The sequence below is a fragment of the Scomber japonicus genome, chromosome 2 (assembly GCF_027409825.1).
Source record: "Scomber japonicus isolate fScoJap1 chromosome 2, fScoJap1.pri, whole genome shotgun sequence".
Lineage (NCBI taxonomy): Eukaryota > Metazoa > Chordata > Actinopteri > Scombriformes > Scombridae > Scomber > Scomber japonicus.
In genome coordinates this window covers 34,408,676-34,552,854 of record NC_070579.1, presented here as the reverse complement: position 1 = coordinate 34,552,854, position 144,179 = coordinate 34,408,676, and the positions used below count along the sequence as shown (strand labels likewise).

Here is a 144,179-nt window from a genome sequence, read left to right as displayed (position 1 = left end):
TACTGTCAACTCACTAGTAAGTTATGTGTGTGTAGCCAAAGTCTCATATAGCTTTTTCTTTTGTGCCACTGAACTATATTGTCCAAAATCCATTAAAAACACATCACTGAGCTACACTGTTGCACTGGGTGACACGTTTCTCCATTACCTTGAACATGAGCACTGCAGTTTTGTTTTTTTGACTCAATCACACATTCTTTATCTTTCTACCGTTAGCATTCACTAACTTAAAATGTGTATTCATCCACACCAGAAAATAGTCCCTAAGAAATGAAGTAATTATTATTGTTTGCGTAATGTTTGATGAAAAATTACAGTGCCCAGCTGTTCAAGGAAATGACTTAAGCTTTTTTTTAAAGAATAAAAAAACACATTTGTCACTTCACAGTAAAGATTTACATACAGTACATCTTCAGTAGGAACAAAGAGCCCTCAAACAGACAGAGGAAGTCAGAAAGAATTAACGGTTTTGGTATTTTCGTGGAATAGAAGTCAAATAAAACCTATTTTCTTCTGGTTTCATGAATGACAGCTGTCAGTGGCTTCTTACTTTGATATTCCAGCTCGCTATTGGTTGCAATATTCATGTTGGAGTACAGACGTGTATGGTGACGGTCCTGTCAGTCCCTCAGAGGAGAAGCACCTGAAAGACCTTTGAGTCATGACAGTCACATTGTAGTAAAGCAGCGGTTGGTTTTTTAATCAAACACAGTATCATGACAGTGCAGCGGGGTCCTGCAGATCACAGGAGCCCTCTCAGTCACCGTGACTCTCGGGTCGCTCTTGATCTGCACATTAATATATTATGGTGAATGGAAGCTCTTTAAAAATGTAAAAGATCTCAAGTGTAATCGTACTTTTACTTCGCAATTGAGCAAAACACAACTGTCAGCTTTATCCGCAGCAATGAGTTAATTTGAAGGCTCAGATTTCTTGTATGCCACATGGAATAGAACAGAAGTGAATGATACCCAGCAGTATCACTAAAGGGATTTACTTTAACTGTGGTGTATGCATGGAGCTTAGATTCAAATGAAAAAATGAACATCCACTCATGTTACAGTCGTCCTTTGGAGAAAATGGAAGCGTTTTTATCCCACACAGCAGAATATGACCTCGTGAACAAGAGACAGCTCCACATGGGGGAATGGCCAGCTAATTCCCTGTTGGTTTCTCACAGACCCCCCTCGCCAATTACTGCACTGATGTCCCCTAGAAAGACAACTTGAGCCCTATTCACACTGCAAAAATCCCTGGTGTCCCTCTAACCACACATAGGGAGCTCATAGATTCATTAAAAACCCTTCTTCTGGTCTTTTCTCTTGTGCACATCTCCCCTAAGGGACAATACTCTTCTGCTTGCCTCTCGACTGGGCCTAAAACTGACCTTCACACAGATGAACAAGCAAGAAGGTATTGACCACCACTGAAGACAAACTTTTTTGCCATGTACTGCTTTGGCAGCGAAAATGTTACTTTTGCAGCTGAACACACTCTTTTGAGAAATGAGAAGTCTTCTTACACATATAATTACCAAGTACGATAAACACTATTAAAAAGTAATACATGTAATAATAAACCAAGAGGAAAAACAAGAGATTAGTGATTTTGTAGATTTTACTCTGGAAAAAGTATTTTGCATTTAAGATAGTTTGTAAGAAAAACCATGCCCTGCTCTTTAAGACTGACCAAGAAATGATCATTCTGTACATTTTTAATGGCCTCCTATAATATTTAGACCTGTTATAGGAGGAAAAGTATAGGTGAGTCCAATTCCTAATCGGTGAAGAGTAACACATGCTTTTTCTATCCTGGATTCAAAATGTTTGAATCAGGGATTACTGTGAGATTGTCCGTGTATGTATATATGTATCTGACAAGGACCTCTAGTAGCCATGTAAACTATGATCACTGTTAATCAAGAGCTCTTCTGGAGGAGTTTAGGATGCATCTTTTTTTCACAATGACTGTTACGGTTTCCTAATGTTAACAAAACTTTCTCAAAAAGCTGCTACTAACAATATTTTTTTTTACATTAACAGTGGTTCAAACAACTGTGAATGAAGTCATTTGTAGGGACAAATTAACAGAGAATCATCATCCTAATGGGCAGTTTCCCTCAGTTCTACAAAGTTTTTTTTTTCATTCGCTCATTGTTTTAGTTTTACAGTGTGCAACTTTACTCTTTTGATTCACTCTCACTGTTTTCATATTGTCATTTATATATGTAGCAGGCAGCTGTTCTCATCAAAAAAGCTCTTAAAACCCATTGTATGTTACATGTCCAGCAGCAGACAGTTAGCAACTAGCTAATGAACATAGTGGTGCAGTTAGCTACTGATACGCTAGATAGGAGTTGGAAAACAAACAAAAAAAGAACTAAAAGCAGAGTGAATATTGTACTTAGTCAGTAGTCTCCAATTTAATTAAGGAAGTATAGTTTGGTAAAAGTTCACCTTGTCACTTTAAAAAGAACAGTATGTTGTTGTTCTGCTTACAGCTTGTTTCTGCTTGCCCCCAAGTAAAAGAAAAAATCTATTTTCAGGTGTAACCAGAGACAATCATATAATGTTCTGTAAGAGACTGACAAACACAACCCAGAAAATAAAAGTTGATATATAACAATTCTGCAAATTGTCACTTTCTACCACATCTGTGCATGGAAATGATTGTATAGCTAAAGTTAGGGGAGGATTGGGCAGGGTTAGGCAACTAAAACACCTGGTTAATGTAAGTGAAGATGTTTATAGTTAATAAAACGAGGGAATTGTAATTGTAGGTCCATGACAGGACATCAACTCTGATCCTGAGTGTGAAAGCCGTCCTATCCACTTTGTTACATTTGTCATTGACACTGGACTTCAACCATGAGACACAGAATTGCTGGTATTTCAACATACTTGCATACTGCTTGTCAATTTAGCTTGATCTTCTGAGAAAATCTTACAGGATCTCACTGTGAAACACAGAGGACACACATGTCGTTTCAAAACTCAAAAATATCAGTATGGTAACTCCACTGAGGTGACGAGGGAGACCACCAGGAGATGAGCAGGGAGAGGACAGAGTCAGGCAGATGTAGATGAAACTCATCAACAAAACACAATTTCCTACAAGGACTCTTGTAGTTACCTCGGGGGGATTGCCACACACAAACAAACTCTCATGATCACCTCTACATGAGCACACAGTGTCCCTAATGCATCAAAGAATTAACTTCAGTCAGAAAGGCATAAAAGTGGGAGGCGTGTTCTTCGGTTCATGTTCTGTGTATTTCCATATGACGCGATTTCTGTCCTAGTCCCTTTAATCTCCATCCAGCTGAAAACCACCACGACGCCCAGGTATACTGTAGCTTTTCCAGGAGGGAGACACAGACAGACACACAGACTGACAGTTAATATTTCATGTCTGCAGAGACTTTTAGCTCACGAAGAGCTAGGGAGCACATGAAACACCGTGTGATGGTTAAACCAAGTAGTGAGAAATCAGCTGTATAAAACCCTCGGGATAAAAGGGACTGAAAGCACTTTATCTCTTCTTTCTCTTGGAAGTCATTCATCTGAGAGAATTGGAGATCGTTTTGGACCACAGAAAAAGGAGTGTAAATCTGCCTCCAGTCCCTGTGATTCTGTGCAGCCATGCATCAGTGACAGCATGTCTGCTCATACACTCACCAACAAATCAAGGATGCCCTGTGTTGTTTGTGCTTTATGTAAAACTTCTTAAACCAACCAACCAACAGGAGGATTCAACCTGCTGCACAGCATAAAAGGTCTGAATGTTTAAAATTGTACGGAACTGAGCCAGACCCTTGAGACTCAAACTTGAATCAGATTTCTGTCACAGAAATGAAGGTTTGAGACTTGATTGGGACTCGGCCTACACTAGCCTTGAATCCCTGTGACGTTACCTGACGGCAAGAACATCAAGTGTCATGTTTTGTTCTGGCAAAACTCTGTAGCAAGGCCAGCCTGACCTGCATAGCCACACAAAAGCTTCAACAGTTTGAATAAAACTGAATACACTAAAAGATCTCACCTATTTAAAGGCACCATTAACACAGCTTTGAAAGGAAAATGTTACACCATATAATATCATTCAGAGATTTGAAAAACTTGTATGTTGACTTTGAATTTTTTATAAAGACTTGTGACTTGGTTTTAGATACCACTGGCAGACTTAAAACTTGACTCAAACTTGATAACTGACTTTAACACACTGTATGACGAGTGACTTAGGACTTGACTTGAATTTGTGGCGTTTGACTTGAGTTCGACTTGACTTTAATGACTTAGAGGCGACTTAAAGATCTGTTTTCATTGATACAACAATGTCATGTCAAGTCATGACTTGTTGTGACTGATTTGAGAGAACTGATGTAAACTTGTGTCCACAGACTTGAGACTTGACTTGAATGTACTGTATGACTAGCGACTTGTGACTTGACTTGAATCAGTGTTGACTGACTCAAGACTTGACTTGGACTTGGCTTGTCTGTTTCAGACTTAACGTGAGCTTGTGTCATTTGACCCAAGACCTGACTTCAACTTATCTCAAATGACTTGATACCTGACTTGAACGTGTGTCACTTGACTTCAGTTCGACTGGTCTTCAACAATTTAAGAGGTGACTTAAAGATGTGTCTTAATTAACGTTAAACACAGCTTGAACTTGTTTCAACTGATTTGAGAACTGACGTAAACTTTAGTTGACTGACTTGTGACTTGACTTGAACTTGTCTCGTCTATTTGAGACATTACTTGATTTTTTAGAGTTGGACTTGTCTTGAATGACTTAAGAGGTGACTTAAAGATTTGTCTTAATTGGCATGAAACATGACTTAAACTTGTGTTGACTGACTTGAGAATTGACTTGAACTCACCCCAAAAAACTTTTGGTGCTAAATCATGCTAATCCATCCTATTAGATTTTTTATGAAGGCTTAGCATCTTCATAAACACTCTTTTATCTCTCTTTGTCTGTAAATAAATGGAACAAACGAGCTCAGAAATGCGTGAGGAACTAAATAGAGAAACATAAGGCAGAGTTTCAGTGGTTCTGATAGTTCTGGAGTAAACAAAGCCTGCGATTAACAAAGAGAAATAAAAGCTTTGATGAGCTAGAAAGCCAGTGGAGGTAAATGACAGCAAAGCAAGACATCTGCTTTGACAATGAAAACATGCATTTGGCTCAATAATTACAGGCAGTATCTACTATATAATACTTCACATATTGCATATAACATTGGACAGATTTGTTATTTTGCTGTTGTGCAGCTGTGATCAGACACATACCAATATGTTCATGAGCTTATTAAACCCTGTTAGCTGACTATTTGAGTTTTCGCTGTTTTCTACAGATGGTTATCCCAGTTAATGTAAGAACTGACAGATTCGCAGAAATAGATGAGAAAGGCTAATGCAAAAAGAAAGTGAATTGCAACACTGATTAAAAAATACCTTATGGAATTGTGGAGGATTTTTTCCTTTAAGCTCTGATCTGCTTCTCTACATTGTTGTTTCTTTTCAAAGAGTTGAAGATATTCCTCAGCATGCTGCAGACGCCTCTCGCCGTCTCTCTCTGGAGCTTGTCCAATGTAATCAAAAGAGAACTGAACACTTTTTTCTTCTCTTTACAGACTGTTGTGGCCCTTACTTCTGTCTTGCTCGCTGTCCTTTGTTTGGCTTTGCTGCAGTTCTGTTGGGAGGAACGTCTCAAGGGCAGCCACACTTTTGGGCACTGTTTAATTTGTCCTGGTCAGATTTTCAAGTTTGACAGATTGCTTTCTTAGTCTTTTCTTTCTTCACTTTTGTTGTTTAATTGTGTCTTATATCTAACATGCAACATTATGTAGTAGACACCTGTTGATGCAGCCATAATTTACTGAAAAAGTATTAGAATATCACAGTTTCAATATTCATAATTAAAAAAAAAAAAAAAACACTTTTGGTCTCAGTTAAACTAAAAGTAATTTGAGTTGTAATACAAGACCCTCAATCCATTTCACAGCAAGTTACAGCATAGTTCAGGGCAGCAGCCTTGTAAAACACAATAACAAATCATCAGCTGCAAAAGTCTGAAAAGAACATTTCTCTCAAAGAGAGAAGACAATTATAACACTGAGAAACACCTTTAAGAGATGTGAAAAAGTAGAGAAAAGGAGGTCATAGATGATGGTGAGTCAAAACAAGTCAACTTTTCTTCAAAAAGAACAAGGGAGAGAGCGGAGGAGACAGAAAAGCTGCAGAGAGAACGGTGGCGGAGCTGTCAGAGGAGGACAGCAGGATCGCTGCCCTCTGTCAGAGTCTTCAGGGTCTAAATAAACGAAAAAAGCAAAGATGTCCAACCCGAGTTTCAACTGCTCTGGGCCTCTGAAACTCAGGCTGCGAGTGGAAGAGAGGAGGTGGAGATGAAGAAGAAGGAGGGATTGCAGATGGGAAAACCTTAGAACAAACAAAGAAGGGCAGAAGAGTCTGACCATCAGTTTCTCATAGACCAGTGAGGTAGATAAGAGCAGAGAGTCTACTGGAGAAGTAATATATCATGTTAATATCCTGTAGCATTAATAATACAATCATTTATTTTATGACTTCTGAATAACAATGAAATGTACATATAGTGTCTTTTGATAGTGAGAGCTGCTGTGTCATCCACTATCACTGAGTACAAGGCGGGGTGGAAACCAGGGAGCAGTGGGAAAATTGTAGCTGGCAACCAGAGATCTCTGATTCCATCCAGCTCCAGACAAAGAGGGAAAAGGGGAAACAAAGAGAAACACTGGGATCCTGACACACTGAATGTGTTATCAGATTAATAACATTTACCTCAGATTTACACATTCTGGACTGTATCTTTTTAAGGCATATTTCTTTTATGGCTTGAGTGTAGTCATTTAATATTTGAGAATTCTGCACTATAGAAAATTTCTCAATGTCAGACATCGGAAAAAATGTGATTTGGAATCCAACAGCTTTTTTTCCAACAGCAGTTTTGAAATATGTCAAACAGCCTTAACATGCATATGCTCAAATATATATAAGGGGTGGATGGGTTGAAGATGAAATTAGGTTGCAGCTTGCAGTGTATGATGCTGACATATGAATTTTAGGTATGTTCACATGTATAATGGAAGAGTTTGAGTTAGAAATTCTATCTTAAGTTTTGTGTGTCTTGACCGGTCATGATTCATAGTACTGCAATATTATTTACAGACTTACATCTAGCTGTGTTTCAGTGTGTATGTGTTTCAAGTTGAGTCTAATACAATTTGAGTTTTTAAGCAGAGGGTTTTTTAACATTGTGAATAAAATAAATGGTTTCTACAACGATCCACTGCAATCTGCAAGCCACCGCAATCTGTCCATACTGTAAATGTGCCAGTGTCCTGAGCTGTATACGTCCATGTGACGTGGGATCGGTGTGCGGTCTCTACCAGCTGATCCCCTGACCCCTCCTGCTGATCAATACTGCCCCATCTGACCACTTCTATTCCTGGCCACCATCCCTGCAGCGTCAGCTCCCTTCTTTCCCCCCCGCTCTTCTTTTCCGCTCACCTCGCTGGGACCGGCCTGGCACAGCGCTGCCCACTGCCAAGTCTGACTTATTTAAAGAGGGATGCTAGGTGACGACACATGAACCCGTATGGCCTGTGACAGTTTGTGTGTTTTAGTGTTTGCTTCTCTCACACGCTGCCATATGGGAACAGCTTTACTGTATGAGGCAACATAAAGCGCAACCCCCTCCTAAACATACACACACATACACACACACACACACACACACATACATACAGATACTAACAGATGACCAGCACTGAATCGCATCAGGGACATTTATTATTTATTTAAAAGATTCACGGTGTAAAAAGCTGAGCGACCCAAAAATGTAATAAGGACAGTATATAAAAAGATCCAGTCTGACCCATATCCTGTTTAAATATGGGCTGAGTGCATAAAAAGATGATTTGATGGTGTCTTCTTCGCCCAGACTGATACACCTGCACTTTTAAAAGCACAAGAAACCTACAGCATTTTCTTTCTGATCAGAAAACACACTTAGGTGTCTTGTGTTGTTGGTCTTCAAAGTCCCTGAGATCCTTCATTGCACCATTTCCTGTAACAAGAGAGGGAGGAGAGGATGGGAGAGATTAGCTGGGACAAAGGACAAACCTTTTAAATGCAATAATGAAAGCAAAAAGCTATAATACAGTTTGTACAGTGTTCAAAGACAAAAAGCTTTGGTGTCCACCTGTAAATGACAGCCAGTCAGCACTCACAGTTGCTCTCAGCTTAGCTCAAATTGCTTAAAATACCAGGGACACACACAAACCCCAGTCAGAGCTGTTACTGGGAAAGCATCCAGATTTGATAGTATAGAGGTGAGTTAACACCAAGGGGCTTCATCAGATAGTGTAGAACACATTATACTATCATAGCACAGCTAGTTCTGTGCTGTAACAGCAAAATCTGGAGCCTAACCGCGAGGCCCATTAGCAGCCCCCCCCGTCATTAATATTCGGAAACACTGCGGAGTCCTCAGTCTGACTCCCTGGTCCAGTACGTTTGGGCCGTACAGCAGCACATCTCACAGCTATTTGCTCTGAATGGCCACCCAGGACATTTTCAGTGCATTACTGAGGCAATCAGCATCAGCAAGTAAACTAGAGGAGAGCGACACTGAGCGACGGAGAGGTAATAGAATAGAAACAGTGAGAGAGAAACAGATAAAGAAATAGAAAAGGGAGAGAGAAAGAGAGAAAGAGCCAGATGGAGAATGAGAAGGAGAACTGTTAGAAGCGGCCACAGTGCTGGTCAAGATGCTGAATGGGCAATAAAAAGGACAGCATAATAGAGCTGTGATGGCAAGAGAGTGGACATTAAATAAGGCTGACCCAGGGTCAGCTAAGAGAGAAGATGAAGCCCCCGCTGTGTCCACTGCAGCCGCAGGGGGCTCTTAGTGGTGGAGATGTTAATATGAGTTATTAGATATGGACATGTTATGTCATGGTTGGAGATTCTGCAGTGGTATTATAAATTCTCTTGGTGGGATTTTATGTGCATGTATGTTTAATGACTGAGGTAGTCACATTTTTTCTGCACAATCATCTCTGCAGGTGCATATCCATAAAACACACAGGACCCCTGAGTATATCTTGGCAGCGCATATAAAGTAGGAGGGTTTGTCTCTGTTCTTTTGTTCAGAGCTGAATGTTTAGTAGCTTTGCAGAGAAAAATATGTTATTATAATTAGTATTGTATTGACTTGTTTTTATAACACAATGGAGCACAGTGGGTAGCTCATGGTGTGGTACTCATTGAAGCTTTTCAGCCATTGTTTCTATCAGTAATGTTAACATTTTACTGATTGAGTTAAATGCATGCCCTCATTTTCAGTTTTCCTCATCTCAGCAATATTTTTGGAAAACCAAATCCAAAACTATGGAAGCAGTTTCCCCAGCTTCCATAGTTTTCACGTCTGAGAATCAACCAAGTAAATAAAACAGATTCGATTTTTAAGTTTTGATGTAGAAAAAATACCATCCTCTTACTAAGAGTTACAAAGTCCTTCAGGAACACACTTTTTCTTTTGCAGTAGTTCAAACAGTTGTTGGTATTTCACATGAGAGAGTTCTGTCTGTGCTTCTCTTCTCACTAGTTTGAAGTGGGTGTGGCTGGGTTGGATATAGGTGATGTGCAACGTTGATGAAGACATGAAGTGGTTTGCTCATGTTGCCAGGCCACTGCTGATCAAATGTGTTCTAATCACATTCACACCTCCCCAATGAAGCAGATTACCTAGAATTCTTAAAGGGGACATACTCTTTTTCTAGTTTTCTGTAATGCATATACTGCTATGGTGTCAGATATCTATATTAAACAGGCATTATGGTATAGTAACAAAACATTCATATATGTAGAAATGTATCCTGCAAGTCAAAAGCCGAGATGTTTTGTTAGCAGTGTATTTTTCAACTTTTTTCTGCTGAGGGGCAGAACTGGCCAATCAGAACAAAGTGGGCTTCTTCTTAAAGAGACAGGAGCTAAAACAGTTTGTTTCAGAGAGAGGCTGAACTGAGGACCAGCCCAAAGAGCCAGTATAAGTCAAATAATCATTTCTTATTTTAAACGGTAAATCATGCTATAAAGATCTTACAGATATTCCAGTAGAGCCCTAGATTTTAAATATAGACCTACAAATGTGCATAATACATCCCCTTTAATAAATTATACTTTCAGATGTTTTTATTTTCATAATTTCAGTTTGACATATAGCTTCTCTCAAAGCTGATAAATAAGAGATGAGATTAATTGCTTTTTTGTAGTTTTTCTGAACACTTGTTGTCACAAAATAAAAACAAGTGGGAGACCAAGGAGGGAAAGAAAAGAGAAGGCATAATCATTTCCTGCTCTCTTCCTATGAAATATCAACCTTTATTCAACCTTATTGAATTCACACAATAAAAATGTTTTTTAGACTTCTGTATATTTCATAGATGAACAACATTTCTTCTCCTGCTTTTACACAGTATGTTGAAACAGATATATTTGTTCTGTTAGTTGCTCAGGCACACTGTGTTTAACTGCGACATAAGATGTGAGCCACCCTGTGAAGATCCCAAATGTCACATTGACACTGAAAAGTGAAAAAAAATGACTCATTTCAGTCTCTGTTTTCCCAGGGTCCCCATCAGGTCTACAATAAAAATACCCTCATTTTCAAGTGTGGCCTCATTCTTCTTCTTTCTGTGAAACATTTTGACACTGCATGTGTGGCTAATAAAAGGTTAGTGTTATAAAAGACAAATGATCAGTATTGTTTTTTCATACAACCAATATATTCTTTAAAGTGTACAGTAGGGCTTTGATGGCACAGACTCAGGCAATTAGAGTTGAGGAGTGCTACTCTAATAGGCTATTATGCACCCTTTCTAATTAGATATAAGACATGATGATACATGGGGGGATATTACAGGGAAGCAGCACTAATTATAAACAGGAACATTTTAATATATACAGTCTAAAATATATTCAAGCATTCAATATTTTCACACAGAGAACTTTTAGTTCTAATAAAGGACTGAAGACAACAGAAAATGTAGAAATTCAGTCAGCAGCCTTGGGTTTTTGGCTCCAGTTCTCTGCTGTCAGACACACCATGAGCTGCAGTGTCAAGCAATATTGTACCATTCTTCAAAAAGGAAAAGCCTCTAGTTCTTTGAAGGATGAAGGAAGGGGAAATCTAATGAGTTCTACTGTAAATTATTGATGTTGTAGCTACAGGTAAGCTCTGAAATAAAATAAAGAAAAGTCAAGAGTAAACAAGTGATAGAAAAACACCAAGCTGCTAGGCCACATTGTCCTGGTTGCACCTCCCCCCAAATGCCAAAAAATCGCTTTAAATCTGATCATTTTCAACCTGCAGCTCTGCTATGGTTTATTCATTTTTACAACCAGAAAAAAACAGAACTTAGTATAAAAGCAACAAAGCAATAAAACAAAGTGACAAAACATGCTGTGTCTCATACATTTTAAAAAGCACAATCACCAGTATTGAATTTTAACTTTCAATTTCAAACAAGAATATATATTTTTAATTATTAACAACTGAAGTGAAGCTGTCCAGGAACTCTGGACCTTTACTGCTGAGTCCTGACAGGAACCTCATCATCCCACTTAGTGACTGATAAATATGGTGTACTAAATATAGGGGTTCCACAGGGATCAATTATTGGACCACTTCTGTTTCACTAATACCAGTCCTGGCAAAAACTTAAATGAATCTTTTCTATTGAGCTTCTCACTCAAGACTGTGTGATAAAGTTGCTTTAAGCAGTGCAGATGGTGACTGATTAATACATGTTTTCCCCTTTTGGTCTTAGTGGTATGAGCCTGTTGCTGGGATTGCTCAGTACAGCAAACCTGTATACTCAACTGGAATTGACTAGATTTTACTGCTGCACATATCAGCTTCTTCTTAGACACTTCTCATAAATGCTGAACTGCTGTCCATATGCTGTAGAATACCAAGGAGACCGCTTGAGGCTTTCCAGGGCTGTTTATATACAGGTAAGGTAGTAGACTCCGTTCTACTCAGCCTGTTATCCAGTGGATACTGGCTGGAGTTCAGTGGGAATCAGTGCTGCAGTTTGATACACTCAAAAATCAGAGAAACTAGAAAGTTTAATATATCTAGATGTCCAGAGGCTGGGTATACAGTAGCAATGTAACACTCAAACTTCCCAGCAATAACTTGCCTGCTAATCTTTGGCTACACCAGTGACAGTATTTATGCTGATGATTTTTAATTTCATGCTCCCATAGTAATAAGAATCCTAGACTTCCTGGTCAACTGCTAATGCTTTTCTGGTTGGGTTTGCAAACACTGAGGGGGCGTTTTGCAGCATCACTGCTAAGAAATATGTTAAAGATCAGAAACTTTCCTCCAGTCTGAGTCTGAAAACTGCCTTTCTTATGAATAGGTTAGATTTCTTCTACATTTCACTTACAATGGGCTTTTTGTACTAAAACCACTCATTCACTGAAGCTCATTCAAACTTTAAGTAAGGTCAAAAGTCAAACTGCATCAACCTACTCCTTAATAACTTGTGTTGGCTACCTGTTACTTTCAGAATCCAATTCCATTCAATTTAAGATCCTCCTCCTCAAGTCCAAAACCAATAATGGCTTGACTCTAAAATATATAAGACATGGCTTCACTTTATAAACCCAGCAGGTCTCACAGGCCTCAAGGCACCATTGTCCTTTATCTTCCAAGAGCTTTCTCTAAATCTGACGAGACCATTTAGTATTTTACACCTAAAAGCATGGAGTAGTCTGCCTGCTTATCTGAAACTTCAGTTAATACTGTGAAACTGCTTGATATGGATTACATGTTCCTCGAGAGAGCATTTTTCAAAGGCTCAAATTATTTTGGAGCATCGTTTTTGATTCTCTGCATGAAGAGTTTGAACTTCTTCAGAGATTTCTTTTATCAAAAGCTAGTTTGTGTGTACAGTATGTATTTTATTTTGTCTAATGCTGAAGTTGAAAAGCAACCTTTTTATTCACTTTATTCTCATCAAATATTGTTCTTGTATATTTGATTTTCTTGTCTCTGGTTGTGTTCTATTTCCCATTTGTACGTGCTTCTTTGAACGTTTTATTACCCTCTGATGCACTTTGAACCGCCTTTGTATGAAACGGTGCTTTATAAATACATTTCAGCTTGAACTTATTTATTTAATAATAACAGGTGGCGTCAAACCCATCCAAGACTTTCAGATACTTAGAGGATTAATCCAAACTTTCATTAAGCAGTTCTGGAGACTGGTGGAAGCAGAGAAAGAGATGAAAGGGTTGAAAGTCCTTATATCTCACTATGATAAAAAACCCATCCATTTCACAGTGAGGGTGACCCAAGCACACAGGTTTTGTTGCCTTAGCAGCATCCTATTTCATCTTTAAGAATTTATGCATATCCTATTGTGACCCTCAAAAAGAGGACACATGAGAAAAAAAGTGTCTCCAGCAACAGCCGTCTTCGCACCACCTGCAACAGCTCGGAGTACTTGCGCTAAATTTTGAAGATAATTTAGGGAAATTGGAGAAGTGAGTGCAGACTCAATATAGATGCCTCGACCCTACAGCTCATTAAGAAATAATGAGAGTGACCTACACTATAATTTACATGATTAATGCAAATAGGTTTTCATTTTGACTGGGAATATTAGTCAGCCTCCCTCTCACTGAGCACAGTCACTGATCAGAGTAACACTATGATTTGGTCTGCTTGGTCATTTTTTAATGGCTTAACTCTAGTAAGATGTGACAGCCAACAAACTGATAAAAAAGAAAGGTAGAGACACTGAACAACAGTGTGGAACATACTGTATGGGCTTCAACAACAGCTGGCTTCTGCATTTATTAATGTTCAAAAATAAATTTACACATGGCGCACCCACACACATACACGCACACACATCTACACACACACACACGTACCTCTGCAAACGCATGCATACAGAAACATTCGCACACAAAATCCCCTTAAGTCAGCACATTTCGAGACAGTAAACAAGCCTGAGAGCTGCTTAGCCATGCTGGTCAGGCTTCAGGCATTACTAGTGCACATAACATGACCCCCCACACCCCCCGCACACCTCCCTCCTACACAGACACTCACACTAACGGGGGCTGTAAACATTAGCAATATTTTCCCATTTCCTCTGCAGGGCAGAAGGGAGAGCAGTAGATCTTGAGGGGGGCTGAGCCCTTCACTGGTAATAATCTGCCTTACACTTCACACTGCCAGGAAGATGAATCACGGTGGAAGGGGTCACCGTGTATAGGAGAGAAGGGGGGCCCTGATGTGCCATGGGAAGGCTGAACTTTCTGGTCATTGTGAGTGTGTATTTGTGTTCCTTTGTGTTTGTGTATGTGGGTGTGTGGATTCAGAGGTGCAGAGAGAGGCCAAGGATCTTGTTCAGATATTGTGAGCAGGGCAGAGGTGCAGAGATGTTTCCACTGATAAAGATAAGGTCAGTTGGATTGTCAGAGCTTCGTGAAGTACAGGGAAATCACATAAACAAGCTCTAGTTTACATCTTTTGGTTTTCAGGCTGATACACATGTTGTACTTCTCTTATAAAAGGACATAAGGAAGGCCATGGACACAGATGTTGTATTTACATTGCTGAAGGTTAAAGAGACCAGAGTGGATGTATGGCTGTCAAAAATGTAGTATTTTGAAGAATCTTAAGTACAACTACAACAACCTTCCTTATTACATTTCCAATATAAATAGTGCATTCAATTTATACCTTTGTGTATGTTTTGGTATGGTGCACTTACTTCTCTGCCACCCACACACCCTTCAATTTTCCTGTTCTGAAAATATATCCAATACAAACCTTATTAACAATCTCTCGGGAACTGAACTAGTTTGAACGACTTAAAGGAACAGTTTGACATTTTAAAGAATTTGAAGACTCTGCAGTGGGCATATCAAATATATTGATCCAATTTAAATTCAGTAGATACTTCATTTAATTTTTAAGTATATTACTGTCTTTAATGATTTTTCATTACCCTTACATTATCATAAGTTTTGTTGCTGTCATGTATTTGCATAGTGTCTACCACCCACACACAGAGAAGTGAATAAACAGAAGCAGTCATGAGTTTGGATACACCTTCAAATTCACTTCAGTGAGAAAGTGTGTTCAAACCTATAATCTGTTGCTCTGTGAGAGTGTATATTATACATACATGCATACATATTTATATGTATGGTTGTATATATGTGTATGTGCATCCATAATACTAACTGTGCACTAGTATTATGCATGCCAAAGCAAACACTGGTTGTGCTGCTGGTTGGAATATTAAGAGATACTTCAGTTGGATTCATACTGAAGATGAAAGCGTAACTTATCTTACCAGGCTTATGTTTCCCTGGGGTTTAGATAAGATGTTAAAAGTGTTTGTGTGAAGCTGTCCTCCATAGAAAACCGACAGGATCAGTCATTATTGCAAATGCACCAAAACAACATATTTCTGTTCAAGTGATAAAAGCCCTCTAGCAGTTGTAATAATTATAGCAGGAGCTAGGAAGGAAATCAGATGATGGTAATATATATTAACAAAGATATGACCTGCAAGAAGATCAGGTGACCGAAGGTGGTAGTTGAGCTATAGCACTACAGCTAGCGAGATTATCTACTAGCACGTTTACTAGACGTGCGTGAGCCGTTACTTACAATATCATATTATAGACCACAATGACTGTTTGCTAATGTTGATGTATGGGTTATTATTTGTTACAGTGGACATATTTTTCAGTAGTAAATTTATTATTGAAAATTCTCCATTGGCATTGAGCTATGTCATTATTTGATATTCTCTAACATACATTACAGAATTTGGTCGTTAAATGTGGTTTCCAAAATTTAATTAACATCCTATTTGTAAGAAAAGTCATTATGAATATGTCAAATTCTGGAGGAAGGTTGGCTGCTACCAGCATTTAGATAGCTTTTCTTATGGTGAAAGTCTTTACATTTAAAAATGTTGTCCAAATTACATAGAGGAAAAATTAATTAGTCAGCTACAGCCAGATAAACTAATAAGCAAACCACTGATGCTTTCAACTAACTTGATCAGTTTCATCAGGCAGGTTGGGGTGGATACAGGGGTCAACAAAACATTAGACTTTAACTCAAGAGTTTGCTGTTTGTTTCCCATTTTCATCCATGAGTCAGCACTGTTATATTTTAACCATGACGATGACCATCCATTAACCACATGATTATTAATAACCATGATAACATAGATCTCCTACCCTTAACAAACCCTTAACAGACCTTTCCTTGAAATACTTGGAAATTCCTAGAGCGTTATTGGGGGATATTACATGACTTTGTTGCTTTTGTGACTTTTTTAAAAGAAATGTTTAAAGACCGTGTAAAGTGAATTCAGACATTTTCTTCTAAACACATTAAATAGGTCATAAATGTATTTCTAAAAAAGGTGTAAAAAGCATTTCAACCATTTAGATTTGAATTGTGAAGCAAGGCTTCAAGATTTCTGTGTTCAGGATTTAGTGGTGATTAGCATAAACCCACCCCTGCTGCTGTAGAGGTATAAATACATTCAGCACACACTACTACTACTACAGTCTACAGTTAGCCAGTTAGCGGGGTTAGCCGCCAAGCTAGCCGCTGAGTTAGCAGCAGAAAGCTCTCAGAAGTAGCCTCCATGTTTCTGGTAGAGGTGGTGACTTTGATTGACAGGTGACACTTGGTAGGGGGCGGGGTTTCAGCGAACTCGGTGGGCACTCCCACAGCGTTTGGGAGCAGAGAAAGAGGCTGATTTTTACACATTTTTGAAGCATCATTTAATATATTTGGCGATTTTTTTAATCATTCAAATTTGGCAGGATGGTTAACAACACACTTTTCTGTGGTATGTCAAACTCAGAACACATATTTATTCTTACTTTACACTGAGTTTCATTTTTATGTTGCAAATCAAGGTCATTGAATTACCATATATGGTTCCTCACCAGTCTAGCGTAAAACATTTACCAAAAAGTCTATATATAAAAACTCTACATGGTTCTACAACCTCACAAAGAGGCATGAGGAGACTATTTTGGAATGTTTACGGAAGTTACCACATTTGGTCACTCGCCAGATAAAGGGCTAAACCTAACCAAGTGTGTTTGTTGTCTAAACATAACCAGACCAAAACCACAGTCACACTGTAAAACATCATCTTTTTCAACAGTGATTTGTAATGCTTTTGGAAGGCACGGATAAATTATGTTGTCCTGCTGATTAGGGAGCTTGATTGTGTCGTCTCTCTGCTGGGACCAAATCTATATTTTGTCATTTCATTTAGAGGACTTGTTAGTGTGTGAGTGTGTGTGCGTGTGTGTGTATGTGTGTGTGCAGTGTGTATTTGCGTGTCTGAATTTGTTAATTGAAATAAATCTTATAAAACAAGATGTGGCACACAGAGTTATTTTCATTTCAAAACCTGTCTAACGTCATCAAAGTTTTTAGTGAGCCTTCTAACTAGCCGAATGAGCTGGACTAACATAACTCATATTGAGCTCCTCTTGTGTTCAGTATTCTTTCCTGGCTTCATATGAAAGAAAACTGATGAAACACAACCTCATGAAAATGTAGATGGTTGGTTTCAACTCATACCCACATCTTTTCATCTTTCTTTTTCACCATTTTTAACTACATAAACTTGGTAAACTTTTGTAAAAACTTTGAAAAAACTGTTGATACAGATTAAAAGGAGTGGGCCGCAGAGATGCTGAACACGATAAAGTAGAATTCATGAGTGTGCGAGATGATACAGTATCAGGTCTCAAAACGACACTTTGTGACGTCAGCAGTGACCTGACTGATGAGGACATGGCAGAGTGACAGAGACACCTGCCACCCAGCCAGCCCCCCCGAGAGATGCTCGCCACCTCCGCAAACTGCTGACCGACTTCTGAAGAAAAGATAGAAGTGCTGAAATTTATGGGCGACATCTGCAGGGTGGTGACAGGCTGCAAGTCAACATCAGAGTGTTAGGTTTTAAGAACCTGAGCCTTCATGATTCAAAATGACACCAACAGTGTATTTTACAGGAGTTGACACTTTAGCCAAATATTTATGACAGACTGTAACAGCAGTGATAGTATCTCCAGTAGGTAAATACATGCTTACATACATACATACCACATCTATTTGACAGCTTTAGGCGCTTTGCAGATTAAGATTTTACATGAAAACATCTCACCTGCTTATGAATATGAAGCATTTTTAAAGATTAAACAGCACAACAGTAAATCATGTATTTTAAATCAGCTCCACCTCAGCCAGGCACAACATTAAACTGTTTCACTGTGTTGCCAGTCTAACGCAACAGACCTGCAATAAATCCTACTGTACCTTCATGAAAGCTATAACACTCACTTTTTGTTTCGATTGTTTTAGAGGTGTTGATTAAACTCCATGGTCATTTTGGAGACTGGAGGCTGGAGTTTGTTGTGCAGTTCAATTGTACCGAGAGGTGTTTGTATTAGAAATGAATCTAATTATATCATATTTACAAAGATGTAACCTTCTGAAATTGGATGGTGTTTAGTTAGGTAACACTGAAGTACACATTGCTGGTAAAACTATGACTTAGGGTACAATTTAGAGTGCATTGTCTGACTTTGACTTTTAATAAAGGATTAAAGAAAGGAATCTCTGCACACCTGAGTGAAGGCAGGTGCGTAGGAGGAAGGTGCAATCCAAAAAAATGAAAAAAGCAGCACACTGTCTCGCTCACTGTTGTTTATCAAGTCACTGCTACGTTTCAAATCTCTCAGAACTTTATCAAGGGCTGCCTCAATCATCCAATGAGAGGACTTGAAAGATCACTGACTAATTGATGAGCACCTGGTTTAGTACAAATAGTGTGCGTCACCTAGCAGACTGTAGAATATGAGAAGTAGAAAGAATAGAACATGATCAAAATGGTCAAATATGGCAGGTTTAATAGTACAGTGACTTGAATGGTAATAATAGTGGTGGAAGTTTTTTTAGCAGTAGTAGTAATGGTAGTTTTAAAGGTAATAGTAGTCTAGTAATAGGAGTAATAGTAAACTTAGTAGTGGTTAAAGAAGTAGGGTCAATGATAGTTTTTTGTGCTCATGTGGTTTAGTCAAATGTAAAGGGGTTAAGATTAGAAAATAAACGTATGAATAACTTGCACACATTGTTTTTTTGTGGGCCCAGCATCAAATTTCTGCTTTTAATCCATTTAGAGAGAATATATTAGAGGGTTATGGCAAACATGTCTGAGTGGTGTAACCATAAAAACTTAGTACCAAATAATTCAACTTGCTTAAAAACACTAAATTCTCAATAAAACACCATATCAACTAGTTTGGCATGATCTTACATTTTAACTTTTTATATTAAATAAAGCTAATGGAATACAATTGTTCTAAATATTACATTTAATCTGGAGGATTATGGAGATCAGGAAACATTTACATTATTAGTATAAGTCCACTTAAATACACTGTAGGTGATACAATATTTAATATTTATCATTCTTTTGTGGTTATACCATTTGACATTTTCAGGAGCATTCAGTCTTATTTTTAGTAAAAATGTCATTTCAAATGATATACAACCAACAAAAATACAAAATGTACATTTAAAAAAACTTGATGCTGCTTTTAAAAGATATTTTTGAATTGCTTATCTTGTCGACCCTTATTTTCTCACTGACCCAATAGTAGTTAGTATGAGCTGTGATACTAGTGATAGTACTGGTAGTCCTAATGCTACTTCTACTAGTAGTCTTTATATACCTCACTGTATTCACACTGTAGTCAGGAAAATGAGAGGATGCCTCACATGTGGTGTATGGTATGTATATATATATATATATATATACATATACATGATGTTGTACTGTCGATGCAAATGTTCCCATTCTCACATCCATCCTGAATGATGTGAAGTAGTATTACTGATTGATAGAAAAAAAATAGCATCGGTACAGTGCAAGTAGTAATGCTGTAATACCACAATATGAAATCTTTGTATTGTACTATAACTCCTCAAAGTCAAAGTCAGCAGCAGTGACAGACACAAACTGTTTTTGGCAGTGGAAAATATCAACAGCTTGCCTGCTGAGGCTCAGCTGCATACTGGCGACTTCCCCGAGAGAAATTATCTGCAAAAAATCTAATATTGCCTGCTTTTCAACCAGTGGAAGTGAAAAGGAACAGTCTGCTATTGTGATGGTGACAGGCAATGGGGGTTTGTACGACAACAAGCTTTAATATAATATTGTGGATGCTGCTGGAGGTTTGAATCCTGATCTGATTCTTGGCTGCACATCCTGCTGCTCTCTCATCTCCCTCCACTGTCCAATAAACTGACTTTCATCACTTCTTTAATGACACTCGCTGTATCATCAGACCGAGCCAGCTGCATTGACATTTGACTGAACCGTCCCATTTAAAAAACACCTACAGCATCCAAACTATTTAGGCATTCCAAGCAGAGAAAAATCAGTGAACAGTGAGAAGTTGAGTCCCTGTTGCCTCTCGCCTGTCTGTCTTTCCCAGAGTTTCTGCTCCACAGCAGCTGCTTACCAACTCTCAACAATCGCTTGGAAGAGATGCCCCCTCACACTGAATTCTGATTGGGTCAGTGCGATACGATTCACTGCCATGTCTGACAGCCGTGTACCAGAATGAGAAGGTGATGGAGGGGGAGACAGAGTCAGGAGAGCGAGAGAGAGAGAAGGCTGGGGTGAGAGAAATAAGAAATGAGACACGGAGAAGTGAAATAAAAGACGAGGATGATGATGCTGGAGAGAAGAATAGAGAAAAATGGAGGAAGAGAGGAAAACGAAGGGATATCCAGGAAGCCAGAAGAAAGATAGAAACAAGGGAGATGTATAAAACTGTGTTTGAAGCTGCCTGTCTGACATCAAAGAACAGGCTTTTAAGGCAGCTGAGCCTTGAGACTGAAGGGAAGGGTGAGGAGGAGGAGAGATGAAGGCTCCCTCTGTTACACCCAGAGGATTGACATAACGAATAATACAATCAGTGCACCTAACAATCTGCACCACCAGCCCAGATTTACCACCATATACAGTATGTAAGGCATGATCTGTAACTATAGCATCATGTCAGAGTGTCCTTCATAAATCAAAATGAATGGGAGATACTTGTGAGTTCAGAGAAACAGAAAATACATTTATGTGACATTTAAGTTTGAAGTCAAATATCAACATCATTGATTCAATACCGATCTGGCCGACAAATCACGCTCTCGCCTCGCCTGTAGTCAAACGCCACATTACTCTCATGCAAATGAGCTGTAGAGGGTGTGATGCATGGAACTGGATGTAGTATCTTTGAGCAACTCGGAGGCGATACAAGCCGCCACCGCTCATGTTGATCTACTCCGCACCAACACGTGCACATTACAGCTTATGAATGGCTGGGGGAGTGGAGGGGGGGTGAGGTGTTACGGTGGGCTGCGGCGAAAGAGCCCAGAGCCTGCGGGGTTTTTTATAGTGAGTAATGATGTGTGTGAGTGAGGGGAGGTGAATGTGTTGGTGTGTGTCAGTGTGTGTGTGTGTGTGTGAGTAGGAGATGCTGGTTTTCCCACAGTAACGAGCCAGCGTGACGGCAAATTGAAAAAAAAAAAAAAAGAAGAAAAACATCACTTTTGAGTGCAAACAAACACACACACGTATACATGCAGGGGGTGTCTCAGGGGGGCAGTGTGATACGTGAACGAGTAAGCGCTCATGTGTGAGAGGGATAACGACACTGGAGCTACTGATGGGACGTCAGGGCTGAGATGAGAGGCAGATCAGCATGTGATTATATGTCAAGGTTTGAACCTGTGAGCTGCATCTATTATTTAACTCAGGGGAGACAAGTGAATAAAAAGTGAAGAGAATTATATATTATAGCATGATTATACAGTAAATCAGTCTCATTAAGGAGGTATTTGGTGACCAACAGCAAAATAAATCCCCATGTGGAGTCCAGACACTGATAGTGCTGGTGACTGATGACTCTGCTGAAACTGATGAGGCTGATGAAGTGATAAACTGATGAATCTGCAGCAGCATGAACACTAGTAGAGCCAGAGAGAGTGAAATAAATTTAAAAAGACGGTAGCAAGGCGATAGGCTGACTATGGAGGTGTGTCGCTGTGCTATTGGGTAGATGTGAACAGCTGATACGAACAGCTGATATCTTGGGAAATGATAGCAAAGGAAATCATGAGTGAGGATGTGAGAGATGTGAAAGGCAGGATGACGGGAGAAATATACTACAGGTTTATGAATGCAAATGATAGCCTTAGGGGCTATGATGAGTGTACGGTAGAGTGTGTGGGTGTGTCTGTGGATAGATACAACATACCAATATATCAGTACCTCCTACTCAAATTCTGAACAGACATCCAGAGGAAAATTTCGGAACTGTTCTAAATCATCCACACTCTCCACCTCCCCACCTCTCACTCGACCTGTGTTCAGCGTCTCTGTCCACAGAAGCAGCCGTCTGTCATCTACAGCTCCTGGAAAAGCTGAGAGGAGGACAGCGGCAAGACAAACTGTCTCCACCAGGCTGACTGACAGCAGAAATGTACTGAACTAAAACAGTTTGGATGTCATCTCCACAGGAAGATATCGACAGTGTTTGTATTGATTCATTGATGTGGTTAACAAGTTGAAAACACCTACCTGTATACAGAAGGATATTTGTGTGATTTAAACAGCTGCCTGCTCAGATTAGGCTTCACTAAATGTGATGGGAACAGACTCAGAGGGTAACAACAGTGTGGATTGATAGATTTAATAAAATGGAAGCGTTTGTGTTCTGTGAGAAAACACTTTCTAAATGAATTGGCTACAGTGTCTCTCTCTCAAGTTCTCAAGTCCTCCCCCAGTATTCAACTATTGCTGGAGATGGGAGACTGTCATGTCCTCACACAGACAGCTGCTCTGATGACTTCCCCCTGTCCTGTGAACGTCCACGATCAAACCCTGCTGATTGGCCGGAATAGTGTTGTATCCAAACCACAGTGTTTCCCATTTACAGTCAGGGCTGTATATGAACACCAGATTTTTTTTTAGCTCACACACAGAAGGGACAGCTAATGGACTATGAGGGGAAGTATATTGGATCAAAATAGCTGATTTATTCTTAATTGTTGGCTTGTGGATGTGGCTACAAAGTGTTTTTTAAACTCAAATAAAACATTGATTGTTGCCAGAGCTGCTTGTTGAGAACCACACATGCAATGTTTCAAAGTGTCTTCTCCACAAAAAGTGCAGTAATATTTCCATGTCTATTAACATTCTGGTGCTCTACTGGTATATCTTTGTATGATCCAGTACAAACATGCTTATTTAAATTATACTATTATGCAGCCCATCAGTTCAGCCTCTGTCTGAAACAAGCTGTCTAGTGTTACATGTTATACCCATCTCTCTCTCTCCCCTTGTTTCCTGTCGGCTTCTATGCCACTATCTAATAATAAGGGCAAAAAATACTCAAAAAAATCAAAATAAAAAAAGTTACAGAATTAAGTGTTATTTGTTCGTAGCATTTCCTGTGTTCACTGCATGTCCACAATAAAGACCTTCCACTGTCTTTATTATGTAACATGTGTTATCACGTTAACAGTAGCTTTGTGTTTTTAGCTGACTGCAACAGTCAAGCGTGCAGACCAAAGACAGCATTTAGGCTCCTGCTGTGAGAATGCATTGGTAAAGGCTAATAATAAGATAATTATTTGAAGGGGATTGTAATAGATGTAACAGAAACAATGTAAATATACACAGGTCATTATTTAACATTAAGTATGGTAAATAAAAATAAGTAAATATGAAGAATAAAAGAATACATGCGGATCATGATCACTGAGTGATCAATGATTGGCTCAGTTCACTGTGATGTGGTACACTTTAGTGCTCTGGGCAGATGTCTAATGCTCTCTGTAACATTTTTAATATTCATCAGCATCAGTTGCACCAACACACAAATGCAGTCACACAAACAAAAAACTATCTCTCCAGGTATTATTGTCAGACATCTGTGGACAGCATTGACGTGAATGAGCCTACACTCTGCCTACGACTTTAAAAGGAAAAGCTGATTATTTTTCATGAAGCAAAAGCAGGGCTTTGAAGAGGCCTGAGCCATCGTAATGGAACATGTCTGAATATTTTGAAAGATATAAACTGGAATAGGAAAGCAGTTAGAGAGAGAGAGGGCAAAAGATTTTCACCAGCAACTAAATGCCAGAGCAGATCAACAAAAACTCTAGACTTGCTAACCTTCTCTACACACAAAAATACAAAACCAGTTTTTATGAAACTGACATCATGTTGACAATTTTGTCTTTTCAGTTAACAGCTTCCACTGTCCCCTCATTTCTGATCCGATTCTCATATTTACCAAAATGTTAACTAAATATGTGTCTGACACAGTGCAAGCAATAACCCTACTAAATTACTAAATATATAATATATCATACTAAATCTCAGATGAAGATATTAAGGTGAAATAATAGATGTGGATGAAAGTTTAATTGAACAAAAGTCCTGAAATTGATGTGCACCAATCAGCTAGAACATTTAATGCCTGGATATATTAAGGAAAACTGCTATTATCGACTGCTACACCCTTATTTTCAGTCTCATATGCAAGCAAAATGCTCACGCTATAGAGCCAGGCTGTTGAGCAGCTTTAGACCACACAGGTTGTTTGGTGTTTATGAAACACAGTGGGGGTACAGTAAAGAAAGGATCAGCATTTGATTGGCTTTATACGCTTTCGATACACTTTCATTAAAATATGCCTAGATTGGCCCTGATATTGATTCTTAGGATCGGCCAGGGACATCTGTCATAGCAACGCTCAACACAATGCACGAAGCAGCCAAGTATACCTGGGAATAACATTCATACTGCATGTTTCCACAATGCACCAGTTACAGCAATTGTCACATTTAGTGCAATTGCAGAAGTGTAGTAAGGTTGAAAGTAAGGTTGTCCATGGAGTGAATGGGCATATAGCATATGTCACTTTCATAGATAATTTGTATCCTGTCATCAACCTGCAATTAGTGTTTTCTTTAAACCGTACTTACAATCTTTACATAACCTGGACCATGCTCTACTGTATTGTTGATGGAAGAGATCATAAAAACATTGACACATTAGAAAACTGGCTGTCATCCACTGTTTCACAGAATTATCCAATATTGTTCCTGTCTGGTGACAGGGCTTCACAATGAGGGGGAAATACTTAATTTAGCCTCAAGGCCCCCTAGCAGGTTAATCTGGTGTTGGGGATATGCATGATTAAAACAAAGTGGAGCATTTGGATCCAACACACTGATGGACTGATAAGCTGTTTTTCTTATAAAGTACATACACCCATAAAAGGAATTCATACAACAGGCAATGAAGTAAATATTCTCATCACTGATTTTGTTTTCATTTTAATGGACAGAACCTCAAGGATTGCTTTCTTGTTGACAAGTGAGAGTAAAGTGGAGGCTAACAGGTAGATCTGTGCAGGGTGTTGTACCAGACCGTTGTTGTGGTGAAGAAATCTGGTGAGCTGGAGCTGGTGAAAGCTGAGCCAGAATGCAAAACTCCTAATTTACCAGTCAGTTTACATCCCAACCCACAACTACAGTCACAACCTTTGGATAGTGTCTGAAAGAATTAAATGGTGGATACAAATGGCCAAGATGAGTCGCCTCCAGGCTCAGCCTTAGAAATGGGGTGAGAATCTTAATCATCCAGGAGTTTGCCTGGAGGCTCTATACTCTGAGCCTCTGGGCAAACCCCTCTGCATTGAAAGGAGCCAGTTGAGGTGGTTGGCACCTGGTTAGAAGGCTTTCTGGACGCCTCACTCTTGAGGTGTTCCAGGCATGTCCAACTGGTAGGAGATCCTGCGGAGAACCAGAACACGATGGAAGGACTACATATCTCTTCTGAGGGGGAACACCTTGGGACCCCCTAGTAGGAGTTGGAGGGCATTGCCGGGGGTGAAAGATGTCAGGGTTTATTTGGTCTGACACCACTGCGACTCAGTCATGCATAAGCAGTGGAAAGTGGATATATGGATGGAGGATACAACAAACATCTGGCAAAGATCTCCTGAATAGTTTAACACAGAGTTCAATGTTACATAATAAAGCTAAGGTGGGAATCTCATTGTTTAAAGCCTCCAGTCAGTGGGAAAGGCTTCTAAGGCATGTTAATCCCACTCCTGACAGGGCTGAGCATCCCTGCTGACTGAAGCACCTTACAGGCAGGAACACAGCGGCCTGCTGGCAGCAGTGCTGGAGTTACTAAGCAGGGGTGGACTTCACATAACAGCCACTCAATGAAAACAAAAGCCTTGGCCCTGTCTACTGAGCCTCTCTTCACCTCGCCAGAAAATCTAATAACCGATGTTCGCAGCATCTCCTCTCCCTTGTCCAAGGCTGACGCGTCCTTATTACAATAGATCGGCCTCAATTGATTTGTCTTTAGAAGCCTCAGGGAAAAAAGGCGTATTGATTTTCTGGTTTATAGTGAGGGCATGTGAGAAGCTCAAGCTCGTGGTAAAGAAGACAGCAAGTATACGCATAACCCTGCATCTTGGGTAAGGATGTTGGATGCTGGAGAATGTGGGATGTTGGTTTGAGTTGGTGTGCTTTGTGTCAAAGCTTCTATTGGAAATAAACAAGGCCATTTGTCTGGTACTGCAGCAGCTCACCTGCTTTTATAACTCAAATGCCAGGCGTTGTCGGCCCATTCATTCATCAATCACACACGTGTTGATGTCACAACAGAACAAGGAGCTGCTGACAATGGTGGATACGGTATAACGCCACAGGGACACGTATTGTCAGTTTAGAGAGAACAAAAATAAAACACAGCAAACACACCTGCGCTTCTGTTTGATTAACCTTGCAGGAAGAGCCTCAAATGTAATAAGTAAATGCCAAGCTTCATTCAAGTACAATTTCTAGATACCTTTGTTATTTTAAAAACACATATACAGTTCATATTTTCACATTGTGGGAACTGAGTCAATGCTTTTAACCAGAGTAATTTGACATTGAATACAACAACAGTATGTCATCTAGAGTGAAGGACTACACAATAATAGCTACATAGATAATCACGACTCATCCATCTCATCTAGAAGGTCAAACTTTACTGCACTTATTGCGCTTTATTGCACGAAAGGAGGAATAAAACGGATGAAATAAAGTGAAGTAAAACAAAGGGTTTCGTTCAAGGTAAGAATTCAACCTCATCATGTTGTATGCCATGATGTTCACTACACAAGGTTGGGAATAAGAAAAAAAAGTTGCATTGTTGTTTATCCAACATTTCAGCTTTTGTGTGGCCTTTGACAAACCGCCATGGCTCGATAGAGATACATAGACCACGGGGGAGACAAGGGGCCGTGGTTAGTGCAGACAACAGGACACAGAGGATTGAACAGTGTAAACATTTTTAGACAGCTGTAATATCAGTAAAAAGTTGAAAAGATGACTTCAGAAGAGAGTGTTGGCTGAATTTTGTGGATATGGATGAAACTAAGTTACAATGACACCTGCACTTCTGCTTTTTGTACACTTTGTTTAACTTTGCCAAATTCTTGAAGGATTCAACTTCTAAAAGCAAGTGCTGCGCTGGATGCCACTTTGTCAGAGAATATGGAGAGCAAACCTCAGGCTCAAGCTTTATTTTTCAGAAAGAGAGGCTATAAAGATGCTGAATGAGAGATTGTACTGAGTTACAGAAACTAGTGGAAAAGAGGCTAGCCTGGATGTGATGCCATGAATTTAGCTCTCTATTGCTTAATATAAATATAATTGAATAATATATGGTATAACAATACCAGCAACACCACTGCATACAAAACAGACATTCACATGCTCATAAGTTTAGCCTTCCTATTGTTTTCCCATCAACTGTGCAACTTTTGTCCTCCTGGGTCAAAACTGACCCTGTCTAATTTGACTGTTTATAAAGCATAAGGGTTAAATTATCATATAATTCCTTCCTTTTTAGCCAACTTCATTTCAAAGTATTACCAAAAGTTTTACACATATTTTTTGTGGGAATTATGGTCAATAGGACTCATTTAAATCAAATTATAACATCAATTTTGACCCGTGAGGAGAAGGGTTAAATCGGGTATATTTTTCAGTCTTTGCAACACTTTCGCTGCCTTTGCTCAGGTTTTCATTTATGTACGAAGTGAAAATGTGCATAAAACAGATGGATAGAAACACACCTGAGGTGAAAACGCTCTCGGCTTCAGAAGCAGCGCTTAATTTATTGCATTGGCTCAAGCAGCTTGACAAGAATGCATCGATATCACAACTGATCAATAAGAAGCCAAACCTGCGATCATGATTATAAGTTCTGACACCGTAGAACAGCAAGTATAGCTGTGGAATAAAAAAACACCCTGTAAAAGATTGGGGGTTGTCTATGCAGCTGTTGTATCGGGGAGACAGGAGGAAAAACTGAATCAATCTGAGGCAGGAATGAGAGTAAGAGGTGGATATACACTATATTACACTGTCAAACAAACACAATCTACCCACCCAGTGACTTGTATGACTTGAACAGACATACATCAGTGTAAAAACCTTCACCATCCCTCACTGGCATCATCCACCACCGGAGAAAAAAGACATAGGAAAAGGTCAAAACATGAAGGGAGCACGGAACTAACAGACAGGTGAACATTTTATTGATTAACTCGTGTGTGTGTGTCTTTCTTTCTGCGGCACTGAGTCACCTGCAGACCTTTCCCCTGCAGTAGTATCTTCTGAACACAGCAGCTTGCCCACAGATCTATAGCGTGACTCAACCCTTCCATCACGATCGTCTTGGGATGTGATTTACAGACACACGGATGCTGGAAATGACTGCATTGTTGAAACAGGGGGGTTACAGGAAACAGGTAAAGTTGTTTGTGGTGCCGTGACATTGTTTAAAGGCCACAGCTGTTGAGATTTTAACTTAAAAAAACAAAACACTTTCGACCTTTTCGTAGCATCTTATTGGGGCCTGAGTATTAACAGTGCAAAGCCTTATTGTATCTTATTTTTCCGAAACACACGCATTTTCGAGGGCCTAAACGTTGCACACACATCAGACCTGGTGAAAAATGGTATAGTTTTTGGTTTGTGCTAAAAGGTGGACAAAAATTGCTCAACAGTGCCCCCTAGGCAAATTTTTAAAAATCAGCCCCTCGCTCCAGATTGATGTAGATGAACGAAATTTGGTATGTGTAAATGTCATATAAAGACGCACAAAAAATAGTCTTGGAGTCATGCTCTAACTCGAACAGGAAGTCGGCTATTTTGATTCAAAGTTGAAATTTTGGCGCCATTTTCACTATTTCCACTCCTTGTACTTTAACTAACTCCTTCTACAGATTTAACCTCATTGACTTCAAATTTTCTCAGTGTCATCTTAAGACCTTGGAGATGAAAAGTTATGAAAATCTTTCACCTCTGTTATACCTGATGGTAGTGGTATGGCAGTAAATGTCAATGTTTTGGGAGGGAGGACCCGTTCATCGCTGCTTGCATCTTCAATTGCTCACAAGTTTACTGCTCCTTCTCAAGCTATTAAGGTAAGACGGTAAACTGGATGCATTTGTTTGACTTTACGCAACTGAAATAAAACTGGATTCTTCTGCAAGACCTTAAAAAGGGCGTTCAGTGGTCTGTGAGGCTGTTTGTGTCACTGGCAAGCTGTGCTGTCCGGTCCTAAACCTGTCAGTCATGTTTGATTCTGCTTGTTTTCTTCTTCTGATCCACTTCACGCCCCACGCCCCCTCCCTCCCCAAAACCCCACCCACCCTTTTGCCCTTTCCCTCTGTCTTCCCATCTCTCATTCCAGCGATTGTTCTTGTTATCACCAAGGAGTCCACGGGGGGTTTTTTGTGTCAGTGCGTATGTGTTCGACGACGAGGCTGCGCTGGTGAAAAATGAGGCAGGTGGTGGCAATTTATCAACACTTGAGCGGCGCATGGCGGCGTTCTGGCGGAGCGAGGCGAGGTGAGGCGGGCGCAAAAAAAAAAAAAAAGGGACGCTGAGGGTTTTTCTGTGTGAGGCCAGGCATGATGAAATGGATGCGGCTGCTCCTCCGCCACATCACACAGACAGGAGGTTGGATGGATAATGAGAGAAAAGAAAAAGAAAGGGGAAGGGAGTGAAGGGTCTTTCCTCTCTCTGCAGGTTTCCACCTCCACATCAAGCGTTGGGCTTTTCTCCCTCTGCAACTGCCTTCACATCATCCCCATCACCCTTCCTCCTCCTCCTCTTCCTCCTCCTCCTCTCATCCAAGGGAGTCAGCCTCTTAAGGGTTTGCTCTACAAATGTGCAGCACACACTTTTTCTCTTCCCCCCTCTTTTTTTCTTTCCTATGCAATTTGTATCTCTGTTGGCGTGGAAACAGATGACAGAATGCCGATAGAAGCGGGGAATGAACAGAGAGAAACTCTTTCACAGTCCAATGATGCCATGTCAACTCTCCCTCTCGCTCCCACCCACCCTTTAACTTTCAAACCATCTCTTGATTTATTTCTCTCGCTATCATCTCTGCTCTCAGCCCCCTAAATTATCATAAATACACACACACACACACACACACACATACACACACACACACAAAACAAACCCCCTAGCCACCCTTACACTTCCTGACCTTTTCGCAATTTATCTCCTTTCCTATCATCCTATCATCTTTTCTTCCAATCCCCTTCTTCAATGCATAAATACACACATATACATACACTACACACACACACACACACACACACACGCGCTGTTACTGTACTCTGTCGGCCCTGCTGCCTGCTGCTGCTTGAGGCACACTGTGCAACTCTCTCCACAGGGAGGAACGCATGGAGGGGAAGACACATCAAGGCGTTGGAGGGTTAAGTGATAAAAAGTGGCACAAAAAAGAAAAAAGGATAGAAAACATGGATACCAAAAATGCCAGAGTAATTTAATTAAAAAAAATAAAAATAATATAAACAACTCTTGGCTGAAACTTGTCCTTGACGAGCTCAAAATTACTCCATCTGTTAATATCTCAACAAAAAGCTGAATGTGCCAGTGATTTCATCTTCCTGCCAGATAGAGGATGAGTCTCACAGAACAGATTAGAGAGAGAGCTTGAATTTATACAAAGCTCAATCAAATTATGATGAAGCCGAGCCAGTAACGCTGGAACAAACCAGGGAACAATAAGCGGTGGTTGCTGAAACAAGGACGAACAAGAGAAGGAAAACAACGGCACAATAGAGGAAATGCCTGCAGGGATCCTTAGGAGGAGAAAACTCCGGCTTCGATTTCAAGTTGAACGGGGAACGTTTTTCTGTTCTGTGTTCATACTTCATGCATGAACACACACACACACACACACACACACACACACACACACACACACACACACACACACACACACACACACACACACACACACACAGAAAGAGAGAAAATGCTTTTGCTTTTGATGCAAGGAGTCCTTGAAGAAAAGGAAAGGGCTACTTTAACTGGAAGTAGGCCTGTTTGATTGGAGGTGTGCAAGCATGTAAAATCTTATAATTTGACATCACCTAAATTAATCCAAAAACATTAGCTGGTGGTCTTTAAAAAGTTTTCTATTTTAAAAATCATCAAGAAAAGGGGGGGTTTTCATATCCAAAAAGACATAGCAGCTAACTGTATTTCACCACATGGTACTGTTCAACTAAAGTCATGGTGAATGAGAACTAAAGAGGCACACTGACTTACACACACTGGTTAAAGCAAAGGGGAGGTGTGCAATTAAATGTAATCTTTTGTTCACTAGATTACATTAAGGCTGACATTCACAGTTGATATGATACTCCGTGTTTTGTTTTCTTATTTTTAATACAAAGGAGCAAAAAACAGCTGCTCCTCTTTTATAAGCAGACATGAACTTCCATACAGCGAGCTTCAATTGCAGAAATGCTCTTTAGCTGCTAAAAGCTCCATTATGCACCAAGCTACTCACTAACTTTACCCGCCTGCTGTTTGATGCTGAGCAGGTAGCACTCAGTGAGTTTATCACAGCTTTTCTTTGGCTAGAAAAACAACAGCCGTCTGCTGCTGGAAATGAGGTCGATGAGAGCGGTGAGACTGAACCAAGCGGTAAAAGTCGAGGGCTGCAAAGTTCCAAAAGGCTAAATCGTCTGTAGAGTTGAGGGGAACTGAGGAGACAGGTGATAATTAGGAAAAAAAGAAGCTAGAGCTGGATTAGACTTCAAAATATATTTGGAGGTAAAACTGAAAGTGAGCTCATCCTGACCAACATTCCACAAGGAAACTTTTTTTATGTGTTGCCAATAAGTTTGGCCCACCTGAGGGTTTGTTTGATATCTGTCTGATTGTTTTTGCCCCATAAGACTTTACAGATCTCCAAATTGACTGGTTTTATTGGTATAATTCTGTAGATATGATTGACTAAACTATGAAAGTAAGACCCAAACTATAAAGTATTCTTTAATGGTAATAAACACAAGATTATTATGGGTCAGCAGATAAAGAATGCCTTGTTAGTACCTCAAATTTCTCCATTCACACTCAGAGGGGATTCATATAAATGAATCCTACTTCTCTACAGTATGTTCACTTGATTTTCTGACTTCACTGAGTATGTTTGTGAGAGAACGAACAGAGACACAGAGAGCTAGACACAGTCAGACAGAAAAAATATCATTAAAGCTTTGTGCCCCTGAGTCACCTTAACATGTTTTATTTACCATCCCTTAGAAGCAGAGTTGGCGTCAGAACTGTTTGCTCCACAGTCTGGTTCAGTCTGGGCCGAAGCCTGACAAACAACGCCAGAGGCTACAGTCCTCTAGGACACACCTGAGCCACACACACACACACACACACACACACACACACACACACACACACACACACACACACACACACACACACACACACACACACACACACACACATACACACACATGTTTATCTAGCAAACTTTCAGATATAGAATTGATTAAATTGAACTCTATCATAACCAATCATTTTACATACCAAATAGTTTACTGTACATAATGCTGAAGGAAGCTCCAGATATCTACAGAGACTGGAGACATTAAAGCTGCAGTGTGTCGAATTTAGTGGCTTCGTAAGTACATTCATGACTAAGTTTTTATTAGTGTATAATCAGCTGAGAATACGAGAATGTGTTTTTGTTACCTTTTCTACACACATGGAAGGGGGGGGGGGGGGGGTGGGATATTCTGTTGGTTGCAACCTCACTGCTAGATGCTACTAAATCCTACACACTGGTACTTTAAGTAGAGAAATAATAATAGGAGTCTACAGCGATGCTAGCTGTTCTATGAGGTCGTATGGGAGTACTTGAATGAATTTAAGATGAGTCAGTGGTCCTCAGTTGACACTTGAAGCATCCCATTGCATATGAGAGTATTATGCAATAGGGGGATAGTCATAATCAATAATACACCATAACATGTAACTTTAAAAAGTGTAGAGTAGATTATAACAAGGTTTAGTTTGGGTAACCCAAACCCAAGAGTGACATAAAAAATAACACTTAGACTGAGTGAACACCTGTCATTAAACCAGTGTTGAATTGGTGCTTTGGTATTAACCAGTGCACCAATACATATGAACTGTTAACTAGTGTATTGGTATTAACCAGTGCACCAATACATATCAATTATTAACTGTTGTATTGCTATTAACTAGTGCACCAATACATATCAATTATTAACTGTTGTATTGCTATTAACTAGTGCACCAATACATATCAATTATTAACTGGTGTATTGGTATTAACTAAAACTGGGTAGAATTGGAATCCAGTTGTTTTTAGTGGGTAAACTAGACCAAAGTGGTGACTGAAAATTAGAAATTAAATGTATTGCTAATGGATGTCAAACAAACAACAAAACAGTGTTTAATGGGAAAAATGTAAAATATATGAATGCATCTCTGTCATAAAAAGTCATTAAAGCAAAACTTAAAAAATCTACCCAGTAAACCCAAAAATCCAAAACCGTGACCTATGACACAAACACATGTACACACACATTCATCCACGTTGACACAGTTTGTCAGTAACTCAAATTTAACAGCTTAATCTCTTGAAGTGAAATGAGGTAATGGTATTTTTAAAAAATCACACAATGATTTATGGTTGAACTGGTGTTTCTGGGAGAGAAGAATGAGTCTAAGGAGGACGATGAAACATTCTCTGCCTCTGTAGCTCAGTCCTCCAGTTAATTCTGACGCCGAATAGTACCTCCAGCAACAAGCTGTGTCCTTGTACCACTATAACTTTTTAATGAGAGCGGCTGCTCCCGACAGAGCTCATCGGTCCAACCTTGGGCCAACTGCCTCCACAACATTTTCCATGACATTTTCAGAATGTTTTTGAAAAGGGCAGTAAAGTTTGTATAACAGCATGAAGTTGATTGCAACAATTTCCATAGCTGGAACTCAACACGTTCCTGATGGCCTGCTGATAGCTCGGGACAATGGTGTGTGCAGTGTGAGTAATAAAATCTTTAACATGACTCACACATAATAACACTTAAAGTTGTTCTACTTCTGTTGCTTATTTCCACCCCCTCCTCTCCCTGTGTTTCCTCGCTCATTACACACACCATTTTAGTATCAAATTATGAAAAGAAATATAATTAATAAGTCTTTCCAAAGAGAGATTACTTTTGATATTTAATTAGTCAAAAGCCACAAATAGACAGCAACAATTACACATCCTGATGGGAATATTTCGCATGATGCACAGCTTGCATTGCTCTACCAGCAGAACATCACCAGTTTTAAAAAAAGCGAATAAAACAAACATAATAGTGCATTTGCATTGTTGTATGAAGTGGTAGCAGTAAATAACACCCCAGATGTTTACTACTTTAACCTTACTGTAACTTGATTTACTTAGTCTCACAGTATATCGACTTGGACCTCTGTTCTTTAAGCGAAACCTTGTTGGAATAACCTCTGCACTGTTCTGCCACTGTGCTGTGTATGTTATTGATTTAGCCTGGACTATAATGTTATCACCAGGAGAGCAACTGGAAACTGACAGTGAAGCATTATAAGCCACATAGTGCACCTTTAAACAATTCATTTTATCCAATTTTTGGTTAGATGGGGGTGAGGATGAAATGTATATTTAAGATTTTCTTTTTAAACTGATGTATCCTGACACTAAAATCCCTCCTCTACTGTTGGTTCTTCAAAACAGCAGAAGGAGCATATTTTGGTTGCCCGAAGTTGACATACTGAATCGGCTCTTTAAGATGGAGATTTTTGGTTTGGCAAGATTTATAGGAGAGGTTTGGCTGCTAAGACAGAGAACTCTGTATCCTACTCAACAGGACATTTCTGCCATTTAAATTAAATGTTTTGCTGTGTTCTCCCTGTGAACTTGTGGAACTGTGTACTATGATTTGTCCTGTAGCCATCCTACTTGTTATTGGTTAGTGTCCTGAAAGGTGCAGGACACTCAAATCAACAAGTGAAAGTAAAAGTTGACCAGTTTTCCTATAGTTCAGGTATCAGTAAAATCACATTAAAAAGTGTAAAGTAAGAATAAATATGTGTTCTGAGTGTGTTGTTAACCGTCCTGCCAAATTTGAATGATTAATAAAATCGCCAAATATATGAAATTAGGCTTCAAAGTTGTGTAAAAATCAGCCTCTTTCTCTGCTTCCAAACGCTGTAGGAGTGCCCGCCGAGTTCGCTGAAACCCCGCCCCCTACCAAGTGTGACCTGTCAATCAAAGTCACCACCTCTACCAGAAACATAGAGGCTACGTCTGAGAGCTTTCTGCTGCTAACTCAGCTGCTAGCTCAGCGGCTAACTTGGCGGCTAACTCGGCAGCTAACTCAGCTAACTGGCTAACTGTAGTCTACAGTAGTAGTAGTAGTAGTAGTAGTAGTAGTAGTGTGCACTGAATGTATTTATACCTCTACAGCAGCAGGGGAGGGTTTATGCTAATCACCGCCACGTTACAAAATGCGGCAGTGATTGGCATACACCTGCCCACTAATTCCTGAACACAGAAATCTTGAAACACAGTTTGTGAAGCCTAGCGCCACAATTCAAATCTAAATGGTTGAAATGCTTTTTACACCTTTCTTAGAAATACATTTATGACCTATTTAATGTGTTTAGAAGAAAATGTCTGAATTCACATTACACAGTCTTTAAAGTTAAACAACTCAATCACTGCTATGTTTTTGCCCTCTTGCTTCCACTCCTTTCTTCTTCTCTCTTAACGCAGACATCGATTTTTCCTCGCTCCCTCCCTCTGCACCCCCCCGTTGTTTTCCTCCTCTGTTCAGACCTCTTCATCTCCTCTCCTGCCGCTCCGTCTTTCATGTCTCTCTCCTCTCACTTTGACAGATACAGAAACTCTATTTCTCTTCCTCTGGCTGCGGTCCGCTGTCGAGCCGCTCGCCCCCCCCCCCCCCCGCCGATCCGCAGGTGAGTGCTGGAATGAGTTCAGCTTGATAATGTAGCACTCTGAGTTAGAAGAGGATATTCTGCCTGTGTTGGTGATGGCCCATTTAATACCTAACAAACATTGCGTGGTTGCACAAAGGTAGCAAATGAATAAGATTAAGGTAAAATACATATTGATGGATACTTAAAGCCATTATTTTTAAGGTATGATCCCTGCCATTGTCAGTCATTTTCCTAAAAATATCCTCTATTTTCAAACCTTAGAAGCATCTTTTTTCTAGGTATTTAAAAATAGTGTTGGGGAACATAACACAAAGTTACATTCTCCCCTCAAAAACCTTTCGCTGTTGTTTCATTAAGCTGTTTTCTGGTCGGATCCTAAAGGCCTGAACATCTTCAAAACACAAAAACCTTCGTCAAGGCTACACAATCCTCCACATTTTAATAATAGAAAACATTTATGCATTTTAAATCTGCAGCTAGATATGAATCTGCATCACACAGCATGAGGCAAACCTGCTGATTGGCTGATGGCAGCTGCAAAACAACAGCTCCTGTCCAGTAGCATTAGGGATGTTGCCATGATCACGTCACATGATAAAGTCCATAATCACGAGCAGCGGAGAGCTAAAATCTGCTCACGTCAACCTGATAGTTGCAATTCTGTGGAGTTTCTGATAGCTACAATACTCCCACTGGTTAAAAAGATCTACAGAAGTAGCAACAAAGTGGCTACATGGCTGCAAACCACTATTTCTGGCAGTTACACCTAAATAAAATACAGTATTTATTTTAAAAAAGATGTTTGTTTGTATGTTTTTTTAACTGCAATAAACATGCAACATGATGCAAATATGTAATATGGGTGTGGTTACAAGGCCAGCAAATTATATTAGAATAATGCTTAAATGTTAGCATTAGGGCCCGACTGACACTGGATTTTTGGGGCTGATGCCGATATTAGGGAATGAAAAAATTCTGATACCCATATATCAGCCAATAATCTTATATACAGAATATGTACATAACAATGGTGGTTACCAAACATTTGTAGATAGATATGTAATGGAGACATGACATTTTACGGTTTAAGAATAAACTCCAATCAATGCACTGAAACAGTAAACTTTACTGGGAGTTTAATATGTATTTAATAAACTTGAACTGGGAAAAAAGTTTGATTTAGAAAAAAAAAACGGCCTTATATAGCCTTTTTAAAAATTCAGCAAATATTGGACGGCATAAACATCAATACTGATATAGCTCTGATAAGCTGATATCAGCTGATAATATCAGTTGAAATATATATGGGACTCTGGTTAGTGTGCTGGGAAAATGGGGTTTGGCAGTCTGCTATAGATCAGCATGGCTTTTTCTTCAGTCTCATTCAAATATTCCACGTACCAAATTTGGCCAAGACTGGATTCAATTTCCGAGAGAAGTGGTGATAAAATGTCCAGAACAGAGAAGTGTTTAGGCTGAAACAGGATCGATTTTTGTGGAAAGTCTAATCTTGAAGTAATCCAGAAAACATTGGAATATTTTTTAAGACGGGAGATTGTTTCCTGTTTGGAAAGCACATGATAAATAATGTGTCTGATCAGAAAACACCTCTATGTGTTCTGCAGTGCAGGGACCAATGACATATTTTGTTGTTTCATTTGGAGGCCTTATTGAAGAAATTAGATTACATCATCTCCAGTCTAAGGCCCAACTTCTCCACTTTCTCTTACTAAAAATCTTGGAAAAGTCAAACCTATAATCAGTTACTGTTTGACTACTAGGAGACGGTGCGACAAGCTGAGGGTTATGTAGCTCTTACGCTGCCTGATGCTATGTTTTCCCATCTGGTAACTAACTTCGTCTATGGTTTGGTGCTGTGCATGTAGTGCACAGTGGGTCTATCACAGCTTTCCTGCTGAAAACAGCTGCCTGCAGCTACCTGTAAAGATGCTGATGAGAGCAGTGACACTGAACCAAAACTGTTGCTGTTATGCAATAAAAAAAACCAGAACAATATGCTCAAAGACACATGGATAATTCTCTGTGGGTTTGTCACTACAAGCAACACCTATCCACATTAAACTCAAAGCCCATGAACGACGTCATTATCCAGATACAAACTGCATGAAAATGTTCTCTTGCAGATAAACAGACAAATTCATAAGTCACGCATCCATCAAATATTCAGCACTGGCGATAATGATGCATGGATACGAATTCCCCTCCTGCTGTAACAAACCTATGAGATCACCAGCCTGCAGAGTATAGCTCACCAGCTCTGGCCACTAATGTACAGTCTGATCAAACGTGCCTGCAGCCTGTTGAGTCAGTGAGAGGGTAAAGCTGGGTTAAGGCCTGGAGGAACCCGCTGCAGCCCTGCATACTCAGCACAAAGCTTCTCTCCCTGTCTCAGTCTCTTTGTAGAAAGGCTGATCAAAGAGCGGAGCGCGCTCAGAGGATTCAGCCACGTCAGGGTGCTTCTGAGCGGATGAATACGGACATCCCATTATGTTTCCCAGTGGGGCACGCTGAGGGATGTGAGAACGCACACACACGCACACGCCCTCGTACGCCAGCGTGTGAGTAAACCTGTACGGGTGAGCTCACACACAAACAGCTCAACTTCACCACTCCCAAATTTAGGATTCTGAGCACGTTTGAAACTACTTCACTTTATGAGATTGACAGCGAAATGATGATTGAGTCTTCGAAGTATGTGAGCGTGCTAACGGTCCTGCGGCTTTGAGCGGTAATGAGGGAAGTAGGGTCGAAGAGAGCGGAGCCGCCTGTTATTTCAGATGAGAATCTCAGGATCAAAAGGTTTTTCTCTCTCTCCTCATCATTCCCTCTCTTCTTCTTTCTTCCCTGTGCATCTCTGCTTAACCCCAGGCATCCTTAGCTCACCTCTGCCCCGTCCACGCCCCTCAGAAAATGCAGAGAGAAACTGTCAGAGGCTCTTAAATTCTTAACCCCCCCCCCCCCCCCCCAACCGCTGCTGCAGGAGGATAAAGTTGTGTACAGTCACTGAAACAGGAAGCCTGAGTTGAAGCTTTCATCTTTAAGCAAAACAAAGTCTTCTAACCTCACTGAGTGCTCCTATGTGACCTCAAGAGTCTGAGAGAAAGCACCAAAAAAAACAAAAAAAACAGGGATCAGGACCTGTTTAATGTAGACTACACAGTGTTTGTGATATATGAGTTTAATTTTAACTGTTTGATTTAAACTCATCTCTTGCTTTCTCCCTACTGTGCTCAGGCTAATAAGCTACACAGAATGAAAGACATTTAGCAAATTCAGAAACTTTTTACATTTTTTTTGAAGATGACAGACTGTTTATCCACCTCTACGATAAATTTGCTTAATTTAAACAGAACATTTTGATGAGAATAATTGGGCTCGCTACCAACAAACTTGGCTTTACTTTGGGATTTAAGGAAATTCCTCAGTGAGTCACTCGCTGTGGCTTTTAAGCCTATTTTGAGACTGTGCAAATCATTTCTCTCTAAATGAGTGCCAAGGTATCACACATACAATTTGTGTGAGTGTATAAATCAAGAGGGTGAGAATGCATGTGTGTGGTGTATACTTTGTCACCTACCTCATTCTTTTCACGTATCCGCAGAGGGGAAGCGTATGCGAAGGTATTCTCTGGAGCGACAGTCGGCCTGTGAGAGGACGGGGAAGACGGGAATGGGGGGTGGAGGGGTGGAAGGAGGGAGAGAGATAGGAGATAGATGGTTGTCACACACTGTTTTCAGTTGCTGTGTGCTGTGATCAGAGGTGAGCAGCAAAGTCCTGACACATGCTTCTGAAGTTTGCAATTAAAATGAAGTGCCTTGATGCAAACTAAACTCGCTTTTCTGCCAGAACAAACCAAACTCTATTTGCTGCCAAACAACATAAATCACAGTGACACAGACGGATGTTAGCACAAATGTTTCTCAGCAAGTATTTCCATCTAAATATCATTATGGGACTTACTTGGGTCCCATTAAAAAAAAAAACCTTTTATGATCTCTGTGGTTCCACAATTACTATGATGCAGCATTTATAATGAAAGTTTGTAGTTATTCTTGCTGCATACTGGTTCAAACCAAAACTCATGCTGTGGAGGTGTAAGGATCAATAATGACAATTTGACTAATTGAATGTGATGACCAGAACTTGGCAGGTGCTGGTTTGCTGCTTGTTATCTGATTGCTTGATATTTCATGAAGTCACCGCTCCTTTTGTTTGTATCATCCAGTCAGCTATAATCTTGAAGGAAAACTTTTTAAATTGTTTCCACTTTATACCTTCGTTCAGACTGACACAGCGACTCGTGCCTACAATACCAGTCAAAAGTCTGGATGCACTTTCTCATTTAAGTGAATGGGGAAGATGTGTCCAAACATTTGACTGGTAGCATTCATCAAGTCAAGTCAATTTTCACTTATATGGTCACAAATTAACCTGAAGGAGCTTAACAATCTGTACAATATACAACATCCCCTATACTTAGACCCTCAATGAGAAAAGACATAATACAGTAGGTTACATTATCAGTTACCAAATATGGCATAGTTACATTTGAGTGATAGATTGACATATTGTAGATCTAGTGATTATGAATTGTACAGTTCAGATGACGTATGTGCAAGTTGGCAGATCATTATTTATTCATTCCCAGCTGTAACTTAATCCCACACCATATGTATCTATAGCCTTAACAAAGAGATCATTTTAACCCAAACCATCATCCTTCCCCAAACCTAACCAGACCTTAATCACAGCAACAAAAGCACCATTATATTTTAACAGTGATTTGTAATGTTTTTTTTTGGAAAGTGTAGAAAAATAATGATGCCCTGCTGATAACTGTTGATAGATGAACCAGGTTATTAATACGGAGGCTTCTTTGAGCTCAATTCTAGGTCAAATCTGCATCAGGGGGTCTGCCTGTAAGGGTCAACCCACATGAGCCATCCCTCCTCTCAAGCCGGTTTCTACATGGGTTGGATGCTGACGAGCTTTGTAGAACTGGTGTTGCCATCAGGAATGTAAATCAAATCAAATGCCAATATGTTAATGTCATTTAACCGACTTGTAAAAGAGAGAAAGAAATACAAAGTGTGTGTTTGTGGGTGAGCCGTAGTCCAACACAAAGGCAATAATTATTTTATGTAAATTCTCTGATTTTGAGTGAAATGTAAGAAACTGCACCACAGACTCTACTAACAGTAAGAATCAAGGTGGCAGCTGTCTCTAAATGGGTCCAATGGGGGTTTAAATAGACCCACGTTACGTGTGTGTTCTCTATCTGAAGGTTTTATGACTCTGGATGCTGAGTGTATACTGGAGAGCATCCCTCTGCAAACTGGAGGAGAGAGTCAGCTTGGTAAGTAGCAAAGTATTGATCGCTATTAGTTGTTATAATGGGAAAAAACAAAAAACATCAGCCTTGGTTTGATTATTTTTGGCCAATTTGTGCTATTTGCTTCTCAACAGCATCAAATAAAAGCTACCTCACCGCCTTTTGATCAATGCTTTGATTCAGTGAGCTGTCTGAGTTCATACACCTGCTCTGCTCTGATCAAACTGTTTTACACAATCATTTGATGCTAGTTGTAACATTTGGATGTGAATAACTGGCAAGGACCTGCGTGTTTGTATTTGTGTGAGTAGTATAGATAAATATATATATGTATGTGTATGACTGTTGTACACACCTTTTCATGATGGAGTGTTTTTATATTTTTGGAGAGAAACAATAAGAGACCCGTTTGTACCAATAAAAGAAAAGCTATGTCAAAATCACACACACACACACACACACACACACACACACACACACACACACACACACACACACACACACACACACACACACACACACACACACACACACACACACACACACACACACACACACACACACATACAGACACACACACACCTCCCTTGTTTAATACACCAATACTTTAGACTGTAAAATCACTGTTTATCTAAAATCTTGCACACAAAAGCTAATTGAATCCATTCTCCATTTCTTGCAAGTGTTCCATTACACTTATTATGTTGCCCGTTTCTTCCAGACTTCTAAATGTAAAATGCCTGTTAAGCCTGCAGTGGCTAACAAGCGATCTGTGTCCTTCACAGATCACAGCTCGCTGAGTAAAAATACTCTTAGTTGAGATCTGGGCGGAAGCTACACTTTGCAAAAAAAGAACAGAACAGAAGGTTCGAGACTGCTTATGTACAATGTGCCATAAAGGAAAAAAAGTCAGCTTAGGGACACACACACACACACACACTCTCTCTCACACTCTCACACACACACACACACACGGACACACACACACACACACACGGACACAGACAACATACTGCAATGCTAATGCTAGTCCATCCACCTCATCTATCACATCCTGCTTGAGGGGAACAAACAGAGAGACAATCTTTAATCTGTTTGCAAAACTTTAATAACATAAATGTAGAAACTTTGCTGCTATAGAATTCATGAATATTTGATCATATCCCAGCTATCACTTCAACTAATCACAACCATTCTGTTTTCTAAAGCACCACCCTACAATTTTATCCACTTGTGGTAGTGTGTCAGCTGAGACTCGTTAGGGACCTCTACAATCTGTGAGGTGAGGGTCACATGACGGATGGAGAAAGCTGAAGGTAATAGACTACTACTAGTGGCTGTAGGTAGGCTAGATACTGGACGGTAATCAGTGAAGAAGAGCATGTTACAATAACAGCAAAGGGAAAACCTGCTGTTTTTCTTCACCTCTTTTTAAAAATGTTCTTTCACCTGTTACTCTTCTGATTGGCCAGCTTTTGGTTGTTTCCACTTTGTAGGAGACTTCGGCCGACTCCAGAGGCTACATGGACAAACAATAGTTGTCATATTCAACTTCTTTTTCTTCTTCTGTACTTGAAATGGAAACTACTACACATCTATCCACATTTGAGCCTGAATCTAATCTGAAATATGAGAGTGGACAACACCAACAACCTCAGCCGCAAATAACTAACTAAATGGATGGCTGTGAAAAGCTGATATCTTGTCAGGAAAGTAAAAAAAAATGTTGAAAGCTTTCAGAGCCGGCAGAAGTTTGGGGCTTTTGACTTTCAGGGAGCATTTTTAAATACTTTCACCTCAAGTTATGAAACTTTGAGCAGCTGGTTAGCTTGTGGAATTAATTAGCAAGCATTAAGGGAGGCTGGTAGGCAGATTTTTATTATCTTCGGACAGAGCGAGGTTAGCCGTTTCCCCTGTTTACAACCTTTATGCTTAAGCTTGGCTAACAGGCTGCTGACTCCAGCTTCGTATTTTATAAGCAGACATGAAAGCAACGTTGATCTTATGTTCTAACTCTAGGCACAAAAGTGAAGAAGCATATTTTCCAAAATGTCAAACTATTCCTTTAAAAAGCAAGCAGAGATGTCATTGAAGAGGCTGCAAGAAAGGAACTCAAACTTTTGGACTCATCTTTTCACCAAGCTGACACAAATGTCCAATAAAGCAGCCACCCGTAGTTCCTGCAACACTTACATGCTTGGTTACTTTATAATTCTAGCTTGGCAGTGTGTACCTCAACAAACCTTATAAAAAAAGGCTACAAATAAAATGTCCCGCTCTGGCTTGGCACAGCATACATCATTGACCTGAGTCTACCTGACAAAAGGTAAAATGAGGGGAAAATAACTGTGCCAAGATGAAGAGAAGGTGACAGCTGTGCTCCCACAGAGCAAAGAAAAGACTCAACTGAAGTCTGACCAGTTCAAAACTGCTTTCCTCTGGCCACAGTTCCTGGCAAGGTGAGAATCCACAGGTGAACAGATGTGCTCCACTGGCTCTCTGTGGCAGCTTTTGGCACATTCAGACCACACACACACACACACACACACACACACACACACACACACACACACACACACACACACACACACACACACACACACACACACACACACACACACACACACACACACACACACACACACACACACACACACACACACACACACACACACACACAGAGGTGTCTGAGACCTGGCTTTGGTCCAGTGGCCTGGGGCAGGTCTTTATCCTCCAGCCCCACAAAGCCCCTTAAGCCCTGCAGCTATGCCAGCCTGCTATTTCCTCTCCTTTTCTATAACTCTTCTTCCTTTTCCAAATCATTTTAATAATCTCCTTCTCCCTGGAATCCACCTTTCCTCACTTTTTTTTTTCAAGCCAAATCCATTTTATCACTTGAATCATTAAAAATTTTCCTCCACATCTCACTACTTTCCTTCTCCCACCTCAAATCTCCGTGTCACCTCTCATCTACACCCCGCTCTCTCATATCGCCCCTGGGCTGCTCCTTTCGTCTCTCTCCAGCCCTCTTCCCATCTCTCTGTGGACGCGCAGAGTCCAGTGGCTGAAGCACTAGAATGTCAGACAGCCATATATTAACATTTAGACAGCCTCTGGGCCTGAAGAGGAGCTCCGGTTTAAAATCAGTCACATCCTTTCCACGCGTTTAGAAAAGTTCCACAAACGGGCCGGTACAGATGGCACCAGCGGACCCACCGGTGTCAATCTTCATGGATGCTTTACCCCGTCAGTTGTCAGACGTGAGTGCTTTACCCCCGTGTAGGCTTCTCTCTTTCTCTCACTTACTTTTAGTCTTAGACAGTCTGTTCCCTTCAAATTCCACTCGACACTTTGTGGAGATCGTGTTGTGTCACCGTCAGTGTCAAGTCTCCGCAGGCTTGTTTTCAAAGAGAAACCAGAGAGGAAAGTGATTATACCACTACTATCAGTGTGGCTGGAGGTAGCAGTAATTTATCTTATTGTTTAATCTATAGATATTAGTTGATGAGTGGAAGAGAAGGAAAAAAACACATCTCCACATTTTTGGCTGTACAGGTGGCAATGTTGGTCCATAGATCAGACTGAAATATCTTGACAAATACTGGGTGAACTGCAAGGAAATATTTTACACTCATTGTCCTAACAGATGATGTCTTAGGCAGTTCCCTGGCTTCACCTCTTGTAGGTTTATGATGTTGATCATTTTGGTTTTAAGGGAGATATCTCAATAGCTAATGGGTGGATTTCCATTAAGTTTGGTACACACATTCATTTCCCCTTCAGGATGAATTATAATGACATTGGTGACTTTTTATTCAGCACCAAAATCTGATCAACGTTTCAGTTTGACCAAAACTTTGGCCTCAGCTAAGCTTCAGCTATACTTCCAGGTATGCGCTAATTATCAAATGTTACCATGCTAACATGCTAAACTAAAATAGCAACCATGACACACACTATTCCTTCTAAACATCAGTGTTAGTAATGTCCATGGATGTATTATGAGAGCTGGATACTGGGCCAAAAATGGTTCCCACTCAGTCCTATAAGAACTACTTGGCTGGTAAATACGCCAAAGAAAGTTTCTAGCTTCCGGGTTAGGTGGCCAACTGATTATGTGCAGTAGTGTTTCCCCTGCTAGCCACGCCCACAAGCTCCAACTCGGCCCACAGACTTTACATTGTAATGACATCGCCGATTTTTAAATTGCTTTTCTCAGCTCAAGGAAAGTTTCACAAATATAAAATCTCCAGAAAGTCATAACTGACCTTGTCTACTGTTTGAGGTGTCCTGTTAACAGTTTTACAGACGTCTCTTTTACAATGGCTATGGGGAAAATATTTGGTTTTTTTTCTGGTTTTTGTGTGTGTGCAATACCACGAGTGACCACTGGGAAATGCTGAGCGGTGGCACTCTATCCAGCTATTATTATAAATCCATGGTAGTATCTGAAGTTTGTAAGTCACATTTAACTAAAAGTCCAGCTGTACCTGAGTTTGGACTTTGAGCATTTGTTTGTCCTTCATCAATCAACAAGATTATGGATCAACAATGCAAAAATGACACAAACCAGAATGCAACAGTGAACTTCACATTTAACACAGAGTTAACATAGACCTCAAAGGAGAGAGAATACTGGACTTAAATTTCATTATGATGGCTGGAGAAACAACTCCATTTCAGATGAGTGTGTGGATGAGCAATTGTTTGGTAAGGCAGGTGATGCCAGTGTTTCTGCTGCCCAACCAACTCAATAAATCAATATATGCAGCATTAAAAGAATCATTTATAGACGTCAGATGAGAGTCTGGGGGTTTTATATAGTAAAATGTTGGGTTTTTTTATTTGCCTCTTCTACACATTCAAATCTGGCCTTTAACGAGTATGTAAATGTGCTGCTGTCCTCAGCAGGTTTGAACATTTTGCTTAATGATAAATTCTTGATCTCAGCGGGAATAATGAAGATAAATAATGATTACATTAATAAAACCAAACTGTAATGACTCATAATGACTCCAAAATGTATTCAAGTGTGCTGTAAAAAAAACACCTAAACACAACACTGAGCAAATACAAGAACACAACCAGAAAAACAGCACAAACACTAACAAGTAATGGAAGTTTCTAGTTTCCAATTTGCGTCTCTCCTCACACTTTACGCTATGTCCCAACTTCATACAACTTTGTAAAGACACAGAAAAGTGAGACATGTCATTAATCATTGCTGGAGTAGCAGAGACAAGGTGGAGCACAGTGATGGTGCGAAATCCCTCTAAGGATAGTTCCCTGTAATTAGCGAGTCTCTGGGTCTCATCGACTCCGCTACCTTTTGTTTCTTTTGGCAAACTCATTTGTGTAAATCAGTTTGTGTGTGTGTGTGTGTGTGTGTGTGTTTGTGGATGCCAGCACAGCTATAGTAGTTTGTGTGTCTGTGCATGCGCAGTCATAAGGGCTATGTTTGTGTTACTGCAGAGGTGACAACAACCAAAAATACACTGGCTCTGCAGGCCTGAATTATTCAGAGAGTGGAGATGGAGCAGCAGGGCGGAGGGGTGGATGGATGAGAGACGGCGGCGAGAGGAGACAAAAACAGTACAGTACAGCGAGGATGAACAAAGTTGGGCAGAACAAGGAGGTGAGGGGAAGTTGAAAAAGTGGGGACTCATCAAAAGCAAGCCACACACACACACATACACACACACACACACACACACAAGCCAGGGCTCTGGTGACAAGTGAGGACACGGTCACACACACACTCACACACAAACACACACACTGTTGTGGCCTGCTGGGGTACAGAATGAATTCTTGCATTTGCAGACTACAGTGCAAACAAAATAAACAAAAATATAATATAAAAACAGATATTCACACTTCTTACACACAAATATATCCCAGGTTTCAATATCTGCACACAAAACACACACTGACAATATCTCTCTCTTAAACAAACACACACTGTGCATCTCCTCCTCTCATGCACACACACACACACACACACACACACACACACACACACACACACACACACACACACACACACACACACACACACACACACACCTCTTTTATTCTATGCATGCATCACTCATATTGAAATTCCATCTGTTTTTCCAATCTGACCATGTATCTGTGGAGCTTTTACATTTCCTGTCGTCCTGCCGCGCCACAGGGTATGGAAACCCAAGATGGAGCCACATTTATTGCCTCTTAGCAGGGAAGTTGTACACATTCAGTATCTAAAGAGCCTTACAGTACTGTGAAGGAAGATGTTGATACAGTAGCATGGGTGGCTCTGCAGGAAGATTTTGTGATGAACATCAGCTGGACAGGAACACAAGTTCAATGCTCTGATCCTTCTAGGAGCCAGTTTGACAGAAACTTTAGACTGTGCAGAGTGACTTTTGAGATCATTTCACAACTCTAAAAGGCATACTATAAGCACTAAGAGCCAGCAGTGTACAGGTGACTGCTGTAGAAAGAGAGGGAACATAATTAGTGACTTCCGCTCAGTGAAAAGCACTCAGAGAGGAGAGGTCTGGAAATAGGCTGTTGCTGTACGTCTCGGCTAGCTCCTTAGAGTCCCATTACCAGAGGATGTCTTCCCATCAATGTGTGTGTGTGTGTGTGTGTGTGTGTGTGTGTGTGTGTGTGTGTGTGTGTGTGTGTGTGTGTGTGTGTGTGTGTGTGTGTGGAAGGATGATGGAGGTGGGGGAATTGTAATGGGTTTCAGACTGGAGATAATGACCGATTGACCAAAAGTGGCCCAAGGCATGACATAAAACGTGCACAAACCAGCAATAATAATATTTGACAAGCTTCTTGGTCCTACAGACGTATATACGTAGATGATGAGTCAAAGGTTTACTGTCCTGAAGAGGTTTCTCATCCAAGACCCTTCATCAGTGAACTGATGAACAAATTAGATATGTCCAAAACAAAATTGCACTCGGAAATAAAATACTGCCCTTAAAAGAAGGATTTGCAATTTTCCAAGTCTGTCTTAAAATAACAGCCAGGTTCCCAAATTAACATGTTCTTGCTGTAATCATTCCTCTTGATCGTACTGACCATTAGAAGATCCTTTCATCATGCAATTACAATGTAAGTGATGGAGGACAAAATCTACAGTCCTCCCCCTGTGCAAAAATGTATTTTAAAGTTGATCTGACGCTAATATGAATCTCCAAATGAGTCAAAGCAAGTAGATATGATAAGCTTGAACTTTTAAATGACTGTGTGGACACACTGTGGATTATGGCCCCCATCACTTCCATTAAAAGCACATTTGAAGGAGATGTTTGTATGAACAGGATTAAGATTCTCTCAAATCATTTGCTTTAACCATATTACTAAGTGATAAACAAGAGATGAGAGCTAATGTAATGAGACAGGTACACTTAAAATTTTAGATAAACCACTGAAACATTTGTGATGTGCTACAATGTAGTCTAACAGTCACATAACTTGAGTAGAGTCACAGTCAGTAGTCAGTTATACAGCAGAATTCATCTACTTGGTCTGGTATGACTAGTAGCTCATGTTTGCTGATGTTAGCCACCATAATTTACTGGTTATAGCAGACAGAACACATAAGGCTGTAGCAGCAGCAGCCCCTGAGTGTACTGAAATGAGAAACCCTGTGTTTATTGTTTATGAATATAACTTTCCATTTATAACAGGAATATTATATTATTTCTTTTTCCAAATATTACATAGTTTGGCTTTAAAGAATAATGATGTCACTCCTTGGGGCTTTAAACTGTAAACCTTTATGACCGTTCTTTATTTGGTTTATTTCTAATACTTCTTTTTACCAATTTCCTAAAAAGCCAGCAGGCAAGACTTAAAGGATAGCAGACTGTTTGTCAAGGAACAATATGCTTGACAAAAAAAATCAGGTTTTAGCTCTGTGGTTGTCCATTAGAGCTTTTAACTGACTGCTGAAGGACAGGAAGTAAAGAGCTTCTTGTGAGTGTGTGTATGTGTCCAGGCTTTTATCTGAGTCTGTATATATGTGTTTGTATATTTATGTGCTTTAGTGCATAGTATGTTTGCCTGTGCTCTGACATAGTCTTAGATTTTCTGTCTAGATTTTATATATGTGTGTGTCTCCATGTTGTCCATATTTGAATGATTGTGACTAGGTTTTGATTTTGAGTTCAGCATCAGATTTCACCTGTTGGTAGCACTAAAACACTAGATAAGTACACTACATGATGAAGCCGCATCATACTTTAATTTCATGCTTCACAGTAGATGTGTTCACAGTCTGTCACTTCTTTTGAGACATAAAGAGATTTTCAGGTCTATACTGAACAGGAGACTACCTCTGTGCAGTCACCACTCTTTGGTTCATTATGACAGGAAGAGATATTTCTTGAGGGTGAGTAGGAGGTTTGCGGTGGATGTGGTTTAGCTGAATGTGTGTCACTGGAAAGGAGAAGATAGACTTGTCAACCACTAACTTTATGTCGACTTCATTCTGAATATCCACCATCATTAGAAAATTGTAGGAGAGAAACAAACCTGACCAATCACGTTGTTTACAGTTCACATGAAGTATCTATGTAACCTCCAATGTGTAGATAGCTTAGTACATCAGCTACGTGGCTATCTGCATAAGATCTGTTGTTACACCGAAATCCTTTCACGCACAACTGTAGATCTGTTATTCCTAATAATTCCTTGAATACTTTGTAGTTTGGTCCTAAAGGCAAAATTCAGAGATACATTGCAGATAGTTGGGTTAGGTTTAAAGCAGCTGTCATTTTCCCAAGAACAATTCTTTAAAGAGCTGCTCCACTTAAAGGTGCAGTGTGTAGGGTTTACTGGCATCTAGTGGTGAGGTTGAACTTCTAAACACCCCTCCTCTAAGAATATGAGAGAATGAACGCTACGAAACTTGCAAAAAAAGCAAACAAGAAAGGCCAGTGTTTGGTTTGACCATTCCAGGCTACTGCACTGTAAAAAATGTCCATAGAATTAATACTGAAATGCCGTAAAATGAGCATCAAAAACCTAATTTGGGCTGTAATATGGGTCCCAGGTGGGTTTTTTCTGGAGTTTCCATGGTGGCCCGACCTATGTTTGCCCATGTGTGCTTCAAGTGGGTTCTGACTGGGTTTCAGGTGGGGCCCAACTGGGTGAGTTACACATGTGGGGCCTATGTTTCTGAAACAATATGAGGCCCATACGATTTGCCCCATTTATGCCCATGCTCCACTTACATCCCTTATTGGGCTTATACAGTCAGCCCACATGGGCTTCATATATGGGGCCCATGTTACTGAAACCATGTGGGACCCACAAAATTTGCTCAGCTCAAGCCCATGCCCACTCAGTACCCATGTAGCCCACATTTAACCCATGTGGGGCCAATATGGACATGCTGGCTGGATAGATGCCGCTACATTCTACACACTGCACCTTTAAAATTCTACATACTGTACCTTTAAATGTTATAGATCTATTATTGGAAATATCAATCAAATGGCACATTTTTATATGTTCAACTAACCTGACGACCAACTGAATTCACAGGTTTGTTGTGTTTTTTAAATGTTTTATTATCAAAAAGAAGACACGAGGTCTTTGAGAAAATATCAGAAATGCTCCTTTTAGTTTCATATGGCTGGAGGGGCGTGTGGGTGTCTTTGACTGGAGAAAAAGTACTTGTTGCTCCATGTCCTGGGCAGCTGGGGTGTTGGTGGCAGTGTGTTGAAGAGTAACAACTACACCAACATCTGACATGTTCACAGTGAGCCTCTAGCCTGCTACCTGATTCTAGCGGCGCGCTTTTCCCCAGTGAATGTTTGTTTGTTGGCTCGTTGAACAAGCTAAGCTGCAGGACAAGACGCGTGCTCATGTTTGTAAGTTAGATAAGAAGGAGACTTTGCCAGGAAAGCTAATGTGGGTTGTTGATCAGAGTCTGTGTCTCATGTGTTGTGTAGCAGGATGCTGTCTGGCTGTTAATCAGTGTGACCATCTGCCTATTATAAATGCTGACATTACTGCTGTATTCAAATGTGCTTTAAAATGAAGCTACTTGACTGAGTGTATGGAAACTACATTAATTATGATTTGTTGGCATTAATTAGTTCTCTGTCGATGTAAATGATGACTTCATTAGTGCCAACTAATCATTGCAAAGATAGGGGGCGCCATCATGAAAACAAATAATATAAAGAAAATTATTTAATTTCATTTTAATCATTGATTTTAGTTGTGACAAACACTGGACAAATCCTTACTGTTTTACTTCTGTGGATTTTATTATTATCTTTTTTTTTAATGATTTTATTATTTTATACATCATGTACTATTACTTCTGTGCCTCTGTCTTTATCGCTGTGCTCTTCACTGCCTTATTTTTATCTGCCTGGTTTGGTTTTATTTCTTCTGTAACGCACTTTGCAACATTGTTAAGAAAAGTGCTACATAAATTAAGTTTATTATTATTATATACACAGTCATTGGCCACATCATTAGGTAAACCTGAGCAATCTAATTGAATTCAATACAACAGCTCTGCTATAAATTGTATCCATTTTCAGTTTTTGTTAACGTTGTCATTCTACTTTATGTTTATTACTGAGGTTGTACTAAGTGGTGGTGGTGTACTGAGGTGCATTATATTGACTGCTGTTCTTAATATTTTGCTCCCCTCATGTATGTTAATGAAGTGGACAAAATATCAAGAACACCATTCAATATAATGCATCCTAATACATCATCATCACTCACTATGATCTCAGTAATAAACATTAAGTAGAATTATCACCTTTTTGACAATGTTAAAAAGTGAGAATATATAAACTTCATAAATGTAGAATTTAAAGCAGAGCTGTTGCATTGGATTGAATGAGATTGTACAGGTATATCTAATGAAGTGGCTGATGACTGCATGTTCCAACAATTTCACTAATTTTCATGCAGCTTGTGTGATTTTAAAGCTTGTAGTTGAACCTGCCAACATGAGGTTACGTATAATAACACTGCTTCAAGTTTAAAGTCAACTCTGCTAATCAGAATTAACACAAGAGTCAATCCCTCCTCTGCTGCAAGAAACTGATGGATTATGTTGAACCACCAGGTTCTATGAGACAACAAACCAAAACCTACTACATGTTTAAAGTAGAGGAGTGGACTAATTGTATTGTATTATGTAATGGTATTGTAACCGAGCATCCTCCTGGGCTCACCTAACTATATAAACTTAATAAGGAAACAATAAACAGGAGGATGTGTCCAAACTTCTCAAGTTAAACATTATTATTTATTTTAAACATTTTGTGGTAATGCACCACACAAAGTAACCCCACTCCTTACCTACTGCTCCCCTAAACAAGTTCTAGCTCATTTAATTGGTTCCCTTAGAGTCAAGTTGGTGGCGAAGCTAACAAAAAGATCTCATATCATATTAAACATCAGGTTCAGTGTATCTTAATCTATTTATGGCTAATGGTAGGAGTGGAAATGAGGCTTGTGCACATGTGCCCATTCAATGAAGCACAATCATGAGTACACACAGCTGTATACATTTCTGGGTTTGTATGTAACCACAGAGTTTTATTCCTGAATCTACACAGAGTTTAATGCATCTGGCCCATGGTTGCCTTCTACTTCCCATCACATGTTACTCTTACGCTTTATCAAGTGAAGCGTGGGATACCAAAGGAGTGTGAGAATTTAATGGTGTGAGAGAGCAGGACTGAGATAAGGCGCGAATTAAGTCTGTGCTGCATGTGTGTATGTGTGTGTGTGTGTGTGTTTTAGCTGTGGGCCGTGGTACATAAGATTCTGCTGCAGTGCATTCACACATCAGCCTTCACTGCAGAATCCAACCATGATGTCATTTTTCCCTTTCATCTTTCCTCTCTGTGAATCTCTCAAGATGTGGAAGGAGGGGTTTCTTTCAGTCATGATGTAAGGTGAGAGGATCTCATTAGACAGAGAGGACGAAGGAGGGAAAAAAACAGACACGAGGCAGAGAGGCTGAGTAAAGGGTTAATTTGTAGGCAGGAGATCACTTTAGCTCTGACAGTCATGATTACTGAGCAGCTACTAATCCAAGACAGAATTCCTAACTTTTGTTAAAATCTTTCAACTGAAATGTAAGAAATGTTCTCCATGGTAGAATATTAAAATGTCCTTCTCTGGAAGAAGTACTGTCAAAGCATTTAGAAAATTAACTGATGAAATATAGAGGAACAGCACTATTACCATATAAACATGGTACATTAACATCTATACTGTAGTATATGAATTACCTGATAAATGTCTGAGGACAACACATATTTGTTGATGTTTTTTTTTATTATTATTATGGTGTGCAAGAACTTTGTAGTGATTGTTATTACTGCTACTGAAACAGGAAGTGCAGCTTTCTTTAATTATGCTCCAAAATAATGGAATGCCCTACCTAAAGCTAAAGACATATTTATTTAATGTGGCTTTTTATTTTTACTAAATATCTAATTTTTTACAAATGGACTGATTTTATTATTTTATTTTTATTTGGATGTGAATTCCTAGATATGAAATGTTTATCTGTCATTTTCTGTAGAGGTCAGTAATATTTGTTCATTAAAGTGTAATGAAGTAGCAAATCACATGACTTGTTTAAGCTACGATTAAGTAAAAAAAAAAGATATAAATGCAGTTGTAGGAACAAAACTCTCCACTCATATGTTGGGATGTTTGATTTGAGAGAGAACTCATTTAACCCTCCTGTTGTCCTCGAATCAAGGAAGGAAGGGAGGAAGAAAGAAGGAAGAGAGGAAGGAAGGGAGGAAAGGAGGGAAGGAAGGAAGGAAGGAAGGAAGGAAGGAAGGGAGGAAGGAAGGAAAGGAGGGAAGGAAGGAAGGCAGAAAGGGGGTGAGGAAGAAAAGAAGGAAGGGAGGAAAGAGAGAGGAAGGAAAGAAAGAGAGAAGGAGGGAGGGAGGAAGGAAAGAAGGAAGGAAAGAAGGAAGGAAAGAAGGAAGGACGGAAAGAAGGAACAGTCAAAACAGACAGGGTCAATTTGACCCGGGAGGACTACATGAAGGTTACATAGTAGTTACTGTATAACTATTCTAATGATCTGCTAACGATGCTAGCCATGCTAACTAGCTGCTAGTAAAAATGGATTCGTTATGTCTCTGTGTGTCTTAAGGTTGATGCTCATGTCAGTGTCTTAACCTCTGTGAGACTTTTGGGTGTTTTTACTCTCAGTACTGCTGATAGTGAGCTGCTTTCAGGGCTTCACTTTAAAAGTCCCTTGAGGACATCATTGAAACTGTTTGCACCAATTCATTTTGAAAGAGCAGTGATCAACGGAGACACTGCAACACTGGGCCGGCTGGAGAATGGTGTAACTTCGTCACTCAGTCACTGACTCTGTGAATAAGTGACGGACAGACATTAAGGGTTATGAGGCTTGTTGGTGAAAAAAATCAGCGGTGTGCACCTTTAATCAAACAATACATTATACTACGAATAAAACAATTAGAGAAACTGAAAAATAAAATGAACTAAGACTAAACTAGAGAAACTCGACCAAACTCACCTCTCACTGCTGACAAATCAAAGACACACAAAGACAATAAATGGGTGGACAAATGTGACAAATGGAGTTGCTTCTATACAGATCACAAGGAGTCACTGATGGTTTGGGGAGTAAAATGACGTGAATGACATGAATCACATCCTGTGGCCGTCACAGTCACCACAGCTTAATCCAATTGAACACTTAAGGGAGATTTTGAAGCGATACATTAGATGGGGAGAATCATCTGGAAGAATGACGATCATCCTTTCAGTAGAGACTTGGAGAATTAATGCCGAAGTAGAACCTAATCTATTCTAGAGGCTCATATTCACTCATACATAAAACACTTGTGGTTTCAATGTTGTTGTTTTTTACTTTTTTATTCTCACGCACTTTGCATTAGTACATCTCCTGACACCTAGAACTGTGGAAACTTTATATTGCTTTACTTCCCTTCATAGATTTGTGCCTATGCCTGCATACATGAATGACATATCTGCTCCTCTGGTGCACAGTTGATCACGCTCACACAGTGTTTCTCTCCTGCATACATAAGCATCCACTCCTCCCTTATCTGACAAACTGCACCACTGGCTCTGTTGTGTGTCCCAGCAGTGAACCACAACCAGTCATCACACAAACCACATCACACCGTCCGCCACTGAGAACCTGCCAAGCTTAAGCGGCTCAGTCCGACTCAGCGTGGGCAAGTTAGTGTGTGTATAACTGCAGGCACACGTGTATATTTGTTTGGCAGTGGAAGTTATATAAGCGGGTATGTGTGTTTGACTTTTGCACACTATATTTGTAGGTCTACACATGTGCACCCAAGCCCATGTCCCCGTTGATGACCATGACGAGCATCTGAAGAGCTTCGCGGCTCATCTTTTATTTTAAAACTTCAAAAAAGACGACCTGTCATATTTTGACACATTCCTGTCAGGCAAGCTTTTTGATTTTTTTTTTTTTTTCCAGAACTTGCGACTGAAGTTTCGTAAGCCTGAGGGACGTGAATCTTTTCCTCCTGCCCACGAAAGAGAGACGCGAATGTAGAGTTCAGCCGTGAACACGACCCACCGGAGCTTGATTTGTGAGGGTTTTTTTTTTCCCTGTGATGTTGGAGATATGATGTCAGAAAGATAAAGTCAGGAAAAAAAGAAGTATTAGTGATTTGTAGAGAGGAAGGTGAGAGTGTCCATGGTTTTTTGTCTGATGTCCACATTTAAGTCCCTGCTGCTGCTTCTGCTGCTGGAGCTACTTCCTCCCCCTCCTCACCCCCCCACCCCCTCCACCCCAGCTAAACACATCACACTTTGATGAAATAAACACACACACACACACACAGGAGGGGATGAGTTCGCCACTACTGCACCTCCCCTGGTGAAAAACTGATTTTGAGATGTGTGCGGGCCTGTGTGTGTGTGTGTGTGTGTGTGTGTGTGTGTGTGTGTATGTGTGTGAAAGTGTGTTTTCTGTGCGGTGGAAGTAAAAAAAAAAAAAAAAAGGACAGTGAACAACAGCAGCACAGTACAGCCTAGTGGCAGAAAGAAGAACAGAGCCTGAGGCAGGAAGGAGGGATCAGCTCAGGTAATGTCAGGTTTTTTTGTTTTTTTTTTACTTCTTCCCCAAACTGACAGTTAGTGGGTGTTTTTATGTGACGCAGATAACCTTTTTTATTTTTTGAAAAACAAATGCACGACTATGTCAAAACTATGAGTCATTTGATTCTATTCATAAAAGCAGTGAAGATGCCATGAATTGTTCTTTTTAAGAGTCACAGGGGACTGGACTGCAGAGGCACAGTACACATTATAGATGCACAATGGGAGAAAAGGGACAATAGCAATCTTTATCACCACCTCTGTGCAACAATTCATTGATGGTATACTACTATAAAAGTCAGCCTGCAGTCACAGACAAGCAGGAAAAAAAGGAAAAATACACAAAATAATCAACGGACGTCATGGAAGAAGTTTTTTTGGATTCTTATCTCAAACCTCTCCTCTGTTTTTCTGTCAGGTTTGCTCACTCATGTGTCCCAAACTGCACAGATCTGCTGTAAACAGCTGCCTGTAACGTAATAACAGATGATAACATAATCATTTTGCCTGTTTTTAACGTAATAAATCCGATAACGTAATACAATTTCAGAACCAATAACATAAAGTGTGTGAAGCAGTCCTTCCTCCCTGCAGGTGTCAGACGGTACAATCAGCACTGCTTCCAACCTCACACACCCCTGACCTGGATCATTTATTTTTTCTCTTAAAATATGAGCAATAACAGTATCAACCCAGGTATATTATCATTTGACACCAATGTTACTTTGTACATAATGTTTCTATATTGTTACTATATATATATACACATTTACTACTATTGTTGTTTTCTTATTGATTATGTACTTATTATTGATTGTTATTGATTTGTTCTATTGATGCTCTTCTATTATTTTTTTCTACCACTTGCTGCTGCTATAATGTACATTTCCCCACTGTTGGACTAATAAAGGAATTTCTTATCTTATCTTGTAATAGCTTTTTGCCAATAGTGTAAAAGTTATTATATTATTGGCTAGGTAAAAAAGAACATTTTACAATAACATAATAATATACTAATATCACTTTATTTAAGCTTGTGAAGCGTCACACTTCCATGTCACTTAGTCTTTCAAATAGCTGCACAGCCCTTGTATTATGTTCAGGTCAAAAAAACATATATGTTTTTGACTTTTACTAAGAGAAAAATAATACAAGCATGACTTTTTTTCAACCTAAAAAAAAAACAATTTCAGTTGGCGTTATGTGATTGGAAGCTACAACACCTGCTGATGAGTACTGTTTCATTACTGCAGTGTGACGCCCCAAAACTGCTGTATAACACACTCAGCTTGTGTCTTTGCTTCAATCACAAAAAATATAACAGAGGCTTAAAAGCAGCATCACTCCCTGTTCATTTGAAGTATTTTGAACAGAAATGAAAACATTACAATTACTAAGGTAGCTGAAGAAGTGTGAATATTGGCTTAGAAACTACTGAACTGTAGAAGTTGTCTTGTCAAGAATACTCCAATGAGATTAATTTTAGTCAAGTATATTTTGTTGTATTTGTTGATTTGAGTATTATGTTTAGGTTAGCAGACTCTTAAGTGCTATGTTGGCTGTTTGTTTACTGTCACTGAAGTATAAATCAACCCTCCAGTACAAGTAAATAAATAGAAATCTGAATATGTGAGTATTTTATTATAACTTCCCATGTGGCTTTAGTTATCTATTCTATTCACTGCTGCTGCTTTTATCACATCTTCATCTGCTCCAGGAAAGAGACTGTTTGCTTTTCTTTGGAGCACATAAAACTGTCACACTGTAGCTTTCTAAATCAAATACAACTCTAGAATCATATTTCCTGATGCTGCTTCAGTGTTTATGTTGTTCTCTGCATTGCTGGAATAAAAAAAACAACCAAACAATTAAAGATGCAGAAAATTAGAACATTCCTAATTTAGCTGCATACATTGTTCATTGTTCCCTCCGTTTTTAAAAGTCTCCCAGGCCCTGCTGCGGAAAAAGCATCGCACAGCATGATGCTCACACTTCCTCGCTTCACAGCAGGATGCTGTTACACCCGTGATGAGCGCCGCTCACTTTCCAACACTGAGCTTTGCCTCGCTAGTGAAGAGTTCAACTTTTGATTCATTTGATCATAACAATCTTTTGCTTCTTGCTCTACTTTTTCTCTAGGAGTGGATCCATGCTGCCTCTCTGCTATGTAGTCAACATGAAGTGTGTGTGTGTGTGTGTGTGTGTGTGTGTGTGTGTGTGTGTGTGTGTGTGTGTGTGTGTCATATGCTACTTTCAGTGACAAATTTCAGACTTAAGTTGATATTGGATGCTGATTTTTGGGTCAGTGGCTATGAGTAAGACTCCAGGAAATGAATGTAAGTCTATATAATGTTCCCCTCTGTGACCTAGGTCAGCGTGTGTGTGTGTGTGTGTGTGTGTGTGTGTGTACCTGTCTGATGGGCTCTGGTACACGGTAGCGACAGCAGGAGTGTGTGAGGCGTACGGCTGTGTCCAGACTGATCTTGTGGCCGACGGACACATACACCGGCTTTGAGCTCTTGTCAGAGCTGCGCAGCGCCTGGACAGAGAGACAGAGAACACCGGTTGATGTTTATCTAACAACTCTTTAGCATTTTTATGTCTCTCTCTCTCTCTCTCTCTCTCTCTCTCTCTCTCTCTCTCTCTGATTTTGACTGTTGTATGCATTGTGTTGGCTTTGACTTTTCACAGATTGGTTGTTGTTTGAGGTGGGCAGTGATGAAATAACACTTTTGTTGGAAGCATTTGTTTCTGTCTTTTGTGAGTCTGTCCTTTTTGCCGCACCTTTCCGAGCACTTTGCCTGAGGTGGCTGTGAGTGGGAAGCTGTCTCCTCCTTTCTGCAGAGCAGCTATCTGCAGAGGCAAACAAACAAAAATCAGACAGAAGAGACAAAAGAGATGTCAATAGAAATAGAACAGACCTGATACAAACTATTAACCTACTGTGGAGGCTTCTCACACTGTCTACCCTCTGTCTGACTCCATTCTTATGCCCATATATTTAAAGTTATGCTTCACAACTCCAAACTGAGAACAAATGGTTTTTTAAAGAATGGAAAATACTTTACTGAAAAAATATTAGAAGTCATAAAGAAAGTTGACAGCTGTATAAAAACACATAAAGCCAGACACTGTGGCTGCTCACTGAAAGAGAAACCTGTCAGTGTCATCTACCTGCTGCACAGTTAGACTGGAGAGAAAAAAAGACATCATACATATACACACATATATCATCATACATATACACACATATATACAAAAAAAAGATAAAATAAAAACACTAAAAATATCATATCTGATTTAAAATTTTTAGTTAAAAATATTAAATAAAAGAAGTAAAAAGACAGCGAAACAATTTGGGAAATTCTACATAAAAAACATGCTTAAAGTATCATGGTACTAAAATAAATAAACTGCTAAAATAAATAAAAAAGCATTGCGAAAAAATAAGCCAATAAATAATATAAAAAATATAAAAAGAAAAAAAAAAGTCAAGTTTCTTTCCCTCAAATACTTTCTAAAGAAATTATAAAATATTGTAAAAACTCTTGAACAAAATATTGTTTTCTTTGTAAATAAAAAATTTTGGTTGAAAAAAAAGAAAGAAAGAAAGAAAGAAAGAAAGAAAGAAGAAGTAAAAAGACAGTTAAACAATTTGCAAAAAGCTTCATAAAAATGCTTTTTATTAACCAAAAACTTTCAGTTCATGTTTGATGTATCAAGGTGCTAGAAGACATCTAAGATTTGTTTTCTCAGCAGTGAGCAGCCAAATATCTCCAGTGCCACACACATATTCAAGTAAACAACAAGCTTAATACAATAACGCTATAAATAAACCAGCTGTACCTCTAAGCAGTACAAAGTAACTCAAATACAGAAGGGAGGATGTTCTTAATGAGGCTTTTCTGTCAAGAGACACAGCTGAAAATATAATGTTTTAATAATCCAGCACTAACTGCCTGTGAATGAGATTATGTAATGAAGAGAGGCAATAAATGGTAAAGTTTCCGAGGTGCAGAACAACTTCATCTTTTTCTATAAAAGCCTTCCCAGCAGAATAAAAAGACAGTCAGAGCTTCAAGTTTTCACTACAGCAGCAGAGAAACAACTGCTTACACAACAGCAGAGACGTGGACACTCAATCATTTATATTTTAACCACAGCACACTATCATAACATTTTTAAATAATTATATATAATAAACTCATCCTCAGATCAATTTTGACCCAGGAGGACAACAGGTGTTAACACAAAAATGAGGTATAATTTTATTTAAATGAGGCCTATTGGTCATTATTTCCAAAAATATGTGTAAAACTGAAGTGAAGGTCTAATTTATACCTCATGATCAGAGTTGGGAGGGTTACTTTAAAATTCTATTCCGATACAGGTAACCATATTCCATTACCTGCTAAAATATGTAGTCAGTAACGTTATCCAAGTACCACAATATTGAAGTAATGTAACTTGATTACTTTCCGTTACTTTAGGATTATTGCAATACCAAACTTACAATAGGGGCACATTAAGCGCAAAATTGGCCACTTTATATCAAATTAAAACATTATTGACAAAGACCAGCGCAAATTCCCACACGCAGTTCGGGTGGAGATGTTAATGTGTTCAGAGAGTTGGTGTTAACTAATCTTCAGTCACACTGAATTTGAATTTCAGCTACTTAAAAATAAAAATGTCCCGACAGTTCTGATGGAGGTCAGGGTTCATCTATAAATTCTGCTTTATTACAAACAATCCCACATATAACCTGTGTCTGTGTATAACAGCTGATCTGTGTCAATGTGCAACAGAACATTAATAGCCATTAGATCCTGATGATCCGATCCGGTGTTAATGAAGTTACCACTGCTGTGCCACGTGCGTAAATGCGCACAGCCCTTTTTCTCAGTTTGGAGACGCACTTATTGTTTCAGCTGGTGTACGATGCCGCAGTCAGCTGTGACATGCAGCCAGCTGTGACATACATCTGCGTGTTGCTCTCAGATGCAGATTAGCGCAGGTTAGGTAGAAATCAAACGGAGCACATAATTGGTGCTGCGCAATTCACGGTGTTGTAACATTCTTATGACACAGCGCCTGGCCCACTGGCTGTGTGAAGTCTGAGTCCAAGTTTTTTTTTTAACTCATTCAGTATTGAAAGTGTTCGGTGACCAGTGACCCACTGTCAGGTCAACATGTAACGCACACACAGTCATATCAATGGAGAGCAGTAATGCACGCTAAAAGCTGTCACCAAACTGTTATCAACTCAAGCTCTCTTTTAACTACGAGTCTTTGGGAGTGACACAGGGCGTAACAAACATACTTGCGTCCGCTGCACGTGTAATGCAGCGTAAATGCATAATTTTCTACTCAGACCATTGTGGATCACAGAGATACTTTCCCCTCTCGCTTTTGCTCTGCTCACATCTGGGTCTTTTACAGGGTATTGTATTATAAATGTCTTTATTGTAAAATGCGTTTTAAAATTGTAATCCTACTAAATAATCCCAATTTTTACAAAATATACCTGTAATCAGATTACCTCTTTTTTTCCTGTAACTGTAGCAAAATACAGTTACCTTTTTATTGTATCCTAATTACATAACACTGTTACATGATATGTTTAGAAAGCATCAATAGCTTATCTGACTGGTCAATAAATGTGTGATTAAACCTTGATTAATGTTTCAGAGAGCAGAGAGAGTGTATGTTAGGTTTTACACCACTCATCTTTGGAGAAAAAAACAGCTATCACACAATATCATGTCCTATTTTACATTTGGGGTGTTTTTACAGCTGTCAAATGTCAGACCTGCTCTATGTAAAAAGTGCTTTGAGATCACTTTTATTGTGATTTCGTGCACAATAAAACCTGAACCTAATCGGGTCAATTTTGACCCCAGAGGACAGAAGTTGCAGGTAGATGGGAAGTCTTTCATAAAGGGAAGTCAGCTGTTACCTGAGATTTAGGAGACAGGAAAAGAATTGCAAGACCTTCTGTTGGCATTTAACCACCTCTACTGAGATACCGTCCTGTCTATCAAATCAATTAAATGCCTAATCAATTAAGAAAATAAACATTTTAAACACAGATAGGAGATTACAACATTGCTTGAGCCTATTAGTCTAATATTAGATCAATCATACAGTCGAAAATATTATCAAACTGCATTATCAGTCAAATCAGACTGATTTGATATTTAATAAAGACAGTAACTCCACTAAATCTGGAGATGTTTTTTTTTTAGATTAGATGACGATGAACTGAATATCACTGCGTTTTAAAAATGAGAGTTCATTTTTTCCCCAATAGGGACTAAAAGTTTTCCTCTCACAGTCAAAGAGACGGTGCAAAGTCAGATGGTAGTGATGTGGGCCGCTGTTGACGGCTGTGCTCTGGGTTACGGGCCAGAGCGATGAAGGGAGCTTAGCCTCTGTGATGGATGGGGTGTCTGCTCTACTATGACTGATTACAGCAAGCAGCCAGCGGGGAGACAGGAGGGGCCGCGCAGGACCTCAGATCCCGGTTGGGATGAGGCCAGTAGTGTGTGTGTGTGTGTGTGTGTGTGTGTGTGTGTGTGTGTGTGGGCAAGTGTAGGACTGAAGCCAGAACAGCAGAAGTCAGAAAGACAGAGCAAGTCATCAATAACATACTAGTTTGAGTTACAGCCAGGCAGTGATCAATGAGAGAGAGATAGACAAAGAGGGGGGTGGGGGGGGGTAAAAAGAGATGAAAGGGGAGAAAAAGAAGGACGAGAGAGAGAGAGAGAGAGAGAGAGAGATAGAGGGGGAGATACACTGCAGGTGAATGAATGAGGCGATGACAGGCGGCAGTTAAGAGCCAAGAAAGAGAAGAGGAGGAAAACAAATAGAGGACGCGAGATCTGAGGAGACTCTGGAGCAGCATCAAGGATATCATTTTCCAAAAGTGTATAGAGGGCAAAGAAAAGAAAAGAAAAAGAAAAAAAACAGGTGAATTTCCTGTACACAGCACAAAAAGTCCTGACATCGATCTAATTTGACTGAGAAACGATCCGGGCATATCTCATTTTCACAATGTATGGATGGATGTACTGCTGGGTTCCGAGCATCGAACAATCTGTGCCGTCCCAGACAGTGCAGGCTCCATTGTAAATGATAGTCTTTTTATCTCTGTGGGCTTGTAGGCATTTGTTTTAGGCAGCGGGCTATCTGTTTCAGAAGATGCATGGTGTCTACTGGTTAATGATCTATCTAAATGTCCCTTCGCTGGCATCCTTTGGTAGTTCCTCATTGTCTCTGCTAAAAATGAAGAAAAAGGAGGTTTTGTCCATGGTTACATGGAGACATTGTTCATATCAGACTGACCACAGGAAATACACTCTGATGCCAAACAAAACTCAACAACTTGGGACAAATATTTACTTCTGTCTATCAGTTCAACTGAGATCTATCTTGATTTAGATGATATTGTAGTATTGTAGTAGGAAAGAAGGTATAAACATCTTCTAGCAAGAGGACAATTTCATTTAACAGTCACTGTCAAGTAGGAGAGAAATGTATTGATCCATTGCTAGTGACCGTACCATAAATTCAGCCAATACAAAAGAACATCAAAATAATTATAATACCATGGTGAAAAGGTGATACAGCCAGACCGATATATGGATCAGCTGATATTATTGGCCGATATTGGCTTATTGCAGATATATCGGTATTGGGATATATGTTGTCCGATATGCACTGACTTTTATTTTAAGTTATATTGGCAGGGTTTTATATACATATTATGTATATACAAGATTATCGGTCGATACATTGATATCAGAATTTTTTTACTACCTAACATCTGTATTGACATCGGCCCAAAAAATCCATTATCGGATGGACCCTAGTAATAAATAAATGATTAGAGGAGTATGCTTGCAGCCAGAGGTACATGGTTCAATATTTGAGTGAGGAAGCCCTAACTGTTCCTAAACTGTAGTTGGTTAAGTAGTGATGTGTTTTGTTCAAAGGGGGTTACGGTTAATAAATGCATTTCCTTTTATGGACATTGTCTGTTGAGAGATTCTGGTGGCCAAGAATCTCTATCTTAACAAGTCAGCTGGTCTTTCTTTTGTAATGATGTGAGCCTACTCTGGTTAAGCTCATGTTTAAAGTTTAGATTATTAGCTCTCTTGAAAAGAGACAATATTTTAATGTCTTTGCAGTTGTGTGTGATAGACCTGATGACATAACAAGGAGGAAACATTATTCATATACACTCTAAAACAAAGCGAAAAGGGACAAAAACCTACAACAGCGGTTTATTTTCACAAATAAAACTTTGGAATGAATCACTGTATTTTTTGGGTGCGTGTGTGCGGGCAGGGGTTGGGCAGGGGTTGGGCCTGGTTTGTCTTGGACACAAGCAAGGGGGACTTTGAGGAAAAAAGGTTGGAACCAATGCTATATATGATCACATTTCAAACTCTGGCCCCAGTTAAACCCCAAGCTTATGCTTTAAATGTTGTATTTCCAAATTGTTATCAGATGTTGTCAGGGTTATTTTTTTTAATTTCCAGCTTGACAAAGTTCCACTATAGTTCCACAGGTTCAGTACTTCAGAAGACCACAGAACTGTCATTAGTGAAAAATTGTGGAATTTCTCAATTGTATCAAATCTTTGAAGTCAAAAAGTCATGATGGAAAGTGTGTGTACCAGTGAAAATAGTCTACTACATTTCCAATGAGGATATTCACATGAAATTTTCACCAGACTTTGGTATTAACTGATGAAATCCGCACATATAAAGAAATCAAAACATTAAAGTCTCTTCTTCCTTCTAGTTCCTTCCACGAATGTTGCCACCTGTAACCTCTTTGCTTTTACCCATCATGAGATGTCTCTTGTGTGACACCTTGGTAACAAAAACCTTTTTAACCCAGCTGATTAACTTGCACAGATAAGAGGTAGAATTACTGTCTAACTACTCATGGATTCCAGCTGGTTCCTTGCCTTGGTGTACCACTTTTTCTTAGTGTGTTCAATACTTTTTTCCTGTGTTCCCTGAGTTGATACCAAAGTCTGGTGAACATTTCATGTGAATATCCTCATTGGAAATATATTCACTGAAAAAAATGTTAACTTATTTTCCCCACTGTATCTCAGTGGAAACAGTTTTCATTAGTCAAGCCAAACGATTATCTTCAGATCAGGAAACGGACTTCAGCTACGCAAAGTGTGTTGTGTTGCTCTTGTGCTTCTGTCTACCTGCTCAGGCCATGCTCACCAAGGTCATCGGTCAGAGGCCTGACTACTGCACCCCAAGTAATACGACATTATTGTGACTACCATTTCACACACACACACACACACACACACACACACACACACACACACACACACACACACACACACACACACGAACATTAACACTCACTTCCTGTCAAGTTAAGCTAAGCTTAACCAGGCAAATTAAGCCATCTCTGCCTGAATACATCTGCCTACCACCCACCGCCCATCAACCAGCATATTCACAAAAGTGTGTTAACTTCCAGGACAGCCAGCAGTGTTCCTCACACAGGATGGGCCCCCTAACCCTAATACTGCTCACCTCCACGCTCCTGTCCAGCTGTAAGACTCCTGCTCTTTTATCTGCTGTTTGGATTTCTTTTTGAGGAGATGGTTGATAAGATTTGTTCTAATCTGCTGCTTTTTCTTCTTGTTCAAAGACTTCCATCCAGGGAGAGTGGTGGATGCACAGTCAAGTAAGTACAACGTGTTCGGTTTTAGGGTGAAATCAACCTGCACATAGAAAGTTGTGTCTGTTTAACAAGATAATTAAAAAGTGAAAATGATTTCTCTGTGGAACACTTTGGATTGACAGACTTCTCAATCAGCTGTCAGATAGTAAAACACTTGTTCAGAGTCAGTGTGAGTCAGTGGAAACAGTCCTGTTTGTTATCAGAGCTTTCTGATGGCTGCTGTGTGGTGCAGTGGAAAAGTCATGGTGTTGGGAACTTGTTGGTGAGCAGTGTCACACGCCTCCCTGTCCTCTTTGAGTCAATTGATGGAATGAGTCTGTACGGATCAACTATAGATGAGATGGAGGATGTGTAATGGAGCATTAACAAATCTTGATTGAAAGTAAAAATCCCTATTTTTCAAGTGAATTTGTGAATTGCGTTTTTGTGGTTTGTGGTCACACAGAATGTTCTAGGTGACTCCAATAAAGAGGTCAAAAGGAAATGTCAAAACAGGAATTGCAAGTGCTTATTAAGCTATTTTCTAATGTGAGAAAAATATATTTTTAGTTTCACATCCACCCTTAAATCCCTGCTGTATCTCTCACATCTTTGGTCTTGAGCAGGTCTCACGCTATGTAGCTATGTATTGAAGGCCCACAGCAGATCTCTGCTCTGGACGCCTGATTTTTCTCATCATCAGCCCTGCCAGGTCCTGCTGAATGATGCTGGGTGTGGGCCAGATTCAGCGGGCTCTGAGATGGTGATAGGTTTCCCGAGTGGCCTGTTTGTCTAACAAAGTGCTTTTCCTGCCTTTTTTCTTCTGGTTTGTTTACTGCTCCACAACACCCCACTCTGAAGTCACAACAGCAGCCTGTTGTCTAATACTCAACCATATGGGTGGTTTGGTGAGGCTTGATGTACATGTACAGATGTTTTCTGTTTCTGGTTACACTGTGGAAAAGTAAGCTGTTGTCACTCAAAGTTACTGAAAAGTGTGCCACACTCTGAATCTCAGACAACACTGAGGATCAGAAATAGAAATTGTATCTTAAAAGGACTGAATGTTGCTCTGTTAGTCTCAGACAAGCATCTTCTGTGAATCATTCATTAGTTTTTATCTGTTTGTGCATGTGTGAGCCACAGGATTCATGTCTTTTGGGACAAAAGGCCGCTCACAAGCGGCCGTGTGAATGACGCAGTTCTACTGTTGTTAATAAATTAGAGACAATGAGGCTGAGAAATGAAAAGCATCCTGAAAGGAAAAAAACGTGATCGATAACCATGAAAAGATTGAAAAACCTTCCTCACAAATATGAAATGAGTGACTCATGAGTCACTACAGGACAAAGATCACAGTGGCTTATTGTTACAAGTTGTGCCAGAGGTGCGATATAGAAAGACAAAGCTAAGAATCCAATCGGAGATTTACAAGACAGATAAATATGGGATCACTATTTTGCAAGCAGCTGGTTAGCCTTTTTGCCAATGAGTTTTAACAGCGTGTTCATGATTTGGAAAGGGTTCATAACCTAATTAACAAGCCAATTATAAACCATTCACAAAGCCTTTATAAGGGTAGACTTATTGTAAAGTGGTACCTAGAAACTATACAGGACATTGAGGATAGATTAATGTAGTCAGTGGGTTAGGATGCCAAAATCTACAATTACATACCAGGGCTCACCTGGTCTCTTTCCTCTGGTCTCCAAACAAGCTGCTCAAAAATAAACAGATCCAGCTGTGTGTACCTTTGATGGAAAGCACTCTTCCTTACCCACTGTGGCATTGTTGTTGCTTTGTAACATCAGAAAGCTACCAGAGACATTAGCGGTGATGCATATAAGCATTGTTTCTTGTATTAGTCTCATAGGATGAGGTCAATGATTGCATGATAACACACCTGCTTCCAGCTAAGTAGAACTCAATTTGAAGGCAACAGAAATACAAAATGTCAGCAGGAGTCATTCTACATACACCAGTGTTGATTTGAAGTGGGAGTGATTAAAAGGAAATTCTTGTCATTCCACTTCAATGCAAATTGTGGCTCAGAAATCTCCACGTAACAAGGTAATGAATCATTTGTGGATGTTAGATCTCAAAGGAAGGAAAAGGCACACAGTCATCACTGTGTTAGTGCAGCTTGTCTTCATCCAGACAAATGCCAATAATTAATAAACTGTATATGTACCAGGTATATGACTAATGTTTCAAAGGGACTTCAAGATGTACATATAGACTCAAAGAGAGGTCAAGAAAGGACTTAAACATCAACATATCCACATTCTAAGAGACATTTTTTTAGAGTTAGATAATACCATTGTTATGTTTCTGCAGTAAATTTGAAACTAGCTTAGCTTAGCATAAGGACTGGAAAGAGCTAGCCTGTGTTTACCCAAAGCTCTTTAGCTGAAATATTGAGCTTCTTATCTAACTCTTGGTTAAAAGAAAAAAAGTCAAACTGTTCCTTGAATAGCAATAAAACTTGAATATGTCTTCAGCTTCACCAGAAACACATAACAAAGCCTTTCCTCATCAGGGAAACCATTCAACTCACCTGTCACCTGTATGTGAACATTACTGCACACACACTTCTAACAAGATACCATTTTTAATGCATATGGTTTTAAACTTTAGAGACAATATGTGACCCCAAGGATGGCTTTGTAGGTTTCAATGCACAAAATCATTATTAAAATGTACTGCTACTACAAAAAATCTAAACATTTACTTAGGTAACTATAGCTAAAGCTTTCAGCCTGATCAAATGAATGAGCTCAAACTTTAGGTTCAAAGTAAGCAGCCCACTCTTTTTCAGGGCCATTGTATATCCTGTAAATCACCTGATTGTTAATACATGTTTTAAACTCACTCCACAGTATTTACAATAAGAGAAGTCATCCTGTCCATGGAGCCCAGTAATGATGTCCCTCGGGACACCAATGTGACAGTGAGATGCTGTGCTGTTGTCAGCAGCAAAGGCCAGGAGGTACTAAATTGTCAGTACACCATATTCAAGGACAGGGTCCAGGTCTATACCAAGACCACCACCAGCTCGGAGGATCTTCTGTACCCACTGCCCATGGCCAGAGCCTTCAACAGCGGCAAATATACGTGCCAGATCGACATTGAGGGCAAAAGGGAGGTCAGCCCCTATCAGAAACTCACAGTGACAGGTTTGTTTGACTCAAGTTTACCTGAATTTGAATGTGCTTAGATGAAGTTAATACACTACAATTATGAGCAATTTTATTTTAAAGTGATACTACAAGGGGGTTTTAAAGTACGTTTAAACATCTGTCTGCAAGATACTCCAATCTCTGGGATTTTTAAAATTTTTCACAACATTATTGCCAATGTAGAGTGAAGACCGGATGCCAACTATTTGCATTATCAAGAAATCATTTTAAATGTTATGAGACTAGAATGATATGTTTGGGAGCAACAGCAAGTGGGAGAATGTATTCATTAGCAGAGGATGGTGCAATAAAACTTTCAGAAGCTTTGTTGTGCTAATACTTAGAATCTGAGCATATTCCTTTCCATTTGTGTCTCCAGGCTTGTCAAAACCAGAGCTCCATCTTAACAAGGCTGTGGTCAATGAGGGGGAGGAGGTAACAGCCAGATGCACAGCACCCGGTGAGACAGGCTCCATCATTTTCTATTTCTACGATAACTCCAAAGAGATCAAGGAGGAGCAGGTCAGCTCCAACTACGCTGAGACCAAGTTTCGCTTCACCAGCATTGGCTACCACAAATTTCACTGTGCCTACACTGTGGTGGTAGTGGTAGACGGCTTCAGGTCTGAGCAAAGCAACATCATCACGGTTTCAGTCAAAGGTATGTAGAGTTTTGATGTTTCTTTATTTTTCAAAGCATCAGCCCGGCCTCAGGGCTTTTTCTCCATTGATTTTGTCTCCTTCGAGTTACCCTACACACCAGTTTTGGAGATTTTCCCTAACTACAAGATCTATGAAGGAGACACACTAGACATCACATGCTCCCTCAGAGGACCTCGATACAGTTCTCAAACAACTCAGCTGATCCTGAGCCAGGGGACCCAACTTCTCAGCAGCGGCACTAAAGACAAACTCAACCACAGCCTGGTCGCACTGGCAAAGCACTCAGGGGAGTTTGAGTGCAGGTTAGAGATAGGAAAGGTAGTGAAAGTTGCCACAATGAACATTTCAGTGACTGGTGAGTAGACCTGTGTTCCACCTCAGATATGATGCTTTTTATCCTAAGAATATTGATGTCTCTAGGTGTTTCATGTGTCATGACTTTTTTTTCTACCCACAGAGTTGTTTTCAGTGCCCACTCTCACCATGTCTCCAGCTGAAGTCTTTCGAAGGGAACCACTGACACTAACCTGCAAAAGTGAAAGCCTTGCCTCCGAAAGACTCCACAAGGAAGAGTTGATGTACACTCTGGAGCCATCTGATGCTTACCTAATCTCAAGGGGTGCTGGAGTATTTCAAGGCAAGGCCCTGAGTGCTGATTTCAACTATACCTGCACAGCTACAGCCAAGGGCATCATGAAACAAAGTAGAATCCTGACCGTCCGTCCTAAACGTGAGTTTACTTGCCTCTTTCAGATTTAAAATGTACTGAACACATTAACAGTGAACTTAAGCCTATGTGTCAGCAATTTTACATGTTGTCCTCATATCTCTTAATCAGAAAAATCAGTTTAATAAACCATGAAACACTGCTATGAGTAAATTGTTGAGGAGAGAGTTTTTATTCATGTCACCTGCATTAATGTGTGACTGAGTATCCAGAAAATGTAAGCAAATAAGCGAATGATAATTATTATAATCAGTATTTATACATTAAAATGGATCAAATGACTATGTGTAATATGAAAGAGGTCACTCATAGTGAAACCACTACAGTTCACCTTAACTCTGCTGGGATTTTTCATCTTTCAGCTTATTGTTCTGGCCTGTAACTTAACTGTTATTTTTTAAATATTGTTATATGTGTTCGGATACAGCACTAAAGCTCTAAAACTCTACCATATTCTACCTGTCCAGCATCAAACAGGAAGACACAGTTAGCAGCTAGATGATGAATATGGAGCAGCATTATCAGCTCAAGAAACAGATATTTCCCTCAGGATATGGTGGAGACCAAAGACAGAGCTGAAAGGTTTTGGATTTACATGTAAATTAGTACAGTCATCAAGTGGCCAGAAACATGGCTTCAAATGAATGTTAATGTTCCTCTGTACCTGCTGAATGTGTTAAAAAGTTGTTTTCCATATCAACTTGTGTTCACAGCTTCCTCTGCCCCAAATAGCCCAAAAAATCTGTTAACGCTGGTCCCAACTTACTGTCCTATCATGCTATGAAGATGCGGACATTAAAAAGTAAAATTGGCTGCCTAATGTTAAATGATAAAATGAATTTGATCCCGCTAACGCACAAGGTGCTAAATAACATGGAAGTGTTGTGGCTTTTTCTGTAATGATAGCAGGATGAAGTTGTGAGGAGGGTTTTCACGATGTCTGAGTGACAGAAATCATTCAGGTTAGGTTACATATTCCATGCATGAAAAGGGTTGAAGTTATTGATTCATAGGATAAGCCCCCACTTTGTTTTTCCCTTTCTCCTCTTCAGTTCTTGTCTCCACTCCAAAGATCACGGTGCTTGGCAGGGTGATCCTCGGACGGCCCTTTGAGATCCTCTGTAACTCAAGCATTGGCACCCTGCCGATAAACTACACCCTGATATATGGCTACGATCCACTGGGCATGATCACCATCAAGCAGCCCTCTGAAGAAGCACGCTTCACAGCCACCATCAATCGCACTGATGACATAAGCAAGTACATATGCCAGGCATATAATGGTCACAAGCAACAACAACCTCCGCTCAGTAGAAGACTTGAAGCTACTGTCATAGGTAAATATTCAAATCTGTTTAGTATGTTTTTGATTTGCTTCATCAACACTGGACAATATATTCAAATCAGTCAACAGGTTGCTGCATGTAGTTTTTAACACTAACAACAACCCTGAACAACACTACTTAACACCCTTCAATCATTTAATTCATGCAAATGAAGTTGTTTCTAAATATGTTTGCTGTTTTTTTTTCTCCCAGTGCCTCTTTCACACCCGACTCTGACCGTCGTCCCCACCTTGGGAGAAATCTATGAAGGAGATCATCTTTACTTGATATGTGGTGTCCAAGGCACACCACCTGTCACCTTCAAGTGGTACCGTGTTGGGAAGGAAAATCCACTGCACACCAACACAACCAACTCCAATAACACAAACTTCCAGGTCAAAGATTTGACCAAACATCACAGCGGCATGTACTTCTGTGAAGCCATCAACCCTGCCAACATTGTTGTCAGCAGTAAGCCGGTCACCATAGAGGGTGAGACTGTACATTTTGTAGTAATCCCAACAGTTCTGTGATCTCTGATCTGATCTATCTATATCTACCATCCTTATCAAAAGAGACGAAAAATACCTTTAAACAAAAAGTAGAGGAACATAGTTTAGGTCCAGGGGCGCAATTGGTGAGAATCAAGAGATGACTAACCCTGTGGAGCAGATCACAGCAGGGTGTGGTCACAATTACACCAGATTATACATGACCTAGAGTGTCATCACAGAATCAACAAACTTTTCAACCCACAATGAGTCAGCATAACAATGCTTTTCCTCCTAGCATTGACTGTGTGTGTGTGTGTGTGTCTCAGCTCAGACTCACACTGATCTCAGAACATAGCAGGAAGTCCAGTTCTTCCTGGTATTTTCCACCAGAACCCTTTCTTATATCTCTTTATGAAATACAATCAACTACTAGACTCAACCCAAATGAACTCATCTTTACTCAATTTGCACCACTTCTTCAAAGTCCTAGCATATAGACTAACCCTAACTCTAACCCTTTTATAGCCAATATTAAAGATCAGGGACACTGAAGTGATCAAGTTTCTAAACACCTGGGATATTGATTTATCTCTGAAGGCTGGAAGTAAAGGAGCTCTTACATGTTACTAATGAAGGTATCTGGAGCCTTTGAGTAAGTCATAGCAGCGTCTTCCAGAGGCTAATGCGAACATTGACAGCTGTGAGCTCCCACCTCTGACTTTAGCATTCTCTGATACAACTTTGAGGCTCACTTAAATCATTGAGAAGGGAATATCTCTGTATTGCTGCCAAAGAAAATAAGTCAGAACTGTATCTCTGACTTCATATCGTATCAGCAGATACTCAGTGCAGTTACACAGGAGTTCATGAACTATAGAGATTGTTTTGTGGTACCAGTTCTTCAGATTTTAGAGGTTTAATCAGTGTATATTAAGCATACATGTTGTTGTTTAGTAACCTCGACCTTTGTGTCATTGTTTTTCGACCCTGTTTTTCGCTCTGCTGCCTCACCTTTCTCCTCTAAAGCAACCTTTGTCATCCTGTCCTGTTTTACTCATTCTCCTACTTCCTCCTTGTGTTTTTGTTTGTTACTGACTCTCTCTTCTCTGTGTGTGTTTCTCTCTCCATAGTTCGCATGGCATTGTGGAAGAAAGCGTTGATTGGGGGGGATCTGTCTGCTGGTGTTGGCGGTGCTGGCCTTGCTGTTTGTGCTGTACTACAGATCCAAGAGAGGTAGAGAGACCTACAGTCCTCCAGCGACTCAGGCCTCTTATATCTAACTATGTATGAAAACCAACCTTCCTCCTCCTCCTCCTCCTCCTCCTTCCTCTTGCTCCTCTCACCTATCCAACGCTGTATACAGTTCTCTTTATAAATCCATGGTTGGGCATCATTTCATTTATATCCTGTGCATATAGAAACACATGTACACTGATGCTTCACATTCCTGCTAATGGTTTCACAGTATGACGTGAAACCAATCTGCCTTGTCTTGCCTTAAAAACATGTTTTTTCATGTGCTAAACTTTACACAATGCACAATACACAGTGTGTTGTGGTGACAAAACCTTATTTCGAAAAAAGCACCACAGGGTTTGAGGTTCGAGGTTGCTCCTGCAGCAACACACTGCCACCAGAGTGACACTACCTTCCATAGGCTACAACACGCAAAACCACCAGTATTATAGTTTGAAGTATGTTATTAGTTTAGTAGCTACAGGTAGCTTGGTTTTACTATTCTTGTGCGTAGCCTACCACCGACTGCCCTCACCAGTCATTACTTTAACAGCCATAGGTCATTTCCTTCGCCTCAACTGCCATGGCATGTTTTGTGTAGTAGCCGTAGTGATCCATACTCACTTCCATGATCCATGTTCTAATATGCATGCAGGGGTCATACTGTTGTAACCTGGCTACTTCTTGTGTATGTAACTGTCTATGTTGCTGTAGATTTATCCTATTTAAGTTTTCATACAAGCACATTATCATGTCTGTGTGTCTGTCTGTGTGTGTGTGTGTGTGTGTGTGTGTGTGAGTGCATTGTCCCTGTCTGTCTCTGACGTTTTGCATGTACATTGTGTTTGTGTGTGTATTCCCGTGGCAGGAAAAGTAGGATGTTGTTAGAACACAGATGCAGTAGGAAGTAAACTCTACTGTGTTTATGCAGGAAGAAGCTGCTTGAATAGTTAAATCATAGAACATGGCTTTGACTGTCAAGTGTTGCAAGCTGCTTAGAGCGCCCATTATCATCTTCTTCCAGGCGCAGCGCCGCTCTATGATGTCACAGAGGGGAGATTGATCAATGGGATGCGAGATAGCGTGGCGTCGCTTCCCGCTGACATCAGCAACAGGAGCAGCTGTATAGGGTTGGTCCGATGGACGATGGCATTGTCCATCAACGATTGCATACAACCCCAAATCTGCATTATATAAACTAACGAAATTCGTTAAAGTAAGTCATTTGGCGACTTCTAAGTCATTAAACTAAGTCTTACTTTTACTGGAGTAATCTACCTCGTTCGCACCTGTCATTGTACATCTTGTATTGGAAAACTTAAAACTTACCTACTGAGCGAACTCTCCCGTTCTCTCCTATGAACGAGTCAGACAACAACGTGTATCATCTTAAATAATTTATAATCGTTATATTTCATGACTAGGAAACCCCCCGCCATCACGATGTTTTGCTTTCAACGTCATCGATCGGCCATTTCCTGGTCATCGCCCAACCCTACAGCTACAGTATCCCAGCTACAGTGTAGAGACACCCTGATGTGGGAGGGACTTGAATTCTTTTTAAAGCAAACTTTCAAAGAAAATGAAGTTCTAAAAAAAAGACTGAGAGCAAGAAATGAAAAGGCAGTAATCCTGCTTGTCACACCATGTGTTTTGGACAGGATTTGGACACATTCTGTATTCATAAAAATATAGTATAATTCTATAATATGGAAACATGCATTAGTATTTACACTGAACTTGTGGGATTCAAATAAATAATCAAATTAATAAAATAAGATTAAAAAAGATAAATCAATTTTCGTTTCTTATATCAAATACAGATGGCATTTTGAAATAAAGTGTATTATAGAAAGCTTTTGATTGTGCTTCTTAAATAAAGTGCTTGGGTTTAGAAAAATAAAAAAGAATCCTTTTTTGCTTTTAAGCTTAACTTAAACTTACTCATAAACTTAATTTCACATCTAATAACTTTATAACAAGACGTCTTTCCTCTTTTTTCCGTGTGTATCTCACTGACAGTCGAGTCTCTCCGCATGTCTGAATGCACGGATTTGATTGGTTGATTAGTGCCATGAGAGAAGATTGGCTGGAGAACCTGTTCCAATTAAAATAAAAACACTTGGACAAAATTTAACAATCCTCAATATTCCATAAGTTACAGGTCTGGGTCCAAATAGGACGGCCCGTGGTCCAGATCTGGACCACGGTCCACCTATTAATGACCTCTGCTCTATAGTACTGCATTCGATTTATTTGATATTGACCAGTGCAAATGTGTTATTTATGGTTCAATAATGCTTTCTTAATATATTTAATTACAGGTTAGGATATGAAGTTGAAGTATGAATCATTGATTTTATTTTATTACTGTATTTTATTTCATTTATTTTCATTCCAATTTCTCAGTCTTTTCTCGCTGCTTTTCATGACATTGGCATCAACAACAGAAATGAGGGAGTATCCAATTAGCAAGCATGTTATTTTCACATAGTAAACAGGAATAAAATGATCTCCCTTTTATCTGAAGGTCAGTTTTCTCCTCACACAAAGAAATGAATTAGTAATCGAGGTATTCACTCAAAAGAGCTCCAGAAAAGAGACTGAAAGACGTCTAAAAGCAACAAGCCCGGTACTATTAGTCCTTGCACATTGTTTACCATTTGAATACATATTATTTTTGTTATCTTCCATTTTTATCCTGTAGTTAAACTTTTAAGTCTTTTCCAAGGACTATTTTAGTTAGTTAGTTAGAGCTGCAGCATCCAAACTCTGCAGTCTGCCACTGAACGCAACAATACCAGAACACACACCCCTGCTGCGTCTACTAAGTCTGAGCCTGAATTCTTCCTCCTGAGAAGCAGTGAACCAAAGTGCTTCACTGAACCTACTGCAGCTGTTCTCATCTGGCTGTCACCTGAGAATCACAAAGTCTGCTTCGCCCTGCTCAGAAGTTTGGCTCATAATCACCCCTTCATCACCACGGAAACAGCAGGAAAAACCACCTGCCAGAGTTTATGCACAGACCTATTTATGACTTGGAGCTATGAGACTGATTCATTTCATTTTACTCTTCAAAGTGATGAGTGGTGCCCCATATAATTTACAAGTGTTTAATATTCATTTTAATTGGAGTGGTATCCCTAAAGAAAGACGATTGCATGGAACACTTTTAAAGATTGAGACATTGTGAGTCTGACAATGTGACAGGAATGCAATGGTAAATACAAGGCTGCATTAGTACCTCCAGGGGCCCCTGTTCACTGAGGCTCACGTCCCCCAAACAACTTTTATTTTATACCAATTGAATAACACTGCTGTCGAGTGGAAACCTTGTAACTCAATGGTTTTGGACATAGGACATACTTTCCAACAGTGGTATCAACCGAAATAAGTAGTAATGAAACATCTCCCATCAAACGATACCTGCAATCAAGCTTTTTTGTACCCAGAGCTAAAAATTATGACTATTTGTATGGACTTGCTCACAGCCAATCAACACAAGTGTTCTTCAATTTAATGCAACATGTGATTTGCCCACTGCCACAGCAGCTACAACCTGTCTGTGGTGGTGAAGACGCAGTGAATTTGAGTTAGCGTGTATAACAGTTCAGCGGCCAAGATGTACTGGTACTGGTATCATCATTTTTTTAACGATACCCAGCCCTAGTCACCATAATTATCAACATCAAGAGATTGGGTCAAGCTTTGTGTTTTATTTGTGTGGAGCCCAACAAAAAAAAAATCTCAATCATCACTGAGGGCCCCTTTCCGCTCAAGGGCCCCTGGGCACTGGGCCCAGATTGCCTGTATGGTAGATCTGGCTATACGTAAGTCTGTGGAGTGCTCTTTTAATGTACAGACATGAATCTGCCTCTTATAAAGAAAAGAAAATGTCTATTTATCAAAATGTTCAACTATTCCTTTAAGAGGCACCTTGAAGGCTGAATATGAGTTGAAATAACCACAAAGAACTCAGCATAGATTTAACCCCAATGTCATTCTACCACAAGTGTTCATTTGTACATAAAAGCATCACTTTTGCTCCATAGTGTTACATTTTCACATGAATTCCTTCAAAGAACTGTGTACCTGAATCTAATAATGACACACAGACACACACCTTTACACTCAAGGCTCACAACATTACTGCACCTGAGAAAAAGTTCTGCCTGTAACCTTCAGAGACACTTCCTCAGCCTGCATACTGGTTTTTAAAAAGTCTCAGTGTCGCTAAAAAATGGTTTTGGAAACTTTTACTGACATCTAATTGAGTATGGCAGCGTATCGCTTGTCAGTGGTACGCGGCGGTGTGTAATGGCTAATCTTATTTCTGAAATTTGGTAGAAAGCCTGATATGGCTTGTGTTTCATGGATTACTTCAAAGCTAATTTCCCACCAAGCCATCAAACGCCAGAGCTGGTGTTGACTCGAAGTGTTGCAATTCTGTGCATGCCTGTAGACAAATTAGAAGGCGCCCCGGAGAGTGACAATTACATCAGGATGAGAAAGGGAGTTATAACATTTCATGCACAGAAACTGATACAAAGCTAAAAGCCTGAGCATGGGTGTATAACGCTGACGCTACCTGATACCTAAACATGAACACGACCGAGCCAATACAATTTTTGGCACTGAGATTGAAACAGTAGATATGTGTGATTGCAACCTCAGAGGTGACCGTATATTCTATGTAAACAAAGAGATCAGATTCCTCCCCCCAACGGCAGAGACGAACCAACATTTTCTGACGCCACACTAATTGAGGGAGATGGATATACTCCCAACAGAGAATTATATTAGCATGTTACACAACTACATGAAGACTGCTGGGGTTATAAGCAGGGAGTGTACTGCCTGCTAATGGAGTTAGCAACGGATCGGATGATTGCTGAAGCCGTCCTCGTCGGCTCTCTTGGAATTTTTTTGAGAAGCACTTGTCATCAGCGTTACCGGAGACAGCCAGTCACTGCTCTGGTACAGATCCACACCATCTATGACAGATTTGCATAATGGTATTTTCCTCAGGGGAAGCACTTGAGCGCAATTATTATCACTGTCACTTGAGAGTGGAAATTAAAGAAAGAAAGAAGAGGGTTCAAGCCCCTTTTCTGTGAGGGGTTTGTCAGTTTGCTTCAGGTTGTGCACCCAAACATATTGAATGTTGCGTTTCAAAGCGTTTCAGTGCATCTCCTGAACAGATGACAACGTGGTGTGTCAGCTTTTTCCAAAACACGCTCTCAAATGTGAGACACACTACCAACCAAAATAAAATATAACTCAAGATGCAAAGGTGTTTAATAAAAGCGTTAAAGGCTGGCTGAAGCTGTGTGCATTTTTAATATGGCAAGACTTTAAATGATTTTATGTTCTAAATTGTATCTCACTCATATAACTTGATTTTCCCCCCTTTCTGTTACCAAAAGCCTAACTAGGGACTAGGCCTGTCACAATAACTACTTTTGTTAGATGATATATTGTCTCCGAAATAATCACGATAAACAATATTATTGTGATTTGAAGATCATATTATACCACTGATGTAATGATAATAAAATAGCATTGTGCAAGGGGGGCGGGGGTGGGATTAGAGAACGGGTGCTATGCTTCTGTAAAAACACAGACTGCCATTATGGGCCAGGACAGTTATTTACCTTTAATTCCATATAAGCGGTGCACAGTGAGGAATGGAGGCAACTTCTTGCTTAGCCAATGTGACATGAATAGCCTCTTAGCTGCTAATGTGAAGTGTGGCAATATTGAGGGAAAAGAATGATCAAGGTCATGTCCATGTATGATAGGATAAGTCGATGTATAGACATGATGATGTTGATAATTATGTTATTGTACGATACGTTGATAATGTAATTACTCCGACAGACCTACTAGGGACTGCAGCTGGAAACTATCAATAGTTATAAACTCTGTATTCAGAACATCAACTTGTTTGTAACAAGTGAAAGTGATACTATGTTAACTTGCATTGTCCCTATCGAATAACTTGAACAAAATAAAAATAAAATAAGAAAACACACATCTACAATCCACATGACGGGAATGTACAAATCTTATCAGGAAAATATCATTGAAATACTCATCAGAAATGGACGGTAAGGCAGTCTAAATATTGACGTGTAGAGCAGAGGCACAGGTGGAAATATAATCCAGTTGCATCAGATATCACATAAACTTTAAAAGAGTGTTAGTTTGTGATGCGAGTTATCTGAGAATCTTAGCTTTCTTATCTGCAGTCTCATCTGAAATCACTTCAGTGTTAATAATGGGGTTATCTTTACACATTTTAGTAAATGAAGAGGTTTTTATAATCTGACTACATTACAGAAACTCAAAGCTCCAGACATCAGTAGCTCTCCTTCTAAATAAGACATATTAACTTCATATTACTAGCCTATATTAGATTAAGATATTAATTCAATATTATGTTCCTATTTTAGACAGCAGGCAGACACCTGCTCATCAGGCAGATTTAACTTGAATTTGTTGTTCTCTCCTCAACAGGTCACTGAGGCACCAGACTGAAACAAAGTGAACATTTGCATATTAATGAAATCCAAATTTTGCTTTCCCGCAGGTATACATAAATATTTGTTCCAGCATGATTTGTATTCAGAGAGTCACATTAGCATTAGCTACACAAGGAGGCCTTGGCTTGCAATAAAAGTCACACTGTCAAAACAGCACTTGCCCACCGACACGCACACATTGACACGTACGTCCAAACGGAGTCCACTCGTACACACAGGTGCACACTGAGAAGTAATTGAGGATTCTGTCCATTGCTTTGTCCCTCTCTGACATTTCTTTGCTCTTTTTTTGGTTTTTAGAATGCAGAGTGCAATAAAAACAAGAGGGGGCAAAAAAAATTCACACTTTGAAAACTTAACTTAAATAATTCATCCATTGACTCTTGTCAAGGCTGGCAGCTCTTTTACAGAAGCAACATTTGTACACAAGTAGAAGCAACACAAAATATTAAGTAGCACATCAGCTTTTCAACATCTTTTTTACACTGATATGATGTGTAAGCTGAGTCACCGAACGACAAACCTCTCCAACACAGAAGAAAAGAAAACAGATGTTCATCTTTGTCAATGGTGGATAAAACTGTGACTTCAAATTGGTTTTTAAAAAAAAGGTCTTAAATTGAAGTGCCTCACCTGTGACTGATGCTCTTCACTCTTGTACACACCCTGCACCTGTAGCAGGTTTTTGGCTACACCCACACAGGGCAGTCCTGACAGCACTCCCAGGTGACACGCCAGGCCGAACTCTGCATGGGTCAAACAGTGACAGTGGTGCACCTTTACGTCTTAACAAGTGTTCCTCCAAGTCTCTATTTTATATACTTTCTTTAAGGAATAATTCAACATTTTGAGAAATATATTCATTTGCTTTATTAATGACATAAATCCCACTGGAGATCAAATCCACCACTGAGTCATTTCATAATAGTTCTGACCTCCCTGCCCAGTCTTGTTTCTACTTAAGAATTCAGTTACACTTATTATAAATACAACTGGGCATTGTAGTTTTGAGCAAAGATTACTCTAACAGAAGTAAGTAGTGTCTATGTTGGAGATTATTACACTAGTGAATATTTCTTTTGTATACGAAAAATAAACACAAAAATAAACATGAGTGCCCATGTTAATGGTAATGAGGGAAGATGTCATTCTATTTCTGTGTTTTTAGACAATGAATGTCTATGGCACAAGGGAATTTACTATGTCAGGCTTTAGATATACAAACAAAATATATTATGACTGTATCAAGTTATTTTGTTTTTGGTCTTTTCATGGGATTTGTTAATAAGAGGAAAAAATATCATATTCACAGCCATATCTGGAAAGCTGAAGGCTGAGTCAGGACCTGCTTAGCATAGAGGCTGGAAAAACACCTTTAAATCATTACACCTTATATATTTATCAGAAACCTAAAAACAACTGTGGTTTTGGAGGGACTTAGGGCGTGTTTATGCTAAGCTAGGTTAAACATATCCTGTGAACTTAATGCACAGACATGCACATTACATACATGGGACACTATGTAGAACAGGTTGTATACAAATTGGAAGATGGGCGGTTTGATCCCAGGATCCTCCAGTCCACAAGTCCTTGGGCAAGATACTGAACCCCAAATTGCTCCCAATGGTTTTGTCAACAGTATTTAAGTGTGAATAAATTCTGATGAGCAGGTTGGCACCTTGTATGGCATCACCTCTGTCATCAGTGTATTAATGTGTGTGTGAATGGATGAATGTTGATGTGTGTTGTAAGGCATTTTGAGAGGTTCACTTGAATTTGAATCTCACTCTATGGAAGAAAGCAAATAAGTGTATTACCCAAAATGCTGAGCTGTTCACTCCTGGAGAATTACGCATTGTTAACACAATGTGAACCCAACTGCTGCCATAAAAATGACTGCAATATATTTTTACACATTGCAGACATGTTGACTTGAATTTAGTCAATGATGACTCAGTTCCATTAAATATGCCAGTAAGTCACTGCCAGCACGCACAATAACAAAGCTGCTCATTATCTCAGTTATTAACCATTATTCTTGCCATGATCTGCTGTGAAAAAGGTTCAGTTTATTGTCAGGCATTTTGTCTTACCTCTGTAGTGAAAGAGGCCATTTCCATCCACAAACACCACCTGTTGAGAGGGCACACAACACATGTGAAATGAATCCATGACAAAAATAAAATCATAGTCAGGCACATTAAATATGAATATCATAAATAGCAGGTAAAATGTGTATTTCTTCATCTTTACTGGGACATTAATCAAGTTCTGAGCTGTTGCTCACTGTCCAGCATTTTTTCACATTAACTTGTTTCCAGACTAATAAACCTTTCTGACAGCAGACATTTAGAGATATAGCAGGAAAAAGCACAGGACGATTAATTGTGATAATCATCGCTACTTAGACGCTTCAGATGAACTAAACCTGTGTTAATGACATTACCTCCACCTGAGATATTCCTGTAATGACAATCAAAGTGTTTTTTTTCCACTTGTGTACAGTCTATGGGCAGAAACTGCACTTACTGTCTGTTACAATGAAAGTGCAGAGTGTGACACAGCACAGCGTCTTCATCCCGAGCTTCAAAAGTTAAAGTTAGCAGGAGACGAGATTCTTGAACTGATATTCTGACACTTCCAACTTCCAGCACACACCGATGATTTCTTCAAGCCAAAGGTGACTTCACACACGTATTTCTGCAGTGACTCATAAGTCAACTGGAAAATTCTCTTCAAAGGTTGCAGATAAAGAGAGCAGTGACTGCATGTGTCCCGGGCTAAATGTCAGCGGAGGTAAATCCGGGCGTGCGTGACTGTGTGCATGCTGGGCGAGGCTGTGCATGCATTGTGTGCACGTGTGGTGACAGTTCGGAAGAGTAGGCGCGAGTGTGGGAGGGAGACGTGTGGGCTGTGACAAACAGAAGGGAGTGGGTGACAATGTGTGAGAGGCAACTTTTGGAGGGGAAAAAGAAGAGCTTTGTCAGAGCTGCAATTCATTCACTGTGTCTTAATGTGCAATAGGACTGTGTAAGATTTACACAATTGAAAGTAGCCCAATAATGTCAGGAAGTTGTACACATTTTTATGCGAGCAACTACTAGACTGGTAGAAGTTGAACAAGGTCTTAAAATGTAGAGCTGAGACTGACAATGACCAACATTTATCAAGGAAAAACCATCTTGATATACACAAGTTAGCAACTTCTCTCGTCTGCCACCCTGAGTTGCTCATCATTTTTGGGAAATACCTTAGTTTAGCTTAGTATACAGACTTGAGGCAGGGGAAAACAGCTAGCCTGGTTTTGTCCAAAGTATTTCCTGTTTCTCAAACACTGTCAAATGCCCCCTAAAATATGTGTCTCTATAACATTCAGAAAGGATATGTCCAAAGTGGAAAGCTCTTGTTTGTTTAACCCAATACACAAAGAAATGTGACAGATACTTCTGAAATTAGGGGGCGTTATGCACTGTAGCAGTTTATCCTTCTGCCCAGTACAGTAAGCATAGGTTTGGTCCTGGATCCATACTGGCAATAATGAAAAGAAAAACCTTAAACAAACTGAACACATATTTTTTATGAAGCAATGAATATGATCCATCAATGTGTGTACAGAAGCTGACCTGGGGCAGAAGTTCGGGCTTGTCTCTCTCTAGCTGCTGCAGAGCCTCGATGAGGAAGGGGGTCTCTCTGAAGGCAAGAAAGCCGGCGACATAGGGGGCTGTCAATGTCACCATCTGACTGTTCTCATACAGCAGCTGGGAAGAGAAGAAGTGACAGAAACATAGGTCAGTATATTATATCACCTTCTTTCTGGGCAGCAAGTTGGCTCTCTAGTGATTGAAAAGGTTGTATCTACTCACCTGCCTGTCCTGCTACATTGTACTTGAATAACATATTGGCATGATTCACACATGACATAAGTACAAAAAAAGATGATTAATGGGTATTCAGTTGGATTCTATTAGATGAGGGATGAAGTCAAAGACATTCAACTACGGTTGGGTATTTATTGTAGGTAAAGTACTACATTGGAAACACTATTCACATTTTCCGTGTGGTGTGTTTGTGAATTTGTCAGCTAATGACTCAAAATATTTCAAACATAATCTATGCCAGGTTATTAGTGTATTGAAGACCATTTGGAATACATTGTATATCAGATGTTACTTAACTGACATGCCTTTTGTCAGATGTTGGCACAGTTATGAAAAATTACATGTTTCAAAGTTATTATCTTACAAGTTTAATACAGTTTTAACTAAGTTTGGACAGTTTAACTGGTCTGAGGTTTTTGTTGTACTGGGTTCCAAATATTAGTTCCATTTTCATTGTCTATCAGTATCAGGAGGATTCAGGAGGCCACAAGCATTGACGCAACTCTTTTATCAATTTGAAAATCTTCTCCTGCTCACAGTGAGAGGACGAGCCAAAGTCTCAGACGTTGTAACATTAAAACACCTTGATCAAGAATTACAGGAGTGGCTACAAAAGTAGCACACAAAAGCTTTTGCTTCTGCTCAAAGGTGAGTCTGCAGCTTCCATACAGGGAGCTTCTCTGAATACATCCTCTATCAGAAACGCCAATACCCATGTCACTGTCATACACTGCGGTGTCCTTCATAAAACACCTCTCTGTTTTGTGGGAAAGTAGAGAGTTTTTAAAGTAGGCTACTTACTGTGGTTGAAACTTTGTATTGATTTTCATCATTAGTCATTTGTAAAAGGTGCTACAGGCCTTGAAAAAAAAATCTGAGCATTTATAACTGTCAAGAACTTCAACAATCAAGGGTTGCATTTGATGTTAATTTCTTTACAGTAACAGTTTCAATAGTGTGATAAGTTTCCTTTTTAAATGCATTGTATTGTGCAATAAAAATACAAATCCTTGGCCTTTTTTCTCTGCATCATATTAGCAGTATTACTTTGTGTCACCAATGGCCTTAGGTAGCAATGTTAGAGTAAATTGAAAGCAAGCAAGGAACATAATCACATTATTGGACAGCATTTCTGAACAACATTTCATTAGCCTCGTTGGGTCCATGTATCAACAACGTACTGTGACAAATGTCATTAATTATAACGGCTTATATAATAAGACGGAGCCAGCAGCCCATGTTAATGCACAGATAAATAGCAGGAAGGTACAATGCTTGAGAAAAGCTTCACAAAAAGTAGATGGAATTAAAACTGGGACTGTCAAGGTTGCTCATTTAACAGACCCGACCTTGAGTTGTATTGTACTGTATATTACAGCACAGCTCTCCTGTGTATTAACATTACTTTCTATGGAAGTCTGCTTTCAGTGCTTAGGTTGACTTGAAAAATAATGGGGTTTTCTAGTAAGGAACATTAAATTCGACACACTTGGGTTAAAGGACCAACATGTAATATATTTACTATGAGAACTCATAAAATGGACATGATAAATTAACAAAGCTTAAAGTAACATGCTAAGTTAAAATACTGACTGCTATCACTATAATACAGCATTCAGTAGCCTATGTTCTCCTTTGACATTTGTTTTTGCTTCAGCCTATGTGATTCTGCTCACTGCCCATTCAACCAACCATGGTGCTGTCACGTATTTTTAACACATAGTGTGGTGTTAATAGGTCGTAGTCATTTCACGTATTTTCTTCAGGGTGCCCACTTCAACACCCCAGGATGCCAGATATAAAATATTGGGCTGCAAACACAGCATGCTGCAGCCATGGCAGCAAGTAAGCACACTGAATCAACTGAGATAGATTTCACTGTGTGAGCTTTGACTCTAGGGAGGAGGAGATAGGGGAAACAATTGTCTCTAATATTTTGATTTTGGCATGCAGTACCCATTTTAAACACTTGGTGTCACTGTTGTATATTTCTCCTATAAGTGATTACAAGATAGTTTGTGAATCAATCATATTTAAATGTCCCTTTGAGCTTGACCGTTTTTGTTTGACACAGGGTCTGAACAAACTCTGAGTGATATTTGTGTTGGTTAAATAATTTATCGTGACAGTGCATTTGGCATTTCTCTCTCATAATATTACAACCACAGTGGGTTTTTTTTCAGCTCACCTCCAGGTCAGGGTAGCTGAGTACCACGAGCTGGGCGCAGGCATTGACATCATCCCCTTTGATGAAGGAGAGGTCCACTCCACCCACTCTCTCCAGGCCTGAGAACCCCAGGTTCTTCTGCCAGTCCTCTGTATCCTCCTCCACCAGCTGCTGTCTCAGACGGGCCTGCTCACTGCACAGAGAACACATTACTGAGTCCACAAGTGCAACAAATGCTCACACGTGTGCCAAAATACACACAAGACTGGAGACTTCCATCACTCTCACAGTGACTCTTTTATTACAGGGGCTCAAGCTAGATGGCAACTACATCTAGGTTACTTATGTTTTCTGGTACTGCTGAAGATTTGCCTATATTAGTAATGAAAAAATCAATAAAGAAATGATGATCTATTAAAACATGCTTAATGTAGATTTTTTTACTACTATTGTTGTCTGTTTTATTGTTTGTGTACTTACTTATTATTTATTGCTCTTTATTCTGTCTATTGACGCTCTTCTATTTTTCTTTTTACTGTCCACTTGCTGCTGCTATAATGTGAATTTCCCCACTGTGGGATAAATAAAGGGATATTTTATGTTATCTTGTAATAACTTTTTGCCAATAATGGAATAAGTTATTATAGGACATAATATTGCATCATGGTGATATTGCCTTTTCATAACAAACTGACAAATCAGTGGTGGCACAGGTCCAGAGCTGCTGGCACATAGTTCTAACAGTCTACACTGTACAGTACTTATTTGTTTGTTTGTTTATTTGTTTTTACCAAGCTCATACTTCAGGCTAGCACATGATAACAGGAGCCTCAAATGTTGGACTGAGTTGCAGTGATATGAAGTGCTTGAAGACAGCGTGCTGGATAGTTACAAGGTGTATTTAATGCAAGAAGAGCAGTCTAACCTTGTCCATTGCTGGACCAAACCTTCTTCAGGAGAAGCAGACATCTGTGTCAGCCCGGCGGGAAGGACGGGTTCCGGTTCCAAACACGAGTAACGTGAACACCATGGAAGATATTAGTTGGGCTGTTTACTTCCGTGTCCTGATGTCAGCATGAGGGCGGAGCTGTGTGAGCTCAGTGCGGCGGTATCTGGGCGGTATGTGGGTTAATGCTGCCATCTAGTGGCCATGAAGGTGAATCACAAAAAGTTAAAAAGAAGCATCATTATACAGCTCGATGTAAATGTGATCATTATCCCCTCAAATTACAATAATTAGACAATTATGCAAACAGGCAATAACAATGACCCGTAGGAAGTCGACGCATTGTACATTTTTGCTTTTAAAGGATAGGTTCAAAGTTTTTCCAAGTCGGTCTTAAAATAATTAGTCAGGTGCCTAATTGAACACCAAAATATGTTTTCCTCACATTATTAAATATAATTACAGTGTTACAGTTATGCAGTATATTGGTGCAACCTGGAGAAACTGTTACCATGTGTCTTACTTCTGTTGTTCAGTTTAATGGACAGGTTCAAAATTTTAAGTCTGTCTTAAAACAACAGTCAGGTGCCCAAAGGAACATTGAAATTGGCTTTTTCTTGTTGTAACTATTCCTCTTGTTCATACTGACCATTAGAATATCACTTCCTAATGTACTTGCGATGCAAGCGATGGAGGACAAAATCCACAGTACAGTCCTGTGTAAAAATGTATTAAAAAGTTGATCTGAAGCTAATATGAAGCTTCAGCTGTCCAAATGACTCAAATCAATTAGATATCTTTATCTTTAATCTTTTTAGTGCCAAAGCTACAGCTCAACAGGGAAAAACAAAAAGGGAATTTGATGCTAAAAAGACTGTAAATGTGGCAGATATTCACTTGACCAGACAGCTGAAGCCTCATATAAACTTCACTTCGACATTTGAAGGGATCCTTTAATAGTCAGTATAAACACGTGCGATGATTACAACAAGCAAACTCTCCTGTTTGGAGTTGTTTTTGATTTGTGTGGAGGTTATTTTCTTATTTAATGACTGGTATTTTACCTCAATATTCATTTTATGATGGGTGAACCATCTGTTTATAATGGTTGGTGTTGTGCTTAATGACAACAGTCTTATAATTTAGCTGCTACATTTACCAGCTGGCACGGTGGTGACTGAATGGCATGAGTTTGTTCTTAATGGTGATACTGACAAGAAGCAGATGATGTTCTTTTTGGTTGTAAGCTGGCTTGAAGCACTGTAGATGTGCTGATGTTTTCTTGAGTTAAGTCGTTTTGTAAAGTCCAGTGCAATGGAGAAAATCCATAACAGTTTTTACATGTTCTGCAATGCGTATTGATTACAATGAATCTGCACTTCTCCACACACTGTTTGCATGATGCTTAATTTAGAGTGACAGTGTATTAGATCAAAACATGAGTCACAGTTTCAGTTCCTTTCACAGGTGCATTTTCCTACACTAACACTAGATGTAAAGGTGCCTTACAGCAACTCATGCTCACCAAAACCAACTTGTTGCAGCCTATTTGCCTCTGGAGTGTATATGTACACATGATTTCACCCAAAACAATAACTTTTAGACATGAATATAACATTTATTTGCTGTCAATATTCATGACATGTTATTGTGAGTTATTGAGTATTAATCAGTGGTGAACAATGTAATGAGATGTTAAAAAAAAGCTTCCATACTCTTGGCCAAGCACATTTCATTTTGACAGCAGCTTTAAAAGTTTGAGTCTGTCCCCCAAAAACTCACACTTGTGTTAACATAATCTCTTGACAGCTGTACGATGTCTCAAGTTTGACAGTAAAGCATCCAGGTGTTAATTTTCCTTTGATCAGCACATCAACAGGACTGTCTTCTTCTATCCACGAACCAAACTAACCCATAGTAGAATAACCAGCACCTGAGATGTTAATTCAGCTCCAAAAATCATTTTCATTAATATGATTCAGGTCAGTGGGGACGGATCATCTTCTCTGATCATTACTGAAGTCAGTCATGCAGCAAACATGACTCATTTTTTATGTTTCTCATTAATTAAAAAGGCCAGTAAAAAGTGAACACAACCAAAGGCCCAGTGCTTCTATGTTATAGGAGATAAATAAGCATTTTAGCTCATGAATTCAGGGGAAACATGGTTGTTTTGGAAGCTACCTTTATTCATCACATAAACAAAATGATTGTGACAAGTGTAAATATTTTCTCATAATTCAAGTTTAATGTTTTCCACAAAAAAAAAAGTAAAGGCGCCATATTCTGATTAATCCAAACAAGTACTTTTTACATAATTTTCACACATAAAGAGAAGATATGCAACAATGTCAGAAAAGGAAAGAGAGAGACGGACAAATGCGTGGAACAGTCGAGACAAACGCTTATAGCCCTCATTCGTCAATGAGATCTTTATGAAAGTTTATGTGCGGAAAGAGCTGAAAGTTAGAGAGGCGGGAGACGAAGCAGACAGTGAAAAGTTCTGTGGTATCTCTAACACTCGATTCAAAGATTCAAATGAAAAAGAAACATCTGATCTCAGTACGCTTAACACCCACGGCTTCTGCTCTAGACGAGAAGGTGAGCAGGTCTTACAAATCTAAAAAAGGTCCATTCTGCTTTTCAGATACACACAATCAGTGTTTGGAAAGCAAAAAAACCCCAGCAAAACTGGAGTGTTCGAGTGACAAAGAGTAGAAAGAGAGACAAGAGGATAAATTAGAGAAGTTAGGTCTGCTTTAAGTTTCATCAGAAGACCATGAAATGAAGTCCTGAAGGAAATAGCAGTTGAAGGAAAGTCAGTTTTGTAGTTCTAGACATGCTTTAGAGAAGAAGAAGAATAGGAAGAAGAAGAAGTGAGAAGAGGCAGAGTAGAGATACACACCTGCCAGGAGAGTCAGAAGGAGATTTTACACAGTTTACAGGCATATCCTTTGTTTTTTCCCCTCCTCTCACCATTTCTAACATTCATTCTTTTACACCATCAATCACACATGATAGCCCTCATTTTTCATGAGGTCCTTTTTCTCAGTAAAGCATCTCATGTTATTGCAGTTAAGGACATATTATACACCGCAAATGACTCCTTGACGTTTCATTTACAGTAAAAAAAACCAAAAAAAACCAACCTCTTTCATGTATCCAAAAAACGAGAGACAGGGCCAGTATTGTAAGGACTTTGATTCCCATGTAAGGTAAAAAGCCTCTATCAATGTTTTTTTTTTTTTTTGATCTCAGCTGCACTCGGTAACCATGGCAACAGCACCCGATGACTCTTGGCAATGGTGATCAATTACACCCTCCACATAGGCAAGATCTATGTGGACAAATCATCAATGCTTAATAACCACAGACACTGTATCAAAAAAAAAAAAAAAAGAAAAAAGAAAAGAAAAAACTGTTGCATGGATGCGTTGCATTTAGAAATGTTCATTCGATTCACAAACTGCTCATCTAATACAGTGGTGACCTTCCAAAGAGCAGGTACGCTTCTAAGTGATGCTCACAAAGGCTAAAATGGTATTTATTGACACATGGCTCTTAAAATGGCTATCTTTCTTTCTTTTTTAAATAGTAAACCCGATCACCACGTGAGCATGCAGTAACACACCACACTGCTTCACTCCATCAAGTACTCGTCTCCAGAAACACTTAAACTCCAACCAACAACAGTACATGTACAGTATCAATATGTTTTCTACTGGCGCACTGTCGAATGATAAGCATCATCAACACAGTAACATTCATCCCCTCTAATGCACACTGAATCTACATCACTCTCCAAAAAAAATCCATTGATGGCAGTGCCCGCTTACATCATGACCCTTTCAAAATTCAGGCATTTCATTGGTTTAGCCAATCAGTAGCACATTCACAAATCAGTGACAAGGCGTCTCCTTGACAACTTGATGCCTCAGTCGTGTAAATGCTGGAAACCAAATCTGGATCATTCCACGAGAGTTATTTTTCTTTCTCTCCAGAAATGGATGTAACAATAGAGACGAAAAGCAAAGTGATAATGTTGATGTTTACCCGCTCTGCTGGTCTGTACACATGATTTATGACAAACAAACAAAAAAAAGAGGTCATCTGCAAGTCAGCAGCACCCATGATCCTCCACATAACATCTTCATGATAAATAGAAATATTTCACACAGTAGAAACTCGTGTTATTGCTTCTAGCAGATTAACTTCGCTAAGAGTCAGACCCGGGTCAGAATATTCGAATGCTTTTTCTGGGGGTGTGATAAAGCCCTCGTGAGACAGACGGGTGGGGGTTGGTTTTTTTTTTGTGCCACTTGTGACGATACAATGACAGCTCATAAAACTGGAAACTTGTGCGGACCACTGTCTGTATTGTCGTGATTCATTAAGTTCCATTCAACTCCAAAAACTACGGGCTGGTTTGAAAAACACGTTATTTGTAAGTGATATTCGACCCAAGTCTAGTTAAGAGTTTACACCCCCATTCCCTCCCCACCCCTCCACATTTGACCTATAAACAATTCACCAGATTAAACAAATCCTTCTGGTAATATGGCAAACACTGTAGATTTTTGCATGTCATCAAACGTCCGTGTGTGTGTGTGTGTGTGTGTGTGTATATGTGTGTGTGTGTGTGTGTGTGTGTGTGAGTGAGTGTGAGTGTAACAGCACATCCAGTCTCTTCAAGGCGGCGCACATGAGTGAGGTCTACGTCGTCTCAGTACTGTGTTTGCATGAGTGAGCATGTAAATGCATATATGTAACAGTGTCTCCAGTGTCTTCATCCGGTCCCCTAGCGGCTCCCGGCATTAGGGAATATTGCTTCTTTCCAGCTTCCGATTCTTTAACCTTTCCCGCCGCACTCGAGACGTGGCTCAAAAAACCCCACACAAAACAAAAAACAAACATTCTGCAAATGTTCTGATTCAAACTGCTGCCCCAGCAGAGGTGCCAGGCACAAAAAAATATATGACCTCTGTGCAAAAATCAGCCCTTTAAATTGTACATACAGTCTGTTGTTTTTTTTCTTTTTGCCTTGATTTTCCTTTATTCTTCGTCTTCTGTTTGTGCAAGCATGCTTCAGTTCTGTAGAGACTGGCTGTGCAATAGGAACAAGAGTCAAAAGACGAGAGGGGGGGGTGGGGGGGAAGAGTTGGCTTCGGTGTTGACGGTAGGAGCAATGGGGGCGGGGGGTTGTTGTGGGTGTCAAAAATCCTTTGCTTCCAGTTTCTACCTGGAGATCATGGAGCTGGACTGTGATGAGGTGGTGGCGGCGCTGAGCTGCGAGAAGCCGCTGTGGCTCGACTCCAGGCTGGTCATCGAACCCCTGAGGCGAGAGAGATAGAGAGGGAGAGGGAGATCCAGAGAACATGTTAGAGGACACAAACTTTGCACTTTTTCCAGCTAATATCACACATATGCAAAAACCTGAGCAACCTCAATCTGCCAGTGACTAAAACTGAATGCATTCTGTGTGCACAAATCCCCATGCAGCCAAATCACACACACATACACAAACACACACACACACACACACACACACAAAAACACACAGAAGGAGGAGGATTCACTCTGTGTGGAACACAACACTCTCTGCCATAGGCTGCAACAACTAAGTGTTTCAGGGCTGTTAGGATTAAACTGTGTATGTGAGGGAGGATTTCAAGATGCTATAAATACTTTGTTTGTTCTAGTTTAAGTATTTTCATCAATACTATGGGTGAAAAGTGATTGCTCTTTCAGGGCAGGCTGTGCTGTGCTGTGCTGTGCTGTGCTGTGCTGTGCTGTGCTGTGCTGTGCTGTGCTGTGCTGTGCTGTAGGCTGAAGCAGATCCACTATCTCTCGTGCACTAACTAAAAAGCCTTCAGTGTCACGGCTTCCTGCAGGTGGCAAAGCATGGAGCATTTTTGTGTCTTTTTTTAATGTACTTAAAAAGAGCTTCAACATTTATAAATCAAGGTATATGTAGTAGAGAGGCTGCTTATTTCACTGGTTTGATTCCACTAGGTGTATACCTGCACATGATAATGCATTAGGATATTGTGAAATATAGTCAGAATATCTCTATCATTTTGCAAGAAAGTTTAAGAAATGCTTTTACTGATGTGTTAATCACGGTCATTTTTTAACACGTTAAATATTTCAAAATATTTCAAAATTTGTTAATAATTTTGATAGCACTAAATATATGTTTGTAATGCCTTGAGTCTGTTATATATGTATACAAATCCTTGTATAAAACATTACAGATATGTCAAAGAGAATGTTATCCACATTTTATATTCACTTAGTTCAGACCGGTGGTTTAGATATTTTTAGTCTCAAATAAATGTGTTTCAACAATTAGCACATCTTGTTAAATACTCCTAGAATTATTTAGATCAGGGTTGTGCAGTCGGGTCTGTGCTTTTAAAAGAGAAAAATAAAATGAAACAGTGAATGCATTGAAAGAAAAGTAGGTCAGTGGGTTTGTAGTAGAATGGATGAGTGAAGAAAAACAAATACACGCCTGCAAATGTTTGTTGAAGTGCATAGGGAAAGTGTGTGTGTTGTTCTGTGGGTGTACAGCAGCTAAGTGCAAGTGTGCTGAACTCAGGCCAGCCTTGAATTCTTAGTTTTGTTAGTCATGCAAGCGGGGTGACTGTAGCCAGCGAGTGAAGAGTTAGACTGCCTGTGGAAGGATCCTTTCTTCACTGGAGACACGCTCATAAGACTACGACACACTGTGTTAGCCGGCGCTAACAAAAACCAGCAAGAACAGATGCGAACAGGCATCTCTTTGCTGGATGGGAAGCGTGAGTGCCACTGAAGGGGACGTTCACATTAGCAACCAGAAGCAGCGGTGATGAGCTAGTGCTAAAAAGGAAAAAGGGGCAAACACTGAGCCACTTACAAACTCTGCACATCACAGCAAGCCGTTCTTCACAGGAAGAAGATAGAGCAGGAGAAGGAGGAAGAAGAAGAAGAGGAGGGGGTTGTGAGCAATAGAACAGGAGCATATTGGACAGAAAAAGCTGGATTAAAAAGGATTCTCCGAGGGATGGAAGCATCCTCATTTTAAAATCTGAGCCTAGAAAACTCATGATGCTTTCAGGGCATTTCATAAGGTCATTTTAGCAACATTACAGATTGAATTCATTCACAAGTAATAAGTCATACGTGGCACTATGTGGTAGGTTGTAGAAGGGAAAAACTGTAAGAAGACAGGAGTGAAAAATGAGCAGTCATAAAGGAATAATGTTTGAAATTAAAACTATTACAACATCATGGTAAAATGCTTCAAAACTTATTAAAAAATGATGGACACATATATACAGAACATGGACACGAGTGTACTTTTATACTGCATCTCTCTCTTTCTCTCTCACACTCACACACACGCACACACAGACACACACTAAAGGCTACCAACCTGAAGTCCTCAGAGCCCAACACCTCGGTGTAGTACATGACTTTACATTTGTGTGAGGACACCTGCAGGGTGGCCAGCACATCGTCCACTCGTGGCATGTTGGTGGCCGAGCAGGCTGTCATGTTGTGGAACTTCCACTGGAGGATGTAGAAACCTGGCCATCGTGTAATATGGGAGCCCTAAAGACAGCAGAGATTCAGAGTTCATAATACATAAAAAAAAAAACACATCTTGTAGAGAATTATCAAGACTATTACGCATCAATCCCGGTCATGGATCCTCACCTGCACACTCTCTCCCTCCTTGCAGGTGAGCGGGGACTCTACCATGCTGTAATCTTGACCCAGCGTCCAGGATTTGTCGATGAGCTGGACGTTGTTGCCTCCCGGGGAGGTGATGCCGTGGGCTCCCAGGGCGTCCTTGCGTGGTGGCTGAGGGGCCCGCTTGGAGTGGTAAATGTTGAAAACCACGTCGCCTTTGCAGACGTCGAAGTCCCAGGTGATGACGGAGGACGCGTCGATGATCTCAATCAGAAGCTGTTTAAAGGGATGTGGGGAGATTTTACAGGCAAGAAATGCAGAAGAGACACATTTGATCTCTTTTATGAACTTTCATTTGCTTTACTTGTTTTTAAAAAGAGGAAATAAAATGTGAGTTTCTATTTGTGACATTGCTGTCTCATTCACATGGAAGCCAAAACTGCTTCCAGAGGGGTGATTATGCATGACGATGCATCTGTCCCTTTGGTATGAATTATATAACGTGACTAACAGTTTGTCACGGCAGACAGATTATGTTCCACAGCATCACCAATTCAAAAAACAAAATAAAGTAATATACACTTTACAACCACTAGATGGCAGTAGGTTTACATCTGAGGCATTGTACAGCTATCTCTTTTCCTGCCCTACATATTCATTTAAACATCACTGCAGGCTGCCGTGTTCAGCCTCACCTCATGTGGAGCTCCTTTGAAGATGCTGGCGCTTTGGTAGATGGTCTCGGTCCACAGGCGGACATCCTCGTTCTCGAGCTCTTCCGCCGTGCGGTACATAGACTTGGGAACAAGGCCGCCCTCTGGTACCTCACACTGCAGAAAGAGGAAGCATGTGCACGGATAAACACACGTACGCATGCAATTGGGTCATTGAAGGAGATCTCAGTATGGGAGGTAAAACTAGATTTTCAAATAATAAAGTGTAACTCTTCGCTCACCATACACTCTCCTCCCAGGAAGTCAGGGATGATCTCCTTGTCTATGTAGTCCACCAGACCTCCGGGACCTTGGTAGTCATTGCCTGCATAGATCAGGAACTTCTTGCGGGTGTTTTCATCGATGAATGGACTCACCTAAAGGGCAGAGGCAGAAGAGGATGTGAGTTAGTGTCTACACAGGCTGCATAGCACCAGCTTTAACACTCTTCTATTCACTCCATGGCAAAAATGACTACAGTGTGCCTAAGTCTACATATACATACTGAACTGTAAGAGAAGTGTCACATTGTGTGAACTAGAATCTAAGTCCTCGCTAGTTCTCACCAGTGTCCACAGGACCGGGAAAACTCTGGGAGCTCTCAAGATAAGCAGGCGTCCCAGAGTCTCTGGATAGTTGGCTTCCACAACCTCAATGATCCTCAGCAGGGCTTTGACTCCTGGCCGCCACAGGTGACGCATGTTCAGACCCTCCAGATCTACCAGACAAGTCCAACAGCTACCGAAGAGGAAGGGACATGGATTAGTGTGTGGATAAACACACTCTCACTCACTCACACACTCACACACACACACACACACACACACACACACACACACGCACACACAAACACGCACAGAACAAGGCTGCAGCCTCTTTTGGACCACTTAGCACCTGTCAACCACAAGTGAAGCTTATGTGGTGAAGGCAACGCTTGCTAATTCTGGACCCCCCCCCCTTCACCTCCACCCTGCACTGACTAAGGAGTGTGACGTGGCAGCCATTCATAGTTCACATGCCTTCCTGCGTGGCTCTGATCCCGGCTGCCTCCTCCTGTTTGAGAGGCCTGACAGATGACAGATACCATCTCCATTCCCTCCCTCCCTCCCTCCCTCTCTTCTCACTCTCTCCACCGCCGTGTGGATCGGAGAACGGCCTCATGCATTCCTCTCATTCTGCTGGAGATAATACTCCTCCGGACTCGCTCATGGTGTGTGTTTGTGTGAGTGTGTGTGTGTGTGTGTGTGTGTGTGTGTGTACACCTGTGGCCTGGCTACAACAGGCTGCTGAACTGAATCCAAACAGCCTGTACAGTGGGTAGGTGGTTTAAAAAAAAAAAAACACATGTAGGTGGTTGTACTGACAGAATGACATCTTGATATTTAAACATGGTCAATGTGTAATGTATTAGTTTCTACCTCTGAAATGTTGCCTTTTTTAATATATTTATCAATCTTTTCCACTTCACCCTGTCTTTCTGTGGATCTATAACCACATTCAAAGACGAAAAAATATGGGTGCCAGTCACTTTTAAAAGGGATAAATTGGTTCTCTGGTCACCTGATGGGTCGCCCAAACACCTTGGTGTTCTCTTCACAGCGTCTCAGACCCTCCTCGTTGATTGACAGCACCTAAAAACGACACAACGCAAACTCAGTGTCATGTTACCACCTGACATTTCAAGCATGTCAAACCCTTGCATTGAGGGAAACACCATAAACAAGCACACTATTTATACATGAATTGTATACATCCTGTTGTTAATACACTTGTCAGGTCATGCTGCTTGACATTAATTCCCCTAACCTGTAATCCAAGAGCTGCCTGACCTCTAAACCTATTGACACGTGCACTTGTGGTACGTACATGTCTGAGCAGAGACTCCTCTCCGAGAGCGCGGACCAGTCCTTTGGTGTCCATCTGGCCCAGCCTCAGTATGTACAAAGGACGACCATCTGAGACAATAAAGCAAACATTCACATGACCCGCTGCGCTGCTTACATTCTACGTACGTTAAAGAGAAAAGGTCTGCTCTGTTTTACTGCCTCCTCCACTGTGTGGTATAAGACAATGAGAGAGTGTGTACACAGAAAAAAGCTTTTATGCTTTTATGTTTCATGCCCGTTTAAATAAATACTTGTGGAGAGACTGAATTAAAAGCTTAACTGCACGCTAATTTGACGTAAGAGCCACTAGAGGTGAGTAATGTCAACAGTAACCCTCTGTACCCTCTCAATAAGAAATCATGACTCAGAATAAAGAGTGTGTGGTAGAGTGTGGTAGTGTGTGTGTGGGCTATCTGGGTAACCTAGTAGCGCTGACAAATTGGCCTCAGGTTTTATTCATTTGTATGGCTGAAGACAGCCGGTTAAGATCTTGAGTGAGTAACTCGAGTCTGTAAGAAACTTGAGGGCTGAGATCTTCCTCTACTTACCGCTGCAAGAATAGCCAGCTCTGAGATGGCCTACATAAATCATGAGTGTGCACGCAGCATGTTTTCTTGTTCCACTGTGTTTGAGGAGTGCAGGTGTAGATGAAAAATTACCTCTGTCATGGTGGTGCCAGCCCCCGGTGTAGTAATCCTGGAGGACTTGTGGTGAGCTCCAGGTTTCCAGCAGGTAGTCCACCTGGTGCTGCTTCCTCCAGGTCAGGGACTGGCACAGAATCTCCCGGGCCTTGTCCATGTTGAAGTCCCTGGCTCGCAGGAAACGCAGGATGTGCTCGTCCTTGGGGATCTAAAATGTCAGGAGAGAGTGTTTAGCTGTTGTTTGTGGTTTTTGTGGACAATCAAGAGTCAAGTCAAGGATCAAGGAAAATATAAAACAAACATTGAACTTAAACACAACTTTCATAAAAATATCATTGTCAGCTGGCTAATTCAAACAGATTATTATAGTGTTAATGCTAGATTAAAGTACAATTTAAAATCTACTTCATCTTAATGTGTGTTGTGCATATGATCCTGATAATTATTCAATTTGGAGGCTGATATTAAATCTTTAAAAATGTTAATACCACAAAATATTATTCTGTTTTACAATATTATAAACTCTTCAATAACAGTGTGTCACCTTTCCCTTGTGTGTCTCCTGCAGCCATTTGCGAAGTCTGATGAGACAGCTCTCCTGCAGGGGGGTCAGGTCGCCAAGGTAACGTTTGATATAATCTGCATCCAGCTTATCTGCAGCACGAAAAACAGAACACCTCAAATTAACATGATACAGGAAACTAGGCTAATTAACCTCATAATATGTCAGTTCATGACATTTCAAAGCCGCAACCCTTTTTTGTAGAACTACTTTCTCAGTTTATTAAAAAGAAGTTTGCATTTAGTGCTGTGGGAACAGACCGTCAGGTGTTCCAGCCAGGATCTCAGTCAGGTTGTCCCCTTGAAGTGCACTGCTGTCCTGCTTGGCGTCCTGAGAGTCGCTGTCCTTGGCGTCGGCGGGTAGCGGGATGGAAATGGCGGGCGTGACCGCGAGTTTAGGGAGGACAGGTGGGCTGGCGGAGAGGCTGGTCGGCCTGGGGGGAGGCAGGGAGAGGGAGGAGGAGGAAGAAGTCCAGCGGGGCACTTGTGTGATCCCCTCATCTTCGAGCTCCTTCAGGTAGAACTCTATGATTTCTTTTCCCTGTGAAGAACACGAGAGAAGAAAAGTGTGAGAATTGTAGTAAAAATTGTGAGGGGCTGCGAATTAAAGGAAATGTATGACTTGATATCTTCAAACCAGATTCTGTCTATTCATTTAATATTACCAACATGAATGTTAGGTAATGAAAACACAGAGAAAATTAAAAAGGACAAAAGCCCACATCCATTCTAAATGAAGGCAGATGACTCACTGGGTCCACTGTTGAGGACCACTCTTAGTGATTATACAAGCTTATTTATACAATTACAATGTGAGACAGATTGACATACTCCCAATACCTCTGAATATTACACTGCAACTATACTTTGTGTGAATTCATGTTTCCATGTTCACACCAAAACTACAAAAGGCAAAATGTACATGTAATGATTCGATGTAACAACACACACCTTTTTGATACTGCTGGCATACTGCTTCATTGCAATTTTTTCCACTGTGCTCTCAAAGCCAAAGAAAGACTTGATGTCCAGGCTGGCGGTCTGCTCAAAACACGTCCAGTCCTCATTCTCCGGGTGGACCTGTTAACCACATATACATAGAGCATATATTGTATATCATACTGTAGTGACCAGCGAGGAAGAAAAGATGACTGTGTTACTATGGTAACCACACACCCAGCTTCACTAGATGATGACGTACGCGGAGAGCAATTTTCACACTGTGCACTATGAGTGGGTGTGTGTGTATGAGTGCGTCAGTCTGTCCATAGAAAATTAGCCAGCACTTTACACAGAGCTAAAAAGCGCACAAACATGCAAGAACCCACATTTCTGGTGTGTGGTGTAATGGTTAGAGGCTAATGTTAAACAGTGCTGCCACTTGTCAGGATTAACATATCAATCTTGAGACACTATGAAGAACTTTTTTTTCTATCTATCTTTACTTTACATCTAAGTAAATTCATTGAAGTAAATTTTTTCACATTTCCAAAACCTAAAATGTTCCTGTTAGTTTGGTGTACATTTTAAACTTTTGTTGAATTCATTTTGATTCAGGCTACGTCATTAAATTTGGACAGAAGTCAAGAGTTAAACGCATTCTGATGGCACTGCGCTGGTAGCTTCATTATCCCTGGCCACCAAAATATTTCAGCTTTAGCCAGGTCCATTAGCTCAGTCTAATTGAGCCGTCTATCCCAGTTACTGTTAGCACAGTGTGCTAAAGCACACAATAAGAACCTCTGTGTGGCCTTGGACCTAAAATTAGCGCTCTGGATGGTTGGAGGCTAATGCGATGTGCTTGACCTCATTAACTCAGTGCACACTCGTTCGGGGAGAGGCAGATCTGAAGTCAGAGTTAAGGATACAGTGCGCTGAGGAAGGCAGGCACGCTGGTTTCAGATCAGAATTTGAGAGCATTCAGCCAGAATGTAAAAAGACTGAATAATTTACTGGGAGAGTTGGGCAGAGATAGCTAGCAACATGCTCAGTGCTGGTCTAAACTAGGCTTTCTCTACAGGAAGGCAGGGAAGAGATTATGGACCGCACCGACATTAACATGAGTGTGCTGTCGGCCGCTTCCTGTTCAGCAGCTGAACAACTGCTTTACAGAGTGTGTGTGTGTGTGTATCAGTGAGCATGCAGACGTGTGCTTCTCTGTTACACAATGGGTTGAGTATGTCACAAGAAAGTGTCAGGGTTAGGGCTGGTTTTCCCTTCTGGGGCCACCTGGACTAAAAATGTATATTCATATGCTATAAGCTGCAGCTGGAGCCTGCACTGAATGCCGCCACTGACCGAATAGCAGCAGATCTCATGGATGATGACCCTGTTGGAGAAGGTCTCATTATGGGACTCGATATGGAGCGTCCTCTCTTTTCTGTTAAGTGTGTTCTTCTGGATGAAGTACACATAGTCCACGCCTGCAATCTGCAAACCAGAGACACAAAACCTCATGAGTCAAGACACTAAACTCACATAAGACACACTAAATTAAGCAAGTAGTAACCACAATGCACTGCGCTTCTGCACGATCTGATTAGTAATTTACCCTCTTGAGGAGGCGCGGGGCGTCCACGTCCAGTGCACAGCGGCGCTCGACCCTGTGGGTGGATCCGTCCTCGCTCGTTTCCTCTTCCACCACGTCGCTGGCCACGAACATGGGGATGAGGTGACAGGTGGGGAAGCGGCGCTCGTAAGCCTGGAAGAGGAAGGAGGAGCAGAGCGGTCATTACATGCAGGAGATATCTTTTCAGGTTTTAGGTTACATTCTTGAGAAGAAAAGGAGCAGAAAGAAAGAACAGTGAGTCCAATATATATCAGTGTTATCACTCTTCATACCACACAGAGGGCAGATCATAAAATCTGATGGCGGTGTTTGAGACATCGTCTCCTGTTTTTGGTAATAACATTGTACACTTCACACTTCACTTATCTATGAAGGTCGAAAGAATTTGAGATCTTTTCTGCACACCTATTCAACGTGCAAACAAAAAGCTCCTTCAAACTTTGCACTGTTCAATATTGGCTGTATTTTTTAATCCCTTTGCAACAAAGGGATTGACATACACAATAAGAGGCTCTGAGCCCGAGGGCAACGCTGCGTCTCCGAATTATGTGTTCTCATAAACGCAAGACACAAGCAAACTGTTGTGAAGACGCCAGGCGAGGCGAGCTGTTATGCAACAGGGGCCTTAACTGGCACAACGTGACCTCGGCAGCGCCCATTTCATCCCGTTTTTTTCCTCTTTATCACCACCATTATACCAATCTTGGATCTTGATTGGCGTGGTTGCATAACCACCGAGTCTAAACACGTACAGTATGTTCTTGATAACGTGTGCCAGAGATGACAAAAGTTAGTCAAAATAAAAGCTCGTCTCAGACTGTTCTCTATTTTGTGTATCCTTGCTGCATAAACTGATAATGTGTTGTTTTTTTTTCCCTTAATTTTTGATTGGCGTGTGCAGTCTCCAGAATATGAATGAATACATTTATCTTTCAGTGAATAAGCAAATATGTAAATGATGCAAGATTTCATTCCAGGTGCAATGCTATCAGCTGCAATCCTCTTCATCAGGGATGTAGTCTGCAAACACACAGCGTGCTTTGGAAATAACAGGGGCAGACTGAGATTTAAGCCTGAGGGAGGAGAGCGGAGAGCCGCTCACAAGACTTTTTGGGGTCGGCTGAGGTGGTGTCAGCTGAGTCCTGCTGAGAAAAGGAGCTGTGTTCTTTGGAGCACGGGATAATATATAAGTGTGTCTTAGAGCTCCTGTGAAAAAACGTGAGAAGAGAAAATCACTGCAGAGCTGAAGGTAGATGCTCTTGTCTGGAGCCTTTTTTCAGATGCAATGATCGCTTGTGAAATGCAAAACAGGACAAATAAGGGCTAGTTAGCACAATGTCGCCTTGTTCGGAGTGTTTCCACATAAACGGGCGTAGGTTTAGGCTGTTTAGTATGTGGAGCAGCAGCAGCAGCAGCAGCCTGTGTTTTGTGCAGCGAGTAGGCAGTCTATAGAGTTCAGCAGTTCCTGGCATACCGCTGCCAGGGATACTGAGTCGATCAGCTGCCCACTGTCCACTGATCGGCTGAATGCTGAGCTGGGTCTTTCAGCCCTGATGCTCTGGAACACTGGGCCGCCTGGGCTTTGTACTGCCGTCAGCGATAACGGCCGCTTGACTGTAAACATCGGTTCCACCCCGTTAAAAAAACAACCGTCAATAACAAACCCCCGAACGCACAAATGCCAGGCGAGCTGTCAATAACACTGTTGAACAACAACCTGAACAATAGGCTGACATAATGTGGAATAACACAGGGTTGACTTTACGTGAGATTGTGAATGCAAACTACATAAGGAACAAAAAAAGAAGACAGTCAAAGTTTAAGCTGCCCTCTTTTTGCACTGAAAATAGCCTGTTATAGTGTAAACAGGAAACGGGAAGGTCATGATTTTACTCCTTAAAAAAGGGATGTAAGGGCACACTGTTGTGCTACAGTGCTTCTTAAAATACACAGAGACCCCATCTGCTCATATCTGCTCATGTGACTGCCATTCAAATCATCATGGTAACTGCCATTTAAATAAATAAATAGACCTCAGCTGTTATGAAATGATTGGTTCCTAAATACGGTATTGTCTCAAATATTAGGAGACCCAGATTATAAGGTGGCCCCAGGCCCTTTTTCCTGTTTCATTTACCTGTTTTTGGAAAAGTACTTTCTGTAGTACAGTTACATACTCCCACACTCTCTCCTGCCAGGCTCTTGAAAGACTGTCAAACATTATTTTTTCTGGCAGTTAGCATTTAGCTTGAGTTAGCACATGTCTTTATGAGCATCTTATTAACTGTGACAGTGGTATTTGGCAGCTTTACACTGTTTATTTTTTTTCATTAGAGATGTTTAACTCATTTCACCCCTCGTTAATTATTTTCATCTGTGGCGGAAAAACACGTTACACAAGCCTTCAGAAAGTCCCGGAGGTTAAACTGGACCAACGAAACACTCACTATAAACAAACAACCCATAATGCAACAGTTGATTTTACACCGATACTTTATCCATTCAAAGACAGTATCTGATATTTCAAGACATGTTTCTGTTGTTCCAAAGAACCGTGGATGTATACAGAGGAACATGACGGATTTACTTCTTTCCACATCCACGTCCTGTTTGTTATTTGCGGACGCGGCTTGAGGTGTAATAGATGCATTTGTTTTGACACAAGGGATCTTCTCACTAATACAAACACGGCAGTATCGTTGTCACGTACACATGATATCACATATCAGAGGCAGAATTTAAGAATTAATTGTGCAGCATTATTTGACCAAATCGCTGATTTTAACAAAGTTAGAAGCTTATAAATGAGTCTTGTCACATGACGTTCATACTACATATGATTGGCCAACTGATACTGACAGCGTGTTGCAATAATTGAAAAATTTCTCAATCAAATAGACTGCTATTTGTCGATAATGTGCTGCTTAACACAATGTCCCAAATTCATTTCTTGGCCTTTTGACTTTTCTTGTTTGACCCTACCAACCAAGCAACACACTTTTCCATCCTTTTCGTGGGTATTTACACAAGATCTTGTTTTAGTTCGCAAACCCTGAAGCTCCAGTCTGTCCAGGATGCATCACCTTCAACAGGATCTAACCTACATAAATCTGCATTGACGATCTATTAAAGAGCCTCCCACAGTCACGCGTGTAACGTAATATGCTCTGCACACGTGACTCAAAATACAAATAAGGAAAGTGAAACCGAGTAAATATTTGAGTCATTTCACATTTGTCCAGATAATCACCTGACTCTATATTGATCTAGAAAGTATTGCTGGCAAACAGTGTGGAAGTACTGTATGTATTAAAGGATCCACCTGTTAAGTATTTTCTCTTCTTTTCTATTATAAAGATAAAATGTGCTGAATATGGGGAATACAGTCATAGAACCAGCTGCTGAATCAATTAGATACAGATCCAACATTTTATAGCATTGTCAAGTGTGTGCTTAAGAGTTTAACTACAATAATCATCTAAACCAGATTTCTACAGTGCTACTCAGTAACAGCAAAACATTCATGGTTGTACATGACGACATCCTGCCGCGTAGGCTGGGATAAGGAGAGGGCAGCGATGACACATCAACCCAAACACACCAGATCAGTCACAACTAAACTCCACAACAATAAATACATTAATCTTTTTGTTGTTTTCTTCTTCTCTTTTCCTGGAACACTTGAGTTAAACTTCAGAGTTTCCAGACCCGGCTGAAAACAACTGTGCGTGTGTAAAGAAGAAAAAGGGAAAAAGAATGCGAGAACATTGGTTTCTCCGGTCTCCATAGCGACAGGATATGTTGGGACACACCTCGGCCTGAGCCAGGCTATGAGTAATGTTTCCAGGAATTTTTTTTTTTGGCCGGGAGATTTCAGCTGCTTTCCAGGCGCACATGAGAGAAAAATATCAAAACAATACATGGTTACTTAATCCTTTCCTGCATGCATGCTAAACTTTTCCCCCCTCTCTTCTTTGGACAACATGAGTGACCCGTGAATGAGGATAATGGGGGGGGGGGGTACAGACGGAAAAATGAGAGCTCAGGAAGGGAGATTCAGGAAATTCAGGAATTCCGAGGGGATGCATAACATGTTGTAAGATTACAAAAGGCTGTGTGGTGCATGTATACGTGTATAACCGGTCATAAAGCAACAACAACTTTTTTTTTTAAAGTACTGGCAGGCAGCCCAGCCATTATCTGGCTTTAACTTGTGGCATAAAAAAACAAACTTAAATATAGATGTGAGCATGTTACAAACAATTACAGGAAAACCTAATGTTAGAACATGCCCTACATATGTTAATAGGAGATGGATAATATGATTAAATTGTCTTTCGCATACCAATTAACATAGCAATCAAGGGGATATGACGATACCTATCTCGATATAGCACATTTTTATTCCATGAATAAATAGTTGATCTGTTCCTTTACTTAACAATGCCTGTGCAGAAAGTTGTGCCATCTACGCTGAGTGCTGAGTCATACTGATGCCGACGCAACGACTTACAGTAAACGCAAAGTAGAGGAAGTGACAGTTACAAAACGTACTCATAACTCAAAATCTTTACAATTGTGGCACTGCGTATTTAGGCCATGTGCTCAAACGTGTGGCATGTGGTTAGAGAAGGGAGGATATGCGAATCCACCAGATTATTGTAATGTAAGTGCTGCGAGATAGTTGTAATGGACTGGATTAGAAGTAAGAAACACACGGCCTGACCCGAAGGCAAAGTGGTTTTAAACGAGAAACAGCTCTGATGCAATGTTGCTTTCGATTTACAGCTGTTCCACAGAACTAGAAGAAGCTGTTTAAGACATGAAGTGACTCGATGGTAAATATTTTGATAGATCAAGTTTTATAGACACAAATACACAGTCTAGACAAAATCATTCTGTTCTCGCCATCTTCGCTTCTTGGTTCTGTCGCGTTTAAACCTATTTAAAAGCTATTTGCTCACGTGGTCAATCCTTAAAGTGGGATGTGGTTCAACCCATGGACCTTGCGAGGTCTCCTTGGGGGACCGACACCAACTTCCTCGGTTGCAATGTCACATCTCTGGAGCTTGTGAAAAAGGGTTGTGTAATAGATACGAGGGTCGCCTGCACGGTCAGTCCCTGCTATTTTTGTCGAGTGGCTTTTCTGACAGCTGGGAAAATGGGAACATTTTGGTTAGGTTGGGAGGGGAGGGGGGCCGTTTTAAGATTAAGATGCTCGATGAGGACGGCTTAGAGATTATGTCAAAACATAACGCTGAACAAGGCTCACAAAAGGCTGGATGCGTTTGTGCTTAAGAGAACTTCTGACTGCAGTGACACGTGCAGATGTTCTGTACAAACTGCTTTTTGTTCCTCTTGCAACAAATAAATGAGGAATGCTGACTTGCACATTTGGTCTCAGTTATAAATCAATTCTGAACACATTACATATGTTGTTTTGTTGTTGGTGTTTGTGCGAAAGTAATAAAAGATTTAGCATGGCAGCATGAGTCAGCAAGTCCTTCATTAAAACGCTCGCTCACAAATTGTCCTTTCATCAATTCAGTGAATGCAGTCACGCTGATGAACTAGCCCCCCCCCCTCTGGTCAAACAACAGGCCACATTTATTGGCTATGCTGACACACTCCTCATGTTTCCTCATTAACCACCCGATACAGTTGAATAATCATGCCCGCCACAGTTGTCGTCACATATCAACAAAACTTGGCGTGGAGCGAGAATTGCTGGCAGGACTGTGATGTCATGTAGACCATGTTTGGTGGCAAAAATCATTACGAGTCTCTGCCCGTTACCCCTAGGCGATTCTGGGCTTTGACGCTTTTAGGGACGTCATTACATGGCTTGAGTATGCGCACCAGCCTTGTCACGTATTTGTATTTTTTGTTGTGGCGTTGTGCACTAAGCCAGTGCCGATAATTAACTGGACTGACTGGGTTGTGTTCGATGCTGCTGGTGTTGCTTTTGCAAAGAGGATGTTAGGACGCTGAGTCATGGTCACAAGAATATTCGAGAATATTTGAGCATATTAGGCACACAGATTAGTGTTTCCACTTCTGGTGCCAAATGACAGATAATGCCATGTTGAATGGGTGAATGAAGATTTTTTCTTTAGATTGATGGTTATGACGCATAAGATCTAGCTAGGCATCTGTTAAGCCGACATTACATTACAAAAAAAAAGGAGTCTGGGTTTGAGGTGACATAGGTTATAAAGAATGAGGTATAGAGAATGGCATATGGAGAGGAGAAAAATATCCTCCTGGTTTTCATTTCAGAGAGCAAAGCTATAAACTCCAAACTAGGTCATTGACGAGGACGGAGGGGGGAAGAGCAGAGAGGAAAGTTACTGAGCAGGCAGCTTTCAAATTCTGGGTTTCTTCTGATTGACTCAAAAGCACAGAGAAGTGGGAAGAATTAACAAAAACATGATGTCAAGATATGTTCATACACAAGAATTTGGACACAGGCTAAACTGGCTTATCAGGGTACTGTTGATGACTGGTGATCCGGAAGAAGGAATAGCTTTCATCCAATACGTGAAATCAAGAGGAGAGATGTTTTCCTGTGTTTGGATTTCATTTCTTTCTTCATATTTCACTTATTTGATCATGATCAGTTTCTCCAGATCTGTCTGGGCTATTTGATCCTTACACCTTTACCACTGCAATGATTGGAATTAAGCTGCGTGTTTATTACTAGTACATTCAGGTACAGGGCATCAGCTAAATATGTGGCATTTGATTTAACACACAAGTTTTCATAAGTTCCAGTTCTTTGAATGGTGCTGGCTCTATGACCATCACTGTTTATGTGACTGCATATGCTGTGTAGGTATGCAAGCTTAATTTAAACTACCATACTGACACAGGCCATTTCTGTAGTATAGCCATAGGAAAACAGGACTTGAGTCATAAATAAATGAGCATAAGTCATTTTCTTCTAATCCTGAATTAAATAAATGGTCACTATCTTTTTGCCCTTGCTCCACTTAGAGGATTTACATGACAACATGAATAAGATGCCACTTTGCACTAGGCCTGCATAAAATCTAAGTGTGCATATGAACTCTACAGTTCATATGTCTTCTGCTGTAAAATGTACACTGCTAAGAGATCCCAAACATCCCAAAAACCTATGTCCACTGAATAAAGAAGTTAAATTAAACAGAATTTGAATTTAAATAAGACATTATAATTATAGGAAGTTGAAGTTTAAACTTCCCCCGCTGCCTTTAAAATATTTTCCTGTTCTTCTTTTGTTCTGTTTTTGAAATCATTTCTAACTGTAGCAATGTCAAAATAAAAAATATGTGCAGGGGGAAAACAACTGAAATTACTCAATAAATATAAATGAAACAGCTAATGTTTTCCATTACAATCACCAAGGCTCTGGATTCCTCCCAACAGAGATCTAAAGTATGAAGGGGGAAAACTAAAGTGGAGTAAAGCCACTAAATCAGGAGGAAATTAGATTAAATCAGGAAAATCCATTCGTTAATAACGTGATGATGGAAAGAAAAAAGGAAGAAGTCGACTGTGAGAGAAATGCCTGGATGGACTATGAGCACATGCTACAGTTATTTTGTAATTTATCTTCAAAAAAGCAAATGAAAGCAATAACATTATGTTTCTTAGATGTTTCAAGCCGATGCTTTATTGTGCATGTTCATATTGTGATGATGAAAACACAATTGATCGGTCAGTTCTACTTTGCACAGTGTCACTTAATACATTATTGATCGGTCGAAACTTTAACAATGACCCTTTTGACAAATGATTAATAACAAACATTCACAGCTGTGTTCGTTGTCCCTGCTGCAGCTGCTGGGACCCAAACGACTGTACTAAGACCTCAGTTTGCTCCATTAGGCTGCTTTCACTATGACTCATCTCAACCTTTTTTAATGATTGTGTATTGACTGAGCATTTGAATAGACGGCGGCTCTTAGAAGCTGAACCAGGTGAAACCACTCTTGGGAAAAGATGGTGCCATATATCAAAGGGCCTCTATGCTCCTGTTCTCTGTAGCTGGGCCGACCAGTTAAACAGCTTTACACCTCAAACGCTGCATAGATGCTGTGTTGATATCGTACTATTTCATTACTAAATGTAGTATTTGCCATGCAATTAAATTGTTTGAGCTGTTAAGTCTTGAATATATGTTATATTTCTGACACTTTCAATTCTCTAAGCAGAATTCGACTTTGGTCCATCACAAGTGTTCAAATTGTTTGTTTGTACTGATGCGACACCTACTAGTTTGTCTAGATTAGGCCCATTCTTTCTCCACCCATCAGGTCAAACAGTGACTAAGCCTAGGTGTAGAGTGGATGTTGGGTAGGGGAGAGAATGAACTGATTGAACAGATGCAACAATAGAGCCTTTGGTCTCTGCATGCCATACCACCCACTTCTCTCCTTCCACTGAGCTCACTGCTATAGTGTGCATTGTAATGGCAAAACCGCCTGGAACTACCAACTTGGAGAGAAGAGGAGGAGGAGGAGGAGGGAGGGTCCAATCTGCCAAGGACATGGACCTTATATAAGTGTAAGGTCCTAAATATTTGGTGGGCCATGCAATACACTAAGCTGTGGAGCTAGGTGATGCATGCATGACTGCTTATACGTGTGTGTGCAGCAGAGCAGAGAAAGCAGAAGGACGGCCATCTGCCGGCTATCAAAAAGCCATCAGAGTGGGAATGAGAAATGCTATGCAGATTTCTGCTGGTGGAAGAGCTTCTTTAGATGTAACTGTACGTCACTGTAAGCTTTCACTCTGCAAGCTCATTGGAAACATACAGGAACTAGTGACAATGTGAGGAAACAGTGTTGAGGGTAAAGTTCATCTGCATTTAAGCCCCACTAAACTCCAAGTCATGGAGTAAAATAGATTAAAAAATTAAGAATAAATTTGAGATATTCTTCAAGAAAACATGCTCAAATTGGCGTGTTCTTTTCCACAGCTTGTTATATTTAAGAAGACATTTAGTGCTGATGGAGGGAAAAAGAAACTTTAACACAGAACATTGTTACACATATTGTGTCTGAACTACGTTTAAACATCGAAATGATCGTCTTTGCTCTTTACGCAGATCTGAATCACCGCTGATAGGCCAATAAGAATTCCTCATGAGCAGTGAGTGACAGGAAACTGCGGCAAAAATAATGCAAAATATCCATTCATTCATAAATATGTGTGTGAGTAAGCAGCGTGACCGTAAATGGAGCCAAATTGTGGTAAAGACTCAGCATAGTTTTATGTTCACTAGCCTTCTGAGATTTACTCAAACTGAAAACCTAGCCACATTGGGCACTTGGCAGGTGTTAAATTAAGACATGCATACTAAAGCTGTCACAGTGGACTGTATACGTTCCTATTAATGTTACATAGCTGCCGCATAGATCTGAGTCACTGTCCGTTGCCACACTGTAGCATGATTGCGGTGTAAAATACGCTAAAGGGTCATTGTGTAAGGGTATGTGTGAAGACATTCATCCGTGTCTGGCAGAGCGGAGTGGGGTGGGGGAGGGGTGGCTTGTTGGGGCAGCGTCTCGACCTTGCAGCAGGAAAAAGAGGGTGAATGAGTGTCCTACTGATCAGTGAATGAAATTAGCTCCAGTATTTTCTCATAAGCCCTTACAGTCACCTGATGCTGCCGCTGCTGGTAATGGTACAGTCATTTCTTAATGCAGTTAAATGATGAGCTCCTCTTCCTACGACAGGCCCATAACTCTTCATTGCTTTTGGCAAACAGCATCTAGCGGTAGTAAGTGAATTAGATGCTGCGGAGAAAAGCTCTGACGGATTCATTCAGAAGAGTGGATGGAAATTTTCTGAATCAGAGGAGACAGGTGCAGTGCTGGGAAAAAAAAAAGCTCATGACAAAAAAGCAGCAACGTCAGCAAACATTTCACTAGGACAGACTGTATTAAGTTTCCTTCCTGGTGTAAAACTTCCCCTTCAATAAACGACAGTGAACGATGAGTAATCAGGTTTCATATCTAGTTGTCAGTGTTCTCTTTTTCAATGGATCAGATTGTGTGCATTAATACAATGACCCTTTTTTTCTGTCAAAGCAAGCCTGACATGCAGGTGAATTCGACACGGCTTTAAACGTGAGACCGTTAGGTGATATGAGTGGCTGACAAGCCGGCGGCTCACAGGCGGATTAAAACAATAAGAGTAAAGCTCAGGATGTATTGGCGACAGGAGAATTGGGCTGCACAAAAAAAGCCCTTAACCAGACCGGGCCATAAGTGGGTCAGGACATGGTGGGACAGGATGTCACCGTGGCAGGGCTGCTCTGAGATGAGCCAGGGCTAGATTGAGGGAAGGGGGACAAGCAGGATGAGCCAGGTTTAGAAACACTGGCTCGGTGATAAACAGGCACTAAAACGAATGCATTGGCGGGTCCTGATGCAGGGATGACCCACATATCCACAAATACAGGCTGGCAATAGACATTTTACTGGATCTGTGCTCCTAAGTACAGTAGCAAAAAAAAAAGATATCATCAGTAACTTGAGCTGTGATGAGTGTGAGCTCTTATCTGAAACAGCTGACTTTTGGTTTGTTATCTAACTAACCAACAGGCAAAGCAGACACTGATGAGCATCTGTTGGCCTCTTGTACTTCCTCGAATAAAAAGGTCCTTTTTTTCTGCTTTGAATTAGCTGAGGCTGACTTTTAAACTTTAAAATATCCAGCAGTCAGCAATGATCCAGAGTGAAAAACTATTCTCATGCTGTTTTTTTTTTTTTTTTTAGAAAAACCCTAAAAAGGAAAGAAATCAAAATGATCTTAAATTCTCGACAGAGCCGCAGCATGTAACACAATGCACAGAAATCAACTGTACAACTGGTTATATATGTTTTCTGTAAATAGACAATGACGTCTCCTTTCACCTATGTGATGAGAACATATCTCATTATTAGGCAGGCCAGAGGTTTTATTCAAAATGAGTTGCACAGCTGGTCCTGTTTCATTCACTTGCCAAGCCGAGATAAAAGGCAGTTCATGCAACTCTGGAAAAATAAGAAGAGAAGAAGAAGAATAGGAACCAACCATGTTCAGTCATAAGCTGCAGGCTTCATTAATGAGCCTTTGTTAATCAGCAAACAAAAAGGTTCCAGTCTAACTTTGCAGTGGCATGAAATGTGTGAAAGCATGTGACTGAGTAGGAGGTGTGTGTGTCATTGTTCACTTTCACTAGAGTCAAAACATTTCCCTCTCCACGGAGAGGGAAATGCTGAAATTCAGAGAATGTGAAGTAGCACAGTTGTCAGCTAGAGATTACTGTATGGACGAGCTGAGCCGAGCCTAATAAAACAGCTCATATAGTGTGGTCCACTCGCCCTTGTGAAAATTCAGTTTCCGTCAAATTTAAGATTCATTCCTGCTCTGTTTCCTAATTGTTTGGCCTCATTATTCTGTGTATTCCACTTACTAAACTGCATGAGTCACATTTTCAACATTACACCACTTTACTAAACGATGACACATTATTTCTGGTGTGCTATTTCTGATACTGTGCACACATTTCGGTTACTAACGTACACGTATTCATTTGCATCGCCGCCGCTGATGTGGGAGATTTAGTCAGCGAGAAGGAAACGTCCCCAGTTGTTGATGGTGCTGTGAGAATTACACTGGCATGGCACATCCTGTTCTTTTCCTCTTTGTCCTCATGGATTAACTACACAGCCATACGTTTCCATGGAGCAGGTTAGCAGACCACAGGCTTTGCCTCACTTAATACCCTCACTGTGCAGCATGGGTACTAATCTAGGAGTTATGGGACTTCAGGGGAGTTGTTGCTTTTTAACCTCAGAGTTAGTGTGTTATTTAGTATTCCAGGTTAATCAGTTTGTTTGTTTTATATATTATTCGTCATCTTTACTGAGGTGTTTCTTTATCGTGGATGTGTGCCAGTAGCAACTGTCCCTTCAGGCCTGAAACAACAGCAAGAGAGGGGTATTGTGCTGGCTGACATTCCTCTGTGACTCCCTGAGGACACACTAGAGGCTCTGAGGCTGGACGCCGGCGATAATAGCAGCGGCACCATCGACTACATTTCCTGTTATTGAGATGCGGCGGCGGACTCAAGGGACCGCTGTGGCTGAGGGTGATTTTTTTTTAAAAACAATAACAACACACTCCTGCTGTACTTCCTTACTTCAGCGATACTCTGAATCGCCCTTAAAACACTAAATTTGCAGGGGAATGAGAACGCTTTCAAGGTTAATACTAACACACATGGGTGTTTGTTTGATGGAGTCAGCTGTCGGTACACAGCACCCCCCCCCCCAACCCCCCCGCCCCTCGATGATGTGCACAGCTCTCAGAGATGGAACTGTTGTTGACTTCAGTTGACTTTATCTACAAAAGGAAGTTCAGCGTTTCCTATGAGGGTACACACCGTGAATCTGCACTTCACTCCGACGCCCTTCTCATCTTGCTAGTTCTTTCGAGAGTGACATGCAATCTTCGACAAAACAGATGTGATGGCAATAAATCAGAGTGCCACATTACAGTGCAATCTTTGATTAAGTGTTGTGTCTGGTCCTGTCGAGCATATTTGTATGGCGCTTAATTACTGCTGCAATCTTAAAGCACAAAGCCAACGAGTCAATATTAAAACAAGGAAAGCTACAACACCCACTGCTATGGGACTTTACATTAACTGTTTGTTTCACATTCATTTTCTTGCTTGTGCAATTTCATTTAATCCATTAGTTGATGAATCAGCAACTTTTTTCTTTTTAATGGGATTTTAAAAAGGAAAAATGGCCCAAAAATTGGTCGATTACAGCTTTTCAAATCCTTTATGTGTCAAATATGAAGGTAAACTGAAAGAGTTTGGATCAGACGACACAAACACAACTAAAGACATCAAACATTAAAAGGCATTTTGAGCTCTAAGACATTATAATATACATTAATATAAACAATTTTCACTGTTTTTCTGAAAAATCAATTACTTGATAATGAAAATAATAGTTAGCTGCAGCCGTACTTGTTAGATATGTCTAATCGGTGTTATATATACACACATGGGTATCTCCACTATAAAAATAAACTGGATTATCATTAAAGTCTACATTGGTCAAATGTATTTAAGGCGTGTATTTTCATTATTGTTGCAGTTTTGAAGCCAACAGATTAGATTTTTAACTGCCAAGTACAAGCAGTGAGAAGAGTGTTAAATCTGCCAAAGAAGAGACATGAACACTGGGAACACAGACAGTACCATGTTGAACGCAGGGTACAGTAACCGCTGCAGAACAAAAACAGCTGAAGGGCATCATACATCCGAGCTTGACTTATGCAACAGAACACTCAAGCCACAGCGGCGTTAGCTGGAGGTTTCAGTACTCCGATAGCACCTGTCAGTGAGTCTCTGAGTGGCTCCTTGAGGCCGAGTGAGGAGAGAGATGCTACATTTCTTCTAGACTGCAGGAATGCATTTAAAGGCTTTAACAGAGGAATGTAGAGCCTTGGTTGTTTGTTTTTTTTTACCCTTAGAAGAGTATAGGGAAATTTCAAAGCAGTGACAGTATCCAAACAGTGGAGTCAAGTGGAGAGAGAACACCAAATTCTTCAAAGCGAAATGTCAAATATAATCCCCCCCCCCCCCCCCCCGGCCGGCAGACGAAAGGGAGAAGACATTACAGGCGAGTGTTTCTGAAACCTCACATAGAGGAACTGCAAGGAGGAATAACAAGGCTTGACTGAGCTATGGCTCTGTATAGCCTATGTGTATTCTTTGGAAATAGTGTCATTTCTCAAACTGCTTGGCAATATGTCAACCTTATATGCTTTGGGGGAAAAAAGTGGGATTGCACAAAGAAGCTGATTGCACACGTAAGATAAAGAGTCCGCTGTGTTGAAGCTTTCTGACAGTTTCGCCACAAATGCAGGACGTTGTTATGCCAATACAATTGCAACGGTGACAGGCCAGCTGTAGAGGAAGTGAGACGGGAGAAATTGCACTGGAATTTCAATATAAAAAAAAAAACACAAAAAAACAGAAGGAGCCAGCGAGTGTTGTGACGCACTATTATGTCTGCTCTGCAGTGTCTGCAAAAATACTCACTGCAGAGAGAAGTCATAAGGAGGGAAAAAGAATCTAAATGCACCGGCTTCATAAATAGATGGAGATCTACGTCTTGGCCTCTTGCTTGTGTCTTAACAATTACATGACTAGACAGAGCAAACATTATCTTCTGTTTCCAACTTTTGACATCCACCTTATCCTCTGCTGCCCTACTTTAGAAAACACCCGTGCCTCTTCGGTTCAGTTTCTCAAAATTAACCCCCCCGCCCCAATCCTCACAAACCCGTGAGGTGGGTCATCTTCAGCTCAGTCTGCTCTACTATTATAACTGCCCCCCCCCCCTCAGCTGCATGTGCAGACCCAGGTGTCGGCACCGGGGCCCTCTATTTATAGCCATCTGTTTGCCCCGGTGCTCAATCCAGCCTGCGCTAAGGAGATTTAGTCTCCCTGCATCCTCTCTCTCTGACCCGGTGTAGAAAGCTTATTTCCATTTAAAGAAATCGGCACCTGTCTAGAACTTGCCGTGCTACAAAATGCGTGATGGGGTTGTAACAAAAGGAAGTCGTTGCTAATTCACTTCCTGATCAGCAGAGGACCGGTCATTTAAATGAATAAAGCATGAGGAGCTATAGATTGCTGGTATTATCAGCACGGCAATAAAGCGTCTTTGACTAATGAGACTTGTTTGGTTGTATAATTAGTATCGCTCAGGTCAAGATATTTGATGGGTAGCTCATCCATCCAGTGTGTCTTTATAGTTCACACTGTGTTCTGTTCTTTACTCTTTTTGGAGTAATGAAAATAGATCCATTAAGGCCCTTCATCAGTGATGGAGCATTTACAGCCACTCATCCCCCATCTTACATCACGAGGGAGCAGCTACAAAATGAGAGAAATCATGCAAATCCAAACTCACTGCACTCCACGCGGCCACTCATGCTTAAAAACCTGAAGGAACACAGACAGCAGCGAGGGAGGCAGCCGATCGCTGAGAGCTGTGCGCAGCATTTAATTTTTTATGCCGCAAATGGACTGCAAGCACCAAGCCCGCTGTGAAACCTCTGTTTGACACGACGGACTCGTTACGCTGTGTGTTCAGATGCTGAGCATGCAGATGTACGGCCGGGTGTTTCCACACCTCAGTAACAAAAGAGTGGATTTTAGAGCTTGAGATGACAAGTAAGCGAGATGTAGTGGGCCGTGTCCATAGCTGTCATGACATCAGTGTGTGTGTGTCAGAGGTCTAAAACGTCTTAATTATAGTCATCATGGCAGCTGCTTAATCATTGGTGTGTTTTAGGCAGCTGCGTGAGTTCAAACTGCATGCAATTAAAGAAAAAACAGCTGCAAGTCTGTTTCTACTATCAGAAACATTAGTTGTGATGATTGTTTGGATTTCATGTTTCTATTTGGAACAAATTTATGTTATGATTGCTGGTCAGAAGCCAGTTTTGTAGTAGTGTTGCTGTAGGTTATGCAGACCACTGACTATGCAGCTTACCAACACCTAACGCGAAGAGAAAAAAGGTGACACAGTTGCCAACAGTGAAAACATGAAGAGAAGCCTTTGAATCTATGTACAAACCACATGCTAAGGTGTGTGATTCAATGACCTTACACAGGTGTGACCTCTAAGGCGCCCACTTGCAGGCGTTACATAACTCTACAGCGTTTGCATGCAATATTAATGTAGACATGAGGTCAGGACAGCAAATACAGGCGTACAAAGTAGACACTTACCGCCATCACCAGCTCGAAGGGATGTTTGTACACCCGCACAGGTGACTGGTACTTCTGCACCATGTTGGGGATCACAGTAACTTCAACAACCTAAAACAACAAATAAACATCAGAAGGAGAAAAAAAAGAAAGAGTTAATTATGATGACAGGGAATTGTGGAATACAGAGAAGATGAGATGTATTTGAGGCTGCATTTGATTCGCTCTTGGCACCATCACAATAACAGTGCGCCGAGTGCCAGAATTACAGCATTATAGCAGCATCTGGCCCTAAAACAGGAGACTCAGCGTGTAATTAAATAAAGGTGTGCTTTGGCTGACTGCTTCAATGATGCCAGGTGCTCGTGTGTGCGCGTGTGTGTGTTGGCCAGCGGCTGAAAGAACGAGAAACTCAATGCATAGTGAAGGGCTGCAGGAGGGAACTCTCCTGAGCCGTGACCGAGGACCTCATTGATCAATGGATGCAGCATTTCCCGCTCGTTTATCAAACAGGGACCCAACCACTGCAATGGCATTTACTGCAAACTACTGGGGATATAAATATGCCAGGTCCGACTGTTGCCTCTGCAGGAGCTCAGGTCACAAATCTATAGGACAGCACTCCATGTAATGATTTTTAAAAAGAAAGAAAAAAAATGCAGGTGCTGTTCATTCTTTATAATGTAAACAGCACATTCTCATTGCTGGAACATTTGAGCAGAGTGAGACTGAGGGTGAAAACAGGAATCCTCTAGTTAAACCGAATAGTTAAAAACAAATGCACATATTTTAAAGGGGAAAAAAGTGTAAAGGATACATTGTGCTTATTTCAGGTTATTTTAAAATAAGTTCAAAGTGTGATCTGAACTGAACATGATGTTTTGTGGTTGTCCAGCGTGCTGATACATGTCTGGGACTCTATGCTATGCTGTGAATGCAACATAGCTGCGGGGAGAGGGCTGAGCTACCGTCCCAGTACTACTTTACAGAGGGATCAGGGCAGGCAGGCAGGCAGGGAGGCAAGACTAATAATAAACCGGGTTAGGACAGAGAGCACAAATACAGGTCGCCACAGTACACCTTCTCTAAAGACCACATATCTAAGCATTGCTACAGCAATATATAATTACCGTCATGATTCAGGATCTGCCAGCACATTCGAAGACACGTCAAAACAAAACCATTACTTTCTAAAGTTGTGATGACATGTCAACAAGGAAACACACAGTTCCAATCAAACAGTTATCATCTTTTCTATTATCTACATTATCTTTCTTGTAGCCGATTTTCTCCTGTTTTCGTGTTAGAACATTTCGCTGCTTGTTAGTGTTCTGAATGCTTTCGTTTTTCCTCTTGTTGTGTGAACTGCTTTGTTGTCAGTGTCAGAGGAATCCAGTAACATTCTTTTTTTTACTGAACCACACATGTGATACTACACAGATTTTCAATAGTTAAATGTATTGCTTGAGGGATAAAATGATAAATAAAAGTAAAGTCGGTAACTATTTTGACACAACAACCTCGACGCTGGTTCATAACAGTTGCCACGCTGACTCGTTTCATCGTTAGCTTTACACAACACAGTAACGATAACTGGAGAGTAGCCTCGCATGCTAGCGCTAACTTTACAACTCGGTGACAAAAAAAACACACAAAGGCGGCTTACTTACCGATAATTAAACCCGTTACAGAAACTATGACTGGTTTTGTCTGGTTAGTCGTCGTTTCTTCTCAAATGGGCTATCCGAGTGGACTCTTTGCCATTCCCGTCCTCAGCTCTCTCCACTTCGCCGGGTCCGACAGTTAGCTTTATTGTGCTAGCTGGCCATGTAGTCGGAGTGAGTGGCTAACAGGCTAACCCGGGCAGGTTCCTCCTCACAGCCCGGTAACGAGAGACACAGTAAGAGCTAGAAGAACGAAATATCCTCCCCCCACCTAATAGTCCGCTGTTAAATCACGCCTAAATGGATGAAGTGTCGGCACGGGAGGACAGCGTCCCTCTGTCAGTGCTCTCCTCCTGCCACGGTCGTCATGCTGCTGCTGCCGACGCTCCTCCCCGTTTTTGTGTCGTTACAGTAAGCTCAGTTTTTTTCCATCTTCCAGACTCACAGCTGCTCAGCTGAAGGACAAACGCGACGACACAGGCACCCGTGGGCAAAGCAAACACTTACATGTGTCACAGTGTCGTCATGTCACTGCATTCATGTTTTATTTTTAAAGAATTTGGTTTGACTGAACTGAAGTGATTTATTGTATGCTACGTTTATGTGCAGGTTTAAGGTGTAAAGCTCTTTCTTGGTGACGCACATAAAGCATACAACTGGTTCTTAAACTTATTATCATCAGGGACCCATACACTGGCTCAAATTAGGCTCCTGACCCTGATTTGATAAGGTAGTGTCCAGTCCTACGGTATGAAACATATGACCAAAATAGTCACACATTCTGTCATTGTGTTTTTATGAGTGGAATTAAAGTGATAAAGCATTCCTCTTTTGCTGGGACCCCTCAATGACCCTTAGTATACAATACAGTGTGCAGTGAAATGCACTTTAGGTCCTCCTAGATTAAAGCATTACATACAGTCACCAGCCACTTCATTAGGTACACCTGTACAATCTTATTCAATCCAATACAACACCTGCTGTTGTATTGGATTGAATAAGATTGCACAGGTGTACTTAATGAAGAGGACGTGAGTGTTTATTCACAATACAAATGTATAAGTAAACATAAAGAAATTTTAGTACTGATAGTTAAAAGAGACAATGAATAGTAAAATTAAGATGGAAACAGATCATGTAAACCAGTATTAATGGAAAGTGAATAAAAGAATAGATCCTGTAAAGCATTTCAGGTATCAGCAGCATGTTTGTCCACAGTTTTATTATGCAACCAGCTCAGCAGTGGTTATCGGATTAATTTCATTATGTTTCCAGAGCAGTTTAATGAATGATCAGATTTGTTGTGCCACTGGATCACGAATATTGTCACTAAGGAGAAATGATGTTGCAACTGATACTGCCGTTTCCTCATAAAGGAAAAGGCTACACCCAGTACGAATGTTTGCACATGCATTAACAAAAGAATGGCCAAATTGAAGCAGATATCCCAAATATAAGCTCCAATTTTGGGACAACTACAAATGATGGATTCTGCCCTTCCAATAATACAGCTTATGGTATATTTTAGTTACACCCTCCACCTTCACATCTTTCAAATTGCACGCTTTCAGTCTGTAGAACTGCTGTGAAACCGCTTTCACAGGATGAGCAGTATTCCTCATGCCTAGTAAACTGATCTTTATGTGTTAAATCCACAGGGTCACAGACCAGTCACTATATCAAGATAAAGTTATTTCTAGAAAATGATCTTAAGTGACCAAGGAGTTTACAAGCCTGCAGCTCCACAGTAACACAAATGCAAAGCAACTCTTGTATTGTAGTATTGCTTGTGCAGATGCTGCAGCGTTATCTGCGTAGGTGTTGATTAGTGGTTGGGTATTTCATTACAGACAAGATAATGAGCTAGGCTACACCAAAAACACAACATCTTTATACTTCAGCTTTTCAAAATGATAGAGAGCGGTGTGTTCTTACCCGCATGAACATCGAAGTGTGTGCCAAGCCACCAAATACTATACCTAGTGTAAGTGGATACAGTGTAAGCCATTTCAGAACACACAGGTAAATCAATCCCAGTGTAGAAATCGGATCGTTACTGGTATCTGTGTAAAACAAGCATCGTAAACAAGTAGTGTAGCTATGAGCCAGTTTATTTATACACATGTAACACAAGACCTCTGCTATTGTAAAAATTGAATTCTGAAATGTGCAGCCAAGCATAAGCTTGTAAGTAGCATCATTTTATATGGTATTGTTCACTTATTTTCACTGGATTCATGTAGTTTTATAATGATTTAATACCAGGATTTTTTTAACTGGCTTCATAACTTTTGTCATTATCGCCACATATTCGAGAAGAAGCAATAAAATTATTAATAGTTCTAGATTTGATTCATAAAGACTATGGCATATGCAGAATATTTCTGCTATTCAACACAATGGACTCTAAAAGATAGGAGGTAGATTTGTAGATGGAAACTGAAGATACACACGTACTTAAGATTTGCACATAGAATATATTTCTATGAGTGTTTAATTAGATTGTCATCATTCTAGGTTTGTGTTTCATACCAAAGTGTTTATTTCCTCTGTTGCACAATTGTCCGGATGTTACTGAGGCCTGTAAGCTTCTGTTTAGTTCTCAGAGTTAAATACATTCACGTCCTAATTATGTAACAGGTTTAGCAGCGATGGCAGTGGATGATAGTATTAAGACGATTGTGTTTCAAAGGGCAAGCTAGTTGAGTTATGTGCAGATTACACCGAGGTCTGCCACCACACCAAAAGTTAAAGAACAACTGCAGTCTAAGAAAAAAAAAGAAAAAAGAAAAGCAAAAACAAAATGTGATTGTATCGTCCCATTATGTCTGTCTGGAGGATTGGGTAGAGAGGAGAATGTGGTCCATTGTGAGTCTCTTATAAAAGAGCAGTACACTATTCATTTCCTACAATGAAAACAGGATATAGCAGCAAATATCACAGCTTTGGCTGAGATTCAGTCAAGGTCATTGCAAAAGGTCATCGTTCGGTGTATTGGCAAGGGTAAACTTCAGCACCACTCTGTAAAAACAGAACAAATACATCATTAAATGAGGTGTACAGCAGCCTGAAGGCAAACACAACATGACTGTGATGCACTATAGGCTTCAAATCCAGCTGGTGATTCTTGCCTTGCATCACCCTTTGCCTTGTATGCCGCTCCTCTGTATTACCTGCACACTCACTTTCACCCCTGTTAATAGACCCTAACTCGCTTTCTATAACAAGATATGAGTCTGCATGACTCTCCCAATATATTCATTCAAGTGTTTAATGCACTTATAGGCATTTTTTTTGCAATATCTTTAAAACAAAAAAGACAAGCACCTTTCCTCACTGCCTCATCATCATTGCATACTTTTTTTTTTTTTTCCAAAAACACATATTTCGTTTTAATTTTTTTTTTGATGATGTGGAAGAAAATATTCAAAGACTGTGTTAACGGGCTGATAATCTGGATCAGGATTTGTTCTTATTGGAATATGAGACAGTGGCATCTGTATTAAATTGTGACATACCACTCTGGATCAATTATTAACAAGGAGACAGCAGAAAGTACTAGTATGTTTATATGGAAAGAAAAAAAGATAATGTTCAGTTCAGTTTGACCTAAGGACATTTAAAATGGATGTGCAGTGACCCCTGCTGGCAAATGACTGCAGTTACAACAACTTGCAGTAGAGGCAAGTCGACAAATTGAGAGGTAAAATAACTACTGGCTCACGTTATTTGAATACATTTCAACGATGCAGAGGTCATATTCCAGCAACAACATAGCATGCTCACAGCTTACGGGACTAACATGGTAACATCCATTCAGTTGCGTCTACTGCAATCTGATATACAAGATAAGTATAGTAAAATGACAATTCAAACAATTCATATGCTTTTGCAAATTTTTTTGTAAGCTCACATATTCTGTATTATTTCCCCCTGCTGATATTTTAATAATCTCACAACCCTTTATAATCTTGATGAATTTAGACATTTTGACATTTAATAATGGTATTTCACAGATGTAGAGGCTGTATTTGATCATCAACTTCAGTGTAACGTGACACCAACACAGTTTATAAATGATCCTAAACAAACCTTTAAATGTTTTTCTTTGTATTTATCTGCAGACACAAAGGACTGTCCAAATTAAAGTAATTTGCATTTATTTACATTTTAGTTTTTAGTGCAAAAAAGCACGAAAAAGTGACATTTAGTTGCATTCCATACACATTTCCAATATTAATACCATGTTAATACATTACCAATAGCAAGACTCAGACACTAGATGGCTTAAATAATACAAGACAAACATCAATTAACCTCCAGTGATTTCATACAGTGAAACTGATAGCTTAAAAAGTCATTACATTTATATGTGTATGATTTTTTTGACTGGATCCTAGAAAAAACACACAACATAAAAATGTTATCTCTAAATTTAAATGCTTGACTGTATATAAATATGTATATACAATCAATTGTTTGAATACCCAGCATGCTGCAGGGGCTTACTTTTTGTCATCACACAGCAACTAACATGGGTATAGTTATGTACATTTGCCCAACTGGGACACAGAAAAATCCTGCAGGTGTGTTCATGCAAAGAGCTACGTGAGTGCAGGAAGTGGTTTTCAGGGTCTGACAAACCGATCTCAACAGGAAGTGCAGTCTCGCTAAGACAGGAAACTGTTCTCAACAGTCAACAGTCCGTACACCCACAAGTAGCTCATAACAAATGGATAGTGTCATAAACTTTATTACTTTATTATATTGATCATGGCCTTAATAACAGTCACAGGCAATATTTGTGTACAAGTGAGTTTGCATTGCAATGTCACTTAGCCATGCAGGACAAAAGAGATGTTTCCCTTGTCTTTATATATAAACAAGTATACTTCTAAACATAGGGACAAAAAAAATCTCAGTTATACTTTAATTCAATCAGTTAATTATTAGCATCATTCAATCATTAAACATCTTTATACATTAATAACAGAACGTAGAGGTCAAGTTTAGAATCCAGCTGTAATCCTTGTTGCATATTTTTCAAACTCCATCAACTAAAGTGTCTAAAGTGCTGAACTGAATTCAAAACCACATTTCTCATACTCATACTGTGACAGACTAAATGACTCAATAACTGATAGACCAACATGCTTCCTTTGAGGTGAGCATGCAATTGAGAACTACCTACAGCAGACCCATGTGTCAAAATCAGACTTTGAAAACAGCATATGTGTGTAAGGGAACACTGCATTTGAAGGAAAACCTTTGAAATACAAGGGAAGTGAATACAAAAGGGAAGTATTAGGCGAAAACATTTAGAGATGAAAAAGTTGCGGCATATATGAAAATAGGTGAGCTTTTCTCTCTCTCTTGTTTCATGAGGAAGCAGATAGCGAATGGAGTGAGAAGAGTTGGGCACTGCAGAAAAGCAACTACAGGCAGAGCAGCTCGTCGCAAGTTGTTGCCGGATGACATTTTTGCAAGACAGGAAACGAGAGAAGCAGAGAGACAAAAGCAGAGTAGGCACGGACTATTTTGCCATCTGTATGCACAAATTTTATTTTGTTTGAAGTAACATTGAGAGGAGAGAACAACCGAATATCTAAAATGGGTACTGAGGAAAAAGATTCTGAGCAAGCTGCTCAACAACCACTGAAGGATCAAGGATCACCAGAAAAGGAAAATGAAGCTCCAGCAGAGCATCCTCCAGGACAAGCATCCGAGACCACTGACCCTCTCAACACATACAAATGGCATACCGGCTCGAAGGGAACGCTTAATGAGGTGAAAGAAGAAAGAGAAGAAGGGCCGTCTTCTTCAACGTCTACAATGGATAGATTTCAGAAGGCCTCAACCACCAAATGGAACAAGATGCAAAACTGGCGTAAGGCCCTGAGTGAAGACACTGCAGACAAAAATTCAACTGCTAAAAATGGAGAGGCAACCAAGTCGGATAAGAGTGCCACATCATCCCGAAAGAACCCCTTCAGAAGGGCCCTGTCCGAGCCTCCTGGGTCACTGTTTGCAGCCCGGTCCACCTCCTCCAGCTCTGCCAACATGTCTCAGGCAGCTCCATCGTCAGCTGCTGCCGAGGCCTCAGGGGTCTCCCCCACAGACCCTTCTCAGCGAGGAGGTGGAGGAGCACTCTTTAAAAAGTACCTGAAGACGGTGTCCCAGAAGCTCAAAAGGCCCAAGCTTCAGAGCCGGAACAGCACCCCTTCATTACTGCCAGGTGAGGCAACTTAATATACCCAACCACAGATTATTAAAGTGCTTATAAACCAGTTCAAAGTATTTTAAATTTAATGTTTGAGATTATTGCAATAGTTGTTGCTTTTTTGTACAAGGGATCACAGACAGAAATTGGCAAAATTCCTCACATTTAGCTTGATTAGTTGTTTTGATACTCATGGGCAAATTATGATGAAATGTGAATTACTACACATAAAATACACTTAACAAATACATTTCACACAGCAAAATGGTTACTCCACGTGATTCACCGCAACATTTCCTTTCATGTAGGATCACTCAATGTGACACAACAGTAGGTGTGGTATGCGTGACTTTTTAAAATATTGCTGCATTAAAGAAAAATAGCTATGGAACTGGTAACAATTAAATGAACAGGGTTAAAATCTGGGAAACCTGAACTTTAATTGAAACTGAAGAAAATTTGAAAATATTTAGAACTTCAGGCACAACAGCAAATCTCATTAAGCTACATGTAAGCCTAAGAATTACAAAAGTATTACCAGAAAAGCAGCTCTTGTACCTGTGATAGTATCTTAAACTTTTACAGTGGAAAATGCTTATTGACTTGATCAGTTAATGGTAACTTATTTTCACACTAATGTAAATTGGGATGTATTATACATTGGTGATCTTCTAAACTATCAAAGAGCAGTACTCTAGGAGGTGTCTTTTGAAAATCTGGGTGGAGGTGTTAAGCAAAGCTGTAAACTCAGCCCTATCCTTTTCTAATGTATGTAAATGAACCGGTGACATTACTGGACAGTATGAAAACCGGCTGGTCTCACTTTTTTCAACACAGAAGCATTGGTTTTATGCTGACAGTACTGATGCATTTATCTCATCAGTACTGTCAGACTTTCTAAGCAAATATGATGAAAAGGCTTAAACCAACACTTTCCAAAGAAACTGCAGAGAAATAACCCTGAAATTCAGCTGTTGCTGGAACAAACCAACTTATAAACCACTCCCACATGAAACTTCTGCTTTGCGCTAATGAAACTCAAGCTGAGGCATTAAAGGCTGACTCTTGAACATGGCTGAAAAAAAATACTTTCCAATCAGACACAGTGCAGACCAGTGCTTAAGGCATTCAAGGCTGAAGTATCAAAATCTTCAACCGTATTTAGAAAAACGTCCCATTACCCGTTACTTTTTACTTTTAGCTATTACCTACAAGTCCTCAGCTTGTACTGAGGCTGAGGCCTTACACTGAGTTACATCAGAAACCTCAGCTGGCCTTGGAACAACTTCAAAGACTTAGATTGAACCAAAAGTTCCCAACACAAACTTACTAGATATTTCGGCCTAGAGGACAGAAAGTGATTTAAAAAATGTATGCAACTGATTCTTGATTTCAAAAATGAACAAGGATAATTAAGATAAACTCTCATTGAATATATAAAATAACTTCCTTCCACCACAACAAGTAATAATGAGAGGAACACATTGTGCTTTATACAACAAATCTACAAGGCATGTTGAAGGATGTGTACATGATGAAAAAAACTACAAAGGAACCACAGGATGTGCGCAGCTCATCCTGGTGTGTCATGAAAAGAGAGATAGCATCAGTGGCCCCGGCAACTCCACAAATGGGAGTGGCCAAATTTTGTGGGAGATAAGTGCCATCATGTCATAATTACCAAAAATACCAAACAAACAAGGGTTGGCTTGTGCCTGTAATTATGGTTGTGCAGTTATCTAACTATAGCCAGTTCTTAAAAGTGAAAGAGACTGGATGTGTTAGGAATTTTGCAGAATCAATTTAGTCTGTGATTGTGTTGTTGATAAAGAGCTTACATCTATATCACTTCCTTGCAATTCTGTAAGCTGTGAAGTGATTAATATATTATTGTGTGTGTGTGTGTGTGTGTGTGTGTGTGTGTGTGTGTGTGTGTGTGTGTGTGTGTGTGTGTGTGTGTGTGCTGCTTCTGTGGCAGAATTGGATGAGGTTCAACCTGTACATGCAACCCTCTCTGAACTTCCAAGACTACAATGGTTACCACCTCAGGAGGTTCCCTTATGGGACATAAGCAACTGTCTTCTTGAAGATGGACAAATTCTCATTCCCCCAGAGGAAGAGGTATTAGTTCCACAGACACAGTGCAAATGTACAAATATACAACAATGTATTTTGATAGTGGCAGAATATATATGTGCGTGTGTATGTCTTTTTCAGCCAACATTGTGGACCCGAAACCGGTGCCTGTCCAACGTCAGCGCGCAGAACTCCATAGATATTGACACAGGTCAGAATACATAAACACACACACACACACACACACACACACACACACACACACACACACACACACACACACACACACACAAAGAGTTTAAGAAATATGTCAAACAGATTAAGTTTTTTCAAAATGTAGCAAACATTAAAATACCAGGAATGGACCATGAGAAGTAAAATAGTTATCAACATCACAATAATAAGCACTATGATTCTGTGAACAGTCACAGAGGAAATAGCTGAATGTTTATGCGTGCGAGTGGCTGTCAAATTGCTTCCTCTACGTTTTTTGGGGAAGATAACATCGCGCATGGGTGTAGTAGTCATATGTAGAGAGAGAGAGAGAGAGAGAGAGAGAGAGAGAGAGAGAGAGAGAGAGAGAGAGAGAGAGAGAGAGAGAGAGAGAGAGAGAGAGAGACAGTGTCTGTTTCTTCTTCCATTTTACTCAGAAAAAGAAGCTCTGAGGTTGCACTGAGTTAGTGGCTGATCCTGCTTTGACTTTGGCTGGTTGGCTGTGTCAGCACCAGCATCTTTCTTGAAAAAGAGAGGAGGGCAATGTTAAAGGGACAGAGTTTCAAGAAACAAGACTGTGGCAAACCTCTGGACTAAATGATGGGATTCAGACGCTGGATTGTTTGTGGCGGGGCTTTGGGTAAGCAAAGAGGAGAGATGTTTGTATGATAGTACTGTAAACTTGTTAATTCACATCTTTAACAAATGCGACAATGAAGAGAGAGAAAATCTGGGAAAATCATTGCAGAATGTGGTTTTCCAGTTTTATACTCTGCAAAGCTCAAATAGGTATCAATAATAAGAATGCCTGCTGATGAAAATAAACTAACTTTGATAACTGTAGCTCCTGCTGAACCACATCCTGTATGGCCTAATTTGTCTATGTTAGCTAATACAGCCTTGACTAATGTGAGGTATGAAGTCTCTCTTCAGTGGAAGAGCAAAAAAAAGTGCTGGTAGTTTTAATGGAACTGAGGGTTTCAAACTAAGCAAGAATCAATCAGTTGATTGAGCATCAGTCAAACATTTGTTTATGTTGTTTATTGCCTGATAATGATAGAAAGTCAAGAAGAAGTAATGACCACAAACCCTAGCACAACGCCCAAGAAAGGATGTGCATTGGGTTAAACTAACATCAGTTCCCAAGAATTCTTGTAACACGGTTCATTTTACTTTGTTGTCATTGTATGGTACATGGTATGATTTCCTTCTAATATTTAGAATGTAGCCCTGACCATGTGGGCCTGGCCGGAGGCTTTCGATCAAAGACCCAAGATGGCGGTGTGAGGGTGAGTCTTTTCATGTGTCAGAGATATTTTTAGTGTTAGCCCTGCATTTCCTGTTGATGTCAAACATTATTGCCCTCCTACACCATATTTGTCTCATTCACCCTTAGGCACGGATCAAGCGACAATTTGACAAGGCAAAGAAGAATAGCACCACTCAACTGAATACCATTGGACTAAAAGGAAACAGGTAAAGTACAATGTAATGTATGTGAAGGCAAATAGTACAGTAAGTAACTTTGAGTAACTTGGGCATTATTCTTTGGTTTGTGTTAGCTCCAGCACAGTGGATATGGAATGAAACCATGACTATGATGGTGTTCACATCCATAATGGGTTAGCAGTGTATATACTGTTGCCTAGTCCAAAACCTAGCAGGATGATGTATAAAAAGGGGTCTGGCTCCTACATTGGTCATCTAATGGATATAATCTCATTATATTGTTGGACTGCTGGGCCACTTTAGTAGATGCTGTATATCAATTTTATACTCTTCTGTGCATTACTTGTACAAGGTGTTCTCTTTGAAAATCCACAATAACAAGAAAAAAGCTACTATGTCCTATCAATATATGTATCACATGTACAAATATTTATGTAACCTTAGAGCATCAGCAGCCCCCTGGGTTGAACAGTGGGTGGTAAAAGGTTTTAAAGTGAACTGTGTTATCCTTGACAAATCATTATGTCTTCATCAGTTTGGTTTTTGACTGACTTTTCCCAAATCTGTTTATTTAAGGCACTATGGCTCCCGGGAGTCTGTGTCAATTCCCGTCGGTGCACTAGGAAGTCTGAATCTGAGTGCAGACACCAGCACTGTCATCAGACCGGTCCACAGCTCTATTTTGGGGGAAAAATACTGCTTTGAGGTACACTTCAACTCATGCATTCTATCATGTGTGTAAAATTCAGGTTACTTCAGGAGCATCATACAGTACCCACCATTGTCTCAAAGAACAGAGACTTCACATTCCAGGATGGCTAACACAATCCTGTTGGTTTAATTGTACTTGTAGGTGATAAACTCTGAGAACACACACTGCTTTGGCTGCTCCTCAGCTGCAGAGCGCGACCGTTGGATTGAAGACCTTAGACGGGCTGCCCAGCCTAACAAGGTCAGCTATTGTTAAAAAAAAAGTGTATGTAATATTCTGGTGCAAAAATATAAATGAAATGATATTATAATTCATCATTGTTTACAGGATAATATTGAGCGCACAGAAAACTCGTTAAGTCTGTGGGTAAATGAAGCTAAGGATCTGCTACCCAAACGGCGTTATTACTGTGAGGTACACCTAGACGGGACCCTATTTGCCCGCACTAGCAGCCGATCTGTTGGCAAGGTACCTAACCGCTCCAGCCTGGCAGGGGACATCTCTACTGGGTCTTCAGGAGGTCAGGGGGGCAGTGGAGGTGTGGCTGGAGGGTGTCAGCTGTTCTGGGGTGAATTCTTTGAGCTAGACAACCTGCCCTGCGTCTCCCAAATCACCCTGCACCTCTTCCGCGAAGAGGACCCCAAAAAAAAGCGTCACTCCCGAGACGAGACCAGTCTGCATCCACTGGGCAGCGTGGCCATACCATTAGCTGAGATCAGAGGTAGGACCTATCAGGAAAAATGGTATCCCATCACTCCATACAAGGCCACTGGCACAGCTGGGAAAGAACTTCTGGGCCAACAGGCTTCCCTTCGCATCAAGGCCCGTTTTCAGAATCTGCAGGTGTTGCCCATGGAGAAATACAAGGAGTTTGCAGAGTATGTGACATTGGATTATGTGGAAATGTGCAGAGGTCTGGAGCCACTTCTCAATGTGAAGGAGAAGGAAGAGCTAGCAGGAGCTCTGGTTCATGTGCTGCAGAGTATCGGCAAGGCCAAAGTGAGTAATGAGTTGCAAAAAATAAATAAATAAAAAAACAGCATCATAGTTTTGAAATCCAAAATTACCACTCAAATACAATATAAAAACACAGCAAAAAAGAATAATCAGACTTGTATGACTCAGACTCTGCTTGTACGTGTATGTTTCAGGAGTTCCTCATTGATTTGGGTGGTGCAGAGGTGCAGCGTCTTGGAGAGAATGAAGCACTGATCTTCAGAGAGAACACACTTGCCACTAAAGCCATAGATGAATATATGAAACTGGTTGGACAGAAATACCTCATTGATACACTAGGTGGGGTAACGGTGGCATCTTCTGATTGGTATTGGTTGGTGATTTGTTTTCACTGAACTCTGTGCTTTCCTTTTCAATGCAGGGGACTTCATCAACCGTCTTTATACGATAATGGAGAGCTGTGAAGTTGACCCTCGTAAATGCCAACCCTCTGACCTCTCAAACAACCAGAAGCACATGAGGGAAACCTGTGAGGAAGTGGTGCAGAAAATTATTAAATTCCATGGGTGAGAGAATGGAGCTAATTGTGGAAAACATCTGAAATAATAAATATGAAATGTTTAGGCCATCTTAATTTTAGAGTGGTAGATGGAAAAACAGTATTCACACAGGTGATGTTTGATGTTTTTTTGTTTTCAGAGCCTTTCCTGAAGAATTACACAAGATCTTCTCCAGCTGGGTGGAGCTGTGTGAAGACCAGGGCAGACCAGAGATTGGCCAACGTCTCATCTCTGCTTCCCTCTTCCTCCGCTTCCTGTGCCCTGCTATCCTCAGTCCTTCTCTTTTTGGTCTGACACAGCCTTATCCAGAGCCAAACACCTTGCGTACCCTCACTTTAACTGCCAAAGTCATTCAAAATCTGGCCAACTTCACCCTGTGAGTGATGTTCAGATAATCATATTTTGATATATTAGGAAACAAGTCTTCTAGGAATGAGAAATTCACTTGAAGTGGCTTAAATAAACAAAACTTTTGTTCCAATTCAGGTTCGGAGACAAAGAGGAGTACATGCTCTTTATGAACGAATTCTTGGAGCAGCACTGGGATGGAATGAGGGGCTTTTTACAAACTGTCTCCAATCCAGACACAGACATCACAATGACTTCCTTTGATGGCTATGTGGATCTGCCTCTGCGCTTGGCTGTGCTACATGGCCTGCTGGTAGACATCATCTATCAGAAGAACCAGGTAGGACCAAACACAAATATGTAGTTTACAGGTTTATGTAACTATGTGCTTAAACTTTAAGTTTGTGTGTGATTGGATCAGTATACTGTTCACAATACTGCATAATTTACTGTGTTTACAAGAATAATTTGAAGACTTATATACATATGAAGACGTAGACCATGTTATATCATATTAGGCTAATTTGTCATTAATTATTTGGTTCATTTAATGCCCCAAACTGAAGAAAGTCATGTATTGAGCCAAACACACAAAATATTTCAGGACAAACCATTACAGTTCTAACAAGGCAGGTCTCATTTAAACCTGTTAGTTAAATGGTGTATCAAGATGTTACCTGAATATAGACCTAGTTCTGGATGTTTGCAAACAGACATTTTCATTTCAATCTGCGAGACTCACTTTAGATGTCATCAGGCCCATCCAATTACATTCCATTCTTTAATGCTATTTTTTTAAAATCCATATAACCTGTTCACAGATTATAGTTTGTTTGTTTGTTCAACACATTTCAACAAGTCAATTCAAAATGCTTTACATAAAACATTAAAAGCATTAAGATATATTAGAATATAAGTTACGGTGCACTACAGGAAATGACACAAAAGCCTCAAATTTTGGGCCTAACAAGCAGCTTTCTTCCTCAGGATACGATTGACAAGCTGCACCCACTGCCTTCAATTCTGAACCAGATAACAGAGTCACTGGGCCCTGAAGCACAACGGATCATAGTTAAAAAGTATGTTGAAGGCCAATGTCTTCTTGACATGTCAGTATCTTGTGAGGTATTACAAACGCAGTGGTGTTAGATGTCACTTAAGCAGACTTTTTCTTGCAGTGAAACAGGACAAATCAAGCCAATCTATGTCCCTCCTAAAGACTTGAGCAAATACAGCCCTCTCCAATCATCCCTCCAGCAACTTCCTCAGGACTCCAAAGGCCTACGAGATGGGTATGATGTGTGTTTGTCTGTTACTGGGCTCAGCCAATATCGCTCTTTAGATGTCAGTAATCATGAAAGCGATTTTTGACTTTCCCTGAACTCCTTGATTGCACGTTATGCATTTTCTAGCATTTACCCAATATAGCTTGAGTTGGTATACCATGGTGATGGCAGGCCAGACCTCATTAGATACTAGACCTCTAGCTATGTCCTCCAGAGGTGTTCCCAGGCCAGAGAGGATATGTAAACCATCCAATTAGGTTGGTTAACTTTCCTCCAAGATTTGACTTGCCCAGATTAACTACACAGGGAGGTGTCTGGGAGGCATCGAAACTGATGCCTAAACAACATTAACTGATCCTCCTTCCCAATACCAAAGAGCAGCTGTTCTAATCTGAGCTCTTTCTGGATGTCTGAGCTCTTCATTCTATCTCATCACAGCCTCATTCTTTTAGTTGGTACCTAAAGCTAATGACCATATGTACAATAAGTAATTATATGGCAAATAAGGCCAAGTCAGACAGGCCACTTGGACATCAGTCCATGTTTGAATACTATAAATTTGATTTTTTTCATCCCAAACTATACCAGTAGTCAAGGATTTTCTTAAAGAATATGTAAACATATATAATAGCTTTTTAACCACATGCAAAAGAGGTTCACTATATTTTACTGTAATAAACACATATATAGAACAGATTAAATACCACTATGTGATGCATATTACCTAAAATAATTAATAATTCATTAAATAGGGATGGCAGACAACGGAGAAGTATGAGAGAAAGGAAGCCTGTCTCCAGAACTCAGAGTGCCCCACACAGACGTCCTGGTCAAACAAAACATGCTCTGAAGAGGCAGATAAGTTCTGAAACTCTGCCAACAGCTGAAAATGAACCTGAGACTCAGACTGAGACTGAGACTGAGACCAACCAACCACTTATCTCATCACCAAAAACTGTGAGTACTAAGAGGAACTTTGAATATAGGTTGACTATTTTGGCTACTGGCCCAGCAGGCCATATGCTGCAAAGTAATAATAAATCCTTCACCTTTTTCTAGTACGGTGTCTTGAAATATTGAATGTCTTTTATTTGATTCATGTTGATGCTTATTCTAGTTAACACATCGATAGTATGACTTTGTCTGGTTTAGTAGAAGGAATTATTATACAATCTTTCATCTTGTTTCAGAGTGAGAGTATTAAACGTCCACCTGCACCAGTTCCCTGGATCAAAGACATACACAACAGGGAGCCCAGTGAGATGAAGACTGAGAATGAACAATTCAGCTTACTAGATAGGGTATGTCATATCTGCAACCCACTAAAGTTACATAATTCTGGCTATAGTTCATCATCTCACTGTTACATTTCATAAACTGTTGATTTGTGAATCACACACCAGCATGCTCAGGAACTGTCAGAGCTTCGTCTGGGGATAGAGCAGGTGACGGAGCGTGAGCTGGATATGGCAAAGCGGCTTGAAGATTTCATTATTCAAAGCCAGGACCAGAATGCAATGCTGCAGACTGAGGTGAACGAGCTTCGGAATCTGCTTGCTATGCGAGAAGAGCAACTCGCCAGCGCCACCTTCAGGTAATATTGTGGAAACAACAGTAATACTGCCAGCAAATTTGTATTCTTTTCTAGAGAGAAAATATCCAATTTTATTAGTGTTGTAATTATTTGACCTGCATACGCTATACTTCATAAATGATGATTAATGAAGCCAGTGGGCTAGGCTGTGTTCAAATTGTTTTTAATAGCTAATTATTAATGATGATTTGATGTTTTGTTTCTGTTCTGTTCTTGTGAATATGGGCATCTCTTCTATCTGTTTCTATGATAGGTTGGGTGTGATTGAGGAGGAGAGGGAGGAGGATGAGAGGAAACTGGGTGTTGCCATTGCAGCAGCTGAGCGAATGAACGTACTGGTAAGAAGGAAAAAAAACTCAGTTATTAAGTGGAGATGAAGTGAGGGATTATCCGAATGTTAGATATGTACTATCCTATTTTGAAAAATTACTACACAATTAAGATACAGTATATTGCTGTACTTTTAATGCCTTGTTAAGGGCATAGTTCGCCTCAAAAATTATCATTTCTCATGAGGAAAATGCAGGAGATAATTTGGTATATACTGTACATACAGTATATTACACTGTGTGCCCACAAAACACATTTGAAGATACTTAATCATAGTAAAAACTAATTTGGAGTACTAAAATGAAAGTGTAATGATTTTATGAATGACTCGTGTGTTTGGTGCCCTTTTAAACATTTTAATGGGCATGTGTTGGAAAAGATAATATATAGTTAACCATCAGTCCATTTTGTTATCATCAGTTCAGATTAAATGTCTTTTTCAAAATACCAAAATATTTACTATGAAGATATTATGGGAGGAACCCCTTCATTTACAGTACACTGCAGTTAAATTGCATACAAGAGTGAGCTGATAAAACCATTTTTGTTTTTTCTATGTGCTCACAGGAGGAGCAGTTTGCAGGCTTGATGAATGAACTTCACCAGCTCAGTGAGGCCCACAACAGTGGCCAAAACAACATACAGAATCCTGAAAGGCCACACATGAACAGCAACTAAACCCTGATAGAAAAAAGGGGTCAGAGCTACAGTATCACAACAATTTTGTATATATAAAAATATAAGTAGTTACTAAGTAGTAAATGTAAAAATCCCAACCTGACATCACAATGTTGGTTTCCTAATTAGATGTACGTTTATTTCATGGATATATTCAAGCATGGATGTGAGTGAGACAATTCTCACAGAAGTGAACATGAAAACTACTGGATTTGTCTGCATTTCAGCTTTTAATGTATCTCAGCTTCAAATGTGTTTGATGTGTAAAACTTTCTGATAAATAAAAGAAGAGTGCCTTCTCCAATTTGTCATTAACAGTGTAACAGTGGTGGAAAATATATTTACTGCACTATTGTACTGATAAGAGGCTATAATCAATAATTTCTTAATAACAGTATGTCAAATGACTATGTCTGATGTGAAGGGTCACAACTGTCACACTCATTTTTGGCAGCAGGTGGCAGTTTTTTTTTTCAACAATACAGTGTCATCAGTGTTGTGTTCGCAGCTTGCTTGCACTGCCCCCAAGTGGCAAACAATATGTTATTGCAGGTTTAATTAAGGCAATTGACCTTTTAATTTCATTATATTCTTATTTATACTTATACTGCGCATTTAAGGGGGAAATATAGCAAGCAGCATATGATATGATATGTATTAGAGTCTACAAAACTGCCTCAGAACCCTCAAGAGGTCAAAAGGCCCCAGTTCCACAATGTGGTAATTAGTTAATTAATCAATACATTTATTATCATTATTTATCTTTGTTTATTTTAGTACATATTTCGCTCACAAGAATTTTACTGAATACATTTTGCTTAAGAAAGTAATCACAAAGTAATTAATAGCCAAAATGACATCTTATACACTACTTATAAAATAGATGCTTATATTTTGATAGTAGTTCTTATGTAATTCATTTAAAATTGAGCTTTATGTCATACTTAGTCAAAGGTCTGAGATTTTAGTTGATAAAATCTTTTCATTTTGATTTTGCCAGCCAGACTTTGGACTCAGTAAATTTAAACCTGCTCTCTTATCATTTTACTAACCTTGAATGGATGTATTTTATTTGATGTTTTCCTGACGGTATTGCGGGAATGGGCTGGGCCTCTAGAGAAAAACAAACAAAAAACAATATCTTCATTATTTGTTTGAACAGTTTTTTTTTATAACTGCGGGGGAGTATGTGGGTGTGTTCAGTCATATGCTACTTTTTGGGACACATATCAAATGTAAGACCAGTTCATTGGGAACGGCTTGTGCAATTGAGGAAAACAGCTGTGCCCCCCGGGCTGATTTTTGGGTCTGTGGTGAAGGTGAGGTTAAGCAAGTGGTTAGGATTAGGGTGATTGTAAGTCTCCAGAAAATGAATGTGAGTCTATGTAATGTCCCCAAAAGTGACCATGGTCCGGTGTGTGTGTGTGTGTGTGTGTGTGTGTGTGTGTGTGTGTGTGTGTGTGTGTGTACGGAAACAGACTGGGGGAGGCGTAAAAGGCGGACTTCAATCCTCTCAAATTACTGTGTCACAAGTTGCGCAGTATAAAGCAAGACTGTGTTATCCTGCAGCACACCTTAGGACTCAAGGTAATGTTGAAGATTTTGCTTAACTAGCCTATATTACAGCTTCTTTTTTTTCTTTTTTTACACTACAAATAATATCTGAATGGAAATTTGATTGTGAAACTCAGCGTCGCGCCGAGTGCTCAATTCTCATTTTTAAGTTGTTTATCTACATTTTAAAACATATGTATTTAGCCTAACACAACAACTTCGCTGCTTATATATGTTAAACTACAAGAAAACCCTCGATTAAAAGCATAAATATTTCTTTCAAACGAAACTGTTTTTTAAGTTTCGTTTTCATGCTCTTGACAAGTAAGTTTCGTTTCTCTTTGCAGCCGCATCATGGCTGAATTCATCGATGAGAGTCAGTTCTCTCTGATGAGTCTGGAGGAAGAATTGACCTGCAGTATCTGTCTGAGCACCTTTGACAGTCCGGTGACCATCCCCTGCGGACACAACTTCTGCCAGGAATGCCTCCTCGCCACCTGGAAAGACACCTACAGCTGTCCTCAATGTCGGACCCACTTCGCCACCAGACCGGAACTGAAGAAAAACACTGTCCTCAGCACCGTCGTGGAGACCTTCAGAGTCAGGTCCAACAAGAATGAGGTCGGCCATTCCGCAGAGGAGGGGGGAAAACCCAAGAAAGAGGATGTCATACTCTGTGATGCATGTATGGAAGCAAAAGCGTCCAAGACCTGCCTCACCTGCATGGCATCTTACTGTGACGAGCACCTGCGGCCGCATCTGGATAATCCCATTTTCCGCGTCCATCAGCTGAGTGAGCCTATCGGTGACCTGATGGAGCGCATCTGCAGCGATCACCACAAGCTGATGGAGTTCTACTGCACCGACCATGGCCGCCTGATCTGCAGCCTCTGCTTTCAGGTCCACAAAGGATGCACCTTCATATCTCCTGATGAGCAGAGGAACCAGAAAGAGGTGTGTGTCTAAGTATTCACTTAAGATTAAAAGGCTAGTTCACAAAAAAGCTCCACCATAGGTAAAGCAGATGTATGACAGAAGTGAGTGGAATTGTATTTTAAATACTCACAGTATTTAAAAGTTACATTACATTAACAACTCCATATAGAGAAACAGTGTCCCTGTTATTAAAGACAATCCACAGAACACACTGAAATGTTTTCATTGGAAGATTTCACGCTGAGATCCAGTTGAGTAAGCTTTGCTGTGATCATTATTATTTATGACTATTTCCTCATCCTTCTTTTGCCTTTCTCATTTAAACCGCATTGTTTTTGATTATGTTGGTTTGCAAAAGGATGTTCCAGAAGATTATTCAAGAAAGAGAGTATCTTTTTAAGAAGGTCACATGACCCTGTAGTGGTGATGCTGATCATGATCGCTTGTTCATGTAGTCCCATTAAAAGTGAACTCTAGTGTGTTATGAATGAATTTGTTTGTGAGTGGTTAACCTCATCAGTGGAGAAAGTGCTCAGGAGTCCAGGATGTCTTCTGCTGACAGTGTTTATTGAAGCTTGGCCAAGGAGAATCAAAGTATTATCAATACACCCTTCTGATGATGCAATCACAGATCTGAGAAAACTCAGTCCTCAGTGCATACTCTTTAAGCCTATGCACCACGAATATTCTATGCCCATAAATGGTCATACTCAATGCATCTACAGTAATGGAATTTACCTATTAGTTATTATTTTACAAACAAGGCAACACAGTTACCCATCTGTGGGTTTAGGGAGTCCGACAGTCATACCCCCTGACCTTGGTTGCCACAGCAATACTGCGCCAAAACACCACAATCAGTTGCCTACCCTGTCTCAAGGAGAGAAACAGTATTTATCTCTGCCACGATGACAGTACTGCTTTTACTGTGAAATTGAGGCCCATGCTTGACCCTAAATATGGAAAATTTCCTAACACCATGTTCTGAAACTGAAAAACAAATTAACCCAATAATCTCTATGTCAGTGAATTGTATGTACCATGTTTCTCTGTTTGCAGTCGGACCTGAGAGGCAAGTTGGGATTGCTGGATGGAAAGATTACGAAGAATAAGACTGTTATATTTCAGATGAAGGACATGCAGAACTCACTTAAGGTAACTAACCATTTGCGTTGATATTTACTGTACTGTAATCCTCATCAATACAAAAAAATGCTTGAAAGACAAAATTCACAGACAATCCAGACAAGATTCCTTATCATTTGCACTTGGAAACACTGACAATTACATTACAGCCTGTGGAATATGAACTAAATGGAAACAACTTACAAGACATTACAGTGACCAGACATTACAGTAACACAGCTGAATAGAGTTGCAAACTAACTATACTAAACTACTAAACTATATTTCATTTAGGCATTGAGTTATTTTTCTAAAACTAATGCACTGACTAGTTTGGCATATTTTGTTAAAACATGTTATATTTCCCAAATTAAAGGTACAGAAAAGGTATCATTGTGATATTAGTACTAAAATCTAAAGGAAATGGAAACAGCACCCAGCCCTTTACAGCTGACACAGAACATCATTTGTTATTCAAATCAAAATGTCAGATGGTCACTTGATTAGCTATGTAAAGAAACCAACTTCATTAAACAGCTGTTTTATTGCAGAGATGTTACAGTTTGAAGCATTTCCTTTATTTTGTCCAAAGCCCTGTATTTACCTGTCATGACGTGTTGATCTATTTTTTTCTGCTAGGACTCAGGGACCAACAGGAAGAAAGCTCTGGTAGTGGAGTATCAGCATATTCGGGACATCTTGGCGCGAGAGGAGCGTGATGCTCTGAATGTGGTGGACCGTGAGGTGGAGAGCGGTCAGACCAAACTCAAAATTCTCATGAAGAAGTTCACAGACAACATTGACAGCATGAGCAAAGTGAAAGAAGATATCCACAGTATGCTGGGTCAGTCCCAATCAACAGCCTTCCTAAAGGTGAGACAAATGTGATTATCTAAAAGTGTCTAAAAGTGTAAGTAGAAGCATATTTGTTCATGATTTGCCCGCTTGCCTCAAATTACAAATAAAAAACAAACATAAATTCATGTCAAAGATTCAGGTTTATCCATAATCCTTTAATAAATAAGGCTCCATCTTGTTCAAACTTTGAGGACTGGCATTATTTAACACTGCATATGCTAGAAAGTACATTAGAAATAAAATATCATTTCATTAAAAGACATTTAACATTCATGGGACAGGATGACTATAATGAAACACAATATACCAGATTTGTTGCTGCAAGTAATCTACTATTTTTACCTCATATTTGAGCAATGTATAGACAATACTGTATTTTTACCTCGACAGTTTAAATATAACCTTGTTCCACTTAAGAAAAACAACATTTTGTTCCTCTCCTAACAGACTTCACTTGACCTGCCCCAAGTCGTAACCTTTGAGCCTTACACCCCTCGAATCAACCTGGACTCCAAGAAGGTGATGGCAACACTTACATTTGCCACTTTCCTGAAGGAACATCTGACTGAACTCTGTAAACCACCTGTTGAGACCAGACTACCAATTAAAACAGGTGAATTTGTTGGTACAACTTTTAGGGAGACTTTACATATGGAGGCGTGGTATGAAAGTATATTGAAGTCAATCACATCCCATTTTGTTGCAGAAATGTGATTTTGATGACACTCTCTGGCTTGTTTGTTAGGTGAAAGAGCAGAATCTGTCTCTCTGAGCCCTGGAATTTACCCAGAGTCTGGTAGGTTCATCTGTGCAACTTGTATGCTTAAAAAAAACAGACATTTTATTGTCATGGCAATTGAACATGGTGAAAATGCTTCTCTTTTGCCTGTTTCTGTTTCAGAGCCAAAATGGCCACTGGGGCATCCCAAACTCCCCAGCCCCCACGGTCCAGGTCAAGCTTCTCAGCCCAAAGCAGCAGCAGCAGCCACAAAGAAGAAAAAGAAGGAAGAAAAAGATAAAAGTGAGAAAAAAAGACACTCACTTACTCCCTACTTTCAACACAGAGTTGAAACTAATACAATAAATCATACCTTTATTAAGATTATAATCTGTTTTTGTGAAAACTGTTGTAGAAAGGTGTAGATACAACAATAACATTCTTTTTGGAGTTTGCAGTTTTGTTTTGGTGCCATTGAAATTATTTGCATTATACTGAGAAGAGTTTCAAATATTTTGTCCATACCATTTATATTGATGACTCCTGTTTTGTGTCACTGCTTCAACCAGATCATTGTTTTTTTGTCTAAGAACTCTACCTTCAGCTCTTCTGAATTGTCACTACATTCACAAAATAAACATGAATTATGTTGTTTTTTGTTTCAACATAATCAGAACCCAAAAAGCCTCCCCAGCCCACAGAAGGCAATATGGGAAATATGAATCAAGGCCGTTCGATGGAGAACTTGATGGAGTTGGTTTTTGAGCCCAAACCAGGTAGACACCATCTACATTGAATACAATACAGGATGTAGAGCAACCTCTGCATTAGCGTCAAGACATCAAGGCAATTTGAGATTTAGAGATATGAGACATGTCACATGACAAGATGGGCATTTTTATGTTATCACTGACCTTAGTGATGGACGTCTTGTTTTGTCTTCTGTTGTAGGAACTGTGGACATTACATCTGCTGAAAAAAGAAGTGAACTTCTGAAATGTAAGTGTGTTTGTAAGGTATCTTCCACTAACATGATGAGAGAAACAGCAGTTGTTATTAGAATGGCCTTGTCTTCTCTGTCCTAGATGCTTCGGTGCTCACTTTGGATCCAAAGACGGCCCACAAACGCATCTCACTGAGTGAAGGCTTCACTAAGGCTTCTGTGTCAGATGAGCACGTAAACTACCCTGACTGCCCTGAACGCTTCGCCGTCTGTTCCCAGGTGCTTGCTTCCAAAGGTTTCTCTAGGGGGCGTCACTACTGGGAGGTCCGACTGAGCAGCAACAACTTCATTGGTATAGGCCTGGCTTACAGTTGCATTGACCGCAAAGGTCCCACCAGTCGACTGGGGCGCAACATCCAGTCTTGGTGCGTGGAGTGGTTTAACGTCAAGCTGTCAGCTTGGTATAACAGCAGTGAGACCGTGCTGCTCAATTCCAGTCCTAAACGCGTAGGTGTGCTGTTGGATTGTGAGGAGGGCACTGCTACGTTCTATAACGTGGCAGACAGGGCGTATCCCTTCCACTCCTTTGTGTTTCCCTTTTCTGAAGCTGTGTATCCAGCTTTCTGGATTTTCTCCAGTGGCTCGTCCATTTCTTTGTGCAAGCTGCAGTAATGAGTAGCACATGCACATAGAGTACAATTGAATATTCACACACACACACACACAGTGTTTGTTCTCAATAGAAACAATAACATAAAACAGTTCTTTGCTAGTTTTGAGTAAATTGATTAAGACATTTTTTTCACATTAAGAGGCTGACAGGGTATAGCACTCAATCAACAATTTTGTCAATAATCTCTTCATTAAAAGTTTAAAATCTATTTTGTCTGTACAGTTAAAACTGTGCAATGCTAACATTTTGTTCTAAGTACCCTTCCTTTAGGTCTCCTTTAACTAAATAAAGAAATAGTAGGTGGTGGTTGAGCCTGCCTGGCTTTAGAATAGTAGTCCTTACTCAGCCTGAAGCTTCACAAATGATAAGCATGTTATTAAGATTAGCTATGTCCTTAAGGTTTGGTATAGCTAATGACATTAGGTATGACATAGCATGTCATAGCTAATCTCATTAGCTACTGCGGTTAGATATGCCTGATGTGCTTCCACCAGCTGAATTTGCAAATTCAGGCAGGCAATATAAATTGTATTTTCAAGTATAGTATGCATTCCAATCACTTTTTGAAAAATGTTTAAAAACAAGATTAAAAAATATCATATTTCTTTTGCCTAACAAGCAGAAGTAATTATAAGAAAAGATAAGGGATATAAAAGATAAGGTGTTCTTTTTCTTCCTATAAATTGTATTGATACAGTAACCAATCCAATACAGCCATATAACATAATGCAGCTAAAAAAGTCAGATGCCCTGTCAGTCAGTCATATGAAACTAGTTACCCAGACTGGGTAGAGTCTCTACTCTAGTACCAGGTTTTCTTGGTGTCGGTTTGAATGTCCTCCTCCTTTTTCACTCCACACACACTGTGTGTATTTGTGTGTCTCCTTTTTATTTATTATGCAGAGTATTTATTACACACTGTGTGATGGTTCTGAATGTGTGCGGGTAAAGAAGTTAATTACTTTACTGTCAGACACATGTCAGTACAGTGTTTCAATATATCTGCATATAAGAGTGTGGCTATTAGGGTCATAGGGCTGGGTGTTATGCAAAATATGTTTTCATATCAGCTTATATCAATATATGGATCATTTCTTACAACCTTAACGATTCCACTAAGTTTAAAATTCCATAGAAATCCACAAGTAAAGTCTGATAGTTGAGCTGTTACTTTCTTTCTGAAACTCAAAATGTCATGTGAACTAGTGAACATGTCCTCCTTCTATTGGAGTTTTGAAACCAAAGCAATAGCATGTGGTATATTAAGCTCAACTCAAACAACACTGTAATGAATTTTATTAGAAAATAGTCTGATCCTGAAAGACTGTCATATAAATAGCTAGTAGTTATAGTACGTTGTTTCGGTGATGTGATCAGATGTTCAATTTAGAAAGCAATCTATTCGTATCACCCAGCCCTATAAGGTCATCTCCTAAACTCCGTGACTGATTCAGCTGATGAGAGCAGAAGTCATATAGACTGTGTTCTTATCAAGGTCTGTCAGTCTCTCTTT

At 40.1% G+C, this 144,179-nt stretch overlaps 5 protein-coding genes across 8 annotated transcripts; 3 read left to right on the top strand and 2 right to left on the bottom strand.

The window, feature by feature from the left end:
* Window positions 1–40,159: 40,159 nt before the first annotated feature.
* Window positions 40,160–88,050, bottom strand: LOC128367947 (endonuclease V-like). Its single transcript, XM_053328657.1, has 8 exons — window positions 87,927–88,050; window positions 87,023–87,194; window positions 84,580–84,714; window positions 83,050–83,089; window positions 81,590–81,702; window positions 59,864–59,932; window positions 59,490–59,618; window positions 40,160–40,256 (listed from the first exon to the last, which is right to left on the bottom strand). Exons 1-8 carry the CDS (start codon window positions 87,968–87,970, stop codon window positions 40,200–40,202), a joined length of 759 nt encoding a protein of 252 aa, XP_053184632.1. The 5' UTR covers window positions 87,971–88,050; the 3' UTR covers window positions 40,160–40,199.
* Window positions 56,344–70,752, top strand: LOC128367956 (platelet endothelial cell adhesion molecule-like). Of its 2 annotated transcripts, none has more exons than XM_053328675.1 (4): window positions 56,344–56,568; window positions 66,776–66,811; window positions 69,667–69,963; window positions 70,346–70,752. In XM_053328675.1, the coding sequence occupies exons 3-4, from the start codon at window positions 69,696–69,698 to the stop codon at window positions 70,633–70,635; spliced, it is 558 nt and encodes a 185-aa protein (XP_053184650.1). In that variant the 5' UTR covers window positions 56,344–56,568; window positions 66,776–66,811; window positions 69,667–69,695; the 3' UTR covers window positions 70,636–70,752. The 2 variants fall into 2 exon arrangements, with proteins under 2 accessions (XP_053184650.1, XP_053184643.1); XM_053328668.1 differs by lacking the exon at window positions 56,344–56,568 and adding an exon at window positions 66,607–66,677.
* Window positions 88,051–93,100: 5,050 nt separating the features above from the next.
* On the bottom strand, window positions 93,101–119,801 carry si:dkey-237i9.1 (SEC14-like protein 1). Its single transcript, XM_053328534.1, has 16 exons — window positions 119,443–119,801; window positions 117,794–117,883; window positions 101,977–102,126; window positions 101,724–101,855; window positions 100,377–100,505; window positions 99,687–99,966; window positions 99,409–99,518; window positions 98,883–99,072; window positions 98,204–98,292; window positions 97,898–97,968; window positions 96,904–97,075; window positions 96,580–96,714; window positions 96,320–96,454; window positions 95,649–95,900; window positions 95,365–95,543; window positions 93,101–93,279 (listed from the first exon to the last, which is right to left on the bottom strand). Exons 2-16 carry the CDS (start codon window positions 117,854–117,856, stop codon window positions 93,183–93,185), a joined length of 2,184 nt encoding a protein of 727 aa, XP_053184509.1. The 5' UTR covers window positions 117,857–117,883; window positions 119,443–119,801; the 3' UTR covers window positions 93,101–93,182.
* A 5,042-nt stretch (window positions 119,802–124,843) lies between these two features.
* Window positions 124,844–136,222, top strand: rasal3 (RAS protein activator like 3). 3 transcript variants are annotated; one of them, XM_053328493.1, is made up of 19 exons: window positions 124,844–125,671; window positions 127,635–127,777; window positions 127,874–127,943; window positions 129,167–129,234; window positions 129,342–129,421; window positions 129,971–130,100; window positions 130,248–130,346; window positions 130,434–131,105; window positions 131,258–131,402; window positions 131,485–131,629; window positions 131,763–131,999; window positions 132,110–132,311; window positions 132,959–133,050; window positions 133,150–133,263; window positions 134,010–134,214; window positions 134,448–134,558; window positions 134,661–134,851; window positions 135,105–135,189; window positions 135,749–136,222. In XM_053328493.1, the coding sequence occupies exons 1-19, from the start codon at window positions 125,047–125,049 to the stop codon at window positions 135,857–135,859; spliced, it is 3,525 nt and encodes a 1,174-aa protein (XP_053184468.1). In that variant the 5' UTR covers window positions 124,844–125,046; the 3' UTR covers window positions 135,860–136,222. The 3 variants fall into 3 exon arrangements, with proteins under 3 accessions (XP_053184468.1, XP_053184478.1, XP_053184486.1); XM_053328503.1 differs by having other exon boundaries at window positions 133,150–133,272; window positions 134,028–134,214; XM_053328511.1 differs by lacking the exons at window positions 124,844–125,671; window positions 127,635–127,777; window positions 127,874–127,943 and adding an exon at window positions 128,505–128,585.
* An 885-nt stretch (window positions 136,223–137,107) lies between these two features.
* On the top strand, window positions 137,108–142,713 carry LOC128367873 (E3 ubiquitin/ISG15 ligase TRIM25-like). Its single transcript, XM_053328546.1, has 11 exons — window positions 137,108–137,178; window positions 137,338–137,446; window positions 137,761–138,367; window positions 139,409–139,504; window positions 140,114–140,347; window positions 140,780–140,945; window positions 141,078–141,128; window positions 141,234–141,353; window positions 141,725–141,826; window positions 142,002–142,049; window positions 142,136–142,713. Exons 3-11 carry the CDS (start codon window positions 137,768–137,770, stop codon window positions 142,663–142,665), a joined length of 1,947 nt encoding a protein of 648 aa, XP_053184521.1. The 5' UTR covers window positions 137,108–137,178; window positions 137,338–137,446; window positions 137,761–137,767; the 3' UTR covers window positions 142,666–142,713.
* Window positions 142,714–144,179: the final 1,466 nt, after the last annotated feature.

Excerpts from the sequence above, each read along its gene's own strand:
- rasal3 (XM_053328493.1), top strand. The coding sequence starts at position 125,047 with ATGGGTACTGAGGAAAAAGATTCTGAGCAAGCTGCTCAACAACCACTG. Across the intron at positions 125,672-127,634 it reads CACCCCTTCATTACTGCCAG|AATTGGATGAGGTTCAACCT; the intron begins GTGAGGCAACTT and ends CTTCTGTGGCAG. Across the intron at positions 133,264-134,009 it reads TCCAAAGGCCTACGAGATGG|GGATGGCAGACAACGGAGAA; the intron begins GTATGATGTGTG and ends TTCATTAAATAG.
- LOC128367956 (XM_053328668.1), top strand. The coding sequence starts at position 66,629 with ATGGGCCCCCTAACCCTAATACTGCTCACCTCCACGCTCCTGTCCAGC. Across the intron at positions 66,812-69,666 it reads AGTGGTGGATGCACAGTCAA|TATTTACAATAAGAGAAGTC; the intron begins GTAAGTACAACG and ends CTCACTCCACAG. Across the intron at positions 69,964-70,345 it reads TCAGAAACTCACAGTGACAG|GCTTGTCAAAACCAGAGCTC; the intron begins GTTTGTTTGACT and ends TTGTGTCTCCAG.
- LOC128367873 (XM_053328546.1), top strand. The coding sequence starts at position 137,768 with ATGGCTGAATTCATCGATGAGAGTCAGTTCTCTCTGATGAGTCTGGAG. Across the intron at positions 138,368-139,408 it reads AGCAGAGGAACCAGAAAGAG|TCGGACCTGAGAGGCAAGTT; the intron begins GTGTGTGTCTAA and ends CTCTGTTTGCAG. Across the intron at positions 140,946-141,077 it reads CAGACTACCAATTAAAACAG|GTGAAAGAGCAGAATCTGTC; the intron begins GTGAATTTGTTG and ends CTTGTTTGTTAG.
- si:dkey-237i9.1 (XM_053328534.1), bottom strand. The coding sequence starts at position 117,856 with ATGGTGCAGAAGTACCAGTCACCTGTGCGGGTGTACAAACATCCCTTC. Across the intron at positions 102,127-117,793 it reads CCTTCGAGCTGGTGATGGCG|GCTTACGAGCGCCGCTTCCC; the intron begins GTAAGTGTCTAC and ends TTCCTCTTCCAG. Across the intron at positions 97,969-98,203 it reads AGGAGTCTCTGCTCAGACAT|GTGCTGTCAATCAACGAGGA; the intron begins GTACGTACCACA and ends TGTCGTTTTTAG.
- LOC128367947 (XM_053328657.1), bottom strand. The coding sequence starts at position 87,970 with ATGTCTGCTTCTCCTGAAGAAGGTTTGGTCCAGCAATGGACAAG. Across the intron at positions 81,703-83,049 it reads TGGCCTCTTTCACTACAGAG|AGTTCGGCCTGGCGTGTCAC; the intron begins GTAAGACAAAAT and ends TGACCCATGCAG. Across the intron at positions 59,933-81,589 it reads GTGAAGAGCATCAGTCACAG|ATAGCTGCTCTGCAGAAAGG; the intron begins GTGAGGCACTTC and ends TTGCCTCTGCAG.